Raw genomic sequence first — 138534 nt, forward strand, 5'->3', positions numbered from 1 at the left:
TATGGTTGAAATACAACAACTAAAATAAGAAATTGGAATAACTAATGGTAGGTGTATTTTTTTACGAAGATGGGGGATTTAAAGTCTGGGGTCATGCATTTAAGGTGAGAGGAGAGACATTTGCAAAAGACACGAGGGGCTAATGTTTTAAACGGAGGGTGGTTCACGTATGGAACAAACCTCCTGGGGAACTGGTGGATGTGGTTACAGAGTTACAATGTTTAAAAGATACTTGGATACGTACATGAATAGAAAAGGTTAAAGGGATACCAGCCAGGAATAGGCAGGTGGGACTAGTTTACTTTGGGATTATGTTAGGCATGGACTAGTTGGATCAAAGGGTCTGTTTCCACGTTGTATGACTTTGACTGTATTGGAAAATTTAACAGAATAATAGATTATTTTACTATGAAACAATAAGTGTTTTAGTGTAGTAACATCCCATTAAAAACACCCCTGGCAAAGGCAAAGTCAATAAACTTGATTGTCTCATACGCAATTCTGGCCAGGAAAAGCATCAAGAGAAGACTCTGGGTGAGAGAGAGAGAGAGTAGCGGGGAGAGATGCATGGCAGCTTCCACATACAGCTTCAAGACCCCAGCAATAAGTGCAACTGAAAACCTAAAACTAAAAATTCTGGTTCTGTAGGAGTTTGACCCCACCCATTCAGGCTGCTTCTATTGTTCCACCTTTTTTAAAAAAAACAGGCTTCACAAGCTGTTTATGGATTTGCAATTGGCAGCTCAGAACCTCTGCCTTAAGAACTCTCTTCAAACAAAAAACACCAGGACAAAATACAACTCTTAAAGCCATAATATCATCACATTCACAACCTCAAGTTTTTCAATGTGCTTTTCAGTTAATGAAGTGTATTCTGTAAACGTGAGGAAATACTGTGTGCACACAGCACATTCCTGCAAGCAATGTGCTCATGACCAGATACACATTTTAATTCTGTTGCTTGAGGATAGATACTGGTCCAGAGACTGGGGTATATAAAATTCCATGGAATAAAAAGAGTCATTGTAGTTTCTTTCAGCTCTGTTAATTTCACTTCATTATTCTTGATCACTTCATTTCTTCACAATATTGTGTTCATCATTTGGTCCTTGTTCTTGACAGAGCCTGCGTAAAATGGCAATTATTACAACACATCTACAGTACCAGTAAGTATTATTCCTTTTCTCTTTGTGTTCTTCCTTTCTTCCCTATCCAATGTTTTAATTTTTTTTATCATCCAATGTCAGATTCTGAGCTCCATCTGATTTTTTACAAAAATGTTCAGAGTAAAGTTGTCAAACCCTGGGAACTTGCCACTAAATTGAGAAGTTCCCGTGAGGGCTTGACTCAAGAAAGGAGGAAAATTTGGAGGAAGAGAACAAGAAACTGAGGGAAATTTAGAATATAAAAATGTTCACAGTAATTGAGCTTCAGGGTAAGGTCCAAAAGAGACAGGAGCAAAAGGAAGCCATTTGGCCCATCGAGTCTGCTGTTTCATTCAACAAGATCATGGCTGATCTGATAATCCTCAACTTCATTTTATGGCCTTTTCCCTATAAACCTTACTCCCCTTATTGATCTAAACATCTGTCTGTCTCAGCATGGAATACACTTAATGACTCAGCTTCAACAGTCTGCTGTGGTAAAGAATTCCACAGCAATCTCTTACTCTGAGATTATCCCCTCTGGTTCTAGAGTCCTCCATAAGAAGAAACAACCTCTCCACATCCATTCTGGGAAGCCTCCCAATAATCTTGAGTGTTTCAATAAGGTCTTCTCTCATTTCACTAAACTCCAATGTGTACCGGCCCAACCTATTCAACTTTTCCTCATACGAAGATCCCTCCATAATTGGAAGCAGTAGAGTGAATCTTTTCGAGACTATCTCCAATGCCAGTATATCTCTCCCTAGGTAAGGGACCCAGAATTGTTCGTAGTGTTCCAGATATGTTCTGAGTAGTGCCTTTTAGCAAAACCTTTTATACTCCACTTCTTTTAAAATAAAAACCAATAGAACATTTACCTGCTGAACTTGAATGCTATTTTGAGTAATCCATGCTATGATTTCTGGGATTCAGTATTATGTTGGTTAATATCTTTTCTATAAATGGGAAGCAGATTTGTAGACTCCAAAGAAAATGCTTTTGGTAAAATGTATTTGATATTCTTGCAATTAAGTTTCTTTTAACTAACCGTAAACTTCTTCCTCCCTCTCAGGCAGGAAGCTATACAGAAAAAGTGAGTATTTGCTGTAGTCTTGTTTGCAGATTCGTAAACTTAACTTCAGTTAAAATGTGATCATTTTCTATGGAAGGAGTATCTTGATTTCTCCATTTCTGAGTGTCATACTAGTCTTGGGTCATGTGACTGAGGGATTCCAAAGCAGGTGAGCTGTGATAGGGTGGCATTGTGTGATGGTTGTGGAGGTTGTCACCAGCAGATTTGCAGATAGAGAAGATAACAGGTTGAAAGCTCAGTTCAAGGTCAAACAGGACAGCATGATATCCATACAGCCTGGTTCAGCATCAGACAATGGTTCAATATGCTAGAAATCTATAAGGAAGACACAAAACACTGGAAAGGCACAATTGATCAATTGGGTCAATGGGCTGAAGAGTGGCAGATGGAGTTTAATTTGGATAAATGCGCGAGGCATTGCATTTTGGTAAAATAAAGGCAGGAGTTATACAATTAAAAGTAATGTTGTACAACAGAGAGACCTAGAGGTTCAAGTAAATAAATGTTTGAAGTTTGCATCATATAGATTAGGTGGTTAAGAAGGCATTTAGCATTCCTTCATTGCTCAGACCTTTTAGTACAGGAGCTGGGACACGAAGTTGAGGTTGTACAGGATGTTGGTGAGGCCTCTTCTGGAATACTGTGTGATGTTCCGGTCACCTTGTTGGAGGAAGGATATTATTAAAGTGGAGATGGTTCAGAAAGGATTTTACTAGGATGTTGCTGGGAATGGAATGTTTGAGTTATAACGAGAGGCTGGATGGGACCTTTGTCAGTGGATCATAGGAGGTTGAGAAGTGATCTTTTAAGAGGTTTATAAAATCATAATGGGTATAGATAACATGAATGGCAGGTGTCTTTTCTCTAGGGTGGTGGATTTCAAGACTAGGGGACATACTTTTAAGATGAGAGGAGAAAAGTTTTTAAAAAGACACGAGGGACAGCTTTTTTACACAGAGAGTGGTTCATGTGTGGAATGAACTTCCAGAAGAGGAAGTGGCAGATAAGAGTACAGTTACAACGTTAAGTATGTGAATAAGAAATGTATGGAAGGATATGGGCCAAGATCAGGCAAGTGGGACTAGATTAGTTGATCACTGTGCCATTCCACGGCTCTATAAGTCAATCAGAATCAGGAAGTGCAAGGTGGTGACTGCTCACCCACAATATATTTGCCCACTTAATTCTCCTTTTAAATGTTGCTGATTTTTTTCCCTGGGCTATATTTTGACTTGCTGTATGTGGGGAGAATTGCAGAAGTGTTGTTGAGGTTGCTATGATGACGCATTGGTTAGCTAATACTTTATTACTTGCATGATGCATAGTTATTACACTCAGCAGGTCTGACAGTACCTGTGAAGAGAAAGCGGAGTTAATGTTTTGAGTCCAGTGAGCCTTCTTCAGAACTGGACTCGAAACACTAACTCTGCTTTCTCTCCACAGATACTGTCAAACCTGTTGAAATTCTCCAGCAATTTCTGTCTTTGTTTCGGATTTCAGCATCTGTAGTTCTTTTGTTTTACTACACACATACATGTGGATAACCGACAGATATGCTGAATGCACAGTAGATTGTCTAATACTGTAACATATTCATTAAAGAATAGTACACAAGGTGTATGCCAAAGAACTTAATGCCTGAATTAAAGAGTGACATTGGGGAAAGGTCAACACAGTTTTCAAATCAAATCTAAACCTTGTACTCTAAGTGTCTGACGTGGGTTATTTTCAGTTCTTTTTCAATTTCAGTAAGTTGGATACAAAATTGGCTTAGAACATAGAACATTACAGCACAGTACAGGCCCTCGATGTTGCGCCGACCTGTCATACCCATCTGAAGCCCATCTAACCTACACTATTCCATGTATGTCCATATGCTTGTCCAATGACGACTTAAATGTAGTTAACGTTTGTGAATCTACTACCGTTGCAGGCAAAGCATTCCATACCCTTACTACTCTCTGAGTAAAGAAACTACCTCTGACATCTGTCCTATATCTATCACCCCTCAATTTAAAGCTATACCCCCTCGTGCTCGCCATCACCATTCTTGGAAAAAGGCTCTCCCTGTCCACCCTAACTAACCCCCTGCTTATCTTTAAATGTCTCTATTATGTCACCTCTCAACCTTCTTCTCTCTAATGAAAACAGCCTTAAGTCCCTCAGCCTTTCCTCGTAAGACCTTCCCTCCATACCAGGCAACATCCTAGTAAATCTCCTCTGCACCCTTTCCAAAGCTTCCACATCCTTCTTATAATGCGGTGACCAGAACTGTACACAATACTCCAAGTGTGGCCACACCAGAGTTTTGTATAGCTGTAGCATAACCTCATGGTTCCGGAACTCGATCCCTCTATTAATAAAAGCTAAAACACTATATGCCTTCTTAACAACCCTGTCAACCTGGGTGGCAACTTTCAAGGACCTGTGTACCTGGACACCAAGATCTCTCTGCTCATCTACACTACCAAGAATCTTACTATTAGCCTAGTACTTTACATTCTGGTTACTCCATCCAAAGTGAATCACCTCACACTTGTCCGCATTAAACTCCATTTGCCACCTCTCAGCCCAGCTCTGCAGCTTATCTATGTCTCTCTGTAACCTACAACATCCTTCGTCAGTATCCACAACTCCACCAACCTTAGTGTCGTCTGCAAATTTACTAACCCACCCTTCTACACCCTCATCCAGGTCGTTTATAAAAATGACGACAGCAGTGGACCCAACACCGACCCTTGCGGTACACCACTGGTAACTGGACTCCAGGATGAACATTTCCCATCAACCACCACCCTCTGTCTTCTTTCAGCAAGCCAATTACTGATTCAAGCTGCTATATCTCTCTCAGTCCCATTCCTCAGCATTTTGTACAATAGCCTACTGTGGGGAACCTTATCGAACACCTTGCTGAAATCCATATACACCACATCAACCAGTGTATTTTCATCCACCTGTTTGGTCACCTTCTCAAAGAACTCAATAAGGTTTGTGTGGCACGACCTACCCTTCACAAAACCGTGCTGACTATCCCAAATCAAATTATTCTTTTCTAGATGATTATAAATCCTATGTCTTATAACCTTTTCCAACACTTTACCAACAACTGAAGTAAGGCTCACTGGTCTATAATTACCAGGATTGTCTCTACTCCCCTTCTTGAACAGGGGAATCACATTTGCTATCCTCCAGTCTTCTGGCACTATTCCTGTAGACAATGACGATTTAAAGATCAATGCCAAAGGCTCGGCAATCTCCTCCCTGGCTTCTCAGAGGATCCTAGGATAAATCCCACCCGGCCCAGGGGACTTACCTATTTTTACATCTGCAGGATTTCTAATATCTCCTCCTTGTGAACCTCAATCACACCTAGCCTAGTAGCCTGTATCTCAGTAATATCCTCAACAACATTGTCGTTTTCTAGAGTGAATACTGTTAAAAAGTATACATTTAGTGCTTCCTCTATCTCCTCTGACTCCACACACAACTTCCCACTACTATCCTTGATTCGCCCTAATCTTACTCTCGTCATTCTTTTATTCCTTAAATACCTATAGAAAGCCTTAGGGTTTACCCTGATCCTATCCGCCAACAACTTCTCATGTCTCCTCCTGGCTCTTCTGAGCTCTCTCTTTAGGTCTTTCCTGGCTACCTTGTAACCCTCAAGTGCCCTAACTGAGCCTTCACATCTCATCCTAACATAAGCCTTCTTCCTCTTGACCAGAAATTCCACTTCCTTCGTAAACCACAGCTCCCGCGCTGTACAGCTTCCTCCCTGCCTGATAGGTATATACTTATCGAGGACACACAGTAGCCTTACCTTGAATAAGCTCCACATTTCTAATGTGCCTATCCCCTGCGGTTTCCTTCTCCATCCTATGCTTCCTAAATCTTGCCTAATCGCATCATAATTGCCTTTCCCCCAGCTGTAACTCTTGCCCAGTGGTATACACCTATCTCTTTCTATCACTAAAGTAAATATAACAGAATTGTGGTCGCTATCACCAAAGTGCTCGCCTACTTCCAAGTCTAACACCTGGCCGGGCTCATTACCCAGTACCAAATCTAATGTGGCCTCGCCCCTTGTTGGCCTGTCTACATACTGTGTCAGGAAGCCCTCCTGCACACACTGGACAATGAATATTTGGAAAATGAAGTCCCCCATGACAACTACTCCATCTCTCTCACTCTTATCAAGAATCATCTTTGCTATCCTTTCCTCTACATCTCTGGACCTATTCAGACGCCTATAGAAAACTCCCAACAGGGTGACCGCTCCTTTCCCGATACAAAATTGGCTTGGTCAGAGCTGACATAGGGCTGAGGGGCGTTTTTCTGATCGGAGGATCTGGGAACAGTGGTGTTCAACAAGGATCAGTGCTGGGACTTCTGTTGTTTGTAATATACATAAATGATTTGGATGAAAATGTAGGCAGTCTGATGAGTAAGTTTGCAGACATGAAAATTGTGTCCCGCATAGTGAGGAAGGTTGTCAAAGGATATAGCAGAATGTAGATCATTTGGAAAGTTGGGAGGAGCCATAGCAGGTAGAGTTTAATCTGGACGAGTATGAGGTGATATATTTGGGGAGGGTCAGTTGTAGGAGGAAGGTATACAGTAAATGACAGGACCCTTAGAAGCATTGATATACAGAGGGATCTTGGAATGCAAGTCCAGAGCTCCCTGAAAGTGAGGGAGGAAAGTAGGTTGTGCAGAGGATGTAGGAGACTATGAGAGGACATAGATAACTTGTGTGAGTGGGCAAAGATCTGGCAGGTGGGGTGATGTGGGGAAAGATGAAATTGACCATTTTGGCAGGAAGAATAAAAACTAACCATATTAACTAAATGGTAAACGACTGCACAGCTGTAACATGCAGAAAGATTTGGGTATCCCAATGAAGGAATTGGAAAAGGTAAATATGCAGCTACAGCAAGTAATTGCGAAAGCTAACAATGTTATTGTTTATTGCGAGGCAAATTGAACACAAATAAGGAAGTCACATGCTTCAGTTATATAGGACTTTGGTGAAACTATGTCTGGAATACTTTGAACAGTATTGGTCTCTTTATTTAAAGAAAAATGTAGATGTGTTAGAAGCGATTCAGAGAAAGTTTATCAGACTAATACCTGGAATGGAGTTGCCCTCTTAACCTGTCCTACCTGTTTGTCTTCCTTCCCATCTATCCACTCCACCCTCCCCAACTACCTATCACAATTACCCCCACCTGCATCTACCTATCGCCTTCACAGCTACCTTCTCCCCAACCCCACCCCTACCCTCTTATTTATCTCTCAGCCCCCTTCCCCCTCCACATTCTTGATGAAGGTCTTAAGCCTAAAACGTCGATTCTTTTGCTTATTGAATGTTACCTGACCTGCTGTGCTTTTCCAGCACCACACTTTTCGACTCTCATACCTGGAGTGGGCAGGTTGTCTTATGAAGAGAGACAGACGGATTGAAACATTAAATCCTGAGGAGTCTTAACAGGGTGAATGTGAAAAGGATGTTTCCTCTTGTGGAACAATCTAGAGCAAGGGCTCCCAAGACATGTCAATAAATTATACAAACTTGAGGCTGCAGCACTGATCCCTGTAGTGTCCAACTCATTACATCTTGTCAACCAGAAAATGACTCATTAATGCCTACTGTTCCAATTAGCTAACTGATCTGCTATCCATGTTACCCTGTACACCACAAACTTCTAATTTCCCCAATAACCTTTAGGTTGTACCTTATCAAATCCCTTCTAGAAATCTACATTACAAAAACATGCCTTCTGAATATCTTGAAGACAGAAGTAGATAGATTCTTGTCAAGTAAGGAATTGAAAGATTTTTAGAGGTAGAGGGTGATATGGAGTGACCCAGTCAACTGTAAGTTTATTGAGTCAGAAGTCACATAACACCAGTGGTCTGAAAGCTTGAGATTTCACATAAACCTGTTGGACTATAACCTGGTGTCGTGTGACTTCTGACCTTGTCCACCCCAGTCCAATACCGGCACCTCCACATCTTGGTTTTATTGAATAATGGAGAAGCTCAATGAGCCAAATTACCCACTCTTGGTCTTAACTCATATATTCATATCAAGTTGAATGAGAACAGATATAAAGCAGTATTTATTCTCCCAGGTATTGAAAAAGCAGCATGTTCAAACACTAAACAAGTGTACCTCCTTAAGATGTAAATATTTCTCAGTTGACACAAGTTATTTCATCTATTATCCTGATTGCTGGAAACTAAAATCATGAGGGAGGGATGCTGATTTTATTTATAAAATTAAGAAATGTTGGTGTAAAACCAGATCAAATAACCCACTTTCTTCCTCCCTTAATTAAATGTTTTGACAGTGTTGAACTTTCTACAAATCTTCAAGACCAGCTGAAGCATCTGTTGAAATGAGATGAAAGATGGCGTGAAGGTGAATAAAAGGAGCTGAAGCCCTGCAGGTAGTGAAGTATGATGGGGCGGAGGGAAGGAAACTGTGAGAGCTACAATCCACCAAGAACCATGTTCTTAAGCAAACCATTCAGCTTTTATGTGCAATGTTTAGAACCTTTTCCAGGTGCTCCTTTGACTTAGTGGTGATGAAAAACACAGTGGCTTCTGCTCAGGTCAGATACATAGTGTGCCTGTTGAGTATGAACAAGTTGGCTTTGTATGTGTATAGATTATTAACAGCAAGATTGGCTACAGTCCTTTACATGATAGTTCAGGGGAGGGAGAGCAGATAATGGGGAATTCTATATCTTGTGCAGAATCTGGAAGTGCTGACTTTGCAATGCAGCTTTTATAGTCATTATGTATGCAGTACTGATATGAATTTCTAAGTCATTAATACTTGAATGCGCTGTTAAAGGTAGAGAATTGATATGTTCGAGGAGAAGAATCCAGACAATAATACTGCTGTACCTAATATTTGATCTTTCTAACAAGGTTAATACTGTAATGTCAGTGCACTGATACATTAAAATGTATTCTTGAACAGTGATAGAATTGAATGCTTTGCATATGTTCTAATTGCTTCCTGGGTTAAACATCAATGGTGCGCTGTCAATATTCTTAGCTAAATTACCATTGGGAAAATAAGTAGTGAGAAGGGCGTTTGTCAGTGATTTATAGGCATTTTAAAGTGTATTTCATATCGAATTGAACAACTCCATAAACATTGGCAAAACAGGCTTTCAGAGCCCTCAGATTAATATTGTATAAGGTTCACTGCTAAGTTATATTTGTCAGTGGAAGTGGCATTAACATTTTGTTATATTGTCCAGTGATCCCAGCTCTTTAAGAATTATTGACAGCTTGTCTTTGTGGTGACTGCTGCCTTAATCTTTCCTTTTCCAATGTTGTTTGGGTCCATGCTTCCCCTGTGTATATGAAAACTGCCTCATTCTGCACATTAGTATCCAGGAGTGTGACAATGTAATAAGTACCAAGTTAACATGCAGGCTTAATATTCTGTAGCAGAACCCTCTGTATAATATGTGTAATCATGCATTGTGATGTTAAAATGTATATCTGATTTTGTTTTACTTGTTACAAAGCTGAATTTAATAACTTAAGCTGAATTATTAAAGCAAACGTGCAATGTGTTATTTCTTGTTCTCTTTTTTTCCTGAATGTCTTTATTGTCTATTTTTAACTGATATCATTTTATTTAAGACCTTTGCTTCTCAACTCTGTAACATTAAATTCCCCTCTATAGCTGACTCAGTGGTATTAATGAAATTTACTTGTTATACTTGGACTGTAAAATTTAAAAAGCAAGGAGAAATAGCAGTTGCTTCCACAATCTTATCATTAATCATCATCATCACATCTTACAAGCAGCTGATTGAAACTGTTTGAAGACTTGACTCTGCCTGAAATCAGCCTAGCTTTTTAAATTTGATCAGCATTTATTGAACTGCATGCACAGCATATTATACGGAATGTTTTTGTGGTTGATTTCAGTGAGAATTGAAAATCGTTAGCATTTCTTGGGTGAGATAAATATCTGTGGTGAGCACAGACAATGTAAGTGGCAAGGACGATACAACAGGAGACTTTTGGGAAAACAGTAGCAATGTTTTAGGGATGTCCTCAAAGCTTCCCTGGAGAGATTAAACATCATTATCTAATCATGGGCAACTCTGGCTCGGAACAAACCAAGATGGAGAAGGTTTACTTAGGGAGGCAATGAATGGATCCAGTGACTTTGTCAGGAACATGTAGAGGCAACATCGAGACATCCAAAGAAGCACATAATCCTTTACCAATTTTTAAAGCTGCACTATTGAAAGCATTCTATCCAGATGCATCACAGCATGGTATAACAACTGCTTTTCCCAGGTCTTTAAGAAACTAGAGAGAGTTGTGAACACAGCCCAGTCCATCACGCAAGCCAACCTTCCTTCCATTGACTCCGTCTATACATCTTGCTGATTCGGAAAGACAGCCAGCATCATCAAAGACCCCTCCCATCCCGGCTAGAATCTCTTCCAACCCCTTCCGTTGGGCAGAAGATACAGAAGCTTAATACATACCAACAGATTCAAGAACAGCTTCTTCCCTACTGTTATTAGACTTGTGAATTAACCTCTCAAAAGTTAAACCTAATGCTGACCTCACTCTGCGCACCTTCTGTGCACCTGTTAACAATTGTATTCCTTGTTTTCTTGAATTGCCCTAATGCACTTTGAATGGTTTGACCTCCCTGTACTGCACGCAAAACAAAACTTTTCAATGTATTTAGGTACATATGACAATAAGTCATAATTTTTTTTAAAAATCCATTCACCTGACCCTGCGACAACCATTTGCACTGCATGTGGCAAGAGTTTCTAGGTCATACTTTGGACTTGTCAGCCCGTTGATGCAGAATGTGAGCTGGTAGTCCCTCAGGATGTTGTCAGAGAAAATCATTTAACTTGAATGCAATTTCAACAAAAGTCACTGATGGTTTTAAGAAATCGCACAGTTGTGTATCTGATTGACAGAAAATATTAACAAAATCCACTTGGTCTGCCTGTCACTTTTTCTCCCCTCCTTGTGTAGGTCGATTAGCTCAGTTGGTTAGAGCGTGGTGCTGATAACACCAAGGTTGTGGGTTCAATTCCCACGCTGTGGCAGGGCCACACTTGCAGGGTCTGTTTGTTAGGGTGGCACGGTGGCTCAGTGGTTAGCACGGTGGCTCAGTGGTTAGCACGGTGGCTCAGTGGTTAGCACTGTGACCTCACAGCGCCAGGGACCCGGGTTTGATTCCACCCTAACTTGCACATCCCTGGATACTGTGGGACAATTTAGCATAGCCAATCCACCCTAACCTGCATATCCCTGGGCACTATGGATAATTTAGCATAGCCAATTCACCCTAATCTGCACATCCCTGGACAGGGGGGATCTGATTGAAACTTACATAATACTGAGGGGCCTGGATAGAGTGGACATGGAGAAGATGTTTCCCCTAGTAGGAGAGACTAGGACCCGAGGGCACAGCCTCAGAACAAAGGGACGACCCTTTAGAACTGAGATGTGAAGGAATTTCTTCAGCCAGAGGTGAATCTGTGGAACTCATTGCCTCACAGGGCTGTGGAGACCAAGCGATGGAGTATATTTAAGACAGAGATAGATAGGTTCTTGATTACTAATGGGATCAGGGGTTACAGGGAGAAGGCAGGAGAATGGGTTTGAGAAATATCTCAGCCATGGTGGAGCAGACTCAATGGGCCAAACGGCCTGATTCTACTCCTGAATGTTATGGTCTTCCATCTCAGAACAACCCTCTATCAAAGGCAAGGCTTCAGGACTCAACTAAGAACAGCCTCACTTAACAAAATGTCAGATTCCCATCTGAACGAGAAGATCATGGGAACAGGAGTAGGCCATTCAGCCCTTTGAGTCTGTTCCAGCTTGTAATGAGATCATAGTTGATCTGTGGCCTAACTCCATGTACCTGCCCTTTGGCACACATCCCTTAATATCAGGTCAAACAAAAATTATCTTTCTCAGATTTAAAATTAACAATTGATCCAGCATCCACTGCTGTTTGTGGAAGAGAGTTTCAAACCTCTCCCACCCTGTATGTGTGGATGAACATTCTGGCCCTCATTCTCAGACTATTGCCCCTAGTTCTAGAATCTCTGGCCAGTGGAGATAGTCCATCTTTATTGGCCTTGTCTTTTCCTGTAGTTATCTTGAAGACTTTGACCAGATCACCCCTTATCCTTCTAATTTCTCGAGAAAACAGGAGAACGCTGCACTCTCATTGGCCATCGGTTAGCTTCAAATTTTGGAACTCCTTGTCTCTGTCTGCTGGCAATAGTTTCTGGGATTTGTATGACTCATCTTTCCCAGTCACAAAGAATCATTCTGCTGAAACATTTGCTGTAAGTCAAATGGAAACCAGCCTATGTGGATACTGCAATCTGATTCTCCATGGTCACCACTTACAGCAATGGGAAGAGACGTTCCAGCCCAGAAAGGGTCCAGAGGAGGTTCACAAGAATGATGACTGGGGATGAAGGCCTTGCCATATGAGGAGCAGTTGATGATTCTGGGTCTGTACTCATTGCAGTTTAGAAGGATGAGGGGGGATCTAATTGAAACTTAAACAATACTGAGAGGCCTGGATAGAGTGGACATGGAGAAGATGTTTCCACTAGTAGGAGATACTAGGACCCGAGGGCACAGCCTCAGAACAAAGGGACGACCCTTTAGAACTGAGATGTGAAGGAATTTCTTCAGCCAGAGGGTGGTGAATCTGTGGAACTCATTGCCTCACAGGGCTGTGGAGACCAAGCCATTGAGCGTATTTAAGACAGCAATAGATAAATTCTTGATTAGTATTGGGATCAGGGGTTTTTAGATTCGATTAGATTCCCTACAGTATGGAAACAGGCCCCTCGGCCTAACCAGTCCACACCGACCCTCCGAAGAGTAACCCACCCAGAACCATTCCCTGACCTGACATTTACCCCTGACTAATGCACCCTATGGGCAATTTAGCATAGCTAATTCACCTAACCTGCACATCTTTGGATTACAGGGAGAAGGCAGGAGAACGGGTTTGAGAAACATCTCAGCCATGGTGGAGCTATGGTTACTAATAACTCCTCACATAGTGGTCAGTGTACCTCAGTGCCTAAAAAGATCAGCTGAGTTAAGGGTGATATAAAGATTGTCAGATATAAGGATGACACATACTTAGGCAGCACGGTGGCTCAGCAGTTAGCAATGCTGCCTCACAGTGGGTTCGATTCCAGCCTCGCATGACTCTGTATGGAGTTTGGACATTCTCCCTGTGTCTGTGTGGGTTTCCTCTGGGTGCTCTGATTTTCTCCCACATCCAAAGATGTGCAGGTTAGGGTGAATTGGCCATGCTAAATTGCCCATAGTGTTCAGGGATGTGTAGGTTAGGGGTAAATGTAGAGTAATGGGGAATGGCTTTGGATGGAATACTTTTTGAGAGTTGGTATGGACTTGTGGGGCCAAAGGGCCTGTTACCATCCTGGAGAGATTCTATGAAATTCTAATTGGATTGTTTCACAGAATCTTACACTTCACTCAAGAGGTTGTTCTTCACAGCTAGGGCACTGTTTCGAAGTGATCGTACTAGAGAGATGATTTCTCAAGATATTGCCATGAATGGAGAATTTTAGGCAACAGAATAAGTGAGAGACATAAGGGAATTTTGGAACAGGTCAAGCTGAGAGTGGAATGAATTGAGGTGTGTAAAGTTCTGAGGGGCGATGATACAGTGGATAGGGAGGACCTATTTCAGTTAGCAGAGGTCATTAATCAGGGTGTGATATTGATTTAAAGTAACTGGTAGAAGGAATTAGGGCGGTTGAGAATTATTTCACCCAGAAGGGGATAAAGGCTTGGAACTCACGACCTGAAAGAAATGGTAGAAGCAGAAATCCTCATTGTGTTTAAAAAAAAAATGATCTGGCTTTTGTGCTTGAGGTGCTGTAACAGGGCTATTGAGCAAGAGTTTGAAAGTAAGATGAGACTGAAGAGCTTTATTTTGGCAGGTATGGACATGATGGGTTTTAATGGCCAATCTCTGTGCCGGCATGTTCCACAATCCTGTGCATGAACCCAGGCAGTTCCATTTCTGCAATCTTTTTCTAACTGAGAGTATCAGATTTGAGGACAATCTAGCAAAACTTCCTTCACACAACATTTCCAATAAATTTTGTCCAAACAATACTTAACACTATCACTAGCCAAAACACTTAAAATGTCCAGACCTTGAAGCAATTTGTTAGTGGCTTTGTGTCTGGATATATGGACTTAAATGCTCTGTCCAACAAATATGTATCCAGTTCCATAATAGATGTGCAGCACAATGCATTTCAGTCACAGCATTATCCTACAAAACGTTCTAGAAAATGCTCTTTTCTGCACTCCTAAGTGTCTAACTCATGTTTAAACAAAAATAAATCCTGATTACAGAGTGGTTAGTGGTTTTACTATTTCAATTGAGATAAAACAAAATAATTAGCTCTTCTGAAAACTGTATGAAGTGGACAATAGATGAAGTTTGGGCGGCACGGTGGCACAGTGGTTAGCACTGCTGCCTCACAGCGCCAGAGACCCGGGTTCAATTCCCGCCTCAGGCGACTGACTGTCGAGTTTGCACACTCTCCCCGTGTCTGCATGGGTTTCCTCCGGGTGCTCCGGTTTCCTCCCACAGTCCAAAAATGTGCAGGTTAGGTGAATTGGCCAGGCTACATTGCCCGTAGTGTTAGGTGCAGGGATGATGTAGGGGAATGGGTCTGGATGGGTGCACTTCGGCGGGTCAGTGTGGACTTGTTGGGCCGAAGGGCCTGTTTCCACACTGGAAGTAATCTAGTAAAACATTATCAGAAATGCCATTAATTCCCAACAATCAAATAGCCAGAGCCTCACCTTACAGAGAAAGAGGAGCTGATGGTGAGTTTGTAAACTGCGCATTGCTTGTTTTGCTAATGCTTAGAGATGGTGTAATGTTCTTTGTTTTAATTTGCAAAGTAAGAGTGCACAGCTGCTTTAAGTCACATTTAGCATTGCCACAACCTTGAATTTATATTCTGGAATTCTGTGGCTTATCTCCTTCCCTTGTTCAATGTAACTGAGCCTTGATAATTTATCTAAGAGTGATAGTAGCATTGTGACCCCTCCTTACCTCCTACTGTGATCTTGAAACTCAAAACCATTTGATAAAGAATCTCGTGGAGCTGCAATGCATTAACATTTGTACTAAGTATTTTAGAGATATATATTTGTGCATGGCACATTAAGGTTTTGTATGGGTGATTTGACTCTGAGCACATGGATGTGTTATGAACTCCACTCCCACATATTCAAACGTTTTTGCCATGCTCCCAAACATCAACTTGAAAACATTGATACAACATTGAGGGAAGATAAAGAATTAACATATGGTTGCACTTGCACTTAAACTTTGCCTTTTCTAAGCTGGGCTTAGTAACCCTTCCCTAACAGTATATTCTTTCAACAAATGCGAGCCTCGCTTACATTACAAACCAAAACAATTTACTCCTTCAAAAAGCTCTACCAAATGCACCATGTGATCTTTCCATGTACAGAGGAACCTCGATTATCCGAACAAGATGGGTGGGCACTGTTTCAATCGGATTATAGATTATTTGGATAATCAATTTTACCTGAAATGAGGGAAGCCATGCTGATCCCAGCATTAAACAAGGTCCCAAACAGCTTCCACGATCGCGAGCATTTGTCAGTTTCTGGGAACTCAGTGTAGCGATAGAAACACCACCTCATGCGTTTACTTTCTTGGCCATTTCTTTCATAAGTGGCCCAGTAAAGTGACAGGAATACAGAGTACAGGTAAATCAAATTCACTTACCTCTTTGATGTAACATTTTTGTGGGACCTGATTAATTATATATAAATCTGGATATATAACAAAATATCCAGATTATTTCTTTAGATAATCTGGAATTTGGATAATTGATATTCGGATAATTGAGGTTCCTCTATATATACATATCACAGTAAGGGGGCTTTTGCCCGCAACGTTGATTTTCCTGCCCCTCGGATGCTGCCTGACCTGCCATGCTTTTCCAGCACCACTCTGATCTAAACTCTGGTTTCCAGCATCTGCAGTCCTCACTTTTGCCTACATATCACAGTAGGCCAATCCTGCCACAACTCTTGTCATAAGTCTTTGAGATGTGGCTGGTGCATTCTTCATTCCAAAGAGCATTACTTCAAATTGATATAGTCCATTTAGCCAAACTTTTTGATGGAAGAGGCTTATCCAACTTTTTTTACACAGTCCTCCAGCCTTGGAATTGGGTATGAGTCTGATTTAGTCACAGCATTGACCCTCTGATAATTTACACAGAATCGTTGTGTACCATCAGGTTTTAGAACCAACACAACTGGTGAACTCCACTCGCTTTGGCTCAGTATGATGATGTCTTCTTGGAACGTCACTTCCACTTTCTTCTGTACTTGTGCTTTGAGAGGATTAAGCCCGTGGGAGTGTTATTTTTATTGGAACAGCATTCCCTACGTCAACCTCATGAATTATTGTATTGGTCCTCCTCATTCTATTTCTACATATGTCCTCATAGTGCTGTAATAAGTCTTTCAATTCAGTTCTCTGTTCCTGGGACAGATAGCTCACTATGCTATGCTATTCCTTGAGAACTTCTGCATAGGTCAATTTATCCTGAGGCACGTCAAAATCCATATCTTCTGGTTTTGATCCCTCACTTTAAGTGGTAGTAACTAATACTTGTTTCTCCAGTTCCATATACTATTTCAGCATGTTCACGTGATGTATCTGATAAATTCTTTTCCTATCTGGCATCTTTACGAGATAATTCACCTGACTTCTTCTCAATCAGATAAAGACCACTAAGTCTGGCTTTGAAGGGATCTTCTACCACTGGTAACAGCGCCAATACTTTATCCCCACATGCAAATGTACACATTTTAGAATTATCTGCCTCTTGCTTCATTATGTGCTGTGCCACATTCAAATGTTGTCGAGCTAATTCACTTATTCTGTTTAATCTTTCTGTCACCTCAGATACTTAATCTAACTGCAAGATCTCTGATTTTGAACCTATCAACTTTTCCTTCATTAATTTTAAAGGCCCTTTTACTTTGTGCCCATATATCACTTCAAATAGCGTAAACTGGGATGATTCATTTGGAGCATCTCTAATAGGAAATAATATAGATGGGATACCCTTATCCCAATCATTTGTGTAATCCTGGCAATAAGACCTCAATATGGTCTTTACGGTCTAATGCCACCTTTTTAATGCTCCCTGGGATTCAGGATGGTATGCACTTGCTGTAAAGTGTTTGATGCCAAAACTATCTATGACCACCTCAAATAATTCGGCAGTAAAATTGGACCCTGGGTCTGACTGAATCTGTCTGGGTAATCCATTAATGGATAAAGAAAGCAAGCCACACCTCCATAACCTTTTTGCCTTGATATTCCATAATGGCATTGCCTCTGGAAATCTGGTAGACAGGTCCATTGCAGTTAGCAAATACTGGTTCCCAGTTTTGGTTTTAAGGAGGGTACCTCCGCAATCAATTGTAGCCCATGTAAAAGGTTCTTCAAATGCCAGAATTGGCATCAAAGGTGCTGGCTTTATTAGAGTTTGTGGCTTTCCTAACATCTGACATCTTTATGTAATCCAGGCCAATAAAATGCTTCTGTATCTTAGCCTGAGACTTCCACACTCCTAGATGACCTCCGATGGGTAATTTGTGTGCTACCTGTAATATTCTACCAGCAACACGGTCTGGTGAACTTCCACCCATTTCTCCTCTGCACTAACTTGCCAAGGTTTCTACTTCCATCTTAAGATCCTTAAGGTAATAATGTTTCGGAATACTTTCTGATTTTTTGTCCGAATAGGCTTTATGATATAAATCCTTTATTGTCTCATCTTTTTGTTGCAACTCCATTAATCTTTCAGAACTAAACACCTCTGCCTGATCCTCTACCTGCCTAGGTTTCTCCTTTACCATTTCATCAAACAGAGTGTCAACTAATTGGACCTCAATTCCTTTGTTTTTCTCCTTGGTTTTTCTTTCTTGCTTTAACTTATGACTGTGGGATCTTTTCACCACAAAGTCTGGAAGAGTTCCAGGGTATTTTTCTTTTAATTCTTCAGTTTCCTGGTTTTCCTTCGGCTTCTCCACTAGAATGGGCATCACTCCCACCTTTGATTCGGCTACAGAGGAACCTTGATTATCCGGCATTTGATTAACCAAATTTCAGATTATCCGAACAAGATTGCAAGATCCTGATGCGTGGCTAATTATGTTATCCTGCATTCAATTAACCGAGCGAAATAGTTCCTGTCTGTGTCCTTCCGATAATCGAGGTTCCTCTTTGTATAGTTTCCAAGAACAAACTGCATTCCTGGAATAGCCTATCACTATCACCTTCTTAGTCTTGTTTGGACTTTCTTACAGAGGCGAATGCTAAACTTCTCTCCATGTATTCCACAGATTATCACTCCCTCAATTAACATTTTAACTATTAGAGACTGACCAGATCCCGTATCTGTCAATATTTTAACTTCTTTACCTACACCCTCTGTTCTACCTGACTAAATCTTACCCACACTGATGAAGTCTTTGAAAAGATCAGGTACTATCTTACTATCCAAACGGTGACTATGCTGTGCACTCTCCTGCATGTTCTTTGACTTCTTTTGGGATTACTTTAACTAATCCCATTGGTTTAGCCTCTTTTACCATATCCTTTTCCCAGTGCCTTTCTTAAACCACCAGCACTATGACATTGTGTCCCACCTTATTACAGTGAAAACACACATCCTGCTAGGCTAGGCACCCTAGGCTAGTCTGACCACCCCGGCTGACCCATTGTCTCAGCATGCTCCTGCCCCACCGAACTCATCTCCACCTACCTTATGCAAAAATGCCATCCTGTATTCCTAATTCCTTCCCCTTCGCCGTATCTGCTCCCAGGAGGACCAGTTCCACCACAGAACACACAGATGGCCTCCTTCTTTAGAGACCGCAATTTCCCTTCCCATGTGGTTAAAGATGCCCTCTAACACATCTCATCCACATCCCACACCTCCGCCCTCAGACCCCACTCCTCCAACTGTAACAAGGACAGAACCCCCCCCTAGACCTCACTTTCCACCTGACCAACCTTTGCATAAACCAAATCATCCGCCAACATTTCCGGCACCTCCAAATGGACCCCACCACCAGGGATATATTTCCCTCCCCACCCCTTTCCGCCTTCTGCAAAGACTTCCCTCCATGACTACCTGGTCAGGTCCATACCTCCCTACAACTCACCCTCCCCTTCTGGCACCCTCCCCTGCCACCGCAGGAATTGCAAAACTTGCGCCCACACCTCCCCCCTCACCTCCATCCAAGGCCCCAAAGGAGCCTTCCACATCCATCAAAGTTTTACCTGCACATCCACCAATATCATTTATTGTATCCGTTGCTCCTTATGCGGTCTCCTCTACATTGGGGAGACTGGACGCCTCCTCGCAGAGCGCTTTAGGGAACATCTCCAGGACACCCGCACCAATCAATCCCCGTGGCACAACATTTCTACTCCCCCTCCCACTCTGCCGAGGACATGGAGGTCCTGGGCCTCCTCCACCGCCACTCCCTCACCACCTGACGCCTAGAGGAAGAATAACTCATCTTCTGCCTCGGAACACTTCAACCCCAGGGCATCAATGTGGACTTCACCAGTTTCCTCATTTCCCCTCCCCAACCTTACCCCAGCTCTAACCTTCCAGCTCAGCAATGACCTCATGACCAGTCCTTCCTGCCAATCTCCCTTCCCACCTATCTGCTCCACCCTCCTCTCTGACCTATCACCTCCATCTCCACCCCCATTCATCTACTGTACTCTTTGCTACCTTCTCCCCAGCAGCCCACCGTCCCCACTTATCTCTCCACCCTGCAGGCTCCCTGCCTCCGATCCTGATGAAAACATCGATTTTCCTGCTCCTCGGATGCTGCCTGACCTGCTGTGCTTTTCCAGCACCACTCTAATCTAAACCTCTGGTTTCCAGCATCTGCAGTCCTCACTTCTGCCTAGGCTAGGCACCATGCCCGGAATGTTCGGGGCTCATAGCCTTTGCAGTATCCAGTGCCTCAAAACATTCCCTGATAATAACGTGGATTGAATCAAATCAGCCAAATCTGCGATGCTGGAGACGTCTGGAGCAGGCCAAGTTGGATCATCTACATAGCACCACTGGCTGAAGACTGGTGCAAATCTTTCAGTCTTGTAGAGTCACAGGGGTGTACAGCACAGAAACAGACCCTTTGGTCCAACTTGTCCATGCCGACTGGATATCCTAACCTAATCTAGTCCCATTTGCCAGCATTTGGCCCATAAGCCTCTTAAACCCTTTCTATTCACATACCCATCCAGCTGCCTTTTAAATGCTGTAATTGTACCAGTCTCCACCACTTCCTTTGGCAGATCATTCCATACATGCACCACCCTCTGTGTAAAAAAGTTGCTCCTTAGCTCCCTTTTATATCACCTTTCACTTTCAACCTATCCCCTCTAGTTCTGGGCTCCCCCACTCCAGGGAAAAGACTTTGTCTATTTACCCTATCCACGCCCCTTCGTGATTTTATAAACCTCTATAACCCTCATTCCCCCCACCTCAGCCTCCGATGCTCCCGGGAAAATGTGCTGGGTGCTTCCATCTTTGAGGATGGGGACATTTGTGGAGCCTCCTCCTCCAGAGAGTGGTTCAATAATCCACCATCATTCATGACTGGATGTGGACAGGCCTGTGGAGCTTAGATCTGATCCATAGGTTGTGGGGTGGCTTAGCTCTGTCTATTTATTACTTGCACCTTATGGTGTTTGGCATGCTCGTAGTCCTGACTGGTAGCTGCACCTGGTTGACACCTCATTTTTGGGTATCCCGCACTGATCACTGAATAGCAAATGGGAATTCAGGAATGTCTATCTTTTAGAAGAACTTTCTAAAATGGAGAAGGAGGGATGTTGGCCCTAACAATAAAGGAAAACAGGTTCCAAGGCTAGTGTCTCTGAATGGAATCATCTCGGGGCATGACCTTGATGGGCCGAACGGTCTCCTTCTGAGCCATCTATGTTAAAAAAAACCGTATTATCAAATAAAAACAGACTAATGCACATTTTCTTTTGAAAATCAATCACGATGTGTTGGGAATACGAGGCGGTGTAGTCCGGGGATTGCAATAGAGCCCAGTTTGATCAATGGGCCAGTGCGGGCGCGATGGGCCGAACGGCCCCCTCCAGTGATCACGGAAGCCTTTGTTCACGTTGGGGTCTTTAAAAATAAAATTGCAGCCTTTAGACAATATTGCTGGCTTTGTTTTGTAAGCCAGGGCTTGACTCTGGAGGCTGTGGGAGGGTAAGTATCAAAGTCCGGCCTCGAACCCGGGAGCCGCGGCGGGGAGGGGGTTACTGCACATGCGCACTGAGCCGCCCTGGGGACTTTGACACGGAGTCCGGGAGGCCGACAATGGAGGAGCAGGAGCAGCAGCAGCGGGGCGCTGGGGACAGGTCTGTGTCTGTGGGAGAAGGACAGTGTGTGCAGCGAACGGAGTGTCGGAGTATTTTCTCCCGTTCCCCCCCACCCCCCCCGTCTCTGAGCTGGGAGTCCCCACCCCTGTCTCTGAGCTAGGAGTCCCTACCCCAATCTCTGTCTCTGAGCTAGGAGTTCTCTTTCCCCCCCCCCCCCCCCTCTGAGCTGAGAGTCCCCACCCCCTTGCCCTCCCCACCCGTCTCTGAGCTGGGAGTTCCCACCCCTGTCTCTGAGCTGGGAGTCCCCACCCCTGTCTCTGAGCTAGGGGTCCCCACCCCTGTCTCTGAGCTAGGAGTCCCTACCCCAATCTCTGTCTCTGAGCTAGGAGTCCCCACCCCTATCTCTGTCTCTGAGCTCGGTGTCCTCACCCCTGTCTCTGAGCTCGGTGTCCTCACCCCTTTCTCTGAGCTAGGAGTCCCCACCCCTGTCTGTCTCTGAGCTAGGAGACCCCACCCCCTTGCCCTCTCCACCCCGTCTCTGAGCTAGGGGTCCCCACCCCTGTCTCTGTCTCTGAGCTAGGAGTCCCCACCCCTGTCTCTGTCTCTGAGCTAGGAGTCCCCACTCCAATCTCTGTCTCTGAGCTCGGAGTCCCCACCCCCACCCCTATCTCTGTCTCTGAGCTCGGAGTCCCCACCCCCTTGCCCTCCCCATCCCGTCTCTGAGCTAGGGTCCCCACCCCTGTCTCTGTCTCTGAGCTAGGAGTCCCCACCCCTGTCTCTGTCTCTGACTCTGAGCTAGGAGTCCCCACCCCAATCTCTGTCTCTGAGCTAGGAGTCCCCACCCCTATCCCTGTCTCTGAGCTCGGAGTCCTCACCCCTGTCTCTGAGCTCGGAGTCCTCACCCCTGTCTCTGAGCTCGGAGTCCTCACCCCTGTCTCTGAGCTCGGAGTCCTCACCCCTGTCTCTGAGCTCGGAGTCCTCACCCCTGTCTCTGAGCTCGGAGTCCTCACCCCTGTCTCTGAGCTAGGAGTCCTCACCCCTGTCTCTGAGCTAGGAGTCCCCACCCCTGTCTCTGTCTCTGACTCTGAGCTAGGAGTCCCCACCCCAATCTCTGTCTCTGAGCTAGGAGTCCCCACCCCAATCTCTGGCTCTGAGCTCGGAGTCCTCACCCCTGTCTCTGAGCTCGGAGTCCTCACCCCTGTCTCTGAGCTCGGAGTCCTCACCCCTGTCTCTGAGCTCGGAGTCCTCACCCCTGTCTCTGAGCTCGGAGTCCTCACCCCTGTCTCTGAGCTCGGAGTCCTCACCCCTGTCTCTGAGCTCGGAGTCCTCACCCCTGTCTCTGAGCTCGGAGTCCTCACCCCTGTCTCTGAGCTAGGAGTCCTCACCCCTGTCTCTGAGCTAGGAGTCCCCACCTCTGTCTCTGAGCTAGGAGTCCCCACCCCAATCTCTGTCTCTGAGCTCGGAGTCCTCACCCCTGTCTCTGTCTCTGAGCTCGGAGTCCTCACCCTGTCTCTGAGCTAGGAGTTCCCACCCTGTCTCTGTCTCTGAGCTAGGAATCCCCACACCTCCCCCTGTCTCAGTCTTTGAGCTAGGAGTCACTCCCTCCTGAAATGATATATTGAACAAACCTAGATTGCTGTTAGGGTAGTCCCCCTCCCATACCCATGGGGGATATCTTGCTAAACTCAATGTGAAACCTGAAACCGCAGATAGGAGCGAACCCATTCATTTACCTTCCTGGCAGCCTCCTGGTCCCTGGTTCCGGAAGGTTCTCTTTTTATATGTTCTGCCCGCAGTAAACCTCGGGAAACAATTCCATGGATACAAAAGTCACCCTGTATGCCATTCCAGTTGCATCACACCGTAAACTTTTGCTATAAATTCTGTGTCTTAAGATCCTGCTCCACAACCACCTGATGAAGGAGCAGCGCTCTGAAAGCTTGTGATTTTAAACCAACCTGTTAGACTCTAACCTGGTGTCGTGTGACTTCTGACTTCATCCTGACTTGAAAATCCATCACCGTTCCTTCACTGTCAAAATCCTGGAATTCCCTCCCTAAGGGCATTGTGGGTCCACCTACAGCACATGGACTGCAGCAGTTTAAGAAGGCAGCTCACCACCACCTTCTCAAGGGGTAACTAGGGACAGGCAATAAATGCTGATAGGGGCTGCAGTGCCTACATCTCCTGAATGACTATTGAATGGTAAATGAATTACTAAAATTAGAATCTGTTTGCAATTAGAGTTACGATTTTTTTCATAATATGTTAGGCTGTAGTTAATGTTCAATGTTGTATATATAATTACAGTAAGGCTATTAAAAAGCAATGGGGGAAAGGTTCAATGTTGGACTTATCAACTGAGGTCTTATCAGAACGTAATTAAGGCTTGCAAAATTAACTTTTTTTGCTTAAACTGTTAGTACAGTATCTTGAGAGAACCTTTCAAGGTTGTGACCAGCTAAGTTAAGAGGCATAGAAATAAGATTATTTGCACTGGAACCTGAGGTTGTGAAAGAGACGATTACAAAGCCAGGAGATTCAGAAAAAACCTACTGCAATGTGGAATATGGATTGTTGTGATATCTTGATCACTCAGGTTTGTTGTGGCAAGAGATTTTCATGGTGGGTTGTTTCATTCATGAGATCTGAGAGGTGTAGAATGGGCCATTATTTTACTGCTCGTCCCTAACTGCCTGGAGCAGATGGTGGTGAGCTGCAGAATGCAGTCCTTGTAGGTACCTCCACACTGCTGTTTCCACTCTTGCCATTGCTGTTTTGAAGGTCTCAATTGGGAAGGAATTTTGCAATCAGTCTAATCTTGGATTCTTGCAATTGGCCTGCACTTGATCTTGTGGTAAAAACTATGTCAACCAGTCCAGCTGTGGGTTTTGTTTCTGAAGTGATTATTGGAAAACATTGTTTCTATTTCCAAGCAGGACAAATTGTTTCACTGATCAGACTTCTGCCTCTTCTCTTGAAGCAAGCTCTGAGATAGTCACACTCTAGGCTTGACAGACCATTCTTCATGTGAATTGATGCACTTGAATTGAATTGAATTTATTGTCAAGCCACAGTGAAAAGCTTTGTCTTGCGAGCAATACAGGCAGATCACAGAGTTAAGTAACATAGATAAGTAAATAATAGGTAAACAGCAGCAAAAACAAAAACATAGGTACAGGCGAATGTTAAGAGTTTGTGAGTCCATTCAGTATTCTAACAACAGTAGGGTAGAAACTGTTACGAAACCGGCTGGTGCATGTGTTCAGGCTTCTGTACCTTCTCCCCGATGGTAGAGGTTGTAGAAACACATTGCCAGGGTGGGATGGATCTTTGAGAATGCTGGCAGCCTTTCCTTGACAGCGGGCCTGGTAGATAGTTTCTATAGATAGGAGGTTGGCCTTTGTGATTGTCCGGGCTGAGTTCACCACTTGAATGGTACAGTTGCCATACCAAGTAGTGATAATCCAGCCAGAATGCTCTCGATGGTGTACCTAGAAAAGTTGGCAAAGGTATTCGTCATTGTGCCAAATTTTCTTATCTGTCTGAGGAAGAAGAGCCATTGTTGGGCCTTTGTGACCAGTGCATCCATATGAAGATTCCAAGCAAGCTTGTTGTGGATGACCACTCCCAGGAGCTTGACACTCTCCACTCGTTCTACCTCTGTACTGTTAATGTGTAGGGGGGCATGGGTAACAACTTGCCGAAAGTCAATAATAAGTTCCTTGGTTTTGCCAGCATTGTGAGCAAGGTTGTTCTCAGTACACCACCTCCCCTCTGTAGTATGTTTTGTCGCCATCTGAGATTTGACGGACTGTGGTGGTGTCATTGGCGAACTTGTAAGTGCCATTGTTCTGGTATTTGGCGGTGCAGTCATGGGTATGCAGTGAGTACAGTAGGGGGCTGAGTACACACCCCTGGGGGGCTCCAATGTTGAGTGTTAGTGGGGTTGAAATATTGTCCCCAATCTTCACTGATTGTGGCCTGTGGGTCAGGAAACTGAGGATCCAGTTGCAGAGAGTGGGGCTTACTCTGAGATCACTAAGTTTAGAAATCAGTCTCGAGGGGATAATAGTATTGAAGGCTGAACTGTAGTCAATGAGTAGGATTCTTACACAGCTGTTCTTGGTGTCAAGATGTTCAAGGGAGCAGTGAAGGGCAAGTGATATGGCATCTGACGTGGATCTGTTGGTCAGATAGGCAAATTGGAGTGGGTCAAGAGTAGTCGGGAGGCTGGAGTTGATTATTGCAATGACCAGCCTTTCAAAGCACTTCATGACCCCCAATGTTAGGGCCACTGGGTGGTAGTCATTGAGACATGCTGCATGAGCCTTCTTAGACACAGAGATGATGTTGGCCCTCTTGAAACAGGCAGGGACAGTGGCCCGCTGCAGGGAGAGGTTGAAGCTGTTCACATTCATGACCTCTGGACATCCCAAAACATGTCATGCCCAATTACCCTCTATTTGGAGTATGGCTGATAGTGTGATGCAGGGAATGCAATAGCTAATTTGCACACATCAAGGTGCCATAAACTCCCATGTCGTCATCAGAGATCATCTGGTTTTTTTGTGATTGAGGAATTGGCCAGGATGAACTTACCTGCACTTCTTCAAAGTGGAAAGTGAAGGCGGTATTTGGTATGCTTTCCTTTATTGGTCAGAGTATTGAGTACAGGAGTTGGGAGGTCATGTTGCAGCTGGTTAGGCCACTGTTGGAATATTGCATGCAATTCTGGTCGTCTTTCTATTGGAAAGATGTTGTGAAACTTGAAAGAGTTCAGAAAAGATTTACAAGGATGTTGCCAGGGTTGGAGGATTTGAGCTATAGGGAGAGGCTGAATAGGCTGGGGCTGTTTTCCCCGGAGCGTCGGAGGCTGAGGGGTGACCTTATAGAGGTTTATAAAATTATGAGGGGCATGGATAGGATAAATAGACAAAGTCTTTTCCCTGGGGTGGGGGAGTCCAGAACTAGAGGGCATAGGTTTAGGGTAAGAGGGGAAAGATATAAAAGAGACCTAAGGGGCAACTTTTTCACACAGAGGGTGGTACGTGTATGGAATGAGCTGCCAGAGGATGTGGTGGAGGCTGGTACAATTGCAACATTTAAGAGGCATTTGGATGGGTATATGAATAGGAAGGGTTTAGAGGGATATGGGCCGGGTGCTGGCAGGTGGGACTAGATTGGGTTGGGATATCTGGTCGGCATGGACAGGTTGGACATTTGGATACATGCTGTGCATTATTTCAACTGAATGTCTCTCAGGAGTGTCTGAAACAACTTTTTTAAACTCTTCATTTGCGAACACTGATAGCAGTGTGTATTTTTCCCTTCCTGGGCTATTGATGTATCAGGAGGAGAAAGTGAGGTCTGCAGATGCTGGAGATCAGAGCTGGAAATGTGTTGCTGGAAAAGCGCAGCAGGTCAGGCAGCATCCAGGGAACAGGAGAATCGACGTTTCGGGCATAAGCCCTTCCTGAAGAAGGGCTTATGCCCGAAACGTCGATTCTCCTGTTCCCTGGATGCTGCCTGACCTGCTGCGCTTTTCCAGCAATACATTTCCAGTATTGATGTATCAGGTTGTTCAACATGAGCGCAATTTACAATCACCTGTGATGTAAGTGGATCTTCTATAAATATTTTTTCCGAATTCAAGGTGCACTAAAAAAGAAATCAGCTAAGGGCAATATTTAATTTTAAAATATTTTTCTAGTTCCTCTGGATGTTCTGGAGATATGGGAATTCATGAAGATGTAAAGGTAATGTACTTCAGAAAATGTTATCTTACTATTATAAATTCATTTCTAATTTTTGATTGACCAATCTCTTAAACTATTGGGTTTTGTAAATTTACATTGGTCCATCTCAGTGAGTTGAATATACAAATGTTGAGGAGGGAGGGTCAACAGCAAACTACACACGCTCTCATTGCTCAGCTTCTCAGCTATAGCATGACGAATGGTTTTAATGCTTCTCAAGGTAAGCAATGCGAATTTTGAATCAAATCAAAATTCAATCAGTGAATTAATTAAAACTCTAAATGTGGTCAGTTTGGGTTCTACCAGGGCCACTCAGTTTCTGACCTCATTATAACCTCAGATCAAACATGGACAAAAAAGCTGAATTCCAGAGGTGAGAGAGTGACAGCCCTTGATATCAAGGCTGTATTTGACCAAGAGTGGCATCTCGTAGCCCTAGCAAAAGTGGAATCAATGGGTATCGGGGTCAAACTCTCGGCTGGTTGAAGAAGATTGTGGTTGTTGGGCATCCATCATCTCAGCTCCAGGACATCTCTGTAGGAGTTCCTCAGAGTAGTGTCCTAGGCCCAACCATCTTCAGCTACTTCATTAATGACCTCCCCTCTGTCATAATGTCAGAAGTGGGGATATTCGCCAACGATTGCATAATGTTCAGCATCAATCGAGACGCCTCAGATACTGAAGCAGACAATGTTCAAATGCAACAAGATCTAGACAATATCCAGGCTTGGACTGACAAGTGGCAAATAATATTTATGCCATACACATGCCAGGCAATGACCATCGCCAATAAGAGACATTCTAACTCAACATGGTCTCATTCGACGTAACGGCACTGTTCACGTCTATTGACAAAGCCCTAGCCAGAGAAACAGTAGCCAACCTGCTGAACAGACATAACAGACAACAGGACGTTGAACCCATCAACAAAGATGGCATACTTAAACTACTGGACTTGTGCCTCACAACACACTTCACATTCAACAACCAGATTACGAACAAATCAACGGAACACCCATGGGCTCACCGATCTCGGGACTCATAGCAAAAGCAGTAATGCAAAGGTTAGAACAAACAGTCTTACCACAAATTCAACCCAAACTCTGGGTCAGATACGTTGATGACACCTTTGTAATCATTAAAAACACCGAAATAGAGAACACACACCGGATCATCAACGCCACACTCACAGGAATCCGATTCACGAGAGAGGAAGAAAAGGGCAACCAACTCCCATTCCTAGACGTGATGGTACAGAGAACACCAAACGGAGAATTCACCACAAAGGTACACAGGAAAGCCACACACACAGACCAAGTCCTGAACTATGAAAGCAACCACCCCAATACACACAAACGAAGTTGCATCAAGACACTGTTCAAAAGGGCCACAACACACTGCAGCACACCAGAACTGCAAAAAGAGGAAGAGGAACACCTATACAAGGTATTCGCAAAAAACGGATATCCTCGCAATTTCATCAACAGATGCCTAAGGGAGAGACAACAGAACGAGGACATGCCACAACCCAAAGGACTAGCCACACTACCATACATCAAGAACATCTCTGAAATGACAGCCAGACTACTGCGACCACTAGGACTTATAACAGCACACAAACCAACAGCCACTCTCAGACAACAACTCACCAAAACTAAGGACCCGATACCCAGCATGAGCAAAACTAACGTAGTGTACAAAATCCCATGCAAGGACTGCACAAAACACTATATAGGACAAACAGGAAGACAGCTAACGATCCGCATCCACGAACATCAACTAGCCACGAAACGACACGACCAGCTATCCCTAGTAGCTGCACACGCAGACGACAAGCAACATGAATTTGACTGGGACAACACTACCATTATAGGGCAAGCGAAACAAAGAACAGCCAGGGAATTCCTATAAGCTTGGCACTCATCCACAAACTCCATCAACAAACACATAGACCTGGACCCAATATACCGGCCACTACAGCGGACAGCTGAAACTGACAACCGGAAGCGGCAAGGACAGGCCACTATAAATGCCAGAGGAAACACCATAGAAGCGCTTCACAGGAGGTTCCCAAGCACTGAGGGTGTCACCTAGACAGGGGACGAAACGTTTGCAACAAAAACTTCCAGCTCGGCGAACAGAACCACTGCAGACATTCTAAATGCCATCCCTTGGCATTCAATGCTGTTAGCATCACTAAATCCTCCACTGTCAACAGCTCTGGAGTTAATGTTGACCAAACATTCATTACGTAAGCACAGTGGCTACAAGAACCAATCAGACACGGGAATACTGCGTGAATAACTCACCTCCTGACTCCCCAAAGCCTGCCCACCATCTGTAAGGTGCAAGTCAGGAGTGTGATAGAACACTCCCCAATTCCCTGGATGGGTGCAGCTCCAACAACACTCAGGAAGCTTGACACCATCCAGGACAAAGCAGCCTGCTGGATTGGCACCACATCCACAAGCATCCTCTCCCTGCACGACCGACGCTCAGTAGCAGCAGTGTGTCCTATCTACAAGATGCATTGCAGCAATTCACCAAAGATCCTGAGACATCATCTTCCAAACCCATGACTGCTTCTGTCTAGAAGGACAAGGGCAACAGATACATTGGAACACCACTCCCTGCAACGTGTAAAAGACATTTAGATAAGTATGTGAATTGGGAATGTCTGCAGGGATATGGGCCAAGTTCAGGCAAGTGCAGCTCGTTTACTTTGGGATTATGGTTGGCGTGGACTGAACGGTCTGTTTCCATGCTGTATGACTCTGAGGGAAGAAATTCCTTCATAGTTTTGAATGAGAGGTTACAGGATATAGAAATGACGTCCCGTAGTTTGAGGCTCCTGCAATACTCAAAAACTCTTGTCAACATCTGTTGAGCCCTCTCAAAATATTTTATGTTTCAGTGATATCACCCTTGTTCTGCTAAACTGTCATGAATAAAGGCCTGACCTATTTAACCATTTGCGGTAAGTGAATTCCTCCATCCCAGGAATCGGCCTCTTCAATCTCTTTTTGAAATGCCGTGGGTTCACGTTTCGTTGCAGAGAGCCGAGGACTTTGCCGCACTGATGTGTCAGCCAATAATCTGAAGGAATGCCTGTAACGTTTGAGCTTTTCGTAGCCTCTGACTTGTTCTTGTAGCCAGTGTGCATCCAGTTAAGTTTTGGTCAACAGTCACCTCCAAAGATGTCGACAATGGAGGATTCAGTGATGGTAACTGGAGCCCCAGACGTTTGTAAAATACCCTGCAGTATTATTTGAAGAAACCAGGTGGTGTTGTGCCCATTATGTATCCCTTGAGCAATAACAGGTTGGCCTCGCCCTTTCCCATTGACGGTCGTGAGATCTTGCAGTTCACAAATTGCCTGCTGCATTTTCTGCCTCGCAACAGTGACTTCACTTTTCAACCAACAATGCACCTTTGGTTTCTAATGAGCTGCAGAGCGTGCTGAGCCGCTGAAGGCTGCTATGTAAATGCAGATCTTCTCTCCTTTTCTGCCAAAGATACAATGTCCAGATAATGAAAAGCTCTGCTTTTGATCTCAGGTTAGTAAAACCAGCCTCAGCTTTCATCAACTATAGAGAGACAGAGAGAGAGAGAGAGAAAGCTTGATCTTGCATTTCGTTAGCACCTTGGGAATTTTAGTGAAGAGACAAGGTCAATGTCTCATTTTCACATGACAGGTATCGAAATTAAGTCACCTGATAAATCCTTTATTTTTGCCAGTTTGATTGGATAAAAATTGTTGGCCAAGACTTGAGGACTATTGAAACAAACAAAAACAGAAATTGCTGGAGAAACTCAGCAGGTCCGGCAGCAGCTGAAGAGAGAGAAAGCAGAGTTAACGTTTTGGTTTCAGTGAATGATCTTCACAAGGAAACCTGTCTGTTATTGAGCGAAGTTGAGAGGAGGCAGCTGGGTCAGCATTCAATACCTGATTCATAAGACAGTTCACCAGACAGTGCAGCACTCCCCCAAGTGCATCACTGAAACACAGGCCTATATGACATGGTCAAGTGTCGAGAGTGAGGCTCAAGGCCAGACTTTCTGATGCAGAGGTGAGAGTTATTAGCAAGCTGCATCTTGGCATATTGTATATTTGTAACCTTGATTACACAAACTTAATCTGTAATAAAAGTGTACCAAGTTTATACAAATTACACTCACACTAGTTGGAATTAATGTTGTATTTATTCTGCTGTGATTCAGAGCAGCTATTAATGTCACCATCCACAACCGGCTAACTGCACAACATCATGTAGCATACCCCTGAACAGTGGTGCAGTTTCACTGGGCTAGTTATCCAGACAGCATGGGTTCAACAAAGACAGAAAGTTGCTGGAGGAACTCAGGAGGTCGAGCAGCATCTGTGGACAGAGAAACCATTAACATTCCTGATCCAGTATGTCGTCTTCTGGAGTTCTAAAGACAAGTCACTGGGACTCAATGTTAACTTTGTTTCTTTCCACAGATGCTGCCAGAGCTGCTGAGTTTCACCAGCAATTTCTGTCTTTGTTTCAGGTTTCCAGTATCTGGGGTTCTTTGGTTTTTTTTTTTCTGGGCATGGCTTCAAATCCCAGCACAGCACTTGCAGGAAATTGGGAAGGCAGTGGCCGAGTAGGATTATCACTAATGCCCAAAAACTCAGCTAATGTCCTGGGGACCTGAGTTCAAACCCTACCAGGTTAGGGTAAATAGGCAAAGTCTTTTCCCTAGGGTCAGCGAGTCCAGAACTAGAGGGCATAGGTTTAGGGTGAGAGGGGAAAGATATAAAAGAGACCTAAGGGGGCAACCTTTTCACGCAGAGGTACGTGTATGGAATGAGCTGCCAGAGGATGTGGTGGAGGCTGGTACAATTGCAACATTTAAAAGGCATTTGTATGGGTATATGAATAGGAAGGGTTTGGAGGGATATGGGCCGGGTGCTGGCAGGTGGGACTAGATTGGGTTGGGATATCTTGTCAGCATGGACGGGTTCGACCGAAGGGTCTGTTTCCATGCTGTACATCTCTATGACTCTATCTCTATAATTTGAATTTAATAAAGAATTTGAAATTAAGGGTCTACTGATGACCATTGTCAATCTCAGAAAAGCCCATCTTGTTCACTAACATCTGACAGGGAAGGAAATCTGTCATCCTTTACTTTTCAAACCTACACATGATTCTAGACCCTCAGCAATGTCATTGAGTCTTCGCTGCCCCTCTGAAGTGTTCTGGCCAGTCACTGCTTTGTAGACACAAAAAAAAACTGCAGATACTGGAATGCAAAGTAGACAAACAGGAGGCTGGAAGAACACAGCAAGCCAGGCAGCATCAGGAGGTGGAGAAGTCAAATTCTGAAGAAGGGCTATATCTGAAACTTTGTAGCTGGCTGGGTTAACAAATGAAAATAACGATTTAGGGCTGGATGTTAAAATAATAAATGCTGGTGCCATCCAGATTTCATGAGAGAAAGGGTTTCTTGCACTCAATTTTCATTATGCTATCTCCCAGAGAGTGGTGAGAATGTGGGATATGTCAACATGTGTTGCCCTTGATGAAGAAGCTGGATAAAAACCATGAGGGAGAAGGGGATGGAAGGGCATTTTGATGGGATTAGATGAAGTCGGAAGGAGAGAGAGGTTTGTGTTGGGTCCTATACCTGTTTCTGGTATGTTTTGTCATTCTGTCACAAGGATTACTATGGAAGGAGGGTGCAGAAGACTGAAGATCTGGTCCTGAATATGTGTGTCACTCCTGCTCAACCTCTCCCTAAGTACATACGGGATGTCTTGAAAGTTGTTCATGAAGAAGTGAGCTCAAGGTATGTAATCAATTTGCTACTAATTTCAGTTAAAAATACAGTCAATGCCACCAATGTATTTCCTTTCAAGGTGGTATTAACAATATTTATCTCATTTATTTATACCCAAGTTCATTGTAACATTTCTCTCTCAGTCAAACTATCTCTCCTTTTGTTGGCCCATGCATGTTGTGTTGGTACAAGAACCGTTATTATTTTCCCTGAGCAAGTGCTGTTAATCTGTGAGCCAGTGATTACTGGCAGGGCATTTTGTTTTAAGATTAGATTCCCCATAGTATGGAAACAGGCCCTTTGGCCCAACAAGTCCACACTGACCCTCCGAACAGTAACCCACCCAGACCCATTCCCCTACCCTATATTTACTCCTGACTAATGCACCTAACACTACGGGCAGTTTAGTATGGCCCACTCACCTAACCTGCACATCTTTGGATTGTGGGAAGAAACCAGAGCACCCGGAGGAAACTCACGCAGACACGGGGAGAATGTGCAAACTCCACACAGACAGTTACCCAAGCCAGGAATTGAACCCGGATCCCTGGTGCTGTGAGGCAGCAGAGCTAACCTCTGAGCCAGCATGTTGACTGCTAACATCATGGCAAGGCAGAAAAATTGCACCTTTGGCCAATGATATAGATGTTTAGGGGCAGAAATCTGCAGAGAAAGCTGTCAGACTATCCTGTCTAGGGGCACTAGAGTTTTGTGAAACCTGAGCTCATGCACTATCAAACCGGCAGACAAAGGAGGCGCAGTAGTAGTTTGGCGCACCGACCTTTACACCACTGAGGCTAAATACCAGCTCGCGGACACCTCCTCCTACTGCCCCCTTGACCATGACCCCACCTCCCACCACCAAACCATCATCTCCCAGACCATCCAGAACCTCATCACCTCAGGGGATCTCCCATCCACTGCCTCCAACCTCATAGTCCCACAACCCTGCACTGCCCGTTTCTAACTCCTGCCCAAATCTACAAATCTGACTGCCTCGGCCGACCCATTGTCTCAGCCTGCTCCTGCCCCACCGAACTCATCTCTGCATACCTCAACACGGTCCTGTCCCCCTTAGTCCAAGAACTCCCCACTTACGTTTGGGACACCACCCACGCCCTCCACCTCCTCCATGATTTTCGTTTCCCCGGCCCCCAACGCCTTATCTTCACCATGGACATCCAGTCCCTATACACCTCCATCCCCCATCACAAAGGCCTCAAAGCCCTCTGCTTCTTCCTTTCCCACCATACCAACCAGTACCCTTCCACTGACATCCTCCTTCGACTAACTGAACTGGTCCTCACCCTGAACAACTTCTCTTTCCAATCCTCCCACTTCCTCCAAACCAAAGGAGTAGCCATGGGCACCCGCATGGGCCCCAGCTATGCCTGCCTCTTCGTAGGATATGTGGAACAGTCCATCTTCCGCAGCTACACTGGCACCACCCCCCCACCTTTTCCTCCGCTACATCAATGATTGTATCGGCACTGCCTTGTGCTCCCACGAGGAGGTTGAACAGTTCATCCACTTTACCAACACCTTCCACCCCGACCTCAAATTCACCTGGACTGTCTCAGACTCCTCCCTCCCCTTCCTAGACCTTTCCATTTCTATCTCGGGTGACCGAATCAACACAGACATTTACTATAAACCGACCGACTCCCACAGCTACCTAGACTACACCTCTTCCCACCCTGCCCCCTGTAAAAACGCCATCCCATATTCCCAATTCCTTTGTCTCCACCGCATCTGCTCCCAGGAGGACCAGTTCCAATACCGTACAACCCAGATGGCTTCCTTCTTCAAAGACCGCAATTTCCGCCCAGACGTGAACGACGATGCCCTCCACCGCATCTCCTCCACTTCCCGCTCCTCCGCCCTTGAGCCCCGCCCCTCCAGTCGCCACCAGGACAGAACCCCACTGATCCTCACCTACCACCCGACAAACCTCCATATACATTGTATCATCCGTCGTCATTTCAGCCACCTCCAAACGGACCCCACCATCAGGGATATATTTCCCTCCCCTCCCCTATCAGTGTTCCGAAAAGACCACTCCCTCCGTGACTCCCTCGTCAGGTCCACACCCCCTACCAACCCAACCTCCACTCCCGGCACCTTCCCCTGCAACCGCAAGAAATGCAAAACTTGCGCCCACACCTCCCCCTCACTTCCCTCCAAGGCCCCAAGGGATCCTTCCATATCCGCCACAAATTCACCTGCACCTCCACACACATCATTTACTGCATCTGCTGCACCCGATGTGGCCTCCTCTACATTGGGGAGACAGGCCACCTACTTGCGGAACATTTCAGAGAACACCTCTGGGACACCCGCACCAACCAACCCAACCACCCCGTGGCTCAACACTTCACCTCCCCCTCCCACTCCACCAAGGACATGCAGGTCCTTGGACTCCTCCATTGCCAGACCATGGCAACACGACAGTTGGAGGAAGAGCGCCTCATCTTCCGCTTAGGAACCCTCCAACCACAAGGGATGAACTCGGATTTCTCCAGTTTCCTCATTTCCCCTCCCCCCACCTTGTCTCAGTCAAATCCCTCGAACTCAGCACCGCCTTCCTAACCTGCAATCTTCTTCCTGACCTCTCCGTCCCCACCCCCACTCTGGCCTATCACCCTCACCTTGACCTCCTTCCACCTATCGCATTTCCAACGCCCCTCCCCCAAGTCCCTCCTCCCTACCTTTTATCTTAGCCTGCTGGACACACTTTCCTCATTCCTGAAGAAGGGCTCATGCCCGAAATGTTGATTCTCCAGTTCCTCGGATGCTGCCTGACCTGCTGCGCTTTTCCAGCAACACATTTTCAGCTTTAACTGATAATCTTACAGTCAGACAGTACCCACCCTGTGCTGTCAGTCGCAAGGTGGTAACAGATAATTCTGGTGTTCCTACAGGTAGTCTCAATTGATTAACAGCATGTTGTGTCTGGAGCTATGGATAGTGAAGGGAGAAGATCCAAGTTTCTTTCAGTTATGTGATTTTCAGCTGAAGGGATATGGGTGTTACTGTCTGGACTGCATGTACTGCCCATCCCTAACTGCCCCTTGAGAAGGTGGTGGTGAGCTGCAGTCTATGTACTGGAGGTAGACCCTCAGTGACCTTAGGGAGTGAGCTCCAAAGTGACAGAGTTATAGAAATACACTGTATATTCAAGTAATAGTCAATCTCATGTAAAAGTCGACCCCATCATTTGGGCCAAATAACCTGTAATTTTCCACGTATCTTGTGTAAAAGTCGACCCTAGTTCCTCACGGATATCAGATCAACGTTTATGAGTCAGTGTGCCGGCCGTCACGTCCCACTCCAGCATTCCAGTCTGTCGGTTGTTCCACTCTGCTCTTGGTCTTCCAGTCCACTGGCTGTTGTGTTCCATTCCGGGCTTTCACAATTACCATAATTCATTGGGTTTTTTTGTCTTTATTTGTTTAGAGACCAATTGGTCTTCTGCTAATATGTTGTGAATTTTGACGGACATGAATTTCAGCCCCTTAAAAGTATTATCCATGTAATAGTCGACCCCGTAAATTTAACCTTAAAAAGTAGTCAAAAGAATTTGACTACTACTGGAGTATATACAGTATTAATGTAGAAAAATAGAAGCAGGAGCAGGCCATTTGGCCCTTTGAGCCTTCTAGCACTATTCAATATGATCCTGGCTGATATTAAACTCAGTCCCCTGTTCCTGCTTTCTCCCCACATCCTTTGTTCCCTTTAGCCCTAAAAACTTTATCTCTCTATCTCGTTGAAAACGTTCAATGTTTTGGCCTCAACTACTTTTCTGTAGCAGAGAATTCCCCAGGCTCCCCACTCTCTGGGTGAAGACATTTCTCCTGATCTCAGTCCGAAATGGCCCACCCTGTATCCTTCAAATGTAACTCCTAGTTCTGGACTCCCCATTCATCGGGAACATCCTCCCTGCATTTACCCTGTCTGGTCAGAATTCTACAGGTTTCTGTGAGATACTCCCCAGGCTTCTAAACTCTAATGAATACCATACTAACTGATCCAGCCTGTCTTCCTGTGTCAGTCTGACCATCCTGGTGTGGTACATATTTCCAAGTCAGGATGGTACATGTCTGGGAGGGAAGCCTGTGGATGATGGTGTGACCTGTAAACAAAGAATCTCTCCAACACTTAATGCCAATGGTGCAATGATTTTCAAGTTGATGCTTAATCAGTGAGTGAGTGTTGTCAGTCCTGCAGTGGGACCTAAGTCTGGAGCTTTTTGGCTGAGAGGCAGAGACAATACCCACTACACTACAAGACCCTCTATGACATAGAGTCGCAGAATCTCTACAGGTCAGTCAGCCCATCGAGTCCACAACAGCCCTCCGAAGAGCCTCCCACCCAGACCCAACCCCTACCCGGTGGCTCAGTGGTTAACACTGCTGCCTCACAGCGCCAGGGATCCAGGTTCGATTCCAACCTCGGGCGATTGTCTATGTGGAGTTTGCATGTTCTCCCCGTGTCTGCGTGGGTTTCCTGCGGGTGCTCTGGTTTCCTCCCACATTCCAAACGTAAAGGTTCGGGTGTATTGGTCTTGCTAACTTGACCATAGTGTTCAGCAATGTGTTAGTTAGGGGTCAGTGTAGAGTAATAGGGTAGGGGAATGAGTTTGGGTGCAATATTCTTCAGAGAGTCCATGTGGGTCTGTTGGGCTAGACATGTTCTGCACTGTAGGGATTCTATGATACCCTATCCCTGTAACCCCGCATCACCCACCTAAAATATCCAGCCTGCACATCCCTAGATACAAGTGGACAATTTAGCATGGTCAATCCACCCTAACCTGCACATCTTTGGACTGTGGAAGGAAACTGGAGCACCTGGAGGAAACCCACACAGCCATGGGGAGAATGTGCAAACTCCACACTGTTAGTTGCCCGAGGCTGGAATTGAACCCGGGTCCCTGTCACTGTGAGGCAGCAGTGCTAATCACTGAACCATGCACCAGACCTATGACCTTCAAATTAATGGGAAATGGTGTGTGATTGTGATATGAGCGAAATCTCTTTAAATAATAAATACATGGGCAGAAGCAGATTGAAGAATTTCTCCTGACCATTGCTGTAATGGCCTCCCCTTACAGTCAACAGATGAGAATGATTCGTTGCTGTGTGCTTGAGTTGTGAGAGATGGAGCAAATGTTGAGAGGCATTCTCCATGTCTTGTGCAGAGTGGTATCCAACAAAACACAATTGTCTTTGAGATAAAGAGCTGGGTGACAAATACATTTGTCAGGGCGGATTAGTCAGTTTTTTGTTCTTACTGGTCAGCAATGCAATCTCCCATTGAACGTCAGCAATGCTATCTCCCATTGAACCTCAGCAATGCTATCTCCCATTGAACCTCAGCAATGCTGTCTGTAAAGTTGAAGTCCCCATTCCTGTTCATTATGCACCAAGACGAGCTGTTGAGAGGAGCGGTTTGGGCTGCTCTTTACATTTTACCCACCAGCTGGGCACAGCCTCAGAGACAACACCATGACCAGACGCAACAACAATAAGATTCAGCTGCCTGTACTGGTGTCCCAGAGATGTTGTGTTCCTGCTCCTTCGGATTGCTGTGGATGGGGGATGGGAAGCTGTGGGGCTATCTGTGAAGGAAGCAAGTCTGGGGCTGACTAGTAGGGAGGTGAAAATGGATAAATATTCCACATTAGGGTCCGGGGCCAGGGCCAGGGTGACTTTGCCTTGAACTCCACCCCAAGAGAGCAAAAGGAAGGTGAAATGGGTCAAAATTCAAAGGGAACATGATAATATTGGTCACCCATTGTTCCTGTTGTATCAAGTGGGACTAATTTTATAGCTGCCTTAAAGAATTAGCTCAGGCATGATGGGCCAAATGGCCTGCACTCTTACCATTTGCTTTTCTGATTCTGTAAAGGCCTTTTTATTGGACCTGTGTGCTGTGTGCATTATTTCTCCTTGAAAAGGTTTTAATTTGAGTTTGACTTTATGGCCTCTGATAGGTACTATGGATGTGGACTTGTGATTCCTGAATGTCTGGAAAACTGTTGGATCCTGGACCTGGGAAGTGGGAGCGGCCGAGATTGCTACATGCTCAGCAAGCTGGTGGGAGAGCAAGGTCACGTGACTGGGATTGACATGACCCAGGAGCAGGTAGTGTTTCAGGTTGGGGCAGCCTGCCCCTGAAGGGGATTTGGAGGATCATCAGCACAGCCTCCACTTGCTGCTCTTTCTGAATGCAGGGCTGGTGAGAAATCTGTGTGCTTCAGCATTGACATTACAACCAGGACCTGAGCTGACATACGTCAGTCAAATGGCCTGGCCTTTTCAAACTCCCCATACCTCTCCATGTCATGTCTCACTCTCTAGCAATGTCCTTTGGTCCTTTCGCAAATGGCTATCCCTTCTTACTACTTCCACCTACCTGTGGCATCATTAGTCAATGTGTGTGTATGTCTCTGTCTCGCTCTGTCTCGCTCTGTCTCGCTCTGTCTCGCTCTGTCTCGCTCTGTCTCGCTCTGTCTCGCTGCGTCTCGCTGCGTCTCGCTGCGTCTCGCTGCGTCTCGCTGCGTCTCGCTGCGTCTCGCTGCGTCTCGCTGCGTCTCGCTGCGTCTCGCTGCGTCTCGCTGCGTCTCGCTGCGTCTCGCTGCGTCTCGCTGCGTCTCTCTCTCTGTCTCTGTCTCTTGCTTTCTCTTTTGCGCTCTCTCTGTCTCTCTCTGCCTCTCTCTGCCTCTCTCTGCCTCTCTCTGCGTCTCTCTGCGTCTCTCTGCGTCTCTCTGCGTCTCTCTGCGTCTCTCTGCGTCTCTCTGCGTCTCTGTCTCTCTGCGTCTCTCTCTCTGTCTCTGTCTCTGTCTCTCTTGTTTTTGCGCGCTCTCTCTCGCTCTCTCCGGCCCCCTCTATAACCTGAGGCAGACCGATGGGCCCATTCACCACACTTTGTCAATATCTGCAGTCTGTACAATGTATTGTGCAGTAACAGAAGGGTTACAGTGACACACACACACACACACACACACACACCAGAGTGCACAATGTCTGTCACTGTATTGGTTCTGTACTTGGATGAAAACATAAGAATCTTACACTGTTTTTGACGTGAATGTCATTTTTTTATTTAACCCAGCAATAATTATACTCTTTAGTTATGAGCTCTGTAGCAATAACATGTAAAGATATTGTCGGACAGTGGTTGCAAATCCATGAATATGCATGTATGTGTGTGGACATACCTCTGTGCGTATGAGCACACATACGTTGTGTCTGTGTACATGCCTGCCTATTCCTGAGCCTATGTGCATGTGAACACCTATGGCTGCATGTCTGAGTACGTTTGTGCATGTGTACGCCTGTGTGTATGTGCATGTGTGAGTGCACGCGTACACGTCTACGCCTATGTGTGTTCACGTACACCTGTGTGCCCGCGGGTGTATGCCTGTGTGTGAGAGCATGTGTACACCTGTGTGGGGGTGTCTGTGTGTGAGTGCGCATGCACATGTCTGCACCTGTGTGCGCGGGCATGCTTGTGCATGCCTGTGTGCACATGTACGCCTGTGCGTGCCTCACATGTACACCTGTGTCTGTGGATGTGTGCACATGTATGCCTGTGCATGTATGTGCTGCACACGTACGCCTGTGTATGTGCCTGTGTGTGTCTGTGAACGTGTACGCCTGTGTGTGTGTGTGAGTGAACGTGTATGCCTGTGTGTGTGTGTATGAACGTGTACGCCTGTGTGTGTTTGAGTGTGTGTGTGTGTGTGTGAGAGAGAGAACGTGTACGCCTGTGTGTGTGCGCGCATGCACATGTACACCTGTACGTGGGTGTGGCATGCACATATGCCTGTGCATGGGTGTGTGTGCATGTTCACATGTATACCTGTGTGTGTGTGTGTGTTACACCTGTGTGTGCACGCACATGCCTGTAAGCCTGTGTGCGCGCTCGCGTGTTCATGTGTCTGCCTGTGTGTATGTGCATATGCTGAGTTTGCCACTGAAAAGAGATTCTTTGAACTTTATCACACTGTTGGTTGCAGAAATGTGCTGTTTGCAAATTGGTCACCACACCGACTATGTTAAAATAGTGCCATCACTTCAGGGTTTGCAAAGTTCTGAAGCTATCAATGGCAGTGTGTAAACGCAAGTTTTTCTTTCCTGACTTTGATAGTGTTTCGTTGTAGAGGAGAGGGAGCTGTTGCAGTAATTTAGTGGGTAGTCTGTGTAAACGGTGTTGTTTTGTGTCCCTATTGCTGTTGTGCCACAGATACAAGTTGCTCAGAAGTTTATCGAGTACCACACTCAGCTGTTTGGCTTCAGTAAACCCAATGTGGAGTTCCTTCAAGGCTACATTGAAAAACTCGGTGATGCTGGATTGAAGGACAACAGCTTTGATATCATTATGTATGTAAGAATTTTTATTATTTTGTTCTTTTAGTCATCAAGCAGTAGCAATGAAATAATTTCTTTACTCTGAACCTTGCCAGTTAGAAGAATAAAGAGTTAGTTTCTGGTAAGATGCGTGGGTCATTAGGTGCCAGGATTAAGAATTTGTTATTGTGTTTGGAATATTGTTATTCACAGGCAGGCTGTATTTATTTCCATTCTTCTATGGTTTGGTGATGTTCCTAACGAGACCAGCATTTGCTGCTTTTTCCTCATTGCCCTTGAGAAGGGGGATGGTGAGCCATCACCTTGACCACCTGCAGTTCTCACTGGATTATAGAGTGGTGACGAGTGGAGTCACCACCGAAACAGACCCTTCGGCCCAACCAGTCCATGCTGACCATAATTCTAAACTAAGCTAGCCCCACCTGCCTGTTCTTGATCTACCTCCCTCCAAACCTTCTCTATTCATGTACTTATCCAAACTGCTACATGTTGTATCTGAGCCCATATCCACCACTTCCTCTGGCAGGTCATTCATTACACAAACTACTCTGTTTAAAAAAAATGGTTATCCCTAGTCTTGAATTCACCTATCTTAGGAGAAAGATCGTTGCTATTCACTCTATCCATGCCCCTCATGATTTTATAAATCTCTAAAAGGTCGTTCCTCAACATCCTACGCTCCAGTGAAAAAATGTAGTGAGTTTTGTGAAGCTCAGGTTGAGGTTCTGGATGTAGGTTTGCTCGCTGAGCTAGAAGGTTCGTTTTCAGACGTTTCGTCACCACACCGGGTAATATTTTCAGTGAGCCACTGGTGGTGTAGCCCGCTTTCTATTTATATGTTTAGGTTTCCTTGGATTGGTGATGTCATTTCCTGTGGTGACATCATTTCCTGTTCTTTTTCTCATGGGGGTAAATGGGATCCAAGTCAATGTGTTTGTTGATAAGAGTTCCGGTTAGAATGCCATGCTTCTAGGAATTCTTGTGCATGTGTCTGTTTGACTTGTCCTAAGACAAATAAATAGAAAGTGGGCTACACCACCCGTACTTCATCTGGAGGCTCACTGAAGATGTTACCTAATATGGTGACGAAACGTCTGAAAACGAACCTTCCAGCTCAGCGAGCAAACCCACATCCAGTGAAAAAATGTCCCAGCCTGTCCAGCCTCTCCTTGTAACTCAAAGCCTCCATTCCTGGCAACATCCTGGTAAATCCTTTCTCAACCCTCTCCAAATTAATACTCTCCTTCTATAGCAGGGGAACCAAAATTGGGCACAGTATTCCAAAATTGGCCTCACCAATGTCCTGTACAACCTCAACATGACATCCCAACTCCTGTATTCCAAAGTTCTGAGCAATGAAAGGAAGTGTGTTAAACGCCTTCTTAACGACCCTGCCTATCTGTGATGCAAACCTCCAAGTATCTGAATGCAAGGTATGTGTTCTACAACACTACCCAGGGCTCTACCATTAATTATATAAGTCCTGCCTTTATTTGTTTTACCAAAATGCAATATCCTGCATTTATCCAAATTAAACTCCATCTGGGTAGGGACGATGATAGTGCTGTTGCAAAGGGAATCCCAAGAGTTTGACCCACTGATAGTGAAGGAACAGTTACATTATTCCAAGTCAGGATGGTGAGGGGAACTTGATGGTGTTCCCATGTACCTGCTGCACTTGTCCTTCCAGATGGAAGAGGTCATGGGTTTGGAAGGTGCTTACTGAGGTATCCTGGGTGAGTTACTGTAAGGCACCTACTGGGTGATACACACTGGTGCCAATGTGAATGGGGGGAGGGGTGAATGTTTACGATGGTGGATCAGGTGCCAATCAAGTGGCCTGGATGGTGTCGAACTTCATGAGTGGCTCATAACTGGGCACTTGTAGCAAATGGAGGGAACAGACAGGAAGCTTCTATTAAATACAAACTCTGAGTAGCCCATGTTGGGTACCAACTCTGGAACTTCCTGCCTTCCAGCCATGCTCTGTGGGTGTAGCAGCACTGCCTAGATAGCAACATTTCAGGAAGACAACTCTCATGGGGGATTGGGGGGGTCCAATAAATACCAGCTGAACCAGCCATGCCCACATTCTCTGATCAATTACCTTAAGGGAATAAAAAGCTTGAACCTGCACGTCAGATCACAAGAGCAAACATGTTGGTAGTCACTACTCTCAGTGAATGGTGGAGTGGACGTGCCAGGCTGGACGGTGGAGTGGACGTGCCAGGCTGGACGGTGGAGTGGATGTGCCAGGCTGGACGGTGGCGTGGACGTGCCAGGCTGGACGGTGGCGTGGACGTGCCAGGCTGGACGGTGGCGTGGACGTGCCAGGCTGGACGGTGGAGTGGACGTGCCAGGCTGACAGTGGCGTGGACATGCCAGGCTGGACGGTGGAGTGGATGTACCAGGATGGACGGTGGCATGGACATGCCAGGCTGGACGACCTGCTCCTGCTACGGTTTATGGTCTTGTGATTGAGTTCTAACGTCGCAAATCGAGACAGAAACATCTCCCCTGGTGCTTTCATCGTTGGTTAGAGAGTTAGGAGGACAGAGGACTCTTCTCCCTGGAGAGACGAGATCTGATTGAGGGTTTCAAATTCATGAGTGGTCTGGAAAGAGGAGATAGCGTGTGAAAGAGGAACGAGTGAGCGTGCATTTACAGAGATGTGTAAATGAAGCGAGTGTGATGTGAGAAAAAGCTTTCTTTGCTCAGCGATTGGTTCGGGTCTGGAATGTACTGCCTGGAAATATACTGGTGGCAGGTTCAACTGAGGGATTCAGGAGGGGCATTGCCTAGTTATTTGGGTAGAAATGGGAAAAGGCAGGAGGATGGCACTCAGTAATAGAGGCAGCGCAGACCTGGTGGACCATATAGCCTCCGCTTGTGCATTAAAGCTCTGCATTAACGGGTATCTGAAGCTTGCCAATTTAATATTGCTAAGGTCGGGATGGATGACCCTTTTGGGGTTGGTGGGGGGAGGGGGTGGGTGTCAGGGACATGTTGGGAAATGTGTTTCCAAGGCAAGGAAATCTTGTCCTCACCTGATGCCCTGCGACATCTCCCAACAGATGGCTCTGGATGGGGATCAGCACCTCTGGGTGTTTGCTGAGGAAGCAACAACTGGGAGGTAGCTTCAGCAGAGAGTCAGGAACTGATCCCTGGATCCGATCAGGAGTTTTACAAGGTGGAGAGTAAAGTGGGGGGGTGGGGGGGCAGCTGATCAGTCACAGGAGCGTGGGCACGGAGACGGAGGGGTGTCGCCAGGGAAACGGTCTACATTCTGATCCGACTCAGTGGCCATTGCCGTGGCTGGCTCCAGGGGGAGATTTTCACCACGGTAAGAATCGGTGAACCAAGCAGATAGAGAATTTGATAAGTGGTGGGCGGAAAGGGGAAAAAAAATATTAGTGTGACTTAAATTGAATTGCGTTCCAAATATTTATTATCAAAACTTCACCTTTTTAAATAAGGTCAAAATTGCACAATGCCAAGTTTTAATCCAACCTGTTTATTTGGAAGTAGGCCATTTGGCCCATTGAATGGTGGAGCACATTCAGTGAGATTTGTGGTTGATTTGGTCATCTCTAACTTCCCGCTTTATCCCCATAACCCTTTGGTTCCCTTCCTGATTAAAATCTCTCTATCTCAGCCTTGAATATACTTAAAGAGCCAGCCTCAACAGCCCTCTTTGGTGAAAGATTCACTCCTGCATAACCAAATTAATTCCCCATCACCTGTATGACCCTTTCTTCTGAGATGCTGCCCTGGGAAATCAGAAGATTGGGAAGGCTACAAAAACAAACAGAGGATAACAAAGAGAGAAATAAGGAAGGAGAGGATCAAATATGAAGGTAGGCTAGCCAGTAATATTAGAAATGATAGTAAAAGTTTCTTTCAATACATAAGAAACAAACGACAGGCAAGGGTAGACATTGAGGAGAAAGTGAGGTCTGCAGATGCTGGAGATCAGAGCTAAAAATGTGTTGCTGGAAAAGCGCAGCAGGTCAGGCAGCATCCAGGGAACAGGAGAATTGAGGTTTCGGGCATAAGCCCTTCTTCAGGAATGAGGAAAGTGTGTCCAGCAGGCTAAGATAAAAGGTAGGGAGGAGGGACTTGGGGGAGGGGCATTGGAAATGCGATAGGGTGGAAAGAGGTCAAGGTGAGGGTGTTAGGTCAGACTGGGGTGGGGGCGGAGAGGTCAGGAAGAAGATTGCAGGTTAGGAAGGCGGTGCTGAGTTCGATGGATTTGACTGAGACAAGGTGGGGGGGAGGGGAAATGAGGAAACTGGTGAAATCCGAGTTCATCCCCTGTGGTTGGAGGGTTCCTAGGCGGAAGATGAGGCGCTCCTCCTCCAAACGTCGTGTTGTTGTGGTCTGGCGATGGAGGAGTCCAAAGACCTGCATATCCTAGGGGGAGTTGAAATGTTGAGCCACAGGGTGGTTGGGTTGGTTGGTGCGGGTGTCCCAGAGGTGTTCCCTGAAACGTTCCGCAAGTAGGCGGCCTGTCTCCCCAATATAGAGGAGGCCACATCGGGTGCAGCGGATGCAATAGATGATGTGTGTGGAGGTGCAGGTGAATTTGTGGCGGATATGGAAGTTTCCTTTGGGGCCTTGGAGGGAAGTGAGGGGGGAGGTGTGGGCGCAAGTCTTGCACCTCCTGCGGTCAAAGGGGAAGGTGCCGGGAGTGGAGATTGGGTTGGTGGGGGGTGTGGATCTGACGAGGGAGTCACGGAGGGAGTGGTCTTTATGGAACGCTGATAGGGGAGGGGAGAGAAACATATCCTTGGTGGTGGGGTCCGTTTGGAGGTGGCGGAAATGACGGCGGATGATATGATGTACACGGAGATTGGTGGGATGGTAGGTGAGGACCAGTGGGGTTCTGTCCTGGTGGCGGTTGGAGGGGCGGGGCTCAAGGGCGGAGGAGCGGGAAGTGGAAGAGATGCGGTGGAGGGCATCATCGACCACGTTGGGGGGGAAATTGCGGTCCTTGAAGAAGGAGGCCATCTGGGTTGTACGTTTTTGGAACTGGTCCTCCTGGGAGCAGATGCGGCGGAGACGAAGGAATTGGGAGAATGGGATGGCGTTTTTACAGGGGGCAGGGTGGGAGGAGGTGCAGTCCAGGTAGCCGTGGGAGTCGGTCGGTTTGTAGTAGATGTCCGTGTTGACATTGGGCCACTTCAAACTGATGCTGGAAGCCTAAGGAAATAGCAGGAGAACTTAATAAGTACTTTGCATCAGTCTTCACAGTGGAAGACATGAGTAATATCCCAACAATTAAAGGGAGTCAGGGGGCCATTACAAAAGAGAAAGTGCTAGAAAAGCTAAAAGGTCTTAAAATTGATAAATCTCCTGGCCCTGATGGGTTACATCCTAGAGTTCTGAGGGAGGTGGCTGAGGAAATAGCGGAGGCGTTGGTTGAGATCTTTCAAAAGTCACTGGAGTCAGGGAAAGTCCCGGATGATTGGAAGATCGCTGTTGTAACCCCCTTGTTCAAGAAAGGATCAAGACAAAAGATGGAAATTTATAGGTCAATTAGCCTAACCTTGGTTGTTGGTAAAATTCTAGAATCCATCATTAAGGATGAGGTTTCTAAATTCTTGGAAGAGCAGGGTCGGATTAGAACAAGTCAACATGGATTTAGTAAGGGGAGGTCGTGCCTGACAAACCTGTTGGAGTTCTTTGAAGAAGTGACAAGTAGGTTAGACTGGGGAAACCCAGTGGATGTGGTCTACCTAGACTTCCAAAAGGCCTTTGATAAGGTGCCACACGGGAGGCTGCTGAGCAAGGTGAGGGTCCATGGTGTTTGAGGTGAGCTACTAGTATGGATTGAGGATTGGCTGTCTGACAGAAGGCAGAGAGTTGGGATAAAAGGTTCTTTTTCGGAATGGCAGCCGGTGACAAGCGGTGTCCCACAGGGTTCAGTGTTGGGGCCGCAGCTGTTCACATTATATATTAATGATCTGGATGAAGGCACTGGGGACATTCTAGCGAAGTTTGCTGATGATACAAAGTTAGGTGGACAGGCAGGTAGTACTGAGGAAGTAGGGAGGCTGTAGAAGGATCTAGACAGTTTGGAGGAGTGGTCCAGGAAATGGCTGATGGAATTCAATGTGAGCAAATGCGAGGTCTTGCACTTTGGAAAAAAGAATAGAAGCATGGATTACTTTCTAAACGGTGAGAAAATTCGTAAAGCCAAAGTACAGAGGGATCTGGGAGTGCTAGTTGAGGATTCTCTAAAGGTAAACATACAGGTTGAGTCCGTGATTAAGAAAGCGAATGCAGTGTTGTCAATTACCTCAAGAGGGTTGGAATATAAAAGCACTGTTGTGCTACTGAGACTTTATAAAGCTCTGGTTAGGCCCCATTTGGAGTACTGTGTCCAGTTTTGGTCCCCACACCTCAGGAGGGACATACTGGCACTGGAGCGTGTCCAGCGGAGATTCACACGGATGATCCCTGGAATGGTAGGTCTAACATATGAGGAACGGCTGAGGATCCTGGGATTGTATTCATTGGAGTTTAGAAGATTAAGGGGAGATCTAATAGAAACTTACAAGATAATACATGGCTTGGAGAGGGTGGACGCTAGGAAATTGTTTCCGTTAGTTGAGGAGACTAGGACTCGTGGACACAGCCTTAGAATTAGAAGGGGGTAAATTCAGAACAGAAATGCGGAGACATTTCTTCAGCCAGAGAGTGGTGGGCCTGTGGAATTCATTGCCACAGAGTGCAGTGGAGACTGGGACGCTAAATGTCTTCAAGGCAGAAATTGATAAATTCTTGATGTCACAAGGAATTAAGGGCTATGGGGAGAATGCGGGTAAGTGGAGTTGAAATGCTCATCAGCCATGATTGAATGGCGGAGTGGACTCGATGGGCCAAATGGCCTTACTTCCGCTCCTATGTCTTATGGTCTTATGGTAGTCTTAGACTCTCTGTCAAGGGGAAACTGCCTTTCCACATCTCCCCTGTCAAGCCCCCGAAGAATCCTGTATATTTCAATCGGGTCACCTCTTAGAGTCATAGAGTCTTAGAGATGTACAGCACGTAAACAGACCCTTCGGTCCAACCTGTCCATGCCGACCAGATATCCCAACCCAATTTAGTCCCATCTGCCAGCACCCGGCCCATATCCAGTCTTCCGTGTTTAATTTGTTTTGTGTGGGGATAAAGCATTATCTGAATTGACAGAGATTATACTCTTGATTTAATGCTGTTCTTAATATTCCTGGTTCCATCAGTTTCTTGTCTAAAGCCTTAGTAAAGGAAATGCAGAGTAAGAACAGCGGAATTCGAGAGGATTAATTCAGACACTGGTCATTCCAAGTTTACATCTTGCATCCTAAAGTACCCAGTGACAGGAAGTAAACAACTTAATTACACATTGATATGCAGATATGCTACTTAGAAAATGAATTATTCAGAATGCACAACAATGAATAAATGGAAAGATATTGCAAGGTATGTTTAGAAAATCTCCATGATTTTGCTGTATTGGTTTAACTGGATTTTGTCTGAAATGCTGAACCAGTGAACAGCCTGTTCTAGTCAGGGTGAGGTGGTGTGCTGTGTCTGCTGCTGGATAGATGGTTCCTGTAACCTTCCACACAGTCTGCTGGCTGCACTGTAACACCATTCTTCCCTCACACCAGCGTGTGTCTGCGGCTGCATTTACACCTCGACAGTATCGATGCTGAGTCCAGCTCTTCACCCAGAGTCTGACCAGGGTGAGGTGGAGTGAGGAGGGAGCCTGGTGCCCCTCCCCCCTCTCTGCGCAGAGAGAGCTCGACGCCCCCCCACCAACGTGGAGGGAGCCCAACGGACCCCCTCCCCGCAGAGGGAGCCTGACATTCCTGCCCTCGGTGTGATTGGAGCCCGAAGTCCTACCCATTCCGCGTGGAGGGAAACTGGCGCCCCTACTACCCTCCACGCGGAGGGAAACTGGCGCCCCTACTACCCTCCATGCGGAGGGAGCCTGATGCCCCTACTACCCTCCATGCGGAGGGAGCCTGATGCCCCTACTACCCTCCGCGCGGAGGGAGCCTGATGCCCCTACTACCCTCCATGCGGAGGGAGCCTGACGCCCCTACTACCCTCCGCGTGGAGGGAGCCTGATGCCCCTACTACCCTCCATGCGGAGGGAGCCTGATGCCCCTACTACCCTCCATGCGGAGGGAGCCCGACGCCCCTACTACCCTCCACGCGGAGGGCGCCTGATGCCCCTACTGCCCTCCACGCGGAGGGAGCCTGATGCCCCTACTGCCCTCCACGCGGAGGGAGCCTGATGCCCCTACTGCCCTCCACGCGGAGGGAGCCTGATGCCCCTACTACCCTCCATGCGGAGGGAGCCTGATGCCCCTACTACCCTCCATGCGGAGGGAGCCGGACGCCCCTACTACCCTCCGCGTGGAGGGAGCCCGACGCCCCTACTACCCTCCGCGCGGAGGGAGCCCGACGCCCCTACTACCCTCCGCGTGGAGGGAGCCCGACGCCCCTACTACCCTCCGCGTGGAGGGAGCCCGACGCCCCTACTACCCTCTGCGCGGAGGGAGCTCGACGCCCCTACTACCCTCTGCGCGGAGGGAGCCCGACGCCCCTACTACCCTCCGCGCGGAGGAAGCCCGACGCCCCTACTACCCTCCGCGCGGAGGAAGCCCGACGCCCGTACTACCCTCCGCGCGGAGGAAGTCCGACGCCCCTACTACCCTCCACGCGGAGAGGGAGCCCGACGCCCCTACTACCCTCCGCGCGGAGGAAGTCCGACGCCCCTACTGCCCTCCACGCGGAGGGCGCCTGATGCCCCTACTACCCTCCGCGCGGAGGGCGCCTGATGCCCCTACTACCCTCCGCGCGGAGGGAGCCTGATGCCCCTACTACCCTCCATGCGGAGGGAGCCCGACACCCCTACTACCCTCCACGTGGAGGGCGCCTGATGACCCTACTACCCTCCGCGCGGAGGGAGCCTGATGCCCCTACTACCCTCCGTGCGGAGGGAGCCTGATGCCCCTACTACCCTCCGCGCGGAGGGAACCTGATGCCCCTACTACCCTCCACGCGGAGGGCGCCTGATGCCCCTACTGCCCTCCACGCGGAGGGCGCCTGATGCCCCTACTGCCCTCCGCGCGGAGGGAGCCTGATGCCCCTACTACCCTCCGCGCGGAGGGAGCCTGATGCCCCTACTACCCTCCACGCCGAGGGAGCCTGATGCCCCTAATGCCCTCCACGCAGATGGAGCCCAACACCCCATGACCCTCCGTGCAGAGGGAGCCTGACATTCCTACCGCTCTCCCTGGTGCAGAGGGAGCTGGACGCTCCTCGCAGAGAGGCGGAATTGCCGGATATTTGCATCTCTAGCTGTTGTGTGATTGGATTCCAGCCCACAGCCAGTTCGGTGATGTGGAGGAGCTGGTGCCGGGGTGGGATGGACAAAGTTAAAAATCACACAACACCAAGTCAGAGTCCAACAGGATTATTTGGAAACACTAACTTTCGGAGCTGCTCCTTCATCAGGGAGCTAGTGGGGCAGGTGTGTAGGACACAGAGTTTATGGCAAAAGATCACAGTGTCATACACTGATGCGACATATTGAACAACCCTAGATTGCTGTTCAGTCTTTTATCCTTTAGAATGGGTTGCGGATTTCGATTCATTCATATGCAAATATTAATGACCATCCTCCAAGGTGGACTTCACGATAGACAAAAACACAGAGTGGCCGAGCAGAGGCTAGTAGCCAAGTTCAGGATGGCCTCAACCGGGACCTTGGGTTCATGTCACACTACAGGTGACCCCACTGCACTACACACACACACACGCACATATACGCACACACACACATATGTGCACACGCACCTATACACACACGTGCACAGACACACATGCGCACACACGCACATGCGCACACACGCACATGCGTACACACGCACGTGCACACACATGCACACACACGTGCACACACGTGCACACACGTGCACACACGCATACACATGCACACATACACACATGCATACACATACACGCGCGCATGCACACGTACACACACGCACATACACAGATGCACACACGCACACACGCACATGCATACACATGCACATACACACGCACACACACATACGCACACACATACACGCACACACACACACGCACACACACACACACACATACATACACGCACGCGCGCACACACACACACACACACACACGCACACGCACACGCACATATATACACATACACACACCTACCTTCTCCCAGGCTCATACTCCGTCACACTCGTGCACAGTCTACCAAGCATGCGCGCGGACACACGCTCACATTCACACTCTCTCCTGCATAGAAACTCTGCCCCTCTCTCTCTGTCTGCCTCTCACTCTCTCTGTCTCTCTCCTTCACACGTGCACGCATACGTAAGTCTAAGGGGCGAATTTACATTTGCAGATACATTCTATTTTGCTCTAAAAGCATGCAATCTACAGGCAGTCAATCCATGTGACATTTTACACATTCCTACTTTGGAAATAGAACCAGTCTGGCTCAAGATTGGGTTTCATACAGATTCTAACCTCATACCTTTGATGCATTGTCTGAGTTGAGATGTCCCCCTTTTTTTAATAAAACCTTAAGTTATCTCGGGAATGTGACATGAAAGAAATTCCGGGATTTAAATATTAATGAACAGAAGCCTGCAACCCATTCTGAAAGACGAAAGACTTAACAGCAATCTGGGTTTGTTCAAAAAATCGTATCAGTTGCATGACACTGTGATCTTGTGCTATAAATTCTGTGACTTATGATCCTGCCCCACTAGCTACCTGATGAAGGGCCAGTGCTCAGAAAGCTATTGCTTCCAAATAATCCTGTTGGACTATACCTTGGTGTTGAGTGATTTTGAACTTTGTCCACCAAGTTTAAATGTTTGTTTCCTGTTTGTTTGGGTAGATGTCCTTGGCTGTCATAGATTAAAATAATCTTACAGAGAGGAATAGTTTGGACCATATTTTGTTTTCTTTCAGATCTAACTGTGTGATTAACCTATCACCTGATAAAAAGGCTGTGCTGAAAGAAGCGTATCGAGTGTTAAAGGTATGCACGCGATGTTTCCCCTGGTATCTGACAAGTTGCAGCTGTGTTTGGAGAACAGGTTGCCTGTTTGTTATCACCCTAAGTCAATTGCCGCTCTCCTTTCCTTCACAAATGATGTGGAGGAGCTGGTGTTGGACTGGGGTGGACAAAGTTAAAAAAATCACACAACACCAGGTTTTAGTCCAACAGGTTTAATTGGAAGCATTAGCTTTCAGAGCACTGCCTCTTGAAAGCTAGTGTTTCCAAATAAACCTGTTGGACTTTAACCTGGTGTTGTGTGATTTTTTAACTTTGTCCACCCCAGTCCAACACCAGCTCCTCCACATCTGATGGCTAGAGTAATTCTGCTCCGGCCCAGGATGCTCCTGAGAACAAGGAAGGTGTGGGGATTAAGGAAATCAGCGCTGTTCCTGACCCTAATATCACTGGAAGGTTTGTTTTGTCTTCATTCATGGGATGAGAACATCTCTGGCTAGGCAGCATTTATTGCCCATCCCTAATTGCCCAGAGGGCAGTTAAGAATTAACCACATTGCTGTGGGTCTGGAGTCACGTGTAGGCCAGATCAGAGAAGGATGGCAGATTCCTTCCCTAAAGGACATTAGTGAACCAGATGGGATTTTCTGACAATGGACTCATGATTATCGTTCGACTCTAATTCCAGATTTTTTAAAATTGAATTCGGATGTCACCATCTGCTGCAGTGGAATTTGAACCTGGCTCCCCAGAATGTTATCTGGGTCGTTGGATTAACAGTCCAGCGATAATGCCACTAAGCCATCGCTTCCCTGTGTGTGAACGATGGAGGTGGGGAGGGAGTGATCGAGGTCTGTAGTTAAGCCTATCGCTACATTAGGTGAGCTGGCAGAGTCGAATTGCTGGGCCCACAAGAGTTGGCAGGTTCGGGAGAGGATGCTTTTGAAGGAGGGGATGGTGACGGATGGGTCTTGGGGGGTGGGGGTCGGTTGACTCCTCCTTTCTGTCATAACCAGCTGCTCAATCCTTGAATTCAAGACTTCAGTGTAAAAGTTTAATCCTTTAAAATCAAGTCTTTAATTTGAAAGCAGAGAACCCTGGAGTGTTGCAGTTCCATCCCTTAGTTTGCATTGAGTTTGTTGGCTTTGGACAGTAGGAAAGTCCTGAAAAGGTCAGAACCTTTTAAATATTATTGGGGTAGAGGGCGATAGTGTCTCGATGACCGAGAGGGTGGAAGATTATCTGGGGACACACAGGAAAGCAGAGTTGAGGTTAATGTCAGATCAGCCATGATAGTATTGAATGGCTGAATATCCTACACTTGTTTCTGGTTGATTGGTTCATACGTCCAACTGCACAGACCCGAGCCCTGTTTTATTGAAAGAGGAATAACAGGTTCTTGCTGATGGACGCTGAAGTGAAATGGTTTCTCCATTATTAGGACGGGGGCGAAATGTACTTCAGTGATGTCTACGCTGACTGCATCCTTCCCGAAGCAATAAGAACACACAAGATTTTGTGGGGTAAGTGGCAAAGGAACCTGATTATTTTGTTGCAGCAGCAAATATTCTGGAGAAATTGATTCATATTCTGTGTTCTTCCAGTCGCAGACTCCAGGACAATGTCAAAACCTTTCTCCATCTTATCGAGAGGTGTCGAGTGAAGGGAGGAGATCCAGAGATAGGGCATTGCTAATTTCGTTGAAAGGAGATTGAGGGGGAGATCAAAGTGGGAGGAAAGGGAGCATGAGTGAAAACTTTTGGGCCGTTGTTGTGGCCGTTGAGAGAATCTGTGGGTTCCATATCTGTTTGGGTCCACTGAAGGTATTGATATGGGGTAACTGTCACTGTTCTGACTTGTGCAGCAAACTGCAGGGGTGAGCCGGCTGCTCCATATAGAACCTTCTGGATTTTAACTTCCAAGCCGCACAAGAGTTCATTACTGACCCTCCACCCTCACTTGCCCTCTGGCCCAGCAGTGATTTTGTCAGTTTAACGTTGAGGGAGAAAAATGAAAAGGAAAGTGTATATGTGGATGAAACTGTTAGGTCTAACCTGATGAACTGTACAGCCCGAGCCAGGGGTTTCTGACCACAGTCTGGCTCTGAGTACCTTTACCAGTCTTACCCCTGAGTGCGGGGCAACGAAGGAGGGCAGATCACTTGGCCTCTTCCCACCCAGGTCCAGAGAGACTCGGGTGGAGACTTGGTGATGCGTTGCCAGGCTGTTTTTATTGGGAAGTCATGCACAGGACATTGGTTAGACTACTTCTGGAATGCCATGTGCAATTCCGGTCTCCTGGCTATCGGAAAGATATTATAAAACCTGAAAGGGTTCAGAAAAGATTTACAAGGATGTTGCCAGGGTTGGAGGGTTTGAGCTATAGGGAGAGGCTAAACAGGCTGGGGTTGTTTTCCCTGGAGCGTCAGAGGCTGAGGGGTGACCTTATAGAGGTTTATAAAATCATGAGGGGCATGGACAGGGTAAATAGACAAAATCTTTTCCCTGGGTCGGGGAGTCCAGAACTAGAGGGCATAGGGTGAGAGGGGAAAGATATAAAAGGGACCGAAGGGGCAACGTTTTCACACAGAGGTGTGTGTGTGTGTGTGTGTGTGTGTGTGTGTGTGTGTGTGTGTGTGTGTGTGTGTGTGTGTGTGTGTGTGTGTGTGTGTGTGTGTTGAGCTGCCAGAGGAAGTGAGTCAAGATTGAGTAGTGTCGGAAAACCACAGCAGGTCAGCCTCCAAGGAGCAGAAAAAGCATCGTTTTGACCAAAGTCCTTCTTCAGGAATCAGGCTTTCACCCAAAAACGTCAATTTTCCTGCTCCATAGATGCTGCCTGACCTGCTGTGCTTTTCTAGCACCACTCTAATCTCCAGCAACTGCAGTACCCACTTTCACCTGTCAGAGGAAGTGGTGGAGGCTGGTACAATTGCAACATTTAAAAGGCATTTGGATGGGTATATGAATAGGAAGGGTTTGGAGGGATATAGGCTGGGTGCTGGCAGTGGGACTAGATTGGGTTGGGATATCTGGTCGGCATGGACGAGTAGGATCGAAAGGTCTGTTTCCATGCTGTACATCTCTATGACTGGTATAATCTGTGTCTGGCAACCAGGTAACATATGTGTTCTGTGCTTGGTCTGATAATCTTTGTTCAGGTGAATGTCTTGGAGGAGCTCTGTGGTGGAAAGATCTCTTCAGAATCGCCGAGGAGGTGGGTTTCAGCACCCCTCGTCTTGCTACTGCCAAGAGGATTCCTGTAACAAATGCAGAGCTCAAGAAAGTTGTTGGTAAGAACTCAAGGATTCAGAGATTTGAATGTATCGCCTTCAATCTAGGTTGTTCTCTCCCAGAATGTTTCCAAACGTGACTCCTGTTTTATCCCTCCCACTTTGTTTGACCCAGCCTTTGGGGGAAGGAGGTGGGGGATAGGAGTTGAGTAAAGCGAGAGTTGAGGAGCAGACGGACTTGCCCCGGAAAGGCAGAAGCAGACTCTGTGGTCAGTCTGTCTGACCCACTGGAAGATAGAAGTGGAAACGTTTCCAGGAGGGTCTTGCAACTCTAAGAAATCTGACCCGAGTCCACGGTGCCATTGCCGAACTCAGCCCATCACCCTGAAATCTCACCCGGTGACCCTCACTGGTGCTACGGTTTGGAAAGCGCTGAGCTAGGGAAATAGAACCCCTACAGCATTGAAGTAGGCTATTCAGCCCATCGAGTCCACACTGACCCCTCTGAAGAGCAGGTCTCCCAGACCCACCACCCCATCTCTGTAACCCTACATTGCCCCCGACTAATCCACCCTAACCTGCACATTTTTGGACTGTGGGAGTAGACCCACAAAGACTTGGGGAGAATGTGCAAACTCCACACAGACAGATGCCTGAGGCTGGAATCGAACCCAGGTCCCTGGCACTGTGAGGCAGCAATGCTAACCACTGAGCCACCATACAATGACCAGGGTTATTGTGTAAAGATTAGAGTGGTGCAGGAAAGGCATAGCAGGTCAGGCAGCATCCAAGGAGCAGGAAAATCGATGTTTTGGGCAGGAGCCCTTCATCAGGAATGGGTTAATGTGTAATGTCATTCATATTATTTCAGAGTCCAAGACTAATACTGTGAGGGCATGGCTTTGAATCCTGATGATCGAATTTGAATTTGGTAAAAAGCTAGTCTCATATCCTTTAGGGAAGGAAACTGCCATCCTTACCTGGTCTGGCCTACATGTGACTCCAAACCCACAGCAATGTCGTTGGCTCTTAACTACCCTCTGGGCAATTAGGGATGGGCAATAAATGCTGCCTAGCCAGCAATGTCCACGTCCTGTAAATGAATAAAACGAAACATTATTCTCTACAACCCTCTAAATAAGCAGTGGGTCACAGAGGCTGATGTCCACTGGGCTCTCCTTATTTAAACCACCAAGTGATTATCTAATTATTCAGGAGCCAAAAATCACAGGCCACTTTGAGAACATGTGTTGCTGTTTGTGGGCTGTTGGGTGCAGTTTGTTTCAAAATGAATCAGCTGCTTTCAAGTTTTGGATGCAGCCAGAATAAATGTGTTTTGCCTTTTGGAAGGAAGCCTTGAATGTGAGCCACGTGTTGGTCACATCAGCAACAACATGCAGAACAAATCCACTCTTTCTTTGTGTTAGAGTTGACCGTTTTGTTTTCCTTCATCTCCAAGACCTTGAAAATCCAGTGTGTTTTGAAGATAATTGCTGGGATAAAGGGGAGTGAGTAGGGGGCAAGTTTTGAATAGCAGTCAAGGATTGCTGGTGTTAAATGGTGCTTGTTTTGTCTCTGTAGAGCTGATTATTTGTGAGATGAACCATTGTGTATTTTGTCAGACTGAATGCTGAGAGTGCTGGCATTTCTATAGCACCTTTCCTGACCTCAGGCCATCCCAAAGTGCTTTGCAGCCGATTTTTATAGTTTTCAGATGTTGTTGCTGTTGTAATGTGTCAACCAATTCTCCCCACCGTCTGCAATCTGTTCTTGAAATGCTGCCCTAGGCTGGCAGAACTGTCCTAATATACTTCAGAACAGTTCCATGGGATCTTTTACATGCAGAGAGGGCTCCCTCAGGATTGTGCTGGAAGCAGCAGTGTGGATTTCTGTGTAGAGGATCTGGAGTGGGATTTGAACTGACAAACGTGTGACCCTCAGGTGAGCTGTAGCAGCCAGCTCAGTGTCCAACTTGGGTCTTGTCAACTTTAACTCTGTAACAGCCGAGACTGAACACACCACCAGTGCTGCACACATTCAAGCAATTCAGAAGCTGTGCTGTTTAAAAGACGGAGCATTTTATTTAACACTTCCATGTAGGCCCAGTTGGCAAGGTCTATCTTTTATCACCCATTCCTTTAGTTACAGTGGGTTGTTGGCTTCCCAGACAGTTTGAGGGTAGTTAACCACATTACTGTGGGTCTGGAGTACATGTAGGCCAGACCGGATAAGGTTGGCAGATTTCTCTCCCGAAAGGACCTGAGTGAAACAGGTGGGTTTTTATGACAATTTGTGGTCACCATTACTGAGACTAGCTTCATAGAAAACAGGAGTTGGAGTAGGCCATTCGGCCCTTTGAGTTAGCTTCACCAGTCAATCTGATTATCCAGCTCAGTGCCCTGTTCCCATTTTCTCCTGTCATCCCCTTGGATCCCTTTAGCTCTAAGAACTACATCTAACTCCTTTTTGAGAACAGCCTGTGTTTTGACCTCAACCACTTTCTGTGACAGAGAATCCCACAGTCTGGGTGAAGACATTTCTCCCCATCTCAGTCCTACCCCTGTATCCTCAGACTGTGACCCCTGGTCCTGCATTCCCTGGTCATCAGGAACATCCTATCCATGATTGTCCTGGCTGGTCCTTTTAGAATTTTATAAGTTTCAGTGAGTCTTAGTCTCACTCCCTTAGTCTTCAAAACTCCAGTGAATACAATTGTAACTGAGCCACTTTCTCCTCTTACTACAGTCCTGCTGACCCAGAGAAGATCATATTCTCAATGTCATTCATTGAATTTAAATGTCAGTCACTGCATGGTGGGATTTGAATCCTTGTGCAAACAGCGCATCACGCTGACCCCTGCATTCCTGGCTTAGTGTCACTACCACAATGCCACCGTCTCGCCTAAATTTAATTTAGTATGTGGCATTTTTATGGGGATCCAGAGGAAAACAGCTAACAATGTCCAGCATAGCTGTAGGATGAGTGGGTGTACTCATGATATTGTGGGAAACATTGGGAGAAATTGAGGACTGCAGATGCTGGAGAGGCAGAGTCGAAAAGTGTAGCGCTGGAAAAGCACAGCAGGTCAGGCAGCTTCCGAGGAGCAGGAGAATTGATGTTTCAGGCAAAAGCCCTTTGTCAGGAATTCCGGAAACATCGACTGTCCTGCTTCTTGGATGCTGCCTCCCCTGTTGTGCTTTTCCAGTGCCACACATTTTAGAATAGAATCCCTACAGTGTGGAAACAGGCCCTTCGGCCCAGCAAGTCCAAACGTAACCCACCCAGTCCCATTCCCTTCTCTTATTATCTTACACTTACCCTGACTAATGCAACTAACCTACACTTCTCTGAACACTATGGACAATTTAGCATGGCCAATTCATCTGACCAGCACATCTTTGGATTCTGGGAGGAGACCCACACAGATCTGGGGAGAATGTGCAAACTTCACACAGACAGTTGCCCGAGGCTGGAATCGAACCTGGGTCCCTGGCACTGAGAGTGCTAACCACTGTGGCACCACAACCCAGACGGTGGGAAACATTAGTCAAAGAGAGAATTTTGACAAGAATAGCACTTTTGTATTTTAAAAGGTTTGAGGAGCTGGCGTTTGTGCAATGGCTTCCATTGTTCTCAGTAAATCCTAATGTCCTGTGCGGCCAATGAATTCTATTTGAAGTGTAGTCATGGTCAGTTGAGAAATGGAGTCAGGAGATAACCGGCCAGTTAGTTTGCATTGACACAAAAACAGAAATTGCTGGTGAAACTCAGCAGGTCTGGCAGCATCTGTGGGGAGACAGCAGAAGTTCTGCTGAAGAGACCTCCTTCACCAGCTTCTCAGCCACACATCCATCTGCTCCATCCTCCTATTCCTCCCCTCTCTAGCACGTGGCTCTGGGAGGAATACAGATATTACTAATCTCGAGGATCTACTTCTTAACCTTCTGCATAACTTCCTATATTCTCTCCTCAGAGCCTCATTCTTTTCTCTTCCTGTGTTGTTGGTACCAGTGTGTACAATGATTTCCTGCTGGTTGCTCTCCTGTTTGAGAATATTCTACACTCTCTGAAATATCCTTGAGCAGGGCACTAGGGAGGCAATGCGCCATTCTAATGTCTCATAGTCTGCTGCCGAAACGTCTGTCTGTGCCTCTGACTAGGGAGACCCTATCACAATCGAGAGTTTGGAAACTGATGTACCCCTCATTACAGTAGAGCCAATCATGGTACCTGAATCTTGGCTGTTAGTGCTACATTTCCCTGAGAGTCCAACACTCCCTACTTGGTAGCTATGTTTTATATTTTAAAAAAGCTTAATCTAGAGACAGATCACAATAAAACATATGCACACAAAAATAATCACCCTACTCCCTGTTATAGATTTACAAAAACAAAGTATGGTTAGACTTAAAGAAAACACTTAGCTGTTCCCCTGTTGTGAGGAGCTCCCCGTACTGAGTTTCTCCAAGGTCAGCTGAGAATTTCACTCTTAGTTTATTTTTGTTAGACCCATCTTCCATGTCTGGAGACACTTGACACTTGACAGCAGAGGCAGACAGCTGTGAAGGATCACTGCCTGGTCAGACAGCTGTGAAGGATCACTGCCTGGTCAGACAGCTGTGAAGGATCATAGCCTGGTCAGACAGCTGTGAAGGATCACTGCCTGGTCAGACAGCTGTGAAGGATCACTGCCTGGTCAGACAGCTTTGCAGGATCACTGCCTGGTCAGACAGCTTTGCAGGATCACTGCCTGGTCAGACAGCTTTGCAGGATCACTGCCTGGTCAGACAGCTTTGCAGGATCACTGCCTGGTCGGACAGCTTTGCAGGATCACTGCCTGGTCAGACAGCTTTGCAAGATCACTGCCTGATCAGACAGCTTTGTAGGATTACTGCCTGGTCAGACAGCTTTGTAGGATTACTGCCTGGTCAGACAGCTTTGCAAGATCACTGCCTGGTCAGACAGCTTTGTAGGATTACTGCCTGGTCAGACAGCTTTGTAGGATCATTGCCTGGTCAGACAGCTTTGTAGGATCACTGCCTGGTCAGACAGCTGTGAAGGATCACTGCCTGGTCAGACAGCTGTGAAGGATCACTGCCTGGTCAGACAGCTTTGCAGGATCACTGCCTGGTCAGACAGCTGTGAAGGATCACTGCCTGGTCAGACAGCTTTGCAGGATCACTGCCTGGTCAGACAGCTGTGTAGGATCACTGCCTGGTCAGACAGCTTTGCAGGATCACTGCCTGGTCAGGCAGCTGTGTAGGATCACTGCCTGGTCAGACAGCTGTGAAGGATCACTGCCTGGTCAGACAGCTGTGAAGGATCACTGCCTGGTCAGACAGCTGTGTAGGATCACTGCCTGGTCAGACAGCTGTGTAGGATCACTGCCTGGTCAGACAGCTGTGTAGGATCACTGCCTGGTCAGACAGCTTTGCAGGATCACTGCCTGGTCAGACAGCTGTGAAGGATCACTGCCTGGTCAGACAGCTGTGAAGGATCACTGCCTGGTCAGACAGCTGTGAAGGATCATAGCCTGGTCAGACAGCTGTGAAGGATCACTGCCTGGTCAGACAGCTGTGTAGGATCACTGCCTGGTCAGACAGCTTTGCAGGATCACTGCCTGGTCAGACAGCTGTGTAGGATCACTGCCTGGTCAGACAGCTGTGAAGGATCACTGCCTGGTCAGACAGCTGTGTAGGATCACTGCCTGGTCAGACAGCTGTGAAGGATCACTGCCTGGTCAGACAGCTGTGTAGGATCACTGCCTGGTCAGACAGCTGTGAAGGATCACTGCCTGGTCAGACAGCTGTGAAGGATCACTGCCTGGTCAGACAGCTGTGAAGGATCACTGCCTGGTCAGACAGCTGTGAAGGATCACTGCCTGGTCAGACAGCTGTGTAGGATCACTGCTCTGTTTTGTTCACCTCCCACATGACACCTGCTCTCTTACTCTACTCTCACCCCGTTTTAAAAGTCCCTCTGTTTTGATCTCTTTTCCCCAAAGTTCTGAAACTTATAGTGAAAAGTAGCAGTAATGGAATAGCGGGTTATTTACCAGATGAAATCTCTCTACCTTTTTAGAGTTTTTTTCTGCTGTCATGTAAAACTTTGAACCTGCATATGGGAGTGAGTTAATCACGATTTCATGTTTTGACTGACACTTACTTGACAAATGCTGTTTGTTTAGCTCAGATTTTAAGGAGAAAGGATGGGATATCCACCTCCTGCATCCCTGGATCCCCCTCCAAACACACGCACATTCTGAATTATCATGGTTTCTCTGGGTGCTTTCCAAAATCAAAGCCATTCGTTCCTGCACGGATTCCATTCTCTCACTGTCTTTAGATTTTTTAATAATATAATTCATTCACAGAATGTAGGTGTTTCTGGCTGGGCCCAGCATTTATTGCCCGTCCCTAGTTGCCCCCTTGACAAGGGGGGGGTGAGTTGCCTTCTTGAACCACTGCAGTCCTCACAGTGCTGGTCCACCTACTGTGCTGTTAAGGAGGGAATTCCAGGACCTGGGAACAGTGGAACACTGATGCAGGTTTCCAGTCATGTTGGACTTGCATTGTTTTTTTTTATAATATATTTTTATTAAGAAAAAAGAGATTTTTAAATATTACAACAAATACAAAACAATGCAATTCAAAATAGTACAAAACTAAACCCAAATAATTAAAAAAAATCCCCAACCCACCCTCCTATACGAATGTATAAACATATATAGAGAAGTATAAAATTTAAAACAAAAGCTAAACTAGCTATTTAACTAACTATTTAAATACCTAACAACAAACAAATAAATAGTAATAACTCAGCCCAGCCAAACAAAATACTCATATATTCACAGTTCCTCCTCCCTGGATATTGGACTCATGAAACACAATCGTTACGGCTATATAAAAACCCTTGTTAGTGTGGCAGATAAATCTGTGTCCAGGTATTTCAAAAAGGATTGCCATGTCTTGTAAAAATTCTCAGTTTTGTGGTGTACCATAATTGTGAGAAAATCCAGGGGAATATGCTCCATAACAATCTTCCGCCAACCTGGCAGGCCTGGGGTTTTTTCGGATATCCAACCGAGCAAGATATCCTTCCTTGCACAGAATGTAAGAATATTGAAAAGTTTTGCCTTATGCGCGCCTGCAGGAAATACAATGGGTAGGCCCAAAAGGAGCGAAATAGGGTCCTTCTCCACCAGTACACCTAAAATCCTCTCCATTGCACCCGCCACAGTGCTCCAATATGTTTGAAGCCTGTCACAAGACCAAAGACAATGGGTAAGAGTGCCCGTGCAGACCTTGCACTTGGGACATGCTGAAGATACCCCTGGTTTAAATTTTGACAAATGGTGTGGGGCTAAGTGGACCCTGTGGAGAATCTTCAACTGTAAAGCATGGGTCCTATTGCAAATTGATATCTTCCTTGCATTCTCCCAAATATCCTCTCATGCCTCTGAAGAAACTTCAACACCCAGCTCTCTTTCCCACATCCTGCAGATCGGACTCATCTGAGGTGGCACACCCCAATTGGTGATGTAAAGTACTGGGAAAGAGTATACTCTTAGCCCTTAGTACCCCTCTTTCTATGTCAGATTTGTAGAGATCAATCAGAAGTGTGATCTTTTTTTGAATAAAATCCCTAACTTGAAATAAAAGAAAAGAGGTCTCTATTAGATAACTCGGACTTCCGTACTAACTGATCGAAGGACATCATTACATCTCCCTCAAATAAATCACCCATGCAAGATATACCCCTAGCTTCCCAAAGTTTAAATCCTGAATCTATCATACCCGGTTGAAAACCCAGCATACCCACTAAAGGCGTAAACAAAGATGTTTTGCCAATATTACCTTCTCTCTGCCGAATTGCCCTCCATGCTTTAACAGTATTGATGAATATTGGGTTATGGCAATATTCCCTCACTGTCCTCACTTTGTCCAAAAACAGCGAACTGGTAAGGGGGCACCTTGCCTGGGAGGCTTCGATATCTAGCCATATTGAAAGAGGATCCCCACAAACCCAATCACTTACGTAGGTCAAAAGCGAGCTTAATTGGTAATTTTTAATGTCCGGAAGATCTACTCCCCCCAATCTGTGAGGCAACTGCAGTTTGGCTAATTTAATGAGGGGCCGTTTACGGTGCCAGATAAAGGAGCTGAACCAACTGTTCAGACTCCTGAGTGTTTGTTTATTGAAAATTATGGGGAGCATCCGTATAGGGTATTGCAAACGAAGGAGAATATTCATCTTAATAAACGCTATCCGACCCAACCATGAGACTGAAAGTGCCTCCCATCCTTGGAGATCTTGTTTAATTTTTTCAAATAATTGAGTAAAATTGACTTTGAACAGCCAATCCAGAACTGGAGTAATGAATATGCCCAAATACACACAACCCCCTTTGACCACCTAAATGGGAATCTATAGTCACTCTCAAGAGCCAACTCTTTCGTAAGACCACCCATAGGCATAGCCTCTGATTTAACAAAATTAACCTTATACCCTGAAAAGGCGCCGAACACGTGAATGCATTGTATCAGGCAAGGCACTGAAACTGCTGGATTTGTCAAGAAAATTAGAACATCATCTGTATACAGCGAGATCTTATGTAATTTTGACCCCACTTCTGGAGCTGATATATTGAGATCCCCATGAATGGTCTCTGCCAACGGTTCAATCACCAACGTAAAAAGTAATAGTGAAAGGGGACAGCCCTGCCGGCTGCCCCTAAAAATATTAAAGTTGCTTGATCGTACCCCGTTGGTAATGACCACAGCGAGAGGTACACTGTAGAGAACCTTTACCCATCTTATGAAAACTTCGCCCAGACCAAACCAGTCTAGAGTACAGAAAAGGTACGGCCACTCAACTTGGTCAAATGCCTTCTCTGCATCTACAGAAATCACCAAACCCTGTATTGACTGCTGTTGGCATGCTTGAATTACGTTAAGCAGCCTCTTAACGTTATTGGAGGATCTGCGACCTTCTGATCCTCTTTAATAATAGAGGGTAACACAGTCTCCAGCCTTAACGCAAGAGCCTTAGAGAGGATCTTAAAGTCCACATTTAAGAGCGAGATGGGCCTGTATGAAGCACAGTCTTCCGGATCATTCCCTTTTTTAAGGATAAGTGAAATATTGGCCTCTCTCTGAGATAGTGGGAGACAAACATGACTGTATGAATCATTAAACATATTCAGCATCGGGCCTGACAGTATACTTATAAATTCCTTATAGAATTCACTGGGAAGTCCATCAGGACTGGGCGCCTTTCCACTCTGAAGCTGCCTCACAGCTTCCTGCACTTCTTGCTCTGATAATGGGGCATTGAGAAAGGACTGTTGTTCGGGAGTCACACCCGGGAGCTTCAGATCTCTAAAAAAGGATTCCATTTTGGCCTGTCCCTCCTCACAATTCTCAGACTGATATAACTTAGAGTAGAATCTCTGGAACGCCACATTAATCTTTTTAGAATCACATGTAAGGTTCCCAGACCCTTCCCTAATCGCTGTAATGGTTTGTGGGGCACTTCTCTTTCTGGCAAGGTATGTTAAGTATTTGCCTGGCCTGTCACCGTGCTCATATAACCTTTGCTTTGCAAAAGCCAGCTCCTTCTTTGCCGTCTGCGTGAACACGGAATTTAGTGCAGACCGCAGTGCCGTAATCCTCTGTAGTTTGATCAACGAGGGTCTGTCAAAATAGGCCTTCTTGGCTGTCTTCAACCGTGCTTCAAGGAGACGTTGCTGCTCACCCTTCTGCCGCTTCCTACTGGTGGAATATGAAATAACTAACCCTCTGGCATAAACTTTGGCAGTTTCCCAGAGAACAGATGAGCTATCAACCAAGCCTATGTTGATGTCTAGGAATGCCCGAAATTCCCTAGAGAAATACTCCACAAACTTGCTGTCCATGAAAATAAAGGGGTCCATTCGCCAGTACCTTGAATTCACTGTAACATCCTTAATCTTAACCAAGAGGCACACTGGAGAATGATCAGAGATGGCAATATTACCAATCGTAAGGATGCCACCAGATCCAGGGTTACCGCAGGGGTCAGGAAAAAAATCAATCCTCGTGTGACATCTATGCAGATTGGAGAAAAACGTGAAATCCCTACCTGTACGGTGGAGACACCTCCAGACGTCCACCAATCCTAATTCCCCACACAAACCCAATAACTGTTTAGTTTGTGCACAGGATATTGAGGGACCTTTAGGCAACCTGTCTACTGTGGGGTCCATGAGGCAGTTAAAATCTCCCCCTATAATGATGTGCCAAGACTTGAGACTTATCAGTTTAGAAAAAGCATCTACCAGAATTTAAGAGGATGAGCTGGGGGACAATAAACATTTAAAATGCCATATTCTTCCCCATTTATCAAGGCTTTAAGAATTATGAACCTCCCATATGTGTCTTTAACACATTCCAACAATTTAAATGAGAGATTTTTCCTTACCAATATAGCTACTCCCCTACTTCTGGTATTAAATGATGAAAAATAAACTCGGTCAAAGCCATTCTGCTGTAATTTCAGATGCTCCTTGTCATCCAAATGTGTCTCCTGTAACAAAGCAATATCCACCTTCTCCTTTCTAAGACTCAAGAGTACCTTCTTCCTCTTAATTGGTGAGTGACTTCCCTTGATATTCCAGGTACACCATTTAATCAAATCATTAGTCATAATCTTCTGTAATTACATTTAAATTCCAGAGAGGAGGAACCCGAACCACAAATTGCTGAGCCTTAGTGTCGCATGGTCCACCAAATATAAAAACTACATAAACTAAAACCACTACATTTAACAAATGTACAAAATTATCAAAAATAAAAAACAACAAAATCCAGAAAACAAACCAACATATAAAGCGCCAACAGCGATGAGTAGGGGAACTCATCCCCTGCCCAGAGGGGGCAACTACCCGTCCCAAACTGCCCATAAATAGGCATCTAACCATCTCAACCACCTTCACCTCTCCCAGCTAGAGCCGCATCGCAAGCACAAGCTAAAAAGAATAAACACTCCATAGAATATCAATATGAATAAAAAACATTCTTTTATTAAAAAAAGGGGAATAAATACCCCACCTATCCTTTGGTATGTCCTAACTTAGAAATTTAAAATGTACATCTTAACCACCGCCAGACATAGTTTGAACCAAATTATTATCAATAGAGGAAAAAAAAGGGGATAAACAAAGCTTCAACCAGATTTCCTCCATTTCTTTTACAGAATGATAAACGCATACCCAAGCAACAATACCTATACATACTACAATTGTTTAAATTAGGTTAGTTTGTCCACAAAGTGTCTTGCCTTCTACGATGTGTCAAAGAGATGCATGGATCCATCTAAGGTGATCAGAAGCACTGCCAGATATGTCAGGGAGTACTGAATCCCAAGCTCCTTCAATCTTCTCTTAACACCATCATATGGTTTTCGTTTCTGGATCACTGCCACCGAAAAGTCCTGAAAAAACATGATCTTAGACCCCTCATAAATTAGGGCCTTTGGATCCTTCCCCTGGAGTCTGGAAGCCTCCATGACTCTCTCCTTATCCCGGTAATGATGGAACCGCACCAGGAAAGGACGAGGGCGTTGACCCAGACCCGACCTCCGTGCTGCGACCCGGTGAGCCCTCTCTATCTTCAATCCTCTCATGCCAGTCTCCAAGTCAAGGAATTTCGGAAGCCAATCTTCAACAAATTCCGCAGGCCGCTCACCTTCCTTACCCTCAGGCAGACCGATGATCCGAATGTTTTTTCTCCTGCCCCTGTTTTCAAGATCATCCACTTGGTCATGCAAATTACGAACCTGCGTCTTCAGGGCTTGGATCTCTTCCTTGAATGCACTGGCATCAGCTTCCACCACTGTGACCCTGTGCTCCACCTCATCCGTCCTCTTCTCCAGGTCTCCCAGCTGCTGCTCATGCTTCTGCAGCATGAGAGAGACTGGAGCCAGCTTCTCTTCAATCTGTTTCCCCAACATCTCGCGAGATTTCAAGAGCTGGTCCACCAGGTCCTGGAGAGTAATTGGCTCTGAGGCTGCTGCAGGCTGAGCTGCAGGCCCGGCCTCAGATGCTCCTCCTCCCTTTTTAGGCATTTCTGGACAGCTGAAAATACAGATAAGTCAATTTTTAAATGTTTCTTGGGGCTTCACAATCTTTCCAACGCCCCAAGAAATCCTGATGACCTGGGTTGGACGGGTTAAAGGACCGTCCTGCTCCTGCTGCGATGCAAAGCTCTGCAGTGTGATCTTCTCAGATCGCCGCCATCTTAGATTCCCCTCAGACTCACATTGTTAACGTTGTTTCTTTGTCCAGGGCCGTGAAGTTTCTTCAGCACTTTCTGTTTTTATTCCAAGTCAGGGTAGTGAGTGGCTCGGAGGGGAACCTGCAGTGGGTAGTGTTCCCGTGTATCTGCTGCCCTAGTCCCTCGAGATGGTGGAAGTTGTGGTTTGGAAGGTGCTGTTCTGTCCTCTTCACTGGTCACCTGACGGATGGTAATGGTAGACTCAGAGATATGAACAAATGGCAGAGGAGAGAGATTCTTCCGTGGGATGTGGGTGTCACTGGCAAAGCCAACATTTGTTGCCCATCCCTAATTGCCCTTAAACTGGGTAGCTCATCCCATTCAGTGGGCTGTGAGGAGTCAACCACATTACTGTGGGTTTGAAGTCACATGGAGGCCAGACCGCGTAAAAATGGCAGAGTTCCTTCCCTAAAGGAAGTTAGTGAACCAGATGGGGTTTTACAACAATTGGTGATAAAATTGTTCACTGTCACTAAGACCAGCTTTTTAATTCCAGTTTTATGAATTAAGTTTAAATTCTGCGATCTACTATCTGGGATTTGAACCTGTGAGAATTGACTGGTTTTCACATGGACACAATGAGCCAATGACCTCTTTTGGTGCTGAATCATTCTCTGATCATATGACAGTCTCATGAGAGTCTGTCTCTTTCTATCTCACTCTATCTCTGTCTCTCTCTCTCTCTCTCTCTCTTTCTCCTCTTTCTCTCTCTTTCTCCCCCTCACTCTGGTAAAGCTGACAAGCCTCCCTGATTACTTTAATGTGTTCTCATCACCTCCTGAATCTGTCAGCTCTTTATTCAACTTCCTCATTAGATTAGATTAGATTACATTACAGTGTGGAAACAGGCCCTTCGGCCCAACAAGTCCACACCGACCCGCCAAAGCGAAACCCACCCATACCCCTACATTTACCCCTTACCTAACACTACAGGCAATTTAGTATGGCCAATTCACCTGACCCTGCACATCTTTTTGGATGGTGGGAGGAAACCGGAGCACCCGGAGGAAACCCACGCAGACACGGGGAGAATGTGCAAACTCCACACAGTCAGTCGCCTGAGGCGGGAATTGAACCCGGGTCTCTGGCGCTGTGAGGCAGCAGTGCTAACCACTGTGCCACCGTGCCGCCCACAATTCTTCCAATTTAGATTGCAGTAAAGTGGCAGAAAATTTTGATTTTAAATTTCCCACTCTGGCTGAGGTGATTGCTGCAATTTTTTCTTTAGACCATTTTAAATTTTCCTTTTTCTCCTGTTAGGAGACTTCCAGTTTGTTTCTGCCACATACCGACTATTCAAAATCCCGGCCAGCTGTCCGAAAGAAAAGTGCTGTGTGACTTACAACGGATCGATCAGAGGCTTTAAGGAAAAGCTGAAGTTTGATGTCAACTACACCTTTAACGTAAGGTTCAGGTTTCAAATCCTAGTCCGCTCAAGATTTGCAACTAGAAACTGTTTTGATTATTCAAGAGGGCATGATAACATGTTTATTGGGAAACTAGAGGCCATAGTCCCAGAGGGTAACCAGGCTACTCTCTCACACAGAGAGAGAGAGAGCTGATGGTGCTTTCACCTGAGGGCCACCATGCCTCAGGTGAGGGAGGAGAGATTGGGAAGGTAACCCCATCTGGTGTGGGAGTTGAAGCCATGCTGTTGGTGTAATCCTCAAACCAGCTGTTCAGCCAACTGAGCTAACCAATCGCGAGGGGACTGCACTGAGAATACCGAGGCCATTAGACTGGGAACCTGGGGACAGTTGGATTGGGAACACTGGGGGCTGTTAGACTGGGAACCCAGAGGTATGTGTTCAAATTGTTCCATGATTGTTAAGGAATTTTAAATTACAAAAGATAGTAAAATATAGAATTTTCTTTTCAAAGAAACTGCTAAGATTGGTAACGGTGACCGTGAAACTAAAGGGAAGGCAGTTTGTCATCTTTAACCATCAGGCCCTCTCGGTGATTCCAGGCCCATTGTCATGTGATCAGGTCTTCATTCGGAATTGATCCAGCGAGACCGTTCAGTTCAAATCGACCTTCTCAAGGGCTGCTGGACATCGGTAGCAAAAAGTGGCCCTGCCCTAGCCCAGGAAACACAGACAAACTGTCGAGGTGTTAAAAATCTCCAAACCAGTAAATTCCAAGGAGGTGCAGTGAATCTGCAGTGTCAAGGCAGTTCCTCACAACAGGGGAATGGCTAAGTGTTGTTTTTATGTCTAACCATACTCGCTTTTTTGTAACTCTAAAATAAGGAGTAGGGTGAATTTTTATAATGTATGTTTTCTTGAGATTTGTCTCGAGATCAAACTTTTATTATCAAACATCGGTATCAGTTCATAGTCCCTTGAGAGTGGAATCACGGGTCAATAGGATAGTGAAGAAGGTGTTGGGTGCACTTGGCTTTATTGGTCAGTGCATTGAGTATAGAAGTTGGGAGGTCATTTTGTGGCTGTACAGGACATTGGTGAGGCCACTTTTGGAATATTGTGTTCAATTCTGGTCTCCCTGCTATAGGAAGGATGTTATGAAACTTGAAAGAGTTCAGAAAAGATTTACAAGGATGTTGGAGGGTTTGAGCTATAGGGAGAGGCTGAATAGGCTGGGACTGTTTTCCCTTGAGCGTCGGAGGCTGAGGGGTGACCTTATAGAGGTTTATAAAATCATGAGGGGAATGGGCAGGGTAAATAGACAAGGTCTTTTCCTCAGGATAGGGTAGTCCAGAACTAGAGGGCATAGGTTTAAGGTGAGAGAGAAAAGAATTAAAAGGGACCTAAGGGGCAACTTTTTCACACAGAGGGTGGTACGTGTATGGAAAGCTCTGCCAGAGGAAGTGGTGGAGCTGGTACAATTAAAGCATTTAGAAGGCATCTGTAGAGATATACGAATGGGAAGGGTTTAGAAGGAGATGGGCCAAATGCTGGCAAATGGGACTAGATTTGATTGGGATATCTGATCGACATGGACGAGTTGGGCTGAAGGTTCTGTTTCCGTGCTGTACATCTCTACGACTCTAAAAGGTGCTTCTCTCTTACAATATGTGCAGGGAAACAGGCCATTCAGCCCAGCCACCTGAGACTTCCCTCATTCTATCCACTTCATCCTGGCTTGTCAGCATCTCCGTTTCCCTCCTGTACTCTCCCTGTGTCCTTTGGAAAGTGAACAGGCAGGAGGCTGGAAGTACCCTTTGGGTTACACCTGAAACGTTGACTTCTCCACCTCCTGGTGCTGCCTGGCTTGCTGTGTCCTTCCAGCCTCCTGCCTGTCTACCTTGGATTCCAGCATCTGCAGCTTTTTTGACTCCTTTGGTACATAACCAGCCTGCGTTCCCGTACCCACTTCCTGCAGAAGCGAGATTTTGAGATGGTAGTGCTTGCCTCCTGCCTGCTTTTCCAGCTCCCCCTGAATTAAATTCTGTTTTCTTTTTAAATCCTGTTGCTCAGGAAGGAGAGGCGGTGACAGTGGACGGAGAGATGGCAGCAATTCTCCAGGGATCGCGTTTCGCTCGTGCATTCAGCATTAAGCCAGCTGGAAAAGTGGCTCCATGCTCTGGAGGAGATCAGTCCACTGAATCAAAGGTAAAAGCCGATGAAACTTACAGGGGGGCATTGGGCCTGGGTCCACACTGGAGACTGGCAATGCCTGGGGTTTACTGAGACAGACCATTCAACACGACAAACCATTAGAGAAAGTTGGCCTGTTTCAACCCTACTGCAGATGGCTCAGTGGTTAGCACTGCACCCTCACAGTGCCAGGGACCTGGGTTCAATTCCAGCTTCAGGGGACTGTGTGGAGTTTGCACATTCTCTCCACGTCTGCATGGTTTCCCTCCGGGTGCTCCAGTTTCCTCCTACAATCCAAGGATGTAAAGATTAGGGTGAATTGGCCATGCTAAATTGTTCATAGTGTTCAGGGATGTGCAGGTTAGGTGCATTAGTCAGGGGAAATGTAATAGCGTAGGAGAGTGGATTTGTTGGACCAAATAGCCTGTTTCCATGCTGTAGGAATTCTATTCTATTCCTATTCCTATTCCTATTCTATTCTACTTTCCCAACCCTACTTCATCTTTCCCTATTAGCCTATCATTTATCCCTTGTACACTGAAGTAAAGGGTGGGCACAGCATGAGTCATTGAGTTCAGTTGGCTGATGGCTGGTTTGCAATGTGCATTGATGCCAACAGCTTGGGTTGAATTCTTGTACCAGCTGACGTTAGCTTGCAGGACGCTGCTTTCCCAACCTTGGCCCAATCCCGAGATGCGGTGACCCTCAGATTAAACTCTCCTCTAGTCTCCGTCAGGAGAGAGTGGTCCTCATGACATGGAGGTGCCGGTGTTGGACTGGGGTGGGCCAAGTCAGAAGTCACATGACACCAGGTTACATTCCAACAGGTTTATTTGAAATCACAAGCTTTCAGAGCGCTGCTCTTTTTGTCAGATGCAGTGGTTTGTTAAGTGACAAAGGAGCAGTGCTCTGAAAGCTTATGATTTCAAATAAACCTGTTGGACTATAACCTGGTGTCATGTGTCTTCTGACATGGTCTTCTTGAACTTGTGAGGACTTTATGTTGCACTTAAACACTACCCTTTAAATGTAGCTACGCTCCTCACCTCAACTGCTGCATGGCATTTATCAGACAGCAGAGATGTGTCGTGTTGTGGAACGGAGAGGAGAGAGGGGCAGTGCTGGAAAGACAAATACAGACAGACAGACAGACAGACAGGGAGAGACACCTCCAATACACACACAGCAAGGGTAGGAGACGAACAAGAAAGAGTTTTCTCTGATTCATGGTCCTGACTTGATTTTCCTGCTCCTCGGATGCTGCTTGACCTGCTGTGCTTTTCCAGCACCAAACTAATCTTGACTCCAATCTGCAGTCCTCACTTTCGCCTTGGAAATATTATTGCCGTTCCTTCACTATCACTGGGTCAGAATCCTGGAATTCCCTTCCTCTGGGCATGATAGCACATGGACTGCAGCAGTTTCAGGATGCCAATGCCAATTGCTGTGCGCAGTTACTTATGCACCTCGGAAACACTTTATTGTGATCCTAATGACTGGGTTTAATCTCCGGGGTGATTAAGGAAGAGTTATGAATACAAGTGAAGATCATCATATTTTTAAAAAAGAAGTTTGGGAAATTTTTTTTTGAAAGCTTGGTGGTCTCTCAGCCTGGCATGGCCTCAGCGTGTACTTCCGGTCCTGAGGTGGTGATACCAGGTCGACCTCCCGGCGTAGTGACCCCGGAGGTGGAGCCAGGCACGGTCTGGATTAAGGCCCAATGTGGACTGGTAGCTTGGTGTCTACATGAACTGGGTCGGAAGACAGTATCTCCGTCCTTTTTGGTCTCCGTTCTGTATTTCTAAAAGGCGTTTGGATAAATAAATGGGTAGGAAAGGTTTAGAAGGATAGGGGCCAAGAGGAGGGAAATGGGGGTTAGCGTGGATAGACATTGTGGTCGGCATGGACCAGCTTGGGCCAAAGGGCCTGTCTCTGTGCTGTAGGACTTGATGACTCTAACTTATTCCAAAATCTGAAATGCTGGACTTTCTTTCTAACATTTCTATTTTTCCAAGGACTTGAACTGGAAAAGCTGTACTTAGGGACCTAAGACAGTACTATAAGCAGTTACTTACACACTTTTCACTGCTCCCATTTGAGTACATGTGACAATAAAGCTAATTCTAAAAACAAAGATAGTGGGTTCACCAGTCAGATAGCTGAGGTTTTCGCCTGAAACAACACAGCTCGAAATACACAATCAGATGTCCGGTAAGCATTCGGTGAGTTTGGTTTTGGGCTCTAGAGGGAAGTGCATCAAAGGTTTACCAGACTGATTCCATGGAATAACAGGACTCATGTCAGAAGAGCAACTGGATCAGTTAAGATTATAATAACCAGAGTTTGGGGAGGGTGGAGGGAGAGTGTTGGTCCTCAAAGAGACGTATAAAATTCTAACAGCATTACACAGGGTCAGTGCAAGAGGGATGTTCCAGGGAATCCAGAACCAGAGATCACAGTTTGTATGGGAAGATTTTATGGATTAAGATGATTACTTCACCCAATGAGCGGGGAGCCTGTGGAGTTCTCTGCCACCGGAAGCAGTTGAGACCAAAACATTGAATGTTTTCAAGAAGGAATTGGAGGTAGTTCTTGGGACTAAAGGGGTCAAAGGGAATGGGGGGAGAAAGCGGGGAAAGGGGACTGAGTTAGATAATTAGCAGTGATCCTGGTGAATGATGGAGCAGGCTCGAAGGGCCGAATGGCCTCCTGCTTATGTTTTCGAAGTTTCTGTGTAAAGCTAGTTGAAAGTTAAACGTTTACTAAGATAATTTGCAATACTTAGTAAACCACGCCCCTCCTCCCCCCCCCCCCCCCCCACAGGATGTAGAAAGGCGATGAACCAAGGAAAAAGGCACAATAAAATTAGTCTGGGATATGTAAAAAGAATACCAAAACTTCGGGTTTCCAGATCTGTTTAAAAGTGAAAGGGTGCAGAAGCCAAAAGGCTCTGATAGTTGAGATTCCTGGATGTTTACAGAACAACCTTGGTTATCCGAACATCAATTATCCGAATTTCGGATTATCCGAACAAGATCTCAAGGTCCTGTGAAAATGTTATCCGTTATCCAAACAGTCATCCAAACAAAATACTCCCAACCTGTCTCGTTCAGATAATTGAAGATGTTCTGTACTGATGTGAGTGTATTTTGATGCAAACTTTCCTCATTATTGATTACAGAATGCAACACACAGTTGGAACAGAACTGTGGAGTGATTGAGGAGAAGGTAGAGGTTCAGTCATGTCTTGACAGGGCCAGGTTAATGAACGTGACAGGACTGCATTGGAGTGCATTCACTGTAAGGAAAGGTTGGACAAACTTGGATTGTTTCTGTTAGAATGTCACAAGCTGAGGGGCGACCTGGTAGAAGTGTATAAAATTATGGGAGGCATCAATAGGGTGGAAAATTGGAGTCTTATTCCCAGGGTGGAAATGTCAAATACTGTGGGGCATAGGTTAAAGGTGATGGTGGAGAGTTGAAAGGTGGTGTGTGAGGAAGGTATTTGCCACAGGAGATAGGGGTAGGTGCCTGGGATGTGCCACCAGGGGAGGTGGGAGAAGCAGAGACCATGACAAGGTTTAAGAGGCATTTTGACAGACACATACAGGCAGATGGGATTAGTGTAGAATGGCATCATGGTCAGCACTAACACAGTGGGCCGAAGGGCCTGTCCTGTGCTGTTCTACAATCTGTGCAACTCTGCCCATAGCCTGGAAAGCAATTGTGCTGCTTTGACTATCCTGGCAACTGCCAGAATAAATTCAGCCCAGTTTGGTAATCACATCTTACACTCAGTCCGCTTGGATCATACTGACATAGAGAATAGCAACCTCGGTTGATATTTAATTTGAATGGTTTAACATCAAAGGTACAATGGGTAGCGTCCTTGCCTCCAAGCCAGAAGCTCTAGGTGCATGGCCTGTGGAATTTGTGGTGGATGCTGTGACAGTGAATTGCCTTTACTTTAGAAAGCTAACGTTTTGAAATAACCCATTTACCAAATATATTCTGTAATATTGGCCAAACAAGCTGTGCAGAGTGATGTTTAGTCTCGACTGCGTGTCACAGTGAGGGATCAGCTGGTGGATAACAGTGTGTCGACAGGACTGTACCAGTACAGTCTCTTCTTGAACATTGTGTTCACTTTGAAGTTGGAAAAGAAAACAGAATTATCTAATACTGTGAGCTAAACTGTGTAGACAACACTGTAACGTTGGAAATACAAACAGTGGGTACTGCTGAAAGTACCTATGGAGAGTGAAAGAGAGGCCATACTGGAATTGAAACTTACTTGTTGTTTTTCTATGTACCTACAGCTTTGCTTTCATTTAAGTCCTTAACATTCTGAATTAGTATTTAGTCCCATTAGCAAATTGACAAATTTGCAAATTCTTATGTCCTGGTGGTTTTTAACAAGAAGTGTGTCAGTGGGTAATGTGCAATTGACACTATTCAGAAATGGGTGAAAGTGAGGACTGCAGATGCTGGAGGTTAGAGTCGAGAGTGTATGGTGCTGGAAAAGCACAGCAGGTCAGGCAGCATCCGAGGAGCAGGAGAATCAACGTTTTGGCAAACGATTCCTGATGAAGGGCTTTTGCCCAAGACATCGTTTCTCCCGCTCAGGATGCTGCCTGACCTGCTGTGCTTTTCCAGCACCACACTCGCGGCACTATTCAGAAATGGCCCTCAGAATTTGTAGGGTGGCCATTTGTTTTAGTGGTTTTATTGTTGTACTTTGGGGTGCGTTGTCCACCACGTTAATGCCGTTTTTAGATTGTGGTTTGACAGAGAGACTTCACAAATCTGGTTTTCACTGCTGAGAGTTTTCTGACTGGGAATGTGAAACTGTGTGTGTGTGTGTGTGTGTGTGTGTGTGTGTGTGTGTGTGTGAGAGAGAGAGAAAGAGAAGAGAGATGGTGATAGTTTAAGTGGAGGGTCAAGAACCAGGTGCTGAATTTCTCAGGACCAGCAGCTTGGGTGACTGTAGTATTGCGATCACATCAGCGGGCTGATCATTTAGGGGCCCGGACTAAAACTCACCATGGAAGCTGGTGAACTGATTTGATTTGGGCAGCACAGTGGCTCAGTGGTTAGCACTGCTGCCTCACAGCGCCAGGGACCCGGGCTCGATTCCAGCCGTGGGCGACTGTCTGTGTGGAGTTTGCACACACTCCCTGTATCTGCGCGGGTTTCCTCCAGGTACTCCAGTTTCCTCCCACAGTCCAAAGATGTGCAGATTAGTTGGATTGGCGATGCTAAATTATCCATAGTATCCACAGATGTGTAGGTTAGGTGGGTTAGCCATGGGAAATGCAGGGTTACAGGGTAGGGGGTGAATATGGGTGGGATGCTCTTTGGAGAGTTGGTATGGACTTGTTGGGCCAAATGGCTGGTTTCCGCACTAGTAGGAATTCTATGATTTGTTATTGTCACATGTCTAGGTGGGTACAGTGAAGCGTTCTGTTTTGCAGGCCGTACATGCCGATCGTAGTATGCAAATGTCATAGAACCGGGCAAGGAATACAATGTTACGGCTGCAGCAAAGGTGCAGAAAGTGCAAGATCAGCATTAGGTTTGAAATTTGCAAGGTTCATTCAGCAGTCTAATAACAGCAGGGAAGAAGCTGTTCTTGAACCTGTTGGTAGGTGTGTTCAAACTTCTGCCTGATGAAAGAGATCGAAAGAGATTTTAACCGGGGCGGGAGGGGTCTTTGCTGTTGGCTGTCTTTCTGAGTCAGTGAGAAGTGTAGGTCTATCTGAATTCTGATAAGATGTCAGCAATGCAGAGGTTAGTCTCCGTAATCCAAATGCAACTCAAAGATGTGCAGGTTAGGGTGAATTGGCTAGGCTAAATTGCCCAGATTGTTCAGGGATGTGGACGGGTTGGATCGAAGGGTCTGTTTCCATGCTGTACATCTCTATGACTCTATTAGTCAGGGGTAAATGTACAGTAATAGGGTCGGGAGATGGGACTGGGTGGGTTACTCTGCGGAGAATCGGTGTGGACTTGTTGGGCCTAATGGCCTATTTCCACACTGTCGGGATTCTATGATTCTAATGTGACCACTCTTGTAAAATGAAACTCTGCTGTTTTCAGTCAGCCTGGCCCTACATCTGACTCCAGAATCACGACAACGTAGTTGACCCATAACTTCCGTGTAGCAGGCAACATTTAGTAGGGCTCTCTCAGTAATGCCCACATCCCATGAAAGAAACGTTATTGTGTACCGTGCCCCCCCCCCCCCACCAACCAACCACCAACCAAACTGTTGCATTTTTGCCTGCCTCAGCTTTTCCTGTGGAAATTAGGGATTTGATACAATCGAGTACTTCAGAGCTCTGTTCTGGGTGTGGGACAGCTGTCAGAACGACATGTTTCTTTATTTGAAAGAGAATTTTTACAGCATCAGACTCAAATCACCTGTTTTTGTTTCCAGATTTTTCAAATCTGAATTCCAGCTCTCTATGTAGTTGTGGTATGGTTTAATAAAGGTTCTGAGGCCATTCATTCTGGGCCTCTGGATTACTCGTCTGTGACATTCTTATCAGACACTTGATAAACCCACTCCCATGTTGTTTAGTTCAATATTTGCTTTGTCACTTATGTAACTAATCCAGTATTTTATTTGAAAAGAACTCTCGAAATTAACAAGTTTTGCTTGTTGCAGATTTTCTTGCCCCTTTTTCTGGAACTAATAATTAACTTTGAGATTACAAACGCCAATCTTTTGCAGTTGTTTCATGCAAGGTCAAGCTAAGTTCGAAAACAATGTACTAAATTATGTTGAGCAAGATTGAGGTAAGCATGTGCACACAATTGATAAACTTGTTAGGCATCAGGGCATTTTTAGGACAAAATGTTCCCATCAAACTTTCATATTTTCCCAATGGAATGTCGCTTCTCACTCTTTAACATTGTGCGGAACTGAACCGATCTATTGATGTGTTGGATCTTATCTTTGGCTTCAAGTGGCATTACAGCTAACTCTGTGCTCTTGACCCTTTGAATCTGTAATGAATCCCACTTAGCAGTTGATTGATGTAGCAGATGGTTTTACAATGTCAAGCGGACGAGATTGGATGCTGGTAGAGAAATAAGATTTTTTTCACCAGAATTGGAGGGGGTTGGAATCTGAGGTCCTGCAAGCCATTTGCATAGGGAATGCTGAGTTAACCTTTCTGATAAACTATCTAGTAAAGAGGTTGTGCTTGACCTTAGGCTCTGTAATGAATCCCAGCTGACTGATGTACCTGGATGACACTGTTATATGGTTTTCATAGGCTTACCTAAGGAAGGAGACATTTGCTTTAGAGGGAACATGGGAAAGGTTCACTAGTCTGATTCCTAGGACGAAGGGTTTGTTCTTCAGGACAATGACGACTATGTTCTCTAAGGTATAGAGAAATAAGAGTGGATTTAATTGAAACCCTTAAGTCTCACGGACCTCAAGTTAGTAAATACTGACAACTTATTTCCCTTGGCTGGGGAACCTCAAACTTGGAATTTCAGGTCTTAGAATAGGACAGCTCATTAGGATTGAAATGAATTGGAACTTTTTGTAATCACATGAAGTGTTGGGGCTATGCAGTGAACATCATGTTCCAATAAATAATAACAAGGGCCTTGTGCCTCTCAGTGACTATTTGTTAGCCTGAGTAAGGCTCATCAGAGACCACCCAAAAAGCTGCCTATTTAAATCTCAAGGAAGTTATCAGTTCTCTGCTCTCTCAACCTTGTCAGATGTTTGTGATGAGATGAAGGAGTTCTGTGACTGCAAGAATTCAGCTTTTCCTTTGAAAAGTTAACAGATGGTCAGGAATATTAAGACTTTTGCAAGCATTAGGGGCTGTGTCGTAATGTTGGACTGCAGCTGCACAGAGCTCCATTTATCTTGATGCCTTTTTGTGTTCAAACCCTTGAGCCCAGAACCGTGGGATTGAGAGAGGAGAGTGCTACTGACTGAGCCACAGGCTGACGAAGCCAAGGAGCTGACTGGGGACAGTTAGAATGGCAGTGCTGTCAAAGTGTGTCTGACTATACTCAGCCTGCCTTCATCACTGCCTTTTTAAATCAAGGATGCTGCAACCAATTGTAACTTTCAGATGCAACAAGACTGATCAAATATCGGAACTCAGTTTAAGTCTGGGCAGAAATGATGAGGCTACATTGGAGTTTCAGACAGTTCACCATTAGAACTTAGAATCTCTCGGCCAGTGGGTGGTAAATCTGCGTAATTGCTGCAGAGACCAAGTTATTGAATGTATTTAGACAGAGATAGGTTAGTGAGGGAATCAACATCCTCGTGCTATTATCGCTGGACTATTAACCCAGTGACCAAGGCCTTGTTCTGGGGACTCAAGTTCAAATCCTGCCACAGCAGATGGTGGAATTTGAATTCAATTAAAACATGGAATTGAGAGTCTAATGACCATGAATCCATTGTTGGAAAACCCATCTGGATCACTAATGTCCTTTAGAGAAGGGAACTGCCATCCTTACCTGGTCTGGCCTACATGTGACTCCAGACCCACAGCAATGTAATTGACTCTTAACTGCCCTCTGGGCAATTAGGGATGGGCAATAAATGTTGGGCCTAGCCAGTGATGGCCTCTGCTGTGAATTAATTTTTAAAAATCGAAGGTTACTGGGAGAAGAAGGGCAATGGGATTGAGAAACTTATCAGGGATGATTGAATGCTGAAGCCGACACGATGGGCCAAATGGCCTAATTCTTTTCCTAATTCTTTTGGTCCATGTGCTAAGTATGAGTTACTCCTTCTTCCAACTAAAATGGATCAAGCACACTTTCTCCTCACTGTCTGGTAATTATCTGTGGTATTTGCAGCAAAGGTTTATTCACAGTGTGTTGTAGGTGATTGTCTGGAAGTTGAGGAAGTCTAGAGGTGGAGGTTTCCCACCATTCCCGACCTCTCCCACCATTCCCGACCTCTCCCACCATTCCCTTCCTCCCACCATTCCTGACCTGTTCCACCATTCCCTTCCTCCCACCATTCCCATCCTCTCCCACCATTCCCTTCCACACGAGCTAGTGAGGGCAGGAATAGGAGGATAGAGCAGATGAATGCATGGCTGAGGAGCTGGTGTATGGGAGAATGATTCACATTTTTGGACCATTGGAATCTCTTTTGGGGTTGAAGTGACCTGTACAAGAAGGATGGATTGCACCTAAATTGGAAGGGGACTAATATACTGGCAGGGAAATTTGCTAGAACTGCTTGGGAGGATTTAAACTAGTAAGGTGGGGGTGGGGTGGGACCCAGGGAGATAGTGAGGAAAGAGATCAATCTGAGATGGGTACAGCTGAGAACAGAAGGGAGTCAAACAGTCAGGGCAGGCAGGGACAAGGTAGGACTAATAAATTAAACTGCATTTATTTCAATGCAAGGGGCCTAACAGGGAAGGCAGACGAGCTCTGGGCATGGTTAGGAACATGGGACTGGGATATTATAGCAATTACAGAAATATGGCTCAGGGATGGGCAGGACTGGCAGCTTAATGTTCCAACATACAAATGCTACAGGAAGGATAGAAAGGGAGGCAAGAGAGGAGGGCGAGTGGCATTTTTGATCAGGGATAGCATTGCAGCTGTGCTGAGGGAGGATATTCCCGGAAATACATCCAGGGGTGTTATTTGGGTGGAACTGAGAAATAAGAAAGGGATGATCACCTTATTGGGATTGTATTATAGACCCTCCAATAGTCAGAAGGAAATTGAGAAACAAACTTGTAAGGAGATCTCAGCTATCTGTAAGAATAATAAGGTAGTTATGGTAGGGGAGTTTAACTTTCCAAACATCAACTGGAACTGCCATAGTGTTAAAGGTTTAGATGGAGAGAAATTTTGACGGTATCGGGCAAGAACTTTTGAAGGCTGATTGGAGGCAGATGTTCGGAGGTAAAGGGACGGCTGGAAAATGGGAAGCCTTCAGAAATGAGATAACAAGAATCCAGAGAAAGTATATTCCTGTCAGGGTGAAAGGGAAGGCTGGTAGGTATGGGGAATGCTGGATGACTAAAGAAATTGAGGGTTTAGTTAAGAAAAAGAAGGAAGCATATGTCAGGTATAGACAGGACAGATCGAGTGAATCCTTAGAAGAGTATAATGGAAGTAGGAGTATACTTAAGAGGGAAATCAGGAGGGCAAAACGGGGACATGAGATAGCTTTGGAAAATAGAATTAAGGAGAATCTAAATGGTTTTTACAAATCTATTAAGGACAAAAGGGTAACTAGGGAGAGAATAGGGCCCCTCAAAGATCAGCAAGGCAGCCGTTGTGTGGAGCCACAGAAAATGGCAAGAGAGTTGGTGCTGTTACAGCATAAAAATTTGCAAAGTTGTGTTACAATTACTTTCCCTCACACATGACTCATTAGGAATGTGCAGAAAGGTACATTTTATTTGTAATATTGTGATAAAAGTTTAGTAAACTTTTCTTTCGTCGGTATTTCCGTTTGTAATTTCTGCCTGTTACAAGTAGCAACTTGGCTCAGTTTAACCTTGCACTCAATCCTGGGTTAGATCCCCACAACAGCATGTGTTTCTGTGAAGCTTTTAACATAGTAACATGTGCCAAAGTTGTTCAGAAGACAAATGTCAAGCAAAGTCTGACCCTGTGCCAGCAACGTGAGGAGACAACATACCCTACCTAAAAGCTTGGTCTGAAACATTGTCTCAGAGGAGCGTCTTAAAGAGGCAAGGTTTAGGGAGGGAATTTCCGAGTTGATAGCTATTAATGACAGAGAGGTTGAATTCGGATATGTTTCGGAGGCCAATATTTAGCAGTTGGACATTCCCGAGTTAGGGAAGAACACGGTGATGGAGGAATTTTATAAAAACAAATGAGAATCTTCCAAACCAATGTTTTCAAATTTTAATTTTAAAAAATTCACCTAAGAATCTGGGGCATCGCGGGGTCTGTTGACATTTATTGTCCTCGAGAGGGCGGGGTGAGTTGCTGTCTTGAACTGCTGCAGTCCAGTGACCCACAATGCTCTGTGGGAGGGCATTCCAGGATTCTGACCCAGTGACACTGAAGGAACGGTGATATATTTCCAAGTCAGGGTAGTGAGTGGAACTTGAAGATGGTGGTGTTCCCATGTATCTGTTGCCCACGGCCTTCTAGGTGGAAGTGGTTGTGTGTTTGGAAGGTGAAGAAATGGAACAAAGGAACTTCTTAAATTCGTTCATGGTACATGTGCATCGCTGGTTGGGCCAGCATTTATTGCCTGTCTCTAGTTGCCCCTTCAGAAGGTGGGGGTGAGCTGCCTTCTTGAACTACTACACTCCACCTGCTGTGGGTTGACCCACAATGCCCTTAGGGAGGGAATTCCAAGTTTTTGATCCAGCGACACTGAAGGAACAGCGAAATATTTCCAAGTCAGGATGGTGAGTGGCTTGGAGGGGCACTTGTAGGGTTTGGTGTTTCCATATATCTGCTGCCCTGGTCCTTCTCTGTGGAAGTGGCCATGAGATGTTGCTTTATCAGGAGCTGGTGCAGGTCGGTGAGCACAAGGCTGATGGGCAAATGGAACTTGGCGTGAGTTGGGACGCAGCAGAGTTTTAAGAAGTGGAGGCTGTTCAGGGCATGTGTTTGGGTGATCTTGAGTTAGGCTGAAGGAATTCTGGGTGCTGTCTTGTTGGAGGTGTTCCTGTTCAAATTAGAGACCAGTTTGTTCATTCAGATGGAGAAAGAGATCCTGCAGCGGCTTTTTATTAAGATATACCCTGGGATCTTCCACATCTGCCCGAGTCACCCCTGAGCTGGGCACTGACGCATAATCAGCCCACAGTCACTAATGCATGTGTTTAAAAAAAACAAAGCTTGAGAGAAACATAATTGGACAATAAAAAACATAATTGAGTGGATCTGAAATGTTTTGTGACATATTTTGAGAAGTGGCTATATAAATTAATGTTTTTGCTCCTGTGTCATAAAGCAAGAGAGGTTTGCATTTATATAGCACTTTTCACACCACCGGCCATGGAAAAGTGTTTTTGAATGTGGTTGCATTGGAGCACATCAAGCTCCACCAGAAAAGTGATCATGATCGGGTAATCTGTTTCCTTGTGATATTTTTGGAGGGATAAATAGTGACAGGAGATCGTGGATCACTTGCCCGACATCTCCTCTTCATGGCCAACACATGCATGGGGTTCAACTCAAAGCAAAATCCTGCAGATGCCAGAACAACGACAGAGAATGCTGGAGACACTCAGCAGATCTAGCAGCCACCTGTGAAGAGAGAGACAGAGTTAACGTTCATGAGTAAGAAATGTTTGGAAAGATATGGGCCAAGGGCTGGCAGATGGGACTAGTTTAGTTTGGGATTATGGTTGGCATGGACTGGTTGGACCGAAGGGTCTGTTTTCGTGCTGTATGACTGTATAATGTTTTGAGTCTTGTATGACTTCTTCAGAAGATGGGGTTTACATTTCCGAGCTGAAAGGTGGCACCGACAACAGTGCAGCTGTCCCTCAGTACTGCCTGGGACTGTCAGTATTGACTGTTTTACTCAAGGTCTGGAGCCAATGGCTCAGTAAGGACACTGCTACCAACTTGAGCCATGGCTGACATTGGTGGTTGTCTTGGGTATCCCAGGGAGCCCCAGTGGTCCTGTGGGGGACAAGTCTAATCCACAGAGTGATTGGTGGAAGTTTAAAAGCAGGGAAGTTATGTTGCAGCTGTACATGGTACTGGTGAGGCCACACCTGGAGTACTGTGTGCAGTTTTGGTCTCCTTACTTGAGAAAGGATGTACTGGCACTGGAGGGGGTGCACAGGAGGTTCACTAAGTTGGTTCCAGGGTTGAGGGGGTTGGTTTATGAGGAGAGACTGAGTAGATTGGGATTATATTCACTGGAATTCAGAATAATAAGGGTGGAATTTATAGAAACCTATGACATTATGAAGGGAATAGCTAAGATAGAAGTAGAGAGAATGTTTCCACTGGCAGGTGAAACTAGGACAAGAGGGCATAGCCTCAAAATTAGAGAGAGCAGATTTGGGACTGAATTGAAAAGAAACTTCTTCATCCAGCGGGTTGTGAGTCAATGGAACTCCCTGCCCAGTGAAGTAGTTGATATTACTTTAGTAAACATTTTAAAAGCTAAGATAGATAATGTTTTGAACCGTAAAGGAATTAAGGGATTTGGTGAGAGGGCGGGTAAGTGGAGCTGAGCCCATGAAAAGATCAGCCATGTTCTTATTGAATGGGGGATCAGGCTCGAAGGGCCTGCTCCTGCTCCTAGTCCCTATGTTCTTTTTGTTCATACTGAGGTTTTAACGTTTTGGTTTTGTTGATTCCCATTTCTTTAGGACAACGCTGTTGATCCATTCAAGCTGACGGAGCAGCCAGTGGCTGAAGGGACTGCAGGCCTTGACAAAAGTTGCTGTGTACAGCGCCAGGAATGCTGCTGAAGTTGCTCCGCTGGTGAGAGATTAACCTCTGCTTACTCCGATAACCAGGGAGCTCGACATGAAGAGATTGATTAATAGTGAAAGTGAGCTGGAGATTCTCTCTGAGCTTTGCAGACATGAATGTTAAATGTTTCTGTGGTCAGGCCAAGCTAACACTCTGACAGAAGGTTCTGGAAACAGTCTGTTGATCTGGCAGCATCTGTGGAGAGAGGAACAAAGTTACCGCTTCAAATCACAATGAGTCAGATTTGTGTTTATCCCTCGGTGTTTGAGCCTCGAGACGCTGACTCTGTTTTTCTCTCCGTATGGATGTTGAGTTTCTCCCGCACTTCCTGATTTTGTACCAGATCTCCAACATCTGCAGTATTTCAGGGTTTGTGTTTGAGGGCAGTTAACAGCTGACACCAAGCCTCACATTTTGTGTGTTTTTTTTGAGAGCTGGGACAATCCAAACCCACTGTGTGCTCTCCAGTTGAGATGCTGGCTGCGAATTTAGGCCACAATCTGTCGCAAATGCTTCTTCATTGCAATAAACGAAATCTTACAGTGTAACCAGTAATGTCTGAGTCCTTCACTGTGTAAACGTATCGCCATGTTCACTGCACTGCAGGCTGCAAGTCACCTCCAAGGCTGCTGTGATTTACTGACACATTTTGGAATGTTGCCATGCATGAGCCTTGTTTTACTCCCTCCAGTGGCTCCCATTGCTGGCCTCCCCATTTTCACTCTGGCTCTACCAGTGACTCTGTTGCTTTTGAGTCACTGAGTCACAGGTTCAAGTCCTGTTCCAGGCTCTTGATCCCAGAATGCAGGCTGATACTTCATTGTGTTACTGAGGGAGTGCTGCCTTGCTGGACATGTTGTCTTTGAGAGATTTATCCCTCTCAGGGTCCCATTTGTCCCCTGGCTGTTTACTGTAGCCAGGTCTCATGTTGTTTAAAGTGTCAGTGTGCTGTGTTCTATTGGCAGTATCAGGTTCTGCACACTCCTCTACAACGACTGGTGATCAACCAGTTCCACCTGAAGGAAATGCCCAGAAGGAGAGAGTAACTCCAGGTGATAATTCAGGTAAGAGAGAGAGACTGGCACTCACAGGAAGCACCAGTCTGGGAGAATGTGGCACTCAAAAAATGACAAGTGAGTGGCAGCACGAAGGAGTTCCTCAGGATAGTGCCCTCGACCCAACCATCTTCAGCTGCTTCATCAATTACCTTCCCTTCATTATAAGGTCAGAAGTGGGATGTTTGCCAATAATTACACAATGTTCAGACACTGAAGCAGTTCATGTTCGAATGCAACGGGAACTGGACAATCTCCAGGCTTAGGCTGACAAGTAATAAGTAACATTCATGCCAGGCTATGGCTATCACCAATAACAGCCAATCTAACCACTACCCCTTGGCATTCAACAGTGTTACCAACACTGAATCCCCCCCATCGTCAACATCCTGAGGGTTACCATTGACCAGAAACTCAACTGGACTCACCACATAAACACAATGGATTCAAGAACAGGTCAGGGGTTGGGAATACCGCAGTGAGTAACTCACCTCCTGACTCCCTAAAACCTGCTCACTATCTGCAAAGCACAAGTCAGGAGAGTGATGGAATACTCCCCAATTCCCTGGATGGGTGCAGCTCCAACAACACTGAAGAAGCTTGACACCATCCAGGACAAAGCAGCCTGTTTGATTTGTACTGCATCCACTCCCTCCACCATTGGCACTCAGTAGCAACAGTATATTCTATCTCCAAGATGCACTGCAGAAATTCACCAACCATCAACAGATGGCACTTACCAAACCCCCGACCACATTCATCTAGAAGGACAAGGCAGCAGATACATGGGAACACCATCCCCTGCAATTCCCCTCCAAGCCTCTCACTATCCTGACTTGGAAATGTACCACTGTTCCCTCACTGTCGCTGGGTCAGAATCCTGGAATTTCCTCCCTAAGCGCATTGTGGGTCAACCTACAGCACATGGACTGCAGCGGTTCAAGAAGGCTGCTCACCCCCACCTTCTCAAGGGGGAAATTAGGGACAGGGGGTAATAAATCCTGGGCCCAGCCAGTGGCACCCACATCCCATGAATGAATAAGCAAAAAGGGGAATTGATCCGATCAGATCCTACCTATCACCAACGTAGACTGCTGGAGCTGCCAATGTTGCTGGCACTTGGTGACCATTGGATGGTCCACAGACCTTGGTACCATCAGTCTTGTATCTTAAAGAAGGGAGTGTGAATTCATTCAAACCCATTGATCAACGAATCCGATCAGATACAAGTTCACAGCCTCATGTTTCAAAGTGAGACAATGTTGTCAAAGCAGGCAGGCTGGGATATGGGAGGGCATCTGAAAACACATCCCCTGGCTCGTTGCTCCACTCACTCCTCTGCCAGCCTTTTTCCACAGGGTGTACCCTGGCTGCCTTAACCTGAGGATAAATGATCCATAAACTTGTGAAGCTGCATTCAGCATTCTCCACACAAGCCAGAAAGGTAGCAAAATGAAAATGAACCCCGCAGAATCTCATCCATGATGTGTTAACACACACTTTGGTAGCACGGTGGCTCAGTGGTTAGCCCTGCTGACTCACAGCGTCAGGGATCCGAGTTTGTTTCCAGCCTCGGGCTACTGCCTGTGTGGAGTCTGCGTGGGTTTCCTCTGGGTGCTCTGGTTTCCTCCCACAATCCAAAGATGTGCAGATTAGGTGAATTGACCATGCTAAATTGCCTAGTGTTCAGGGATGTGTAGATTAGGTGCATTAGTCAGGGATAAATGTAGAGTAATAGGGTAGGGGAATGTGTCTGGGTGGGTTACTCTTCAGGCGGTCAGTATGGACTTGTTGGGCCAAAGGGCCTGTTTCCACACTGTAGGGATTCTGTTCTATAAGATCTTGCAGTACACAGTGCAGTACAGTACCTGTGTGTATTTGCACATAACTGGAGGCTACATCCATACAGATGGAAAGAATGTGCACACACTGCCCCTGTTTCAACGCCACAAATTAGGTGACAGCCACTTGCTGGATCATTTCTCAGACAATGCCGATCAGAGTCAATCTACCTGCTTTAAAATTTAAACAAAGCCTGGCAGTTACCTGTCGATCATCATTAACTGATATGTTCTCCATGGCAATGCATCTACCAATCAGTGTCCAGCCAGCACTCTCCTCTCATGCAGTAGAAATGTTATTTTTTTCCCTTGAATTGGCATTTTCTTGTGAATTGTTCCTGATGAGAGTAGGATGAACATCTTCAATAAAATGCCTTTTTTATTCAGCAATACTCAAGTCCTGGACTATAAAAATCTACAAAGTTAGTATCGAAATGTTTAATTCTCAATTACTCGCCAGTAATCCTGGTCCAGATCATCCTGTGTTGAAGGGCCATTAATATCGACCTGACTCAGAAAAATATATATGGTACTGTCATGGTTTTCTGCTTCTGGTACAGTTTGCTGACCTCTGTTTTATTCTGGAGATGTGATTGTTTGCCTTGGAACAGAGGTATGTAATAACATCACTGAATATGTTGATTAGAAAAATAAGTTTAAAACAATTAAAAAGCAACTCGGGTATCTGTGGAGAGATTAACTGTTGGAAACATTGTGGTACATGGTTTTCTTTCAGAATTGGAAATAGCAGCCTATAGCTCCCTCTGCTGAGGGATTGGGATGGTTACAGGAAACATCTGCAGAATTCACAAGTCATTAAGCTCTTGCTCAGTGTTTGCTCAGAAATGGGGGAATGATTGGCCAGAAAGTGCAGAGATTCCTAAGAATCCCGCTGCAGAGACTGATGACAGTGCAGCCTATTGGCTGATTGAGTTTGCCGCATCACTGGTGTAAGTTGTGCCAACTTTGATCCCCATCTCTCCTCCTGCCTCCAGGCCCACTATCTCCCACAGCAAAAAACGTAGAGAATACAACTGCTGTGTGTGTGTGTGTGTGTGTGTGTGTGTTGGGGGGAGGGGGGAGGGGGGGGGCGGAGTGTGTGTGTATGTGTTGGGGAGGGGGGGCGGAGTGTGTGTGTATGTGTTGGGGAGGGGGAGGGCGGAGTGTGTGTGTATGTGTTGGGGAGGGGGGGGCGGAGTGTGTGTGTATGTGTTGGGGAGGGGGGGGCGGAGTGTGTGTGTATGTGTTGGGGAGGGGGGGGCGGAGTGTGTGTGTATGAGTAGGGGAGGGGGGGCGGAGTGTGTGTGTATGTGTTGGGGAGGGGGGGCGGAGTGTGTGTGTATGTGTAGGGGAGGGGGGGCGGAGTGTGTGTGTATGTGTTGGGGAGGGGGGGCGGAGTGTGTGTGTATGTGTTGGGGAGGGGGGGCGGAGTGTGTGTGTATGTGTAGGGGAGGGGGGGCGGAGTGTGTGTGTATGTGTTGGGGAGGGGGGGCGGAGTGTGTGTGTTTTTATTGGGGAGGGGGGCGGAGTGTGTGTGTATGTGTTGGGGAGGGGGGCGGAGTGTGTGTATGTGTAGGGGAGGGGGGGGCGGAGTGTGTGTGTATGTGTTGGGGAGGGGGGGCGGAGTGTGTGTGTTTGTATTGGGGAGGGGGGCGGAGTGTGTGTGTATGTGTTGGGGAGGGGGGGCGGAGTGTGTGTGTATGTGTTGGGGGGAGGGGGCGGAGTGTGTGTGTATGTGTTGGGGAGGGGGGCGGAGTGTGTGTGTATGTGTTGGGGGGAGGGGGCGGAGTGTGTGTGTTTGTATTGGGGAGGGGGGCGGAGTGTGTGTGTATGTGTTGGGGAGGGGGGGCGGAGTGTGTGTGTATGTGTTGGGGGGAGGGGGCGGAGTGTGTGTGTATGTGTTGGGGAGGGGGGCGGAGTGTGTGTGTATGTGTTGGGGAGGGGGGCGGAGTGTGTGTGTTTGTATTGGGGAGGGGGGCGGAGTGTGTGTGTATGTGTTGGGGAGGGGGGCGGAGTGTGTGTGTATGTGTTGGGGGGAGGGGGCGGAGTGTGTGTGTATGTGTTGGGGAGGGGGGCGGAGTGTGTGTGTTTGTATTGGGGAGGGGGGGCGGAGTGTGTGTGTATGTGTTGGGGAGGGGGGGCGGAGTGTGTGTGTATGTGTTGGGGAGGGGGGGCGGAGTGTGTGTATGTGTTGGGGGAGGGGGCGCGGAGTGTGTGTGTTTGTATTGGGGGGGGGCGGAGTGTGTGTGTATGTGTTGGGGAGGGGGGGCGGAGTGTGTGTGTATGTGTTGGGGAGGGGGGGCGGAGTGTGTGTGTATGTGTTGGGGAGGGGGGGCGGAGTGTGTGTATGTGTTGGGGGAGGGGGCGCGGAGTGTGTGTGTTTGTATTGGGGGAGGGGCGGAGTGTGTGTGTGTTGGGGGAGGGGCGGAGTGTGTGTGTGTTGGGGGAGGGGCGGAGTGTGTGTGTGTTGGGGGAGGGGCGGAGTGTGTGTGTTGGGGGAGGGGCGGAGTGTGTGTGTTGGGGGAGGGGCGGAGTGTGTGTGTTGGGGGAGGGGCGGAGTGTGTGTGTGTTGGGGAGGGGCGGAGTGTGTGTGTGTTGGGGAGGGGCGGAGTGTGTGTGTGTTGGGGAGGGGCGGAGTGTGTGTGTGTTGGGGAGGGGCGGAGTGTGTGTGTGTTGGGGAGGGGCGGAGTGTGTGCGTGTTGGGGAGGGGCGGAGTGTGTGCGTGTGTTTGGGGAGGGGCGGAGTGTGTGCGTGTGTTTGGGGAGGGGCGGAGTGTGTGCGTGTGTTTGGGGAGGGGCGGAGTGTGTGCGTGTGTTTGGGGAGGGGCGGAGTGTGTGCGTGTGTTTGGGGAGGGGCGGAGTGTGTGCGTGTGTTGGGGGAGGGGCGGAGTGTGTGCGTGTGTTGGGGGAGGGGCGGAGTGTGTGTGTGGGGGAGGGGCGGAGTGTGTGTGTTTGGGGGGGGCGGTGTGTGGTGTGTGTTGGGGCGGTGTATGGTGTGTGTTGGGGCGGTGTGTGTGTGTTGGGGCGGTGTGTGTGTGTTGGGGCGGTGTGTGTGTGTCGGGAGGGTGGAGTGTGTGTGTGTGTGTGTCGGGGGGCGGAGTGTGTGTGTGTGTGGGGGGGCGGAGTGTGTGTGTGTGTTGGGGGGGCGGAGTGTGTGTGTGTGTCGGGGGGCGGAGTGTGTATGTGTGTGTCGGGGGGCGGAGTGTGTATGTGTGTGTTGGGGGGGCGGAGCGTGTGTGTGTTGGGGGGGCGGAGCGTGTGTGTGTTGGGGGCGGAGCGTGTGTGTGTTGGGGGGGTGGAGCGTGTGTGTGTTGGGGGGGTGGAGCGTGTGTGTGTTGGGGGGTGGAGCGTGTGTGTGTTGGGGGGGTGGAGCGTGTGTGTGTTGGGGGGTGGAGCGTGTGTGTGTTGGGGGGTGGAGCGTGTGTGTGTTGGGGGGGTGGAGCGTGTGTGTGTTGGGGGTCGGAGCGTGTGTGTGTTGGGGGGGCGGAGCGTGTGTGTGTTGGGGGGGCGGAGCGTGTGTGTGTTGGGGGGGCGGAGTATGTGTGTGTTGGGGGGGGCGGAGTGTGTGTGTGTTGGGGGGGCGGAGTGTGTGTGTGTTGGGGGGGCGGAGTGTGTGTGTGTGTTGGGAGGGGGGGCGGAGTGTGTGTGTGTTGGGGGAGGGGGCGGAGTGTGTGTGTGTGTTGGGGGGGCGGAGTGTGTGTGTGTGTTGGGGGGGCGGCGGAGTGTGTGTGTGTGTTGGGGGGGCGGCGGAGTGTGTGTGTGTGTTGGGGGGGCGGAGTGTGTGTGTGTGTGTGTTGGGGGGGCGGAGTGTGTGTGTGTGTTGGGGGCGGAGTGTGTGTGTGTGTGTTGGGGGGGCGGAGCGTGTGTGTGTGTGTTGGGGGGGCGGAGCGTGTGTGTGTGTGTTGGGGGGGCGGAGCGTGTGTGTGTTGGGGGGGGCGGAGTGTGTGTGTGTGTGTTGGGGGCGGAGTGTGTGTGTGTGTGTTGGGGGGGCGGAGCGTGTGTGTGTTGGGGGGTGGAGCGTGTGTGTGTTGGGGGGGTGGAGCGTGTGTGTGTTGGGGGGGTGGAGCGTGTGTGTGTTGGGGGGGTGGAGCGTGTGTGTGTTGGGGGTCGGAGCGTGTGTGTGTTGGGGGTCGGAGCGTGTGTGTGTTGGGGGGGCGGAGCGTGTGTGTGTTGGGGGGGCGGAGCGTGTGTGTGTTGGGGGGGCGGAGTATGTGTGTGTTGGGGGGGGCGGAGTGTGTGTGTGTTGGGGGGTGGAGCGTGTGTGTGTTGGGGGGGTGGAGCGTGTGTGTGTTGGGGGGGTGGAGCGTGTGTGTGTTGGGGGGGTGGAGCGTGTGTGTGTTGGGGGTCGGAGCGTGTGTGTGTTGGGGGTCGGAGCGTGTGTGTGTTGGGGGGGCGGAGCGTGTGTGTGTTGGGGGGGCGGAGCGTGTGTGTGTTGGGGGGGCGGAGTATGTGTGTGTGTGTTGGGGGGGTGGAGCGTGTGTGTGTTGGGGGGGGTGGAGCGTGTGTGTGTTGGGGGGGGTGGAGCGTGTGTGTGTTGGGGGGGTGGAGCGTGTGTGTGTTGGGGGGTGGAGCGTGTGTGTGTTGGGGGGGTGGAGCGTGTGTGTGTTGGGGGTGGAGCGTGTGTGTGTTGGGGGGGTGGAGCGTGTGTGTGTTGGGGGTTGGAGCGTGTGTGTGTTGGGGGGGAGCGTGTGTGTGTTGGGGGGGTGGAGCGTGTGTGTGTTGGGGGGGTGGAGCGTGTGTGTGTTGGGGGGTGGAGCGTGTGTGTGTTGGGGGGTTGGAGCGTGTGTGTGTTGGGGGGGCGGAGGTGTGTGTGTGTGTGTTGGGGGGTGGAGCGTGTGTGTGTTGGGGGGTGGAGCGTGTGTGTGTTGGGGGGTGGAGCGTGTGTGTGTTGGGGGGGTGGAGCGTGTGTGTGTTGGGGTCGGAGCGTGTGTGTGTTGGGGGTCGGAGCGTGTGTGTGTTGGGGGGGCGGAGCGTGTGTGTGTTGGGGGGGCGGAGTATGTGTGTGTTGGGGGGCGGAGTGTGTGTGTGTTGGGGGGGCGGAGTGTGTGTGTGTTGGGGGGTCGGAGTGTGTGTGTGTTGGGGGGCGGGGAGTGTGTGTGTGTTGGGGGGGCGGAGTGTGTGTGTGTGTGTGGGAGGGGGGGCGGAGTGTGTGTGTGTTGGGGGAGGGGGCGGAGTGTGTGTGTGTGTTGGGGGGCGGCGAGGTGTGTGTGTGTGTGTGGGGGGGCGGCAGTGTGTGTGTGTGTGTTGGGGGGCGGAGTGTGTGTGTGTGTGTTGGGGGGGCGGAGTGTGTGTGTGTTGGGGGGGGGCGGAGCGTGTGTGTGTGTGTTGGGGGCGGAGCGTGTGTGTGTGTGTTGGGGGCGGAGTGTGTGTGTGTGTGTTGGGGAGGGGGGGCGGAGTGTGTGTGTATGTGTTGGGGAGGGGGGGCGGAGTGTGTGTATGTGTTGGGGGAGGGGGCGCGGAGTGTGTGTGTTTGTATTGGGGAGGGGCGGAGAGTGTGTGTGTGTGTGTTGGGGGAGGGGCGGGAGTGTGTGTGTGTTGGGGGAGGGGCGGATGTGTGTGTGTGTGTTGGGGGCGCGGAGTGTGTGTGTTGTGTTGGGGGGGCGGAGTGTGTGTGTGTGTGTGGGGGGGCGGAGTGTGTGTGTGTGTGTTGGGGGGGCGGAGCGTGTGTGTGTGTTGGGGGGGCGGAGTGTGTGTGTGTGTGTTGGGGGGGCGGAGTGTGTGTGTGTGTGTTGGGGGGGCGGAGTGTGTGTGTGTGTGTTGGGGGGGGCGGAGTGTGTGTGTGTTGGGGGGTGGAGCGTGTGTGTGTTGGGGGGTGGAGCGTGTGTGTGTTGGGGGTCGGAGCGTGTGTGTGTTGGGGGGGCGGAGCGTGTGTGTGTTGGGGGGGCGGAGCGTGTGTGTGTTGGGGGGGCGGAGTATGTGTGTGTGTGTTGGGGGGTGGAGCGTGTGTGGGTGGGGGGTGGAGCGTGTGTGTGTTGGGGGGGGTGGAGCGTGTGTGTGTTGGGGGGGTGAGCGTGTGTGTGTTGGGGGGTGGAGCGTGTGTGTGTTGGGGGGTGGAGCGTGTGTGTGTTGGGGGTGGAGCGTGTGTGTGTTGGGGGGTGGAGCGTGTGTGTGTTGGGGGTTGGAGCGTGTGTGTGTTGGGGGTGGAGCGTGTGTGTGTTGGGGGGTGGAGCGTGTGTGTGTTGGGGGGTGGAGCGTGTGTGTGTTGGGGGGTGGAGCGTGTGTGTGTTGGGGGGGGAGCGTGTGTGTGTTGGGGGGGCGGAGTGTGTGTGTGTGTGTTGGGGGGGTGGAGCGTGTGTGTGTTGGGGGGTGGAGCGTGTGTGTGTTGGGGGGTGGAGCGTGTGTGTGTTGGGGGGTGGAGCGGTGTGTGTGTTGGGGGTCGGAGCGTGTGTGTGTTGGGGGTCGGAGCGTGTGTGTGTTGGGGGGCGGAGCGTGTGTTGTTGGGAGAGGCGGAGGGTGTGTGTGTTGGGGGGGCGGAGTATGTGTGTGTGTTGTGGGGGCGGAGTGTGTGTGTGTTGGGGGGGGCGGAGTGTGTGTGTGTTGGGGGGGGCGGAGTGTGTGTGTGTTGGGGGGCGGAGTGTGTGTGTGTTGGGGGGGCGGAGTGTGTGTGTGTTGGGAGGGGGAGGAGTGTGTGAGTGTTGGTGGGAGGGGCGGTGTGTGTGTGTGTTGGGGGCGGCGGAGTGTGTGTGTGTGTGTTGGGGGGGGCGGAGTGTGTGTGTGTGTGTTGGGGGGGCGGAGTGTGTGTGTGTGTGTTGGGGGGCGGAGTGTGTGTGTGTTGGGGGGGGCGGAGCGTGTGTGTGTGTGTTGGGGGCGGAGCGTGTGTGTGTGTGTTGGGGGCGGAGTGTGTGTGTGTGTGTTGGGGAGGGGGGCGGAGTGTGTGTGTATGTGTTGGGGAGGGGGGGCGGAGTGTGTGTATGTGTTGGGGAGGGGGCGCGGAGTGTGTGTGTTTGTATTGGGGGAGGGGCGGAGTGTGTGTGTGTTGGGGAGGGCGGAGTGTGTGTGTGTTGGGGGAGGGGCGGAGTGTGTGTGTGTGTTGGGGGGCGGCGGAGTGTGTGTGTGTGTGTTGGGGGGGCGGGAGTGTGTGTGTGTGGTTGGGGGGGGCGGAGTGTGTGTGTGTGTGTTGGGGGGCGGAGTGTGTGTGTGTGTGTTGGGGGGGCGGAGCGTGTGTGTGTGTGTTGGGGGGGCGGAGTGTGTGTGTGTGTGTTGGGGGGCGGAGTGTGTGTGTGTGTGTTGGGGGGGCCGGAGTGTGTGTGTGTGTGTTGGGGGGCGGAGTGTGTGTGTGTTGGGGGGGGCGGAGCGTGTGTGTGTGTGTTGGGGGCGGAGCGTGTGTGTGTGTGTGGGGGCGGAGTGTGTGTGTGTGTGTTGGGGAGGGGGGGGCGGAGTGTGTGGTGTGGGGGGATGTGTGTTGAGGAGGGGCGGAGTGTGTGTATTGTTGGGGAGGGCGCGGAGTGTGTGTGTGTTGGGGGAGGGGCGGAGTGTGTGTGTGTTGGGGGGGTGGAGAGTGTGTGTGTTGGGGGTCGGAGCGAGTGTGTGTTGGGGGTCGGAGCGTGTGTGTGTTGGGGGGGCGGAGCGTGTGTGTGTTGGGAGGGCGGAGCGTGGTGTGTTGGGGTCGGCGTGTGTGTTGGGGGTCGGAGCGTGTGTGTGTTGTGGGGGCGAGCGTGTGTGTGTTGGGAGGGCGGAGCGTGTGTGTGTTGGGGGGGCGGAGCGTGTGTGTGTTGGGAGGGCGGAGCGTGTGTGTGTTGGGGGGGCGGAGTATGTGTGTGTTGGGGGGGCGGAGTGTGTGTGTGTTGGGGGGGCGGAGTGTGTGTGTGTTGGGGGGGGCGGAGTGTGTGTGTGTTGGGGGGGCGGAGTGTGTGTGTGTTGGGGGGGCGGAGTGTGTGTGTGTGTTGGGAGGGGGGGCGGAGTGTGTGTGTGTTGGGGGAGGGGGCGGAGTGTGTGTGTGTGTTGGGGGGCGGCGGAGTGTGTGTGTGTGTGTTGGGGGGGCGGAGTGTGTGTGTGTGTGTTGGGGGGGCGGAGTGTGTGTGTGTGTGTTGGGGGGGGCGGAGTGTGTGTGTGTTGGGGGGGGCGGAGCGTGTGTGTGTGTGTTGGGGGCGGAGCGTGTGTGTGTGTGTTGGGGGCGGAGTGTGTGTGTGTGTGTTGGGGAGGGGGGGCGGAGTGTGTGTGTATGTGTTGGGGAGGGGGGGCGGAGTGTGTGTATGTGTTGGGGGAGGGGGCGCGGAGTGTGTGTGTTTGTATTGGGGGAGGGGCGGAGTGTGTGTGTGTTGGGGGAGGGGCGGAGTGTGTGTGTGTTGGGGGAGGGGCGGAGTGTGTGTGTGTGTTGGGGGGCGGCGGAGTGTGTGTGTGTGTGTTGGGGGGGGCGGAGTGTGTGTGTGTGTGTTGGGGGGGCGGAGTGTGTGTGTGTGTGTTGGGGGGGCGGAGTGTGTGTGTGTGTGTTGGGGGGGCGGAGCGTGTGTGTGTGTGTTGGGGGGGCGGAGTGTGTGTGTGTGTGTTGGGGGGGCGGAGTGTGTGTGTGTGTGTTGGGGGGGCGGAGTGTGTGTGTGTGTGTTGGGGGGGCGGAGTGTGTGTGTGTTGGGGGGGGCGGAGCGTGTGTGTGTGTGTTGGGGGCGGAGCGTGTGTGTGTGTGTTGGGGGCGGAGTGTGTGTGTGTGTGTGTGGGGAGGGGGGGCGGAGTGTGTGTGTATGTGTTGGGGAGGGGGGGCGGAGTGTGTGTATGTGTTGGGGGAGGGGGCGCGGAGTGTGTGTGTTTGTATTGGGGGAGGGGCGGAGTGTGTGTGTGTTGGGGGAGGGGCGGAGTGTGTGTGTGTTGGGGGAGGGGCGGAGTGTGTGTGTGTTGGGGGGAGGGGCGGAGTGTGTGTGTGTTGGGGGAGGGGCGGAGTGTGTGTGTGTTGGGGGAGGGGCGGTGTGTGTGTGTGTTGGGGAGGGGCGGAGTGTGTGTGTGTTGGGGAGGGGCGGAGTGTGTGTGTGTTGGGGAGGGGCGGAGTGTGTGTGTGTTGGGGAGGGGCGGAGTGTGTGTGTGTTGGGGAGGGGCGGAGTGTGTGCGTGTGTTTGGGGAGGGGCGGAGTGTGTGCGTGTGTTTGGGGAGGGGCGGAGTGTGTGCGTGTGTTTGGGGAGGGGCGGAGTGTGTGCGTGTGTTTGGGGAGGGGCGGAGTGTGTGCGTGTGTTTGGGGAGGGGCGGAGTGTGTGCGTGTGTTGGGGGAGGGGCGGAGTGTGTGCGTGTGTTTGGGGAGGGGCGGAGTGTGTGCGTGTGTTTGGGGAGGGGCGGAGTGTGTGCGTGTGTTTGGGGAGGGGCGGAGTGTGTGCGTGTGTTGGGGGAGGGGCGGAGTGTGTGCGTGTGTGTGGGGGAGGGGCGGAGTGTGTGTGTGGGGGAGGGGCGGAGTGTGTGTGTTTGGGGGGGGCGGTGTGTGGTGTGTGTTCGGGCGGTGTGTGGTGTGTGTTGGGGCGGTGTGTGGTGTGTGTTGGGGCGGTGTGTGTGTGTGTTGGGGAGGGGCGGAGTGTGTGTGTGTTGGGGAGGGGCGGAGTGTGTGTGTGTTGGGGAGGGGCGGAGTGTGTGCGTGTGTTTGGGGAGGGGCGGAGTGTGTGCGTGTGTTTGGGGAGGGGCGGAGTGTGTGCGTGTGTTGGGGGAGGGGCGGAGTGTGTGTGTGGGGGAGGGGCGGAGTGTGTGTGTTTGGGGGGGGCGGTGTGTGGTGTGTGTTGGGGCGGTGTGTGGTGTGTGTTGGGGCGGTGTGTGTGTGTTGGGGCGGTGTGTGTGTGTTGGGAGGGTGGAGTGTGTGTGTGTGTGTCGGGGGGCGGAGTGTGTGTGTGTGTTGGGGGGGCGGAGTGTGTGTGTGTGTGTGGGGGGGCGGAGTGTGTGTGTGTGTTGGGGGGGCGGAGTGTGTGTGTGTGTCGGGGGGCGGAGTGTGTATGTGTGTGTTGGGGGGGTGGAGCGTGTGTGTGTTGGGGGGGCGGAGCGTGTGTGTGTTGGGGGGGCGGAGCGTGTGTGTGTTGGGGGCGGAGTGTGTGTGTGTTGGGGGGGGTGGAGCGTGTGTGTGTTGGGGGGGTGGAGCGTGTGTGTGTTGGGGGGTGGAGCGTGTGTGTGTTGGGGGGTGGAGCGTGTGTGTGTTGTGGGTCGGAGCGTGTGTGTGTTGGGGTTCGGAGCGTGTGTGTGTTGGGGGGGGCGGAGCGTGTGTGTGTTGGGGGGGCGGAGCGTGTGTGTGTTGGGGGGGGCGGAGTATGTGTGTGTTGGGGGGTGCGGAGTGTGTGTGTGTTGGGGGGGCGGAGTGTGTGTGTGTTGGGGGGGCGGAGTGTGTGTGTGTTGGGGGTGCGGAGTGTGTGTGTGTTGGGGGGGCGGAGTGTGTGTGTGTTGGGGGGGCGGAGTGTGTGTGTGTTGGGAGGGGGGCGGAGTGTGTGTGTGTTGGGAGGGGGGGCGGAGTGTGTGTGTTGGGGGAGGGGGCGGAGTGTGTGTGTGTGTTGGGAGGGCGGCGGAGTGTGTGTGTGTGTTGGGGGGCGGAGTGTGTGTGTGTGTGTTGGGGGGGCGGAGTGTGTGTGTGTGTGTTGGGGGGGCGGAGTGTGTGTGTGTGTGTTGGGGGCGGAGTGTGTGTGTGTGTGTTGGGGGGGCGGAGCGTGTGTGTGTTGGGGCGGAGTGTGTGTGTGTGTGTTGGGGGGGCGGAGCGTGTGTGTGTTGGGGGGGCGGAGCGTGTGTGTGTTGGGGGGGGCGGAGCGTGTGTGTGTGTGTGTTGGGGGGGCGGAGTATGTGTGTGTTGGGGGGGCGGAGTATGTGTGTGTTGGGGGGGCGGAGTATGTGTGTTGGGGGGGCGGAGTGTGTGTGTGTTGGGGGGGGCGGAGTGTGTGTGTGTTGGGGGGGCGGAGTGTGTGTGTGTTGGGGGGGCGGAGTGTGTGTGTGTGTTGGGGGGGCGGAGTGTGTGTGTGTGTTGGGGGGGCGGAGTGTGTGTGTGTGTGTTGGGGGCGGAGTGTGTGTGTGTGTGTTGGGGGGGCGGAGCGTGTGTGTGTGTGTTGGGGGGGCGGTGTGTGTGTGTGTGTGTGTGTTGGGGGGGCGGAGTGTGTGTGTGTGGGGGGGGCGGAGTGTGTGTGTGTGTGTTGGGGGGGCGGAGTGTGTGTGTGTGGGGGGGGCGGAGTGTGTGTGTGTGGGGGGGGCGGAGTGTGTGTGTGTGGGGGGGGCGGAGTATGTGTGTGTGGGGGGGGCGGTGTGTGTGTGTGTGTTGGGGGGGCGGAGTATGTGTGTGTTGGGGGGGGCGGAGTGTGTGTGTGTTGGGGGGGCGGAGCGTGTGTGTGTGGGGGGGGCGGAGTGTGTGTGTGTGGGGGGGGCGGAGTGTGTGTGTGTGGGGGGGGCGGAGTGTGTGTGTGTGGGGGGGGCGGAGTGTGTGTGTGTGGGGGGGGCGGAGTGTGTGTGTGTGGGGGGGGCGGTGTGTGTGTGTGTGTTGGGGGGGCGGAGTATGTGTGTGTTGGGGGGGGCGGAGTGTGTGTGTGTTGGGGGGGCGGAGCGTGTGTGTGTTGGGGGGGCGGAGCGTGTGTGTGTGTGTTGGGGGGGCGGAGTGTGTGTGTGTGTGTGTTGGGTGTGTTGGGGGGGCGGAGTGTGTGTGTGTTGGGGGGGCGGAGTGTGTGTGTGTGGGGGGGGCGGAGTGTGTGTGTGTGGGGGGGGCGGAGTGTGTGTGTGTGGGGGGGCGGAGTGTGTGTGTGTGGGGGGGGCGGAGTGTGTGTGTGTTGGGGGGGCGGAGTGTGTGTGTGTTGGGGGGCGGAGTGTGTGTGTGTGTTGGGGGGGCGGAGTGTGTGTGTGTTGGGGGGCGGAGTATGTGTGTGTTGGGGGGGGCGGAGTGTGTGTGTGTTGGGGGGGCGGAGTGTGTGTGTGTTGGGGGGCGGAGTGTGTGTGTGTGTTGGGGGGGCGGAGTGTGTGTGTGTGTGTTGGGGGGGCGGAGTGTGTGTGTGTGTTGGGGGGCGGAGTGTGTGTGTGTGTTGGGGGGGCGGAGTGTGTGTGTTGGGGGGGCGGAGTGTGTGTGTTGGGGGGGGCGGAGTGTGTGAGTGTGTTGGGGGGGCGGAGTGTGTGTGTGTGTTGGGGGGGCGGAGTGTGTGTGTGTGTTGGGGGGGCGGAGTGTGTGTGTGTGTTGGGGGGGCTGTGTGTGTGTGTTGGGGGGGCTGTGTGTGTGTGTTGGGGGGGCTGTGTGTGTGTGTGTGTTGGGGGGGCGGAGTGTGTGTGTGTGTTGGGGGGGCGGAGTGTGTGTGTGTGTTGGGGGGGCGGAGTGTGTGTGTGTTGGGGGGGTGGAGCGTGTGTGTGTTGGGGGGGTGGAGCGTGTGTGTGTTGGGGGGGGCGGAGCGTGTGTGTGTTGGGGGGGCGGAGCGTGTGTGTGTTGGGGGGGCGGAGTATGTGTGTGTTGGGGGGGGCGGAGTATGTGTGTGTTGGGGGGTGCGGAGTGTGTGTGTGTTGGGGGGGCGGAGTGTGTGTGTGTTGGGGGGGCGGAGTGTGTGTGTGTTGGGGGTGCGGAGTGTGTGTGTGTTGGGGGGGCGGAGTGTGTGTGTGTTGGGGGGGCGGAGTGTGTGTGTGTTGGGAGGGGGGCGGAGTGTGTGTGTGTTGGGAGGGGGGGCGGAGTGTGTGTGTTGGGGGAGGGGGCGGAGTGTGTGTGTGTGTTGGGAGGGCGGCGGAGTGTGTGTGTGTGTTGGGGGGCGGAGTGTGTGTGTGTGTGTTGGGGGGGCGGAGTGTGTGTGTGTGTGTTGGGGGGGCGGAGTGTGTGTGTGTGTGTTGGGGGCGGAGTGTGTGTGTGTGTGTTGGGGGGGCGGAGCGTGTGTGTGTTGGGGCGGAGTGTGTGTGTGTGTGTTGGGGGGGCGGAGCGTGTGTGTGTTGGGGGGGCGGAGCGTGTGTGTGTTGGGGGGGGCGGAGCGTGTGTGTGTGTGTGTTGGGGGGGCGGAGTATGTGTGTGTTGGGGGGGCGGAGTATGTGTGTGTTGGGGGGGCGGAGTATGTGTGTTGGGGGGGCGGAGTGTGTGTGTGTTGGGGGGGGCGGAGTGTGTGTGTGTTGGGGGGGCGGAGTGTGTGTGTGTTGGGGGGGCGGAGTGTGTGTGTGTGTTGGGGGGGCGGAGTGTGTGTGTGTGTTGGGGGGGCGGAGTGTGTGTGTGTGTGTTGGGGGCGGAGTGTGTGTGTGTGTGTTGGGGGGGCGGAGCGTGTGTGTGTGTGTTGGGGGGGCGGTGTGTGTGTGTGTGTGTGTGTTGGGGGGGCGGAGTGTGTGTGTGTGGGGGGGGCGGAGTGTGTGTGTGTGTGTTGGGGGGGCGGAGTGTGTGTGTGTGGGGGGGGCGGAGTGTGTGTGTGTGGGGGGGGCGGAGTGTGTGTGTGTGGGGGGGGCGGAGTATGTGTGTGTGGGGGGGGCGGTGTGTGTGTGTGTGTTGGGGGGGCGGAGTATGTGTGTGTTGGGGGGGGCGGAGTGTGTGTGTGTTGGGGGGGCGGAGCGTGTGTGTGTGGGGGGGGCGGAGTGTGTGTGTGTGGGGGGGGCGGAGTGTGTGTGTGTGGGGGGGGCGGAGTGTGTGTGTGTGGGGGGGGCGGAGTGTGTGTGTGTGGGGGGGGCGGAGTGTGTGTGTGTGGGGGGGGCGGTGTGTGTGTGTGTGTTGGGGGGGCGGAGTATGTGTGTGTTGGGGGGGGCGGAGTGTGTGTGTGTTGGGGGGGCGGAGCGTGTGTGTGTTGGGGGGGCGGAGCGTGTGTGTGTGTGTTGGGGGGGCGGAGTGTGTGTGTGTGTGTGTTGGGTGTGTTGGGGGGGCGGAGTGTGTGTGTGTGGGGGGGGCGGAGTGTGTGTGTGTGGGGGGGGCGGAGTGTGTGTGTGTGGGGGGGGCGGAGTGTGTGTGTGTGGGGGGGGCGGAGTGTGTGTGTGTGGGGGGGGCGGTGTGTGTGTGTGTGTTGGGGGGGCGGAGTATGTGTGTGTTGGGGGGGGCGGAGTGTGTGTGTGTTGGGGGGGCGGAGCGTGTGTGTGTTGGGGGGGCGGAGCGTGTGTGTGTGTGTTGGGGGGGCGGAGTGTGTGTGTGTGTGTGTTGGGTGTGTTGGGGGGGCGGAGTGTGTGTGTGTTGGGGGGGCGGAGTGTGTGTGTGTGGGGGGGGCGGAGTGTGTGTGTGTGGGGGGGGCGGAGTGTGTGTGTGTGGGGGGGCGGAGTGTGTGTGTGTGGGGGGGGCGGAGTGTGTGTGTGTTGGGGGGGCGGAGTGTGTGTGTGTTGGGGGGCGGAGTGTGTGTGTGTGTTGGGGGGGCGGAGTGTGTGTGTGTTGGGGGGGCGGAGTATGTGTGTGTTGGGGGGGGCGGAGTGTGTGTGTGTTGGGGGGGCGGAGTGTGTGTGTGTTGGGGGGCGGAGTGTGTGTGTGTGTTGGGGGGGCGGAGTGTGTGTGTGTGTGTTGGGGGGGCGGAGTGTGTGTGTGTGTTGGGGGGCGGAGTGTGTGTGTGTGTTGGGGGGGCGGAGTGTGTGTGTTGGGGGGGCGGAGTGTGTGTGTTGGGGGGGGCGGAGTGTGTGAGTGTGTTGGGGGGGCGGAGTGTGTGTGTGTGTTGGGGGGGCGGAGTGTGTGTGTGTGTGTTGGGGGGGCGGAGTGTGTGTGTGTGTTGGGGGGGCTGTGTGTGTGTGTTGGGGGGGCTGTGTGTGTGTGTTGGGGGGGCTGTGTGTGTGTGTGTGTTGGGGGGGCGGAGTGTGTGTGTGTGTTGGGGGGGCGGAGTGTGTGTGTGTGTTGGGGGGGCGGAGTGTGTGTGTGTGTTGGGGGGGCGGAGTGTGTGTGTTGGGGGGGCGGAGTGTGTGAGTGTGTTGGGGGGGCGGAGTGTGTGTGTGTGTTGGGGGGCGGAGTGTGTGTGTGTTGGGGGGGGAGGGCGGAGTGTGTGTGTGTGTGTGTTGGGAGGGGGGCGGAGTGTGTGTGTGTTGGAGAGAGGGGGGCGGAGTGTGTGTGTGTGTTGGGGGGGCGGAGTGTGTGTGTGTGTGTTGGGGGGCGGAGTGGGTGTGAGTGTGTTGGGGGGCGGAGTGGGTGTGAGTGTGTTGGGGGGCGGAGTGGGTGTGAGTGTGTTGGGGGGCGGAGTGGGTGTGAGTGTGTTGGGGGGGCGGAGTGTGTGTGTGTGTTGGGGGGCGGAGTGTGTGTGTGTTGGGGGGGGAGGGCGGAGTGTGTGTGTGTGTGTGTTGGGAGGGGGGCGGAGTGTGTGTGTGTTGGAGAGAGGGGGGCGGAGTGTGTGTGTGTGTTGGGGGGGCGGAGTGTGTGTGTGTGTGTTGGGGGGCGGAGTGGTGTGAGTGTGTTGGGGGGCGGAGTGGGTGTGAGTGTGTTGGGGGGCGGAGTGGGTGTGAGTGTGTTGGGGGGCGGAGTGGGTGTGAGTGTGTTGGGGGGCGGAGTGTGTGTGAGTGTGTTGGGGGGCGGAGTGTGTGTGTGTGTGTTGGGGGGCGGAGTGTGTGTGTGTGTGTTGGGGGGGCGGAGTGTGTGTGTGTGTGTTGGGGGGGCGGAGTGTGTGTGTGTGTGTGTTGGGGGGGCGGAGTGTGTGTGTGTGTGTTGGGGGGGCGGAGTGTGTGTGTGTTGGGGGGGCGGAGTGTGTGTGTGTGTGTTGGGGGGGCGGAGTGTGTGTGTGTGTGTTGGGGGGGCGGAGTGTGTGTGTGTGTGTTGGGGGGGCGGAGTGTGTGTGTGTGTGTTGGGGGGGGCGGAGTGTGTGTGTGTTGGGGGGGCGGAGTGTGTGTGTGTTGGGGGGGCGGAGTGTGTGTGTGTGTTGGGGGGGCGGAGTGTGTGTGTGTGTGTTGGGGGCGGAGTGTGTGTGTGTGTGTTGGGGGGGCGGAGCGTGTGTGTGTTGGGGGGGCGGAGCGTGTGTGTGTGTGTTGGGGGGGCGGTGTGTGTGTGTGTGTGTGTGTTGGGGGGGCGGAGTGTGTGTGTGTGGGGGGGGCGGAGTGTGTGTGTGTGTGTTGGGGGGGCGGAGTGTGTGTGTGTGGGGGGGGCGGAGTGTGTGTGTGTGGGGGGGGCGGAGTGTGTGTGTGTGGGGGGGGCGGAGTGTGTGTGTGTGGGGGGGGCGGAGTGTGTGTGTGTGGGGGGGGCGGTGTGTGTGTGTGTGTTGGGGGGGCGGAGTATGTGTGTGTTGGGGGGGGCGGAGTGTGTGTGTGTTGGGGGGGCGGAGCGTGTGTGTGTTGGGGGGGCGGAGCGTGTGTGTGTGTGTTGGGGGGGCGGAGTGTGTGTGTGTGTGTGTTGGGTGTGTTGGGGGGGCGGAGTGTGTGTGTGTTGGGGGGGGCGGAGTGTGTGTGTGTGGGGGGGGCGGAGTGTGTGTGTGTGGGGGGGGCGGAGTGTGTGTGTGTGGGGGGGGCGGAGTGTGTGTGTGTTGGGGGGGCGGAGTGTGTGTGTGTTGGGGGGGCGGAGTGTGTGTGTGTTGGGGGGGCGGAGTATGTGTGTGTTGGGGGGGGCGGAGTGTGTGTGTGTTGGGGGGGCGGAGTGTGTGTGTGTTGGGGGGCGGAGTGTGTGTGTGTGTTGGGGGGGCGGAGTGTGTGTGTGTGTGTTGGGGGGGCGGAGTGTGTGTGTGTGTTGGGGGGCGGAGTGTGTGTGTGTGTTGGGGGGGCGGAGTGTGTGTGTTGGGGGGGCGGAGTGTGTGTGTTGGGGGGGGCGGAGTGTGTGAGTGTGTTGGGGGGGGCGGAGTGTGTGTGTGTGTTGGGGGGGCGGAGTGTGTGTGTGTGTTGGGGGGGCGGAGTGTGTGTGTGTGTTGGGGGGGCTGTGTGTGTGTGTTGGGGGGGCTGTGTGTGTGTGTTGGGGGGGCTGTGTGTGTGTGTGTGTTGGGGGGGGCGGAGTGTGTGTGTGTGTTGGGGGGGCGGAGTGTGTGTGTGTGTTGGGGGGGCGGAGTGTGTGTGTGTGTTGGGGGGGCGGAGTGTGTGTGTTGGGGGGGGCGGAGTGTGTGAGTGTGTTGGGGGGGCGGAGTGTGTGTGTGTGTTGGGGGGCGGAGTGTGTGTGTGTTGGGGGGGGAGGGCGGAGTGTGTGTGTGTGTGTTGGGAGGGGGGCGGAGTGTGTGTGTGTTGGAGAGAGGGGGGCGGAGTGTGTGTGTGTGTTGGGGGGGCGGAGTGTGTGTGTGTGTGTTGGGGGGCGGAGTGGGTGTGAGTGTGTTGGGGGGCGGAGTGGGTGTGAGTGTGTTGGGGGGCGGAGTGGGTGTGAGTGTGTTGGGGGGCGGAGTGGGTGTGAGTGTGTTGGGGGGGCGGAGTGTGTGTGTGTGTTGGGGGGCGGAGTGTGTGTGTGTTGGGGGGGGAGGGCGGAGTGTGTGTGTGTGTGTTGGGAGGGGGGCGGAGTGTGTGTGTGTTGGAGAGAGGGGGGCGGAGTGTGTGTGTGTGTTGGGGGGGCGGAGTGTGTGTGTGTGTGTTGGGGTCGGAGTGGGTGTGAGTGTGTTGGGGGGCGGAGTGGGTGTGAGTGTGTTGGGGGGCGGAGTGGGTGTGAGTGTGTTGGGGGGCGGAGTGGGTGTGAGTGTGTTGGGGGGCGGAGTGGGTGTGAGTGTGTTGGGGGGCGGAGTGTGTGTGAGTGTGTTGGGGGGCGGAGTGTGTGTGAGTGTGTTGGGGGGCGGAGTGTGTGTGTGTGTGTTGGGGGGGCGGAGTGTGTGTGTGTGTGTTGGGGGGGCGGAGTGTGTGTGTGTGTGTTGGGGGGGCGGAGTGTGTGTGTGTGTGTTGGGGGGGCGGAGTGTGTGTGTGTTGGGGGGGCGGAGTGTGTGTGTGTGTGTTGGGGGGGCGGAGTGTGTGTGTGTGTTGGGGGGGCGGAGTGTGTGTGTGTGTTGGGGGGGCGGAGTGTGTGTGTGTGTGTTGGGGGGGCGGAGTGTGTGTGTGTGTGTGTTGGGGGGGCGGAGCGTGTGTGTGTTGGGGGCGGAGCGTGTGTGTGTTGGGGGGGCGGTGTGTGTGTGTTGGGGGGGCGGAGTGTGTGTGTTTTTGGGTGGTGGAGTGTGTGTGTGTTGGGGGCGGAGTGTGTGTGTGTGTGTTGGGGGCGGAGTGTGTGTGTGTGTTGGGGGCGGAGTGTGTGTGTGTGTGTTGGGGGGCGGAGTGTGTGTGTGTGTTGGGGGGCGGAGTGTGTGTGTGTCTGTTGGGGGCGGAGCGTGTGTGTGTGTGTTGGGGGGGCGGAGTGTGTGTGTGTGTGTGTTGGGGGCGAGTGTGTGTGTATGTTGGGGGGCGGAGTATGTGTGTGTTGGGGGGGGCGGAGTGTGTGTGTGTGTGTGTGTTGGGGGCGGAGTGTGTGTGTGTGTGTGTTGGGGGGGCGGAGTGTGTGTGTTGGGGGGGCGGAGTGTGTGTGTGTTGGGGGCGGTGTGTGTGTGTGTGTGTTGGGGGCGGAGTGTGTGTTGGGGGGGCGGAGTGTGTGTGTGTGTGTGTTGGGGGGGCGGAGTGTGTGTGTGTTGGGGGGGGCGGAGAGTGTGTGTGTGTTGGGGGGGGCGGAGTGTGTGTGTGTTGGGGGGCGGAGTGTGTGTGTGTTGGGGGGGGCGGAGTGTGTGTGTGTTGGGGGGGCGGAGTGTGTGTGTGTTGGGGGGGGCGGAGTGTGTGTGTGTTGGGGGGGGCGGAGTGTGTGTGTGTGTGTTGGGGGCGGAGTGTGTGTTGGGGGGGCGGAGTGTGTGTTGGGGGGGCGGATTGTGTGTTGGGGGGGCGGAGTGTGTGTGTGTGTGTTGGGGGGGCGGAGTGTGTGGGTGTTGGGGGGGCGGAGTGTGTGTGTTTTTGGGGGGTGGAGTGTGTGTGTGTGTGTTGGGGGCGGAGTGTGTGTGTGTGTGTTGGGGGGCGGAGTGTGGGTGTGTGTTGGGGGCGGAGTGTGTGTGTGTGTGTTGGGGGGGCGGAGTGTGGGTGTGTGTTGGGGGCGGAGTGTGTGTGTGTGTTGGGGGGGCGGAGCGTGTGTGTGTTGGGGGGGCGGAGTGTGTGGGTGTTGGGGGGGCGGAGTGTGTGTGTTTTTGGGGGGTGGAGTGTGTGTGTGTGTGTTGGGGGCGGAGTGTGTGTGTGTGTGTTGGGGGGGCGGAGTGTGGGTGTGTGTTGGGGGCGGAGTGTGTGTGTGTGTGTTGGGGGGGCGGAGTGTGGGTGTGTGTTGGGGGCGGAGTGTGTGTGTGTGTTGGGGGGCGGAGCGTGTGTGTGTCTGTTGGGGGCGGAGTGTGTGTGTGTGTGTTGGGGGGGCGGAGTGTGTGTTGGGGGGGCGGAGTGTGTGTGTGTGTGTGTTGGGGGCGAGTGTGTGTGTATGTTGGGGGGCGGAGTATGTGTGTGTTGGGGGGGCGGAGTGTGTGTGTGTGTGTGTTGGGGGGGCGGAGTGTGTGTGTTGGGGGGGCGGAGTGTGTGTGTGTGTGTTGGGGGGGCGGAGTGTGGGTGTGTGTTGGGGGCGGAGTGTGTGTGTGTGTGTTGGGGGGGCGGAGTGTGGGTGTGTGTTGGGGGCGGAGTGTGTGTGTGTGTTGGGGGGCGGAGCGTGTGTGTGTCTGTTGGGGGCGGAGTGTGTGTGTGTGTGTTGGGGGGGCGGAGTGTGTGTTGGGGGGGCGGAGTGTGTGTGTGTGTGTGTTGGGGGCGAGTGTGTGTGTATGTTGGGGGGCGGAGTATGTGTGTGTGTGTGTTGGGGGGGCGGAGTGTGTGTGTTGGGGGGGCGGAGTGTGTGTGTGTTGGGGGCGGTGTGTGTGTGTGTGTGTGTTGGGGGGGCGGAGTGTGTGTGTTGGGGGGGCGGAGTGTGTGTGTGTTGGGGGCGGAGTGTGTGTGTTGGGGGGGCGGAGTGTGTGTGTGTTGGGGGCGGTGTGTGTGTGTGTGTGTGTTGGGGGCGGAGTGTGTGTTGGGGGGGCGGAGCGTGTGTGTGTTGGGGGGGCGGAGTGTGTGTGTGTTGGGGGCCGGAGTGTGTGTGTGTTGGGGGGGGCGGAGTGTGTGTGTGTTGGGGGGGCGGAGTGTGTGTGTGTTGGGGGGGGTGGAGTGTGTGTGTGTGTGTTGGGGGCGGAGTGTGTTGGGGGGGCGGAGTGTGTGTTGGGGGGGCGGAGTGTGTGTTGGGGGGGCGGAGTGTGTGTGTGTGTGTTGGGGGGGCGGAGCGTGTGTGTGTTGGGGGGGCGGAGTGTGTGTGTGTTGGGGGGGCGGAGTGTGTGTGTGTTGGGGGGGCGGAGTGTGTGTGTTGGGGGGGGTGGAGTGTGTGTGTGTTGGGGGGGGCGGAGTGTGTGTGTGTTGGGGGGGCGGAGTGTGTGTGTGTTGGGGGGGCGGAGTGTGTGTGTGTTGGGGGGGCGGAGTGTGTGTGTGTTGGGGGGGCGGAGTGTGTGTGTGTTGGGGGGGCGGAGTGTGTGTGTGTTGGGGGGGCGGAGTGTGTGTGTGTTGGGGGGGCGGAGTGTGTGTGTGTTGGGGGGGCGGAGTGTGTGTGTGTGTTGGGGGGGCGGAGTGTGTGGGTGTGTGTTGGGGGGGCGGAGTGTGTGGGTGTGTGTTGGGGGGGCGGAGTGTGTGGGTGTGTGTTGGGGGGGCGGAGTGTGGGTGTGTGTTGGGGGCGGAGCGTGTGTGTGTGTTGGGGGCGGAGCGTGTGTGTGTCTGTTGGGGGCGGAGTGTGTGTGTGTGTGTTGGGGGGGCGGAGTGTGTGTTGGGGGGGCGGAGTGTGTGTGTGTGTGTTGGGGGCGGAGTGTGTGTGTGTGTTGGGGGGCGGAGTATGTGTGTGTTGGGGGGGGCGGAGTGTGTGTGTGTTGGGGGTGCGGAGTGTGTGTGTTGGGGGGGCGGAGTGTGTGTGTGTGTTGGGGGGGCGGAGTGTGTGTGTGTTGGGGGCGGAGTGTGTGTTGGGGGGGCGGAGTGTGTGTGTGTGTGTTGGGGGGGCGGAGTGTGTGTGTGTGTGTTGGGGGGGCGGAGTGTGTGTGTGTTGGGGGGGCGGAGTGTGTGTGTGTGTGTGTTGGGGGGGCGGAGCGTGTGTGTGTTGGGGGGGCGGAGTGTGTGTGTGTTGGGGGCGGAGTGTGTGTTGGGGGGGCGGAGTGTGTGTGTGTGTGTTGGGGGGGCGGAGTGTGTGTGTGTGTGTTGGGGGGGCGGAGTGTGTGTGTGTGTGGGGGGGCGGAGTGTGTGTGTGTTGGGGGCGGAGTGTGTGTGTGTGTGTTGGGGGGGCGGAGTGTGTGTGTGTGTGTTGGGGGGGCGGAGCGTGTGTGTGTTGGGGGGGCGGAGTGTGTGTGTGTTGGGGGGGGCGGAGTGTGTGTGTGTTGGGGGGGCGGAGTGTGTGTGTGTGTTGGGGGCGGAGTGTGTGTGTGTGTGTTGGGGGGGCGGAGCGTGTGTGTGTTGGGGGGGTGGAGCGTGTGTGTGTTGGGGGGCGGAGTGTGTGTGTTGGGGGGGCGGAGCGTGTGTGTGTGTTGGGGGGGCGGTGTGTGTGTGTGTGTTGGGGGGGTGGAGTGTGTGTGTGTTGGGGGGGGCGGAGTGTGTGTGTGTTCGGGGGGGCGGAGTGTGTGTGTGTTGGGGGTGCGGAGTGTGTGTGTTGGGGGGGCGGAGTGTGTGTGTGTGTTGGGGTGGCGGAGTGTGTGTGTGTGTTGGGGGGGCGGAGTGTGTGTGTGTTGGGGGGGGCGGAGTGTGTGTGTGTTGGGGGGGGCGGAGTGTGTGTGTGTGTTGGGGGGGCGGAGTGTGTGTGTGTGTTGGGGGGGCGGAGTGTGTGTGTGTTGGGGGGGCGGAGTGTGTGTGTGTGTTGGGGGGGCGGAGTGTGTGTGTGTTGGGGGGGGCGGAGTGTGTGTGTGTTGGGGGGGCGGAGTGTGTGTGTGTTGGGGGGGGCGGAGTGTGTGTGTGTTGGGGGGGCGGAGTGTGTGTGTGTTGGGGGGGGCGGAGTGTGTGTGTGTTGGGGGGGGCGGAGTGTGTGTGTGTTGGGGGGGGCGGAGTGTGTGTGTGTTGGGGGGGGCGGAGTGTGTGTGTGTTGGGGGGGCGGAGTGTGTGTGTGTTGGGGGGGGCGGAGTGTGTGTGTGTTGGGGGGGCGGAGTGTGTGTGTGTTGGGGGGGCGGAGTGTGTGTGTGTGTTGGGGGGCGGAGTGTGTGTGTGTGTTGGGGGGCGGAGTGTGTGTGTGTGTTGGGGGGGCAGTGTGTGTGTGTGTGTTGGGGGGGCGGAGTGTGTTTGTGTTGGGGGGGCGGAGTGTGTGTGTGTGTTGGGGTGGCGGAGTGTGTGTGTGTGTTGGGGGGGCGGAGTGTGTGTGTGTGTTGGGGGGGCGGAGTGTGTGTGTGTTGGGGGTGCGGAGTGTGTGTGTGTGTTGGGGGGCGCGGAGTGTGTGTGTGTGTGTGTTGGGGGGCGGAGTGTGTGTGTGTGTTGGGGGGGCGGAGTGTGTGTGTGTTGGGGGGGCGGAGCGTGTGTGTGTTGGGGGCGGAGCGTGTGTGTGTGTTGGGGCGGAGCGTGTGTGTGTGTTGGGGGGGCGGTGTGTGTGTGTGTGTTGGGGGGGCGGTGTGTGTGTGTGTGTTGGGGGGGGCGGAGTGTGTGTGTGTGTTGGGGGCGGAGTGTGTGTGTGTGTGTTGGGGGGGCGGAGTGTGTGTGTGTGTTGGGGGGGCGGAGTGTGTGTGTGTGTTGGGGGGGCGGAGTGTGTGTGTGTTGGGGGGGCGGAGCGTGTGTGTGTTGGGGGCGGAGCGTGTGTGTGTGTTGGGGCGGAGCGTGTGTGTGTGTTGGGGGGGCGGTGTGTGTGTGTGTGTTGGGGGGGCGGTGTGTGTGTGTGTGTTGGGGGGGGCGGAGTGTGTGTGTGTGTTGGGGGCGGAGTGTGTGTGTGTGTTGGGGGCGGAGTGTGTGTGTGTGTGTTGGGGGGGCGGAGTGTGTGTTGGGGGGGCGGAGTGTGTGTGTGTGTTGGGGGCGGAGTGTGTGTGTGTGTGTGTGTTGGGGGGTGGAGTATGTGTGTGTTGGGGGGGCGGAGTGTGTGTGTGTTGGGGGGGCGGAGTGTGTGTGTGTTGGGAGGGGGGCGGAGTGTGTGTGTTGGGGGCGGAGTGTGTGTGTGTGTGTTGGGGGGGGCGGAGTGTGTGTGTGTTGGGGGGGGCGGAGTGTGTGTGTGTTGGGGGGGCGGAGTGTGTGTGTGTTGGGGGCGGTGTGTGTGTGTGTGTTGGGGGCGGAGTGTGTGCGTGCGTGTGGGGGAGGGGCGGAGTGTGTGTGTGGGGGAGGGGCGGAGTGTGTGTGTGTTTGGGGGGGCGGAGTGTGTGTGTGTTTGGGGGGGCGGTGTGTGGTGTGTGTTGGGGCGGTGTGTGGTGTGTGTGTTGGGGCGGTGTGTGGTGTGTGTGTGTGTTGGGGCGGTGTGTGGTGTGTGTGTTGGGGCGGTGTGTGTGTGTTGGGGCGGTGTGTGTGTGTTGGGAGGGTGGAGTGTGTGTGTGTGTGTCGGGGGGCGGAGTGTGTATGTGTGTGTTGGGCGGGCGGAGCGTGTGTGTGTTGGGGAGGCGGAGCGTGTGTGTGTTGGGGGGGCGGAGCGTGTGTGTGTTGGGGGGGCGGAGCGTGTGTGTGTGGGGGGGCGGAGCGTGTGTGTGTTGGGGGGTGGAGCGTGTGTGTGTTGGGGGGGTGGAGCGTGTGTGTGTTGGGGGGGTGGAGCGTGTGTGTGTTGGGGGGGTGGAGCGTGTGTGTGTTGGGGGGGTGGAGCGTGTGTGTGTTGGGGGGGTGGAGCGTGTGTGTGTTGGGGGGGCGGAGCGTGTGTGTGTTGGGGGGGCGGAGCGTGTGTGTGTTGGGGGGGCGGAGCGTGTGTGTGTTGGGGGGGCGGAGCGTGTGTGTGTTGGGGGGGCGGAGTGTGTGTGTGTGGTGGGAGGGGGGCGGAGTGTGTGTGTGTGGTGGGAGGGGGGCGGAGTGTGTGTGTGTGTTGGGAGGGGTGCGGTGTGTGTGTGTTGGGGGAGGGGGCGGAGTGTGTGTGTTGGGGGAGGGGGCGGAGTGTGTGTGTGTGTGTTGGGGGGGCGGAGTGTGTGTGTGTGTTGGGGGGGCGGAGTGTGTGTGTGTGTGTTGGGGGGGCGGAATGTGTGTGTGTGTGTTGGGGGCGGAGTGTGTGTGTGTGTGTTGGGGGGGCGGAGTGTGTGTGTGTTGGGGGGGCGGAGCGTGTGTGTGTGTGTTGGGGGGGGCGGAGTGTGTGTGTGTGTGTTGGGGGCGGAGTGTGTGTGTGTGTGTTGGGGGGGCGGAGTGTGTGTGTGTGTGTTGGGGGGGCGGAGTGTGTGTGTGTGTGTTGGGGGCGGAGTGTGTGTGTGTGTGTTGGGGGGGCGGAGTGTGTGTGTGTTGGGGGGGCGGAGCGTGTGTGTGTTGGTGGGGCGGAGCGTGTGTGTGTTGGGGGGGCGGAGCGTGTGTGTGTGTGTTGGGGGGGCGGAGCGTGTGTGTGTTGGGGGGGCGGTGTGTGTGTGTGTGTTGGGGGGGCGGAGTATGTGTGTGTTTGGGAGGCGGAGTGTGTGTGTGTTGGGGGGGCGGAGTGTGTGTGTGTTGGGGGGGCGGAGTGTGTGTGTGTTGGGGGGGCGGAGTGTGTGTGTGTTGGGGGGGCGGAGTGTGTGTGTGTTGGGGGGGCGGAGTGTGTGTGTGTGGGGGGGGCGGAGTGTGTGTGTGTGGGGGGGCGGAGTGTGTGTGTGTGGGGGGAGGCGGAGTGTGTGTGTGTGGGGGGGGCGGAGTGTGTGTGTGTGGGGGGGGCGGAGTGTGTGTGTGTGGGGGGGGCGGAGTGTGTGTGTGTTGGGGGGCGGAGTGTGTGTGTGTGTTGGGGGGCGGAGTGTGTGTGTGTGTTTGGGGGGCGGAGTGTGTGTGTGTGTTGGGGGAGGCGGAGTGTGTGTGTGTGGTGGGGGGGGCGGAGTGTGTGTGTGTGTTGGGGGGCGGAGTGTGTGTGTGTGTGTTGGGGGGCGGAGTGTGTGTGTGTGTGTTGGGGGGGGCGGAGTGTGTGTGTGTGTGTTGGGGGGGGCGGAGTGTGTGTGTGTGTGTTGGGGGGGCGGAGCGTGTGTGTGTTGGGGGCGGAGCGTGTGTGTGTTGGGGGGGCGGAGCGTGTGTGTGTGTTGGGGGGGCGGTGTGTGTGTTGGGGGGGCGGTGTGTGTGTTGGGTGGGCGGTGTGTGTGTGTGTGTTGGGGGGGCGGTGTGTGTGTGTGTGTTGGGGGGGCGGTGTGTGTGTGTGTGTGTGTTGGGGGGGCGGAGTGTGTGTGTGTGTTGGGGGGGCGGAGTGTGTGTGTGTGTTGGGGGGGCGGAGTGTGTGTGTGTGTGTTGGGGGGGCGGAGTGTGTGTGTGTGTGTTGGGGGCGGAGTGTGTGTGTGTGTGTGTTGGGGGCGGAGTGTGTGTGTGTGTGTTGGGGTGCGGAGTATGTGTGTGTGTTGGGGGCGGAGTGTGTGTGTGTTGGGGGGGCGGAGTGTGTGTGTGTGTGTGTTGGGGGCGGTGTGTGTGTGTGTTGGGGGGCGGTGTGTGTGTGTGTTGGGGGGCGGTGTGTGTGTGTGTTGGGGGTGGAGTGTGTGTGTGTGTGTTGGGGGGCGGAGCGTGTGTGTGTCTGTTGGGGGCGGAGTGTGTGTGTGTGTTGGGGGGGCGGAGTGTGTGTGTGTGAGTGTTGGGGGCAGAGTGTGTGTGTGTGTGTTGGGGGGCGGAGTATGTGTGTGTTGGGGGGGCGGAGTGTGTGTGTGTGTGTGTTGGGGGCGGAGTGTGTGTGTGTGTGTGTTGGGGGGCGGAGTATGTGTGTGTTGGGGGGGCGGAGTGTGTGTGTGTGTTGGGGGGGGCGGAGTGTGTGTGTGTGTTGGGGGGGGCGGAGTGTGTGTGTGTGCTGGGGGGGCGGAGTGTGTGTGTGTGTTGGGGGGGCGGATTGTGTGTGTGTTGGGGGGGCGGATTGTGTGTGTGTTGGGGGGGCGGATTGTGTGTGTGTTGGGGGGGCGGATTGTGTGTGTGTTGGGGGGCGGATTGTGTGTGTGTGTTGGGGGGGCGGAATGTGTGTGTGTGTGTTGGGGGGGCGGAGTGTGTGGGGGAGTGTGTGTGTGTTGGGGGGTAGGGCGGAGTCTGTGTGTGTTGGGGGGTAGGGCGGAGTCTGTGTGTGTTGGAGAGAGGGGGGCGGAGTGTGTGTGTGTGTGTTGGGGCGAGCGGAATGTGTGTGTGTGTTGGGGGGGCGGAGTGTGTGTGTGTGTGTTGTGTGTGTTGGGGCGAGTGAAGTGTGTGTGTGTGTGTGTTGGGGGGGCGGAGTGTGTGTGTGTGTTGGGCGGAGTGTGTGTGTGTGTGTGTTGGGGGGGCGGAGTGTGTGTGTGTTGGGAGGGCGGAGCGTGTGTGTGTTGGTGGGGCGGAGTGTGTGTGTGTTGGGGGGGCGGAGCGTGTGTGTGTGTGTTGGGGGGGCGGAGCGTGTGTGTGTGTGTTGGGGGGGCGGAGTGTGTGTGTGTGTTGGGGGGCGGAGTGTGTGTGTGTGTTGGGGGGGCGGAGTGTGTGTGTGTGTGTTGGGGGGGCGGAGTGTGTGTGTGTGTTGGGGGGGCGGAGTGTGTGTGTGTGTGTTGGGGGGGCGGAGTGTGTGTGTGTTGGGGGGGCGGAGTGTGTGTGTGTTGGGGGCGGAGCGTGTGTGTGTGTTGGGGGGGCGGTGTGTGTGTGTGTGTTGGGTGGGCGGTGTGTGTGTGTGTGTTGGGGGGGCGGTGTGTGTGTGTGTGTGTTGGGGGGGGCGGTGTGTGTGTGTGTGTGTGTTGGGGGGGCGGTGTGTGTGTGTGTGTTGGGGGGGCGGAGTGTGTGTGTGTGTTGGGGGGGCGGAGTGTGTGTGTGTGTTGGGGGGGCGGAGTGTGTGTGTGTGTGTGTTGGGGGGGGCGGAGTGTGTGTGTGTGGGGGGGGCGGAGTGTGTGTGTGTTGGGGGGGCGGAGTGTGTGTGTGTGGGGGGGGCGGAGTGTGTGTGTGTGGGGGGGGCGGAGTGTGTGTGTGTGGGGGGGGCGGAGTGTGTGTGTGTGGGGGGGGCGGAGTGTGTGTGTGTGGGGGGGGCGGAGTGTGTGTGTGTGTTGGGGGGGCGGAGTGTGTGTGTGTGTTGGGGGGGCGGAGTGTGTGTGTGTGTTGGGGGGGCGGAGTGTGTGTGTGTGTTGGGGGAGGCGGAGTGTGTGTGTGTGTTGGGGGGGGCGGAGTGTGTGTGTGTGTTGGGGGGGCGGAGTGTGTGTGTGTGTTGGGGGGCGGAGTGTGTGTGTGTGTGTTGGGGGCGGAGTGTGTGTGTGTGTGTTGGGGGGGGCGGAGTGTGTGTGTGTGTGTTGGGGGGGCGGAGTGTGTGTGTGTGTGTTGGGGGGGCGGAGTGTGTGTGTGTGTGTTGGGGGGGCGGAGTGTGTGTGTGTGTGTTGGGGGGGCGGAGTGTGTGTGTGTTGGGGGGGCGGAGCGTGTGTGTGTTGGGGGGGCGGAGCGTGTGTGTGTTGGGGGGGCGGAGCGTGTGTGTGTTGGGGGCGGAGCGTGTGTGTGTGTTGGGGGCCGGTGTGTGTGTGTGTTGGGTGGGCGGTGTGTGTGTGTGTGTTGGTTGGGCGGTGTGTGTGTGTGTGTTGGGGGGGCGGTGTGTGTGTGTGTGTGTTGGGGGGCGGTGTGTGTGTGTGTGTTGGGGGGGCGGAGTGTGTGTGTGTGTTGGGGGCGGAGTGTGTGTGTGTGTGTTGGGGGCGGAGTGTGTGTGTGTGTTGGGGGGCGGAGTATGTGTGTGTGTTGGGGGGGCGGAGTGTGTGTGTGTGTGTTGGGGGCGGTGTGTGTGTGTGTTGGGGGGGCGGTGTGTGTGTGTGTGTGTTGGGGGTGGAGTGTGTGTGTGTGTTGGGGGGCGGAGCGTGTGTGTGTCTGTTGGGGGCGGAGTGTGTGTGTGTGTGTTGGGGGGGCGGAGTGTGTGTGTGTGAGTGTTGGGGGCGGAGTGTGTGTGTGTGTGTTGGGGGGCGGAGTATGTGTGTGTTGGGGGGGCGGAGTGTGTGTGTGTGTGTGTTGGGGGCGGAGTGTGTGTGTGTGTGTTGGGGGGCGGAGTATGTGTGTGTTGGGGGGGCGGAGTGTGTGTGTGTGTTGGGGGGCGGAGTGTGTGTGTGTGTAGGGGGGGCGGAGTGTGTGTGTGCTGGGGGGGCGGAGTGTGTGTGTGTGCTGGGGGGGCGGAGTGTGTGTGTGTGTTGGGGGGGCGGATTGTGTGTGTGTTGGGGGGGCGGAGTGTGTGTGTGTTGGGGGGCGGATTGTGTGTGTGTGTTGGGGGGGTGGAGTGTGTGTGTGTGTGTTGGGGGGGCGGAGTGTGTGGGGGAGTGTGTGTGTGTTGGGGGGTAGGGCGGAGTCTGTGTGTGTTGGAGAGAGGGGGGCGGAGTGTGTGTGTGTGTGTTGGGGCGAGCGGAGTGTGTGTGTGTGTTGGGGGGGCGGAGTGTGTGTGTGTGTTGGGGGGGCGGAGTGTGTGTGTGTGTGTTGTGTGTGTTGGGGCGAGTGAAGTGTGTGTGTGTGTGTGTTGGGGGGGCGGAGTGTGTGTGTGTGTTGGGCGGAGTGTGTGTGTGTGTTGGGCGGAGTGTGTGTGTGTGTTGGGGGGGCGGAGTGTGTGTGTGTGTGTTGGGGCGAGCGGAGTGTGTGTGTGTGTGTTGGGGGGGCGGAGTGTGTGTGTGTGTGTTGGGGGGGCGGAGTGTGTGTGTGTGTGTTGGGGCGAGCGGAGTGTGTGTGTGTGTTGGGGGGGCGGAGTGTGTGTGTGTGTTGGGGGGCGGAGTGTGTGTGTGTGTTGTGTGTGTTGGGGCGAGTGGAGTGTGTGTGTGTGTGTTGGGGCGAGTGGAGTGTGTGTGTGTGTGTTGGGGCGAGCGGAGTGTGTATGTGTGTTGGGGCGAGTGGAGTGTGTGTGTGTGTGTGTTGGGGGGGCGGAGTGTGTGTGTGTGTGTTGGGGCGAGTGGAGTGTGTGTGTGTTGGGGCGAGCGGAGTGTGTGTGTGTTGGGGCGAGCGGAGTGTGTATGTGTGTTGTGTGTGTTGGGGCGAGTGGAGTGTGTATGTGTGTTGGGGCGGAGTGTGTGTGTGTGTGTTGGGAGGGGGTCGGAGTGTGTGTGTGTGTTGGGGGGAGGGGGGGGCGGAGTGTGTGTGTGTGTGTGTTGGGGGAGGGGGGCGGCGGAGTCTGTGTGTGTGTTGGGGGGGCGGAGTGTGTGTGTGTGTGTGTGTTGGGAGGGGGTCGGAGTTTGTGTGTGTGTGTTGGGGGGAGGGGGTCGGAGTGTGTGTGTGTGTTGGGGGGAGGGGGGGGCGGAGTGTGTGTGTGTGTGTGTTGGGAGGGGGTCGGAGTGTGTGTGTGTGTTGGGGGGAGGGGGGGGCGGAGTGTGTGTGTGTGTGTGTTGGGGGAGGGGGGCGGCGGAGTCTGTGTGTGTGTTGGGGGGGCGGAGTGTGTGTGTGTGTGTGTGTTGGGAGGGGGTCGGAGTGTGTGTGTGTGTGTTGGGGGGAGGGGGGGGCGGAGTGTGTGTGTGTGTGTGTGTGTTGGGGGAGGGGGCCGGCGGAGTGTGTGTGTGTGTTGGGGGGGCGGAGTGTGTCTGTGTGTGTTGGGGGGGCGGAGTGTGTGTGTGTTTGTTGGGGGGGCGGAGTGTGTGTGTGTTTGTTGGGGGGGGCGGAGTGTGTGTGTGTGTTGGGGGGAGGGGGGGCGGAGTGTGTGTGTGTTGGGGGGGCGGAGTGTGTCTGTGTGTGTTGGGGGGAGGGGGGGGCGGAGTGTGTGTGTGTGTGTGTGTTGGGGGGGGGGGGAGGACTGTGTGTGTGTTGGGGCGGAGTGTGTGTGTGTGTGTTGGGGGAGGGGGGGCCGAGTGTGTGTGTGTGTGTTGGGGGGAGCGGAGTGTGTGTTGTGTGTTGGGGGGCGCGGAGTGTGTGTGTGTGTGTTGGGGGGTGCGGACTGTGTGTGTGTGTTGGGGGGCGCGGACTGTGTGTGTGTGTGTTGGGGGGTGCGGACTGTGTGTGTGTGTTGGGGGGCGCGGACTGTGTGTGTGTGTTGGGGGGCGCGGACTGTGTGTGTGTGTTGGGGGGCGCGGACTGTGTGTGTGTGTTGGGGGGCGCGGACTGTGTGTGTGTGTTGGGGGGCGCGGACTGTGTGTGTGTGTTGGGGGGCGCGGACTGTGTGTGTGTGTGTTGGGGGGGCGGAGTGTGTGTGTGTGTGTTGGGGGGGCGGAGTGTGTGGGGGAGTGTGTGTGTGTTGGGGGGGAGGGCGGAGTCTGTGTGTGTTGGAGAGAGGGGGGCGGAGTGTGTGTGTGTGTTGGGGCGAGCGGAGTGTGTGTGTGTGTGTTGGGGGGGGCGGAGTGTGTGTGTGTGTGTTGGGGGGGCGGAGTGTGTGTGTGTGTTGGGCGGAGTGTGTGTGTGTGTTGGGCGGAGTGTGTGTGTGTGTTGGGGGGGCGGAGTGTGTGTGTGTGTTGGGCGGAGTGTGTGTGTGTGTTGGGCGGAGTGTGTGTGTGTGTTGGGGGGGCGGAGTGTGTGTGTGTGTTGGGGCGAGCGGAGTGTGTGTGTGTGTGTTGGGGGGGCGGAGTGTGTGTGTGTGTTGGGCGGAATGTGTGTGTGTGTTGGGCGGAGTGTGTGTGTGTGTTGGGGCGAGCAGAGTGTGTGTGTGTGTGTTGGGGCGAGCAGAGTGTGTGTGTGTGTGTGTTGGGGCGAGCGGAGTGTGTGTGTGTGTTGGGGGGGCGGAGTGTGTGTGTGTGTTGGGGGGCGGAGTGTGTGTGTGTTGTGTGTGTTGGGGCGAGTGGAGTGTGTATGTGTGTTGGGGGAGGGGGGCGGCGGAGTCTGTGTGTGTGTGTCGGAGGGGCGGAGTGTGTGTGTGTGTGTTGGGGGGGCGGAGTGTGTCTGTGTGTGTTGGGGGGGCGGAGTGTGTGTGTGTTTGTTGGGGGGGCGGAGTGTGTGTGTGTGTTGGGGGGGCGGAGTGTGTGTGTGTGTGTGTTGGGGGGGCGGAGTGTGTGTGTGTGTGTGTGTTGGGGGGGCGGAGTGTGTGTGTGTGGTGTTGGGGGTGAAGTGTGTGTGTGTGTGTTGGGGGTGAAGTGTGTGTGTGCGTTGGGGGGTACGGAGTGTGTGTGTGTGTGTTGGGGGGCGGAGTGTGTGTGTGTTGGGGGGGCGGAGTGTGTGTGTGTGTTGGGGGGAGGGTGTGGCCGAGTGTGTGTGTGTGTGTGTATTGGTGGGATGGGGTGGTGGAGTGTGTGTGAGTGTGTGTGTGTGTGTGTGTTGGGGGGGGGGAGGACTGTGTGTGTGTTGGGGCGGAGTGTGTGTGTGTGTTGGGGGAGGGGGGGCCGAGTGTGTGTGTGTGTTGGGGGGACCGGAGTGTGTGTGTGTGTGTGTGTTGGGGGGCGCGGACTGTGTGTGTGTGTTGGGGGGCGCGGAGTGTGTGTGTGTGTGTTGGGGGGGCGGAGTGTGTGGGGGAGTGTGTGTGTGTTGGGGGGGAGGGCGGAGTGTGTGTGTGTGTGTTGGGGGGCGGAGTGTGTGTGTGTGTGTTGGGGCGAGCGGAGTGTGTGTGTGTGTGTGTTGGGGGGGGCGGAGTGTGTGTGTGTGTTGGGGGGCGGAGTGTGTGTGTGTGTGTTGGGGCGAGCGGAGTGTGTGTGTGTGTTGGGGGGGGCGGAGTGTGTGTGTGTGTTGGGGCGAGCGGAGTGTGTGTGTGTGTGTGTTGGGGGGGCGGAGTGTGTGTGTGTGTGTGTTGGGGGCGGAGTGTGTGTGTTGGGGCGAGCGGAGTGTGTGTGTGTGTGTTGGGGCGAGCGGAGTGTGTGTGTGTGTTGGGGGGGCGGCGGAGTGTGTATGTGTGTTGTGTGTGTTGGGGCGAGTGGAGTGTGTATGTGTGTTGGGGGGGCGGAGTGTGTGTGTGTTGGGGGGCGCGGAGTGTGTGTGTGTGTGTTGGGGGGGCGGAGTGTGTGGGGGAGTGTGTGTGTGTTGGGGGGGAGGGCGGAGTCTGTGTGTGTTGGAGAGAGGGTGGCGGAGTGTGTGTGTGTGTTGGGGCGAGCGGAGTGTGTGTGTGTGTGTTGGGGGGCGGAGTGTGTGTGTGTGTGTTGGGGCGAGCGGAGTGTGTGTGTGTGTTGGGGGGGGCGGAGTGTGTGTGTGTGTTGGGGCGAGCGGAGTGTGTGTGTGTGTGTGTGTTGGGGGGGCGGAGTGTGTGTGTGTGTTGGGGGCCGGAGTGTGTGTGTTGGGGGGGCGGAGTGTGTGTGTGTGTGTTCGGGCGAGCGGAGTGTGTGTGTGTGTGTTGGGGGGGCGGCGGAGTGTGTGTGTGTGTGTGTTGGGGCGAGCGGAGTGTGTGTGTGTGTTGGGGGGGCGGAGTGTGTGTGTGTGTTGTGTGTGTTGGGGCGAGTGGAGTGTGTATGTGTGTTGTGTGTGTTGGGGCGAGTGGAGTGTGTATGTGTGTTGGGGGGGCGGAGTGTGTGTGTGTGTGTGTTGGGGCGAGCGGAGTGTGTGTGTGTGTTGGGGGGGCGGAGTGTGTGTGTGTGTTGTGTGTGTTGGGGCGAGTGGAGTGTGTATGTGTGTTGTGTGTGTTGGGGCGGAGTGTGTGTGTGTTGGGGGGGCGGAGTGTGTGTGTGTGTTGGGAGGGGGTCGGAGTGTGTGTGTGTGTTGGGGGGAGGGGGGGGCGGAGTGTGTGTGTGTGTGTTGGGGCGAGCGGAGTGTGTATGTGTGTTGTGTGTGTTGGGGCGGAGTGTGTGTGTGTTGGGGGGGCGGAGTGTGTGTGTGTGTTGGGGGCCGGAGTGTGTGTGTTGGGGGGGCGGAGTGTGTGTGTGTGTGTTGGGGCGAGTGGAGTGTGTATGTGTGTTGTGTGTGTTGGGGCGAGCGGAGTGTGTGTGTGTGTTGGGGGGGCGGCGGAGTGTGTGTGTGTGTGTGTTGGGGCGAGCGGAGTGTGTGTGTGTGTTGGGGGGGCGGAGTGTGTGTGTGTGTTGTGTGTGTTGGGGCGAGTGGAGTGTGTATGTGTGTTGTGTGTGTTGGGGCGGAGTGTGTGTGTGTTGGGGGGGCGGAGTGTGTGTGTGTGTTGGGAGGGGGTCGGAGTGTGTGTGTGTGTTGGGGGGAGGGGGGGGGCGGAGTGTGTGTGTGTGTGTTGGGGCGAGCGGAGTGTGTATGTGTGTTGTGTGTGTTGGGGCGGAGTGTGTGTGTGTTGGGGGGGCGGAGTGTGTGTGTGTGTGTTGGGAGGGGGTCGGAGTGTGTGTGTGTGTGTTGGGGGGAGGGGGGGGCGGAGTGTGTGTGTGTGTGTTGGGGCGAGCGGAGTGTGTATGTGTGTTGTGTGTGTTGGGGCGGAGTGTGTGTGTGTTGGGGGGGCGGAGTGTGTGTGTGTGTGTTGGGAGGGGGTCGGAGTGTGTGTGTGTGTGTTGGGGGGAGGGGGGGGCGGAGTGTGTGTGTGTGTGTTGGGGGAGGGGGGCGGCGGAGTCTGTGTGTGTGTGTGTTGGGGGTGAAGTGTGTGTGTGCGTTGGGGGGTACGGAGTGTGTGTGTGCGTTGGGGGGGGGAGTGTGTGTGTGTGTTGGGGGAGCGGAGTGTGTGTGTGTGTTGGGGGGGCGGAGTGTGTGTGTGTGTTGGGGGGCGGAGTGGGTGTGTGTGTTGGGGGGGCAGAGTGTGTGTGTGTGTTGAGGGGGGGGCGGAGTGTGTGTGTGTGTTGGGGGGGCAGACTGTGTGTGTGTGTTGGGGGGAGGGTGTGGCCGAGTGTGTGTGTGTGTGTATTGGTGGGATGGGGTGGTGGAGTGTGTGTGTGTGTTGGGGGGGGGGGAGGACTGTGTGTGTGTTGGGGCGGAGTGTGTGTGTGTGTTGGGGCGGAGTGTGTGTGTGTGTGTTGGGGGGAGCGGAGTGTGTGTGTGTGTGTGTTGGGGGGCGCGGACTGTGTGTGTGTGTGTGTGTGTTGGGGGGCGCGGAGTGTGTGTGTGTGTGTGTTGGGGGGCGCGGAGTGTGTGTGTGGAGTGTGTGTGTGTGTTGGGGGGGGGGGAGGACTGTGTGTGTGTTGGGGCGGAGTGTGTGTGTGTGTTGGGGGGAGCGGAGTGTGTGTGTGTGTGTGTTGGGGGGCGCGGACTGTGTGTGTGTGTGTGTGTGTTGGGGGGCGCGGAGTGTGTGTGTGTGTGTGTTGGGGGGCGCGGACTGTGTGTGTGTGTGTGTGTGTGTGTTGGGGGCGCGGACTGTGTGTGTGTGTGTGTGTTGGGGGCGCGGACTGTGTGTGTGTGTTGGGGGGCGCGGACTGTGTGTGTGTGTTGGGGGGCGCGGACTGTGTGTGTGTGTTGGGGGGCGCGGACTGTGTGTGTGTGTTGGGGGGTGCGGACTGTGTGTGTGTTGGGGCGGAGTGTGGGTGTGTGTTGGGGGGAGGGGGTGGCCGAGTGTGTGTGTGTGTGTATTGGGGGGGGGGGGGGCGGAGTGTGTGTGTGTGTTGGGGGGCCGGAGTGTGTGTGTGTGTGTTGGGGGGCCGGAGTGTGTGTGTGTGTGTTGGGGGGCCGGAGTGTGTGTGTGTGTGTTGGGGGGGGGGGAGGACTGTGTGTGTGTTGGGGCGGAGTGTGTGTGTGTGTTGGGGGGAGCGGAGTGGTGGAGTGTGTGTGTGTGTGTGTGTGTGTGTTGGGGGGGGCCGGAGTGTGTGTGTGTGTGTATTGGGGGGGGGGGGGGCGGAGTGTGTGTGTGTGTTGGGGGGCCGGAGTGTGTGTGTGTGTGTTGGGGGGCCGGAGTGTGTGTGTGTGTGTTGGGGGGCCGGAGTGTGTGTGTGTGTGTTAGGGGACCGGAGTGTGTGTGTGTGTGTTGGGGGAGGCCGGAGTGTGTGTGTGTGTGTGTGTGTTGGGGGGAGGGGGGGGCGGCGGAGTTGTGTGTGTGTGTTGGGGGGAGGGGGGTGCAGAGTGTGTGTGTGTTGGGAGGGGGGCGGAGTGTGTGTGTGTGTTGGGGGGGGGGCCGGAGTGTGTGTGTGTGTGTGTGTGTTGGGGGGGGGCCGGAGTGTGTGTGTGTGTGTGTATTGGGCGGGGGGGGGGGCAGGAGTGTGTGTGTGTGTGTTGGGGGGGGGGCCGGAGTGTGTGTGTGTGTGTGTATTGGGCGGGGGGGGGCAGGAGTGTGTGTGTGTGTATTGGGGGGGGGGAGGGCGGAGTGTGTGTGTGTTGGAGAGAGGGGGGCGGAGTGTGTGTGTGTGTGTGTTGGGAGGGGGGCGGAGTGTGTGTGTGTGTTGGGAGGAGGGGGCGCGGAGTGTGTGTGTGTGTTGGGGGGGCGGACTGTGTGTGTGTTGGGGGGGGCGGAGTGTGTGTGTGTGTTGGGGGAGGGGGGCGGAGTGTGTGTGTGTGTTGGGGGGGCGGACTGTGTGTGTGTTGGGGGGGGCGGAGTGTGTGTGTGTGTGTTGGGTGGGCGGAGTGTGTGTGTGTGTGTTGGGGGTGCGGAGTGTGTGTGTGTGTGTGTTGGGGGGGCGGAGTGTGTGTGTGTGTGTGTTGGGGGGGCGGAGTGTGTGTGTGTGTGTTGGGGGGCGGAGTGTGTGTGTGTGTGTGTTGGGGGGGGTGGAGTGTGTGTGCGTGTGTTGGGGGGAGCGAAGTGTGAGTGTGTTGGGGGGGCGGAGTGTGTGTGTTGGGGGGGCGGAGTGTGTGTGTTGGGGGGGCGGTGTGTGTGTGTGTTGGGGGGCGGAGTGTGTGTGTGTGTGTGTTGGGGGCGGAGTGTGTGTGTGTGTTGGGGATGCGGTGTGTGTGTGTGTGTGTTAGGGGGAGGGGGGGGCCGAGTGTGTGTGTGTGTGTTGGGTGGGCGGAGTGTGTGTGTGTGTGTGTTGGGTGGGCGGAGTGTGTGTGTGTTGGGGGGGGCGGAGTGTGTGTGTGTGTTGGGGGGGCGGAGTGTGTGTGTGTGTTGGGGGGCCGGAGTGTGTGTGTGTGTGTTGGGGGGCCGGAGTGTGTGTGTGTGTGTTGGGGGGCCGGAGTGTGTGTGTGTGTGTTGGGGGGCCGGAGTGTGTGTGTGTGTGTTGGGGGGCCGGAGTGTGTGTGTGTGTGTTGGGGGGGGGGGAGGACTGTGTGTGTGTTGGGGCGGAGTGTGTGTGTGTGTTGGGGGGAGCGGAGTGTGTGTGTGTGTGTGTTGGGGGGAGGGAGTGGTGGAGTGTGTGTGTGTGTGTGTGTGTGTGTTGGGGGGGGCCGGAGTGTGTGTGTGTGTGTATTGGGGGGGGGGGGGCGGAGTGTGTGTGTGTGTTGGGGGGCCGGAGTGTGTGTGTGTGTGTTGGGGGGCCGGAGTGTGTGTGTGTGTGTTGGGGGGCCGGAGTGTGTGTGTGTGTGTTAGGGGACCGGAGTGTGTGTGTGTGTGTTGGGGGAGGCCGGAGTGTGTGTGTGTGTGTGTGTGTTGGGGGGAGGGGGGGGCGGCGGAGTTGTGTGTGTGTGTTGGGGGGAGGGGGGTGCAGAGTGTGTGTGTGTTGGGAGGGGGGCGGAGTGTGTGTGTGTGTTGGGGGGGGGGGCCGGAGTGTGTGTGTGTGTGTGTGTGTTGGGGGGGGGCCGGAGTGTGTGTGTGTGTGTGTATTGGGCGGGGGGGGGGCAGGAGTGTGTGTGTGTGTGTTGGGGGGGGGGCCGGAGTGTGTGTGTGTGTGTGTATTGGGCGGGGGGGGCAGGAGTGTGTGTGTGTGTATTGGGGGGGGGGAGGGCGGAGTGTGTGTGTGTTGGAGAGAGGGGGGCGGAGTGTGTGTGTGTGTGTGTTGGGAGGGGGGCGGAGTGTGTGTGTGTGTTGGGAGGAGGGGGCGCGGAGTGTGTGTGTGTGTTGGGGGGGCGGACTGTGTGTGTGTTGGGGGGGGCGGAGTGTGTGTGTGTGTTGGGGGAGGGGGGCGGAGTGTGTGTGTGTGTTGGGGGGGCGGACTGTGTGTGTGTTGGGGGGGGCGGAGTGTGTGTGTGTGTGTGTGTTGGGTGGGCGGAGTGTGTGTGTGTGTGTTGGGTGGGCGGAGTGTGTGTGTGTGTGTTGGGGGTGCGGAGTGTGTGTGTGTGTGTGTTGGGGGGGCGGAGTGTGTGTGTGTGTGTGTTGGGGGGGCGGAGTGTGTGTGTGTGTGTTGGGGGGGCGGAGTGTGTGTGTGTGTGTGTTGGGGGGGGCGGAGTGTGTGTGAGTTGGGGGGGTGGAGTGTGTGTGCGTGTGTTGGGGGGAGCGAAGTGTGAGTGTGTTGGGGGGGCGGAGTGTGTGTGTTGGGGGGGCGGAGTGTGTGTGTTGGGGGGCGGAGTGTGTGTGTGTGTGTGTTGGGGGCGGAGTGTGTGTGTGTGTTGGGGATGCGGTGTGTGTGTGTGTGTGTGTGTTAGGGGGAGGGGGGGGCCGAGTGTGTGTGTGTGTGTTGGGTGGGCGGAGTGTGTGTGTGTGTGTGTTGGGTGGGCGGAGTGTGTGTGTGTTGGGGGGGGCGGAGTGTGTGTGTGTGTTGGGGGGGCGGAGTGTGTGTGTGTGTTGGGGGGGCGGAGTGTGTGTGTGTGTTGGGGGGGCGGAGTGTGTGTGTGTGTTGGGGGGAGGGGGGGCGGAGTGTGTGTGTGTGTTGGGGGGGCGGAGTGTGTGTGTGTGTTGGGGGGGCGGAGTGTGTGTGTGTGTTGGGGGGAGGGGGGGCGGAGTGTGTGTGTGTGTTGGGGGGGCGGAGTGTGTGTGTGTGTTGGGGGGGCGGAGTGTGTGTGTGTGTTGGGGGGGCGGAGTGTGTGTGTGTGTTGGGGGGGCGGAGTGTGTGTGTGTGTTGGGGGGGCGGAGTGTGTGTGTGTGTGTTGGGTGGGCGGAGTGTGTGTGTGTGTGTGTTGGGGGTGCGGAGTGTGTGTGTGTGTTGGGGGGAGGGGGGGCGGAGTGTGTGTGTGTGTTGGGGGGGCGGAGTGTGTGTGTGTGTTGGGGGGGCGGAGTGTGTGTGTGTTGGGGGGGCGGAGTGTGTGTGTGTGTGTTGGGGGGGCGGAGTGTGTGTGTGTGAGTTGGGGGGGCGGAGTGTGTGTGTGTGTGTGTGTTGGGGGGGCGGAGTGTGTGTGTGTGAGTTGGGGGGGCGGAGTGTGTGTGTGTGTGTGTGTTGGGGAGGTCGGAGTGTGTGTGAGTTGGGGGGGCGGAGTGTGTGTGTGAGTGTGTTGGGGGGAGCGAAGTGTGAGTGTGTTGGGGGGGCGGAGTGTGTGTGTTGGGGGGGTGGAGTGTGTGTGTTGGGGGGGTGGAGTGTGTGTGTTGGGGGGGCGGTGTGTGTGTGTGTTGGGGGGGCGGTGTGTGTGTGTGTTGGGGGCGCGGTGTGTGTGTGTGTTGGGGGGCGGAGTGTGTGTGTGTTGGGGGCGGAGTGTGTGTGTGTGTGTGTTGGGGATGCGGTGTGTGTGTGTGTGTTGGGGGGAGGGGGGGCCGCGTGTGTGTGTATGGGTGTTGGGGGGGACCGGAGTGTGTGTGTGTGTGTGTTTGTGTGTGTGTTGGGGGGTGCGGAGTGTGTGTGTGTGTGTGTTGGGGGGTGCGGAGTGTGTGTGTGTGTGTGTTGGGGGTGCGGAGTGTGTGTGTGTTGGGGGGGTGGAGTGTGTGTGTGTGTGTGTTGGGTGGGCGGAGTGTGTGTGTGTGTTGGGGGGGCGGAGTGTGTGTGTGTGTGTTGGGGGGGCGGAGTGTGTGTGTGTGTGTGTGTTGGGGGGCGGAGTGTGTGTGTGTGTGTGTTGGGGGGCGGAGTGTGTGTGTGTGTGTTGGGGGGGTGGAGTGTGTGTGTGTGCATTGGGGGGAGCGAAGTGTGTGTGAGAGTGTGTTGGGGGGGCGGAGTGTGTGTGTTGGGGGGGAGTGTGTGTGTTGGGGGGGAGTGTGTGTGTTGGGGGGGAGTGTGTGTGTTGGGGGGGAGTGTGTGTGTTGGGGGGGAGTGTGTGTGTTGGGGGGGCGGTGTGTGTGTGTGTTGGGGGGGCGGTGTGTGTGTGTGTTGGGGGGGCGGTGTGTGTGTGTGTTGGGGCGGGCGGCGTGTGTGTGTGTTGGGGGGGGCGGTGTGTGTGTGTGTTGGGGGGGCGGAGTGTGTGTGTGTGTGTGTTGGGGGGGCGGAGTGTGTGTGTGTGTGTTGGGGGGGCGGAGTGTGTGTGTGTGTGTGTGTTGGGGGGGCGGAGTGTGTGTGTGTGTGTGTGTTGGGGGGGCGGAGTGTGTGTGTGTGTGTGTGTTGGGGGGGCGGAGTGTGTGTGTGTGCGTTGGGGGGAGCGAAGTGTGTGTGAGAGTGTGTTGGGGGGGCGGAGTGTGTGTGTTGGGGGGGCGGAGTGTGTGTGTTGGGGGGGGAGTGTGTGTGTTGGGGGGGAGTGTGTGTGTTGGGGTGGAGTGTGTGTGTTGGGGGGGCGGTGTGTGTGTGTGTTGGGGGGCGGAGTGTGTGTGTGTGTGTGTTGGGGGTGCGGTGTGTGTGCGTTGGGGGGTGCGGTGTGTGTGCGTTGGGGGGTGCGGTGTGTGTGTGTTGGGGGGGCGGAGTGTGTGTGTGCGTTGGGGGGTGCGGTGTGTGTGTGTGTTGGGGGGCGGAGTGTGTGTGTGTGTTGGGGGTGCGGAGTGTGTGTGTGCGTTGTGGGGTGCGGAGTGTGTGTGTGTGTTGGGGGTGCGGAGTGTGTGTGTGTTGGGGGGTGCGGAGTGTGTGTGTGTTGGGGGGTGCGGAGTGTGTGTGTGTTGGGGGTGCGGAGTGTGTGTGTGTGTTGGGGTGCGGAGTGTGTGTGTGTGTGTTGGGGGGCGGAGTGTGTGTGTGTGTGTTTGTTGGGGGGAGCTGTGTGTGTGTGTGTTGGGGGGTGCGGAGTGTGTGTGTGTTGGGGGGCGGAGTGTGTGTGTGTTGGGGGGGCGGTGTGTGTGTGTGTTGGGGGTGGCGGAGTGTGTGTGTGTTGGGGGCGGAGTGTGTGTGTGTGTGAGTTGGGGGTGCGGTGTGTGTGTGTTTGTTGGGGGGAGCTGTGTGTGTGTGTTGAAGGTGGATGGAGTGTGTGTGTGTGTGTTAGGGGGCCGGAGTGTGTGTGTGTGTTAGGGGGGGCGGAGTGTGTGTGTGAGTTGGGGGGACGGAGTGTGTGTGTGTTGGGGGGGACCGGAGTGTGTGTGTGTGTGTTGGGGGAGGCCGGAGTGTGTGTGTGTGTGGGGGGGGCGGAGTGTGTGTGTGTGTGGGGGGGGCGGAGTGTGTGTGTGTGTTGGGGGGATGGGGTGGTGGAGTGTGTGTGAGTGTGTGTGTGTGTGTTGGGGGGGGGGGCGCCGAGTGTGTGTGTGTGTGTTGGGGGGCGCGGACTGTGTGTGTGTGTGTGTGTTGGGGGGCGCGGACTGTGTGTGTGTGTGTGTGTTGGGGTCGCGGACTGTGTGTGTGTGTGTGTTGGGGGGCCCGGACTGTGTGTGTGTGTGTGTTGGGGGGCGCGGACTGTGTGTGTGTGTGTTGGGGGGCGCGGACTGTGTGTGTGTGTTGGGGGGCGCGGACTGTGTGTGTGTGTTGGGGGGCGTGGACAGTGTGTGTGTGTGTGTTGGGGGGCGTGGACTGTGTGTGTGTGTATGTTGGGGGGTGCGGACTGTATGTGTGTTGGGGCGGAGTGTGGGTGTGTGTTGGGGGGAGGGGGTGGCCGAGTGTGTGTGTGTGTGTGTGTGTGTTGGGGGGGGCCGGAGTGTGTGTGTGTGTGTGTGTGTTGGGGGGGGCCGGAGTGTGTGTGTGTGTATTGGGGGGGGGGGGGGGGGGGCGGAGTGTGTGTGTGTGTTGGGGGGGACCGGAGTGTGTGTGTGTGTGTGTGTGTTGGGGGAGGCCGGCGTGTGTGTGTGTGTGTTGGGGGGAGGGGGGTGCGGAGTGTGTGTGTGTTGGGAGGGGGGTGCGGAGTGTGTGTGGGGGGGGAGGGGGGGGCGGCGGAGTGTGTGTGTGTTGGGAGGGGGGCGGAGTGTGTGTGTGTTGGGAGGGGGGTGCGGAGTGTGTGTGTGTTGGGAGGGGGGCGGAGTGTGTGTGTGTTGGGAGGGGGGTGCGGAGTGTGTGTGGGGGGGGAGGGGGGTGCGGAGTGTGTGTGTGTTGGGAGGGGGGTGCGGAGTGTGTGTGTGTTGGGAGGGGGGTGCGGAGTGTGTGTGTGTTGGGAGGGGGGTGCAGAGTGTGTGTGTGTTGGGAGGCGGAGTGTGTGTGTTGGGAGGCGGAGTGTGTGTGTTGGGGGGCGGAGTGTGTGTGTTGGGGGGCGGAGTGTGTGTGTTGGGGGGCGGAGTGTGTGTGTTGGGGGGCGGAGTGTGTGTGTTGGGGGGCGGAGTGTGTGTGTTGGGGGGCGGAGTGTGTGTGTTGGGGTCGGAGTGTGTGTGTTGGGGGGCGGAGTGTGTGTGTTGGGGGGCGGAGTGTGTGTGTTGGGGGGCGGAGTGTGTGTGTTGGGGGGCGGAGTGTGTGTGTTGGGGGGCGGAGTGTGTGTGTTGGGGGGCGGAGTGTGTGTGTTGGGGGGCGGAGTGTGTGTGTTGGGGGGCGGAGTGTGTGTGTGTTGGGGGCGGAGTGTGTGTGTGTTGGGGGCGGAGTGTGTGTGTGTTGGGGGCGGAGTGTGTGTGTGTTGGGGGCGGAGTGTGTGTGTGTTGGGGGCGGAGTGTGTGTGTGTTGGGGGCGGAGTGTGTGTGTGTTGGGGGCGGAGTGTGTGTGTGTTGGGGGCGGAGTGTGTGTGTGTTGGAGGGAGGGGGGGCGGAGTGTGTGTGTGTGTGTGTTGGGGGCGGAGTGTGTGTGTGTTGGGGGGAGGGGGGTGCAGAGTGTGTGTGTGTTGGGAGGGGGGGGCGGAGTGTGTGTGTGTGTGTGTATTGGGCGGGGGTGGGGCAGGAGTGTGTGTGTGTGTGTGTTGGGAGGGGGGGCAGGAGTGTGTGTGTGTGTGTTGGGGGGGGGAAGGCGGAGTGTGTGTGTGTTGGAGAGAGGGGGGCGGAGTGTGTGTGTGTTGGGAGGAGGGGGCGCGGATTGTGTGTGTTGTGGGGGCGGAGTGTGTGTGTGTGTGTTGGGGGGGCAGAGTGTGTGTGTGTGTTGGGTGGGCGGAGTGTGTGTGTGTGTTGGGGGGTGGAGTGTGTGTGTGTGTGTTGGGGGGGTGGAGTGTGTGTGTGTGTGTTGGGGGGGTGGAGTGTGTGTGTGTGTGTTGGGGGGGTGGAGTGTGTGTGTGTGTGTTGGGGGGGTGGAGTGTGTGTGTGTGTGTTGGGGGGGTGGAGTGTGTGTGTGTGTGTTGGGGGGTGGAGTGTGTGTGTGTGTGTTGGGGGGGTGGAGTGTGTGTGTGTGTGTTGGGGGGGCGGAGTGTGTGTGTGTGTTGGGTGGGCGGAGTGTGTGTGTGTGTTGGGGGGGCGGTGTGTGTGTGTGTGTGTTGGGGGGGCGGTGTGTGTGTGTGTGTGTTGGGGGGTGGAGTGTGTGTGTGTGTGTTGGGGGGGTGGAGTGTGTGTGTGTGTGTTGGGGGGGTGGAGTGTGTGTGTGTGTTGGGTGGGCGGAGTGTGTGTGTGTGTTGGGGGGGCGGTGAGTGTGTGTGTGTGTTGGGGGGGCGGTGAGTGTGTGTGTGTGTTGGGGGGGCGGTGTGTGTGTGTGTGTGTGTTGGGGGGGCGGTGTGTGTGTGTGTGTGTTGGGGGGGTGGAGTGTGTGTGTGTGTGTTGGGGGGGTGGAGTGTGTGTGTGTGTGTTGGGGGGGTGGAGTGTGTGTGTGTGTGTTGGGGGGGTGGAGTGTGTGTGTGTGTGTTGGGGGGGGTGGAGTGTGTGTGTGTGTTGGGGGGGTGGAGTGTGTGTGTGTGTGTTGGGGGGGGTGGAGTGTGTGTGTGTGTGTTGGGGGGGTGGAGTGTGTGTGTGTGTGTTGGGGGGTGGAGTGTGTGTGTGTGTGTTGGGGGGGTGGAGTCTGTGTGTGTGTGTTGGGGGGGTGGAGTGTGTGTGTGTGTTGGGTGGGCGGAGTGTGTGTGTGTGTTGGGGGGGCGGTGTGTGTGTGTGTGTGTTGGGGGGGCGGTGTGTGTGTGTGTGTGTTTGGGGGGCAGAGTGTGTGTGTGTGTTGGGTGGGCGGAGTGTGTGTGTGTGTTGGGGGGGCGGAGTGTGTGTTGGGGGAGGGGTGGGCAGAGTGTGTGTGTGTGTGTTGGGGGGGCGGAGTGTGTGTATGTGTGTTGGGGGGGCGGAGTGTGTGTGTGTGTTGGGGGGGCGGAGTGTGTGTGTGTGCGTTGGGGGGGCGGAGTGTGTGTGTGTGCGTTGGGGGGAGCGAAGTGTGTGTGTGTGTGTGTTGGGGGGGTGGAGTGTGTGTGTTGGGGGGGTGGAGTGTGTGTGTTGGGGGGGTGGAGTGTGTGTGTTGGGGGGCGGTGTGTGTGTGTGTGTTGGGGGAGGGGGGGCCGAGTGTGTGTGTGTGTTGGGGGGACCGGAGTGTGTGTGTGTGTGTGTGTGTGTTGGGGGGCGCGGACTGTGTGTGTGTGTGTGTTGGGGGGCGCGGACTGTGTGTGTGTGTGTTGGGGGGCACGGACTGTGTGTGTGTGTGTGTGTTGGGGGGCGCGGACTGTGTGTGTGTGTGTTGGGGGGCGCGGACTGTGTGTGTGTGTGTGTGTTGGGGGGCGCGGACTGTGTGTGTGTGTTGGGGGGCGCAGACTGTGTGTGTGTTGGGGGGCGCGGACTGTGTGTGTGTGTGTTGGGGGGCACGGACTGTGTGTGTGTGTGTGTTGGGGGGCACGGACTGTGTGTGTGTGTGTGTTGGGGGGCGCGGACTGTGTGTGTGTGTTGGGGGGCGCGGACTGTGTGTGTGTGTTGGGGGGCACGGACTGTGTGTGTGTGTTGGGGGGCGCGGACTGTGTGTGTGTGTTGGGGGGCGCGGACTATGTGTGTGTGTTGGGGGGCGCGGACTGTATGTGTGTTGGGGCGGAGTGTGGGTGTGTGTTGGGGGGAGGGGGTGGCCGAGTGTGTGTGTGTGTGTGTGTGTGTGTTGGGGGGGGCCGGAGTGTGTGTGTGTGTGTGTGTTGGGGAGGGCCGGAGTGTGTGTGAGAGTTGGGGGGAGGGGTTGGCCGAGTGTGTGTGTGTGTGTGTGTGTGTTGGGGGGAGGGAGTGGTGGAGTGTGTGTGTGTGTGTTGGGGGAGGCCGGAGTGTGTGTGTGTGTGTATTGGGGGGGGGGCGGAGTGTGTGTGTGTGTGTATTGGGGGGGGGGGCGGAGTGTGTGTGTGTGTGTGTGTTGGGGGAGGCCGGAGTGTGTGTGTGTGTGAGTGTGTGTGTGTGTTGGGGGGGCGGAGTGTGTGTGTGTGTTGGGGGGGGCGGAGTGTGTGTGTGTGTGTTGGGTGAGGGGGCGGAGTGTGTGTGTGTGTTGAAGGGGGGGCGGAGTGTGTGTGTTGAAGGGGGGGCGGAGTGTGTGTGTGTTGGGGGGGCAGACTGTGTGTGTGTTGGGGGGAGGGTGTGGCCGAGTGTGTGTGTGTGTGTGTGTATTGGTGGGATGGGGTGGTGGAGTGTGTGTGTGTGTGTGTGTGTGTGTGTGTGTTGGGGGGGGGGAGGACTGTGTGTGTGTTGGGGGGGGGGGGAGGACTGTGTGTGTGTGTGTGTGTGTGTTGGGGCGGAGTGTGTGTGTGTGTTGGGGGAGGGGGCGCCGAGTGTGTGTGTGTGTTGGGGGGACCGGAGTGTGTGTATGTGTGTTGGGGGGCGCGGACTGTGTGTGTGTGTGTTGGGGGGCGCGGACTGTGTGTGTGTGTGTTGGGGGGCGCGGACTGTGTGTGTGTGTGTGTTGGGAGGCGCGGACTGTGTGTGTGTGTGTGTGTGTGTTGGGGGGCGCGGACTGTGTGTGTGTGTGTTGGGGGGCGCAGACTGTGTGTGTGTGTTGGGGGGCGCGGACTGTGTGTGTGTTGGAGCGGAGTGTGGGTGTGTGTTGGGGGGAGGGGGTGGCCGAGTGTGTGTGTGTGTGTGTTGGGGGGGGGGGCGGAGTGTGTGTGTGTGTGTGTGTTGGGGAGGGCCGGAGTGTGTGTGAGAGTTGGGGGGAGGGGTTGGCCGAGTGTGTGTGTGTTGGGGGGAGGGAGTGGTGGAGTGTGTGTGTGTGTTGGGGGGGGCCGGAGTGTGTGTGTGTGTATTGGGGGGGGGGGGGCGGAGTGTGTGTGTGTGTTGGGGGGCCGGAGTGTGTGTGTGTGTATTGGGGGGGGGGGGCGGAGTGTGTGTGTGTGTTGGGGGGCCGGAGTGTGTGTGTGTGTTGGGGGGCCGGAGTGTGTGTGTGTTGGGGGAGGCCGGAGTGTGTGTGTGTGTGTTGGGGGGGCGGAGTGTGTGTGTGAGTTGGGGGGGGCCGGAGTGTGTGTGTGTGTATTGGGGGGGGGGGGCGGAGTGTGTGTGTGTGTTGGGGGGCCGGAGTGTGTGTGTGTGTTGGGGGGCCGGAGTGTGTGTGTGTTGGGGGAGGCCGGAGTGTGTGTGTGTGTGTTGGGGGGGCGGAGTGTGTGTGTGAGTTGGGGGGGCGGAGTGTGTGTGTGTGTTGGGGGAGGCCGGAGTGTGTGTGTGTGTGTGTTGGGGGAGGCCGGAGTGTGTGTGTGTGTTGGGGGGTAGGGCGGAGTGTGTGTGTGTTGGGGGAGGCCGGAGTGTGTGTGTGTGTGTTGGGGGGGCGGAGTGTGTGTGTGAGTTGGGGGGGCGGAGTGTGTGTGTGTGTGTGTGCTGGGGGGGACCGGAGTGTGTGTGTGTGTGTGTGTGTGTGTGTGTGTGTGTGTTGGGGGAGGCCGGAGTGTGTGTGAGTGTGTGTTGGGGGAGGCCGGAGTGTGTGTGTGTGTGTGTGTGTTGGGGGAGGCCGGAGTGTGTGTGTGTGTTGGGGGGTAGGGCGGAGTGTGTGTGTGTTGGGGGGTAGGGCGGAGTGTGTGTGTGTTGGGGGAGGGGGGGGCGGCGGAGTTGTGTGTGTGTGTTGGGGGGAGGGGGGTGCGGAGTGTGTGTGTGTTGGGAGGGGGGCGGAGTGTGTGTGTGTTGGGAGGGGGGTGCGGAGTGTGTGTGTGTTGGGAGGGGGGTGCGGAGTGTGTGTGTGTTGGGAGGGGGGTGCGGAGTGTGTGTGTGTTGGGAGGGGGGCGGAGTGTGTGTGTGTTGGGAGGGGGGCGGAGTGTGTGTGTGTTGGGAGGGGGGCGGAGTGTGTGTGTGTTGGGGGGCGGAGTGTGTGTGTGTTGGGGGGCGGAGTGTGTGTGTTGGGGGGCGGAGTGTGTGTGTTGGGGGGCGGAGTGTGTGTGTTGGGGGGCGGAGTGTGTGTGTTGGGGGGCGGAGTGTGTGTGTTGGGGGGCGGAGTGTGTGTGTTGGGGGGCGGAGTGTGTGTGTTGGGGGGCGGAGTGTGTGTGTTGGGGGGCGGAGTGTGTGTGTTGGGGGGCGGAGTGTGTGTGTTGGGGGCGGAGTGTGTGTGTGTTGGGGGCGGAGTGTGTGTGTGTTGGGGGCGGAGTGTGTGTGTGTTGGGGGCGGAGTGTGTGTGTGTTGGGGGCGGAGTGTGTGTGTGTTGGGGGGCACAGAGTGTGCGTGTGTGTGTTGGGGGGGCGGAGTGTGTGTGTTGGGGGCGGAGTGTGTGTGTGTTGGGGGCACAGAGTGTGTGTGTGTGTTGGGGCTGTGTGAGTGTGTTGGGGAGGGGGGGCGGAGTGTGTTTGTGTGTTGGGGAGGGGGCCGGTGTGTGTGTGTTGGGGGAGGGGGGGCGGAGTGTGTGTGTGTTGGGGGGGGCGGAGTGTGTGTGTGTTGGAGGGAGAGGGGCGGAGTGTGTGTGTGTTGGAGGGAGAGGGGCGGAGTGTGTGTGTGTGTGTGTTGGGGGGCGGCGGCAGAGTTGTGTGTGTGTGTTGGGGGGAGGGGGGTGCAGAGTGTGTGTGTGTTGGGAGGGGGGCGGAGTGTGTGTGTGTGTTGGGGGGGTCCGGAGTGTGTGTGTGTGTGTGTGTATTGGGCGGGGGGGGGCAGGAGTGTGTGTGTGTGTGTGTGTTGGGGGGGGGCCAGAGTGTGTGTGTGTGTGTGTATTGGGCGGGGGGGGCAGGAGTGTGTGTGTGTTGGAGAGAGGGGGGGCGGAGTGTGTGTGTGTGTGTGTGTTGGGAGGGGGGCGGAGTGTGTGTGTGTGTTGGGAGGAGGGGGCGCGGATTGTGTGTGTGTATGTGTGTGTTGGGGGAGGGGGGCGGAGTGTGTGTGTGTTGGGGGGGCGGAGTGTGTGTGTGTTGGGGGGCGGAGTGTGTGTGTGTGTGTGTTGGGGGGGCGCGGACTGTGTGTGTTGGGGGGCGCGGACTGTGTGTGTGTGTTGGGGGGCGGAGTGTGTGTGTGTGTGTTGGGGGGCGGAGTGTGTGTGTGTGTGTTGGGGGGGCGGAGTGTGTGTGTGTGTGTTGGGGGGGCGGAGTGTGTGTGTGTGTTGGGGGGGCGGAGTGTGTGTGTGTGTTGGGGGGGCGGAGTGTGTGTGTGTGTGTTGGGGGGGCGGAGTGTGTGTGTGTGTGTTGGGGGGGCGGAGTGTGTGTGTGTTGGGGGGGCGGAGTGTGTGTGTGTGTGTTTGGGGGGCGGAGTGTGTGTGTGTGTGTTGGGGGGGCGGAGTGTGTGTGTGTGTTGGGAGGGCGGAGTGTGTGTGTGTGTTGGGTGGGCGGAGTGTGTGTGTGTGTGTTGGGGGAGGGGGGGCGGAGTGTGTGTGTGTGTGTGTGTGTGTGTGTTGGGGGGGCGGAGTGTGTTTGTGTGCGTTGGGGGGAGCGAAGTGTGTGTGTGTGTGTTGGGGGGGTGGAGTGTGTGTGTTGGGGGGGTGGAGTGTGTGTGTTGGGGGGGTGGAGTGTGTGTGTTGGGGGGCGGTGTGTGTGTGTGTGTTGGGGGAGGGGGGGCCGAGTGTGTGTGTGTGTTGGGGGGACCGGAGTGTGTGTGTGTGTGTGTGTTGGGGGGCGCGGACGGTGTGTGTGTGTGTGTGTTGGAGGGCGCGGACTGTGTGTGTGTGTGTGTTGGGGGGGCGCGGACTGTGTGTGTGTGTTGGGGGGCGTGGACTGTGTGTGTGTGTTGGGGGGCGCGGACTGTGTGTGTGTGTTGGGGGGCGCGGACTGTGTGTGTGTGTTGGGGGGCGCGGACGGTGTGTGTGTGTGTTGGGGGGGCGCGGACTGTGTGTGTGTGTGTTGGGGGGGCGCGGACTGTGTGTGTTGGGGGGCGCGGACTGTGTGTGTGTGTTGGGGGGCGCGGACTGTGTGTGTGTGTTGGGGGGCGCGGACTGTGTGTGTGTGTTTGGGGGGTGCGGACTGTATGTGTGTTGGGGCGGAGTGTGGGTGTGTGTTGGGGGGAGGGGGTGGCCGAGTGTGTGTGTGTGTGTGTGTGTGTGTGTTGGGGGGGGCCGGAGTGTGTGTGTGTGTGTGTGTGTGTTGGGGGGGGCCGGAGTGTGTGTGTGAGTTGGGGGGAGGGGTTGGCCGAGTGTGTGTGTGTTGGGGGGAGGGAGTGGTGGAGTGTGTGTGTCTGTGTGTGTGTTGGGGGGGGCCGGAGTGTGTGTGTGTGTATTGGGGGGGGGGCGGAGTGTGTGTGTGTGTGTGTTGGGGGGCCGGAGTGTGTGTGTGTGTGTTGGGGGGCCGGAGTGTGTGTGTGTGTGTTGGGGGGGACCGGAGTGTGTGTGTATTGGGGGGCCGGAGTGTGTGTGTGTGTTGGGGGGCCGGAGTGTGTGTGTGTGTGTTGGGGGGGACCGGAGTGTGTGTGTGTTGGGGGGCGGAGTGTGTGTGTGTGTGTGTGTTGGGGGGCCGGAGTGTGTGTGTGTGTGTTGGGGGGCCGGAGTGTGTGTGTGTGTGTTGGGGGGGACCGGAGTGTGTGTGTGTTGGGGGGCGGAGTGTGTGTGTGTTGGGGGGCGGAGTGTGTGTGTGTGTGTGTTGGGGGGCCGGAGTGTGTGTGTGTGTGTTGGGGGGCCGGAGTGTGTGTGTGTGTGTTGGGGGGGACCGGAGTGTGTGTGTGTTGGGGGGCGGAGTGTGTGTGTGTTGGGGGGCGGAGTGTGTGTGTGTGTGTGTTGGGGGGGACCGGAGTGTGTGTGTGTGTGTGTGTGTGTGTGTGTTGGGGGAGGCCGGAGTGTGTGTGTGTGTGTGTGTTGGGGGAGGCCGGAGTGTGTGTGTGTGTGTGTGTTGGGAGGGGGGTGCGGAGTGTGTGTGTGTTGGGAGGGGGGCGGAGTGTGTGTGTGTTGGGGGGCGGAGTGTGTGTGTTGGGGGCGGAGTGTGTGTGTTGGGGGCGGAGTGTGTGTGTGTTGGGGGGCACAGAGTGTGTGTTTGTGTTGGGGAGGGGGGGGCGGAGTGTGTTTGTGTGTTGGGGAGGGGGCCGGTGTGTGTGTGTGTTGGGTGAGGGGGGGCGGAGTGTGTGTGTGTTGGGGGGGGGGGGCGGAGTGTGTGTGTGTTGGGGGGGCGGAGTGTGTGTGTATTGGAGGGAGAGGGGCGGGGTGTGTGTGTGTGTGTGTGTGTTGGAGGGAGAGGGGCGGAGTGTGTGTGTGTGTGTGTGTGTGTTGGAGGGAGAGGGGCGGAGTGTGTGTGTGTGTGTGTTGGGGGGAGGGGGGTGCAGAGTGTGTGTGTGTTGGGAGGGGGGCGGAGTGTGTGTGTGTGTTGGGCGGGGCGGAGTGTGTGTGTGTGTGTGTATTGAGCGGGGGGGGGTCAGGAGTGTGTGTGTGTGTGTGTTGGGGGGGGGCCAGAGTGTGTGTGTGTGTGTATTGGGCGGGGGGGGCAGGAGTGTGTGTGTGTGTTGGGGGGGGGGAGGGCGGAGTGTGTGTGTGTTGGAGAGAGGGGGGCGGAGTGTGTGTGTGTGTGTTGGGAGGGGGGCGGAGAATGTGTGTGTGTTGGGAGGGGGGCGGAGTGTGTGTGTGTGTGTTGGGGGGGGCAGAGTGTGTGTGTGTGTTGGGGGTGCGGAGTGTGTGTGTGTGTTGGGGGTGCGGAGTGTGTGTGTGTGTTGGGGGGGCGGAGTGTGTGTGTGTGTTGGGGGGGGCGGAGTGTGTGTGTGTGTTGGGGGGCGGAGTGTGTGTGTGTGTTGGGGGGGCGGAGTGTGTGTGTGTGTGTGTTGGGGGGGCGGAGTGTGTGTGTGTGTGTGTGTTGGGGGGGCGGAGTGTGTGTGTGTGTGTGTGTTGGGGGGGCGGAGTGTGTGTGTGTTTGTTGGGGGGGCGGAGTGTGTGTGTGTGTGTTGGGGGGGGCGGAGTGTGTGTGTGTGTGTTGGGGGGGCGGAGTGTGTGTGTGTGTGTGTTGTGGGGGCGGAGTGTGTGTGTGTGTGTGTTGGTGGGGCGGAGTGTGTGTGTGTGTGTGTTGGTGGGCGGAGTGTGTGTGTGTGTGTTGGGGGGCGGAGTGTGTGTGTGTGTGTTGGGGGGCGGAGTGTGTGTGTGTGTGTTGGTGGGGGCGGCGGACTGTGTGTGTGTTGGGGGGGCGGAGTGTGTGTGTGTGTGTGTTGGTGGGCGGAGTGTGTGTGTGTGTGTTGGGGGGCGGAGTGTGTGTGTGTGTGTTGGGGGGCGGAGTGTGTGTGTGTGTGTTGGGGGGCGGAGTGTGTGTGTGTGTGTTGGGGGGGCGGAGTGTGTGTGTGTGTTGGGGGGGCGGAGTGTGTGTGTGTGTTGGGGGGGCGGAGTGTGTGTGTGTGTTGGGGGGGCGGAGTGTGTGTGTGTGTTGGGTGGGCGGAGTGTGTGTGTGTTGGGGGTGCGGAGTGTGTGTGTGTGTGTTGGGGGGGCGGAGTGTGTGTGTGTGTGTTGGGGGGCGGAGTGTGTGTGTGTGCGTTGGGGGGGCGGAGTGTGTGTGTGTGCGTTGGGGGGAGCGAAGTGTGTGTGTGTGTGTGTGTGTTGGGGGGGTGGAGTGTGTGTGTTGGGGGGGTGGAGTGTGTGTGTTGGGGGGGTGGAGTGTGTGTGTTGGGGGGGTGGAGTGTGTGTGTTGGGGGGCGGTGTGTGTGTGTGTGTTGGGGGAGGGGGGGCCGAGTGTGTGTGTGTGTTGGGGGGACCGGAGTGTGTGTG

General features: G+C 52.6%; 2 protein-coding genes and 1 non-coding gene across 4 annotated transcripts in view; all 3 read left to right on the top strand.

Annotated features, from left to right (window-relative positions):
• Nucleotides 1-9836, top strand: part of borcs7 (BLOC-1 related complex subunit 7) — a 19556-nt gene extending 9720 nt beyond the window's left edge. The window contains exons 3-5 of the mRNA XM_087998725.1: nt 1123-1166; nt 2218-2238; nt 8592-9836. Coding sequence (XP_087854851.1) covers nt 1123-1166; nt 2218-2238; nt 8592-8643 — 117 coding nt within the window. The 3' untranslated portion in view covers nt 8644-9836. The remainder of the gene's footprint in view (nt 1-1122; nt 1167-2217; nt 2239-8591) is intronic.
• A 1443-nt stretch (nt 9837-11279) lies between these two features.
• trnai-gau (transfer RNA isoleucine (anticodon GAU)) lies at nt 11280-11360 on the top strand. Its single transcript has one exon. It is a non-coding gene; the product is annotated as a tRNA-Ile (tRNA).
• A 10350-nt stretch (nt 11361-21710) lies between these two features.
• as3mt (arsenite methyltransferase) lies at nt 21711-85863 on the top strand. Of its 2 annotated transcripts, none has more exons than XM_043713041.2 (11): nt 21711-21802; nt 27477-27522; nt 33212-33339; nt 39329-39479; nt 41584-41720; nt 52725-52794; nt 54211-54292; nt 55927-56058; nt 69573-69715; nt 71753-71887; nt 85210-85863. In XM_043713041.2, exons 1-11 carry the CDS (start codon nt 21762-21764, stop codon nt 85309-85311), a joined length of 1167 nt encoding a protein of 388 aa, XP_043568976.2. In that variant the 5' UTR covers nt 21711-21761; the 3' UTR covers nt 85312-85863. The 2 variants fall into 2 exon arrangements, with proteins under 2 accessions (XP_043568976.2, XP_043568977.2); XM_043713042.2 differs by lacking the exon at nt 21711-21802 and adding an exon at nt 23536-23968.
• Nucleotides 85864-138534: the final 52671 nt, after the last annotated feature.

This window comes from Chiloscyllium plagiosum, unplaced genomic scaffold (assembly GCF_037043375.1).
Source record: "Chiloscyllium plagiosum isolate Xiang-an unplaced genomic scaffold, Cpla_swu_hap1 HiC_scaffold_22, whole genome shotgun sequence".
In the NCBI taxonomy this organism is placed as follows: domain Eukaryota; kingdom Metazoa; phylum Chordata; class Chondrichthyes; order Orectolobiformes; family Hemiscylliidae; genus Chiloscyllium; species Chiloscyllium plagiosum.

What these genes read in the sequence shown, in the direction of transcription:
- as3mt (XM_043713041.2), top strand. Translation starts at nt 21,762, where the DNA reads ATGGAGGAGCAGGAGCAGCAGCAGCGGGGCGCTGGGGACAG. An exon ending in GAATTCATGAAGATGTAAAG is followed by an intron (nt 27,523 to 33,211) that starts GTAATGTACTTC and finishes TTCTGTCACAAG; the next exon opens with GATTACTATGGAAGGAGGGT. An exon ending in AGAGCTCAAGAAAGTTGTTG is followed by an intron (nt 56,059 to 69,572) that starts GTAAGAACTCAA and finishes TTCTCCTGTTAG; the next exon opens with GAGACTTCCAGTTTGTTTCT.